Below are 141,542 nucleotides of genomic sequence, written 5' to 3' on the forward strand. Positions count from 1 at the left end.
GAGAGAGAGAGAGAGAGAGAGAATGAAAAGCTTCAGAAACTATAGATCAGTAATGCTTTTGTCTCTGCTGGTCTAAAAGTAAGGCTCTGCTGGAAGCTTTGTTACTCACCTACACATGTTATCAGCATTTAGAGAGGCTGGGACCATCCTGGGATACACAACAATACCACACTTGAAATCCAGCAGATAGCTTAAGATTTAGTTACACACAGAAACAGCAGAAACCTCCGATTGAAATTCTATTTCTGTTGGATGACGAACATCTGTCACTAAGCAGTTTTATGCTCAGCCAGATCAAGGCCAAATCAGGACAGGTGCTGAATAATTTCTTCTTTCATTCATATTGCCTCTGTTACACATGATAAGAATGCACCATATACACTCACACTCATCTCACCAGTCATTCAAATGGTACTGACCCAATACATTTAGTCATGTAGACATGGTGTGTGTGTGTGTGTGTGTGTGTGTGTGTGTGTGTGTGTGTGTGTGTGTGTGTGTGTGTGTGTGTGTGTGTGTGTGTGTGTGTCAGGCAGGAGTGGGGAAAACAATGGAGGTAGAGTGAGTCTGTGGAGAAGGAGCGAGAGCGTTAGTCTAAGGATCATTAAGCAGTTGGGCTGAAATGGATTGCCATGAATTTGTACACCCTTAATATCTGCATATCTTCTACAGAGAAAATAATGCAGTTTTACAGTTTGATAAGAGGGGCACCTGAAATTCAACCATATATATTTAATTTGTTTTATATACTGGGATATTTATAACTGAGCTATTTGTATATATTTTTGTTACATTTTGTAACTTTTTAATATACTGTATTATTTCATTTAGTTTATTTAGTTATTGTTCTTACTGTCTTGGAGCAACTGTGACCACATAACTTCCTCGGAGATAAATAAAGTTTTCTGATTCTGATTTCATTTTCATAAACTGTATTCATTATCTTACTTCAGGTTTAGAGGGGAACAGAAATGGAAGATACTTGCAGGGGGAAGCAGACGTTGACCGGGAGGAGCTGAGGTGTGGGCAGGCAGGTGAGGGTTTGGTGAAGAGCGTCTTCCAGAGCTGTATCAGGAGTGTGAGTGGTGAACAGGAAATCCAACATGCTGAACAGGTAGATCTTTGAAAGCTTTGCCACTAGTGATGGGATTTCCGGTTCTTTTTAGAGAACCGGCTCCTCAGGTTGTTTTGTTGCTTTAATTAATTTATTATTAACAATAATATAAAATTATGCACAAAAGGAATTACTAATGTAAAACAAGTGGTTTTATTTATATATGTTTATATATAAATATATGCAGTGGCCCCTAGAGACAAAACACGTACAAACTCCAAAACACATTTCTAGTTTTAACTGAACTTCCAAAACAGAGCTACCTAGATCACTTAAATTACACAATTGAAAGCATGTGTGTATTGTTTGTGTATTTATACACAGGCACTAATATATATTCAAATAATTTAAAAAAATGTTCATTTACCTGTTACTACCACACACCAAATCCGGTCGTTGCTAATTGCTGGCTTGTGTAGCCACTAGGCAGTGTTGGTCAAGTTACTTGAAAAAAGTAATCAGTAACTAATTACTGATTACTTCCCCAAAAAGGTAATCCCATTACTTTACTGATTACTTATTTTCAAAAGTAATTAATTACTTAGTTACTTTTTAAAAACACGATTTACAATCTGAATAGGTGATAAAGTGATAGATCTTTCAGCCCAATTCTACTTTTTCTGCATAATCCATCATACAAAATGTAATCAAATGGAAAAGTCTCTTTTTAAAACTTGTTTTATTAGTTTTAATCTTTTAACTTTATGCATCAAGCAAAAATTTAATTATATGCAACATTCTCTGACTTGAATAAATTAGTTTAACATTTAAACCTATTTTCTGCACATTCCAGCGCATAAAATAAAATATTTTTTGTGTTTACACTCACTCTTTCAAATAGATGCAAGTAAAACACAGCAGAAAATAAATAAAGTCAAAGACTAGCGGTCCTGTTGCTCTATTTTCACCTGTAAAGCAGGAGTGGGGTAGGCGGAGGTTTACCCTGGTGCAGGTGTGCCGCAGCGGTCAGTGGAAGAATCCGCGAGTTTCTCTGTGAATTTCCCATTACGTCGTAGCGCACTCGGTGCTTGTTTGGAAGTTTAGGGGTTTTTTTGCTGTAAAAAGAAGTTTCCTTCCCACGCACAACGGACGCTAATGTTTTTGTCACTTTTTATGGAATCAAACTCAAAGGTCAGTACTTCCACGCTTTAAACGCTGCAGGCTCATACTCTCTCCCGCACTCGATATATGATCCATTGTTGATCTGCACACAGCTGTTGCCACGAACGTCGCACTCGCTTACGTCACTGTCATGAGACACTCTCGCAAAAAAATCATGGTTTTAGTAACGCAGTAACTCAGCGTTCCTACGGGAAAGTAACGGTAATCTAATTACCGTTTTTGCAATAGTAATCCCTTACTTTACTCGTTACTTGAGAAAAGTAATCAGATTACAGTAACGCATTACTGCCCATCTCTGCCTCTAGGTAACAAAAGCTCAACACTGCCCCTAGCATCCTGGAGCACTTCTGTTGTCTTTTGTACGTGTTTTGAGTTTTTATGTGTTTTTACGTGTTTTGGAGTTTTTACGTGTTTTTATGTGTTTTTACATGTTTTGGAATTTGTACATGCTTCAGGGTTCGTAGGTGATTTGAAGTTTGTATGTGCTTTGTCTTCCTGACAGCCTGATGGATGAAGCTGTCCTTCAGTCTGCTGGTCCTGGCCTGGAGACTCCGCAGTCTCCTCCCTGACGGCAGCAGCTTGAAGAAGCTTTGCATTGGGTGCGTGGGATCAGCCGCTATGCAAAGGGCTTTTTTAGTGAGACGGGTGCTGTAAATGTCCTGGAGGGAGGGGAGAGAGACACCAATGATCCTCTCTGCAGCTCTCACTATGCGTTGGAGGGTTCTATGACAGGACGCATTGCAGGCTCCAAACCACACAGTGATGCAGCTCGAGAGGATGCTCTCGATGGTGCCTCTGTAGAAAGTGTACATGATGGGGGCTGGTGCTCCTGCTCTTCTTAGTTTGCGGAGAAAGAAGAGACGCTGCTGTGATTTCTTGGCCAGTGCTGTGGTGTTGTACGTCCAGGAGAGATCCTCTGTGATGTGCACACCCAAGTACGAACCATGGCTATGCTTTCGCTCCTTACTTAGACCCACAAAATGGCGGATCGGGCCAAAATCCTTTCCACGCCCACCCCCGTGACATCACGCTCCAAAGCCCTATATATCCTCTTTGGTAGAAGAACGACCAAAGTCGACAACGGCCAAAGGGGAAAACCCCAGAGCAACCTACAAGGAAAAAATTGCCATTGGGCCACTTGCCCTAAACTCTAATATCCTGCAGTTCAAAGCCAGTATAATATTGTTGAAGAGGGGATTTAAATGACTTTGAACCTAGGATGGCTTGTTGGTGCTGGATGGGGTGGTCAGAGTATTTTAGAAACAGTTGATCTGCTGGGATTTTCCTACACAAGGGAGCCCATCTCTAAGATTTACAGAGAATAATCTGAAAAAGAAAATATCCAATGAGTGACCGTTCTCTGGGTGAAAAAAATCACTTGTTGATGCCAGAGGTCATAGCAGAATAGCCTGACTGCTTTGATCTGAAAGGAAAACAGTAGTATATCTGTGGTATAAACGACCCAAGGCATACAGCATTTTAGGCACATGAACATTTTATTTACATTGTTACATGTATGCTTGTGCAGTTCTAGTTGTCTCGCTCCAGTGCAGTACACATCTCTGTTGCCAGGTCCCGACATCCTAGGCATACAGGGGAGGCATGTTTAGATAATGAGAACAGCTGTGTGGGTCAGCCTCCTCTGACATCATACTCTGAACCCACCACTTGCCTGCAGCTGAGCCACCAACCACAACCTGTCACAATCACCTTACAACCAACATATGTGAAAGAGTATCTCTAAACTCACAACACACTGAGCTTTAAAGCAGATGGGCTACAGCAGAGAAGACCACACTGGGTGCAGGTAATGGTGTGGGAGTTATTTTCCTGGCACACTTTGGACTCCTTTGTACCAAATGAATGTCATTTAAACTACTAATACTCCTTAGTGGAGGTGCAGAAACATAACTTTAATAATTATAGTGGCACTCTACAAGCTCATTTAGGACACTGATGTCTCATACCCACACAAGATTTTTATAACATTACAGATAGGCCACACTGGATGGTGGAGACAGCTCCATGTATTTAAAAAAATATTGGTGCAATGCTCTTTTGATAGATGTCACTGTAGAGAGAGTTTAGAGGTGCATGGATGGGAAAATGGGTGTGGGAGAGTAGGGACCTCAACCTATCGCTTGATTTCTTATCCACTACTTTAAATCTGTTCAATGATATCTACACACAATTTTGGGTGCCAGACTTTGTCCCCTTTGACAACTCGTTTTTAGCAAATCCAGAATAGTCCTTTACCACCATTTGCCTTGTGACAAATAAAAGATCAGTGGAAGCAGATTTAGAGGATGTGGATTGGGAAGTGCACTCCCTAACACTCAAGCACCACACAGTCTCCCAACACCCTGCTCATTGTCTCTGTGGTTATTATCCGCTTGCTTCCACAACACTTCGCCCCCTCAACCGTTCTGTCCCGAGGAGACACAATGTTAAGCAGCTTTCTTCACAGCAGCGGTTTATTCAGGACATGTGAATAAACACACTAAGTCACTTTAAAATGTACAGATTAAAAAATGTGTTTATCAGTGTTCAGAATCATAAAGGCATCAGTTGACAAGCTGTCAAATTTTGTATTTACTAAATAATGTTTCACATTAATCCAAAAGTACCCTATGTCTGACTGATATAATGTTATCACTTTAGAATTAGCAAAGACAATATTTTCCCATGTCTAAAAAGGGCTTATAATCCACAAAATGCATTTTGTAGGTTGTTTTACAGAGCAAAATAACTAGTAATGACTCGTGCTGCTTGTGACTAATTAGCAGGGAAGGCAGGATTAAAGGTGTAATACCTCTTAAGAATCATAATTTAAATACACTAGGAAACACTACAGAGATATAGAAGAACATCTAGAACACTTCTTATAGATTAATTAAAAAAATATTTCCCAGACTGATGTTTCACCAGGACATTTAAATGTTTGCTAAGTGTCTATAAACTAAGTTAGTAACTCAGAAGACTAGAATTTGTCTTCTAAGAAAATGTCTTGGAAAACATTCTGGTTTATAGTAAGAACACAGTGTATTAGACAGCAAAAAGTCTAAGAAGCAAAAAGAGAAAGGCTCGAGCAGTAATCATTGTACCTTCTTTTCACAAATAATACATAATTGCCTTTCCAGAATGTAATGTGTTTATATGGTAGGCACACAGCTCCATTTGAAGATGACCTAAATGACTAGTGATTAAGTGTAATTTGCACATATTATTAATAGCAGGAGGTGACAGAGTGATGCTAGTAATCTGCTGGGTTTTGTAGAGCTCAAATTCAATTAGCTCTGTGATCAAATATCCAAAACAAGTATAATGACTTGTTTCAATGTGATGACCATTACATGAAAGATAGCGCAATGATCAAACTTTGAAGACTGATTTTTTTGTTCTTCAAATGTGACATTGTCCTTTCTTTATTTTTATTTTTATTTTTTTATTTTTTTTTCTAAATGACATCAGAAACAGCAGTATGCGACATTACGTGATGGCAGAGCTTCAGTTCATCCTTTGTCTTTTTTTTTTTTTTTTTTTTTTTTTTTTTTTAATAAATAGGACAGGGGGAATGAATGAGAGAAAGAGGGGGAGAGAAAGAAAGAAAACCAAAGGGGAGAAGAGACGGTGAGAAGGGGGGGGAAGAGAGAGGAAAAAAAAAAGAACTCCTGGGTCACCTGTATGGAGAAAAAAAAAAACAAACAAAAAAAACAAACAGAGGAGACAGCAAACAACAAAGAGCAACATAATAATAGAGAAAACAAAGCACCATCACAATAAACTAGTTAGTCATAGATATCAATATTTACTAAATAATAAACGATATTGTGCAGCACGCAAGATAGCGCACAGTGTGCTTTGAGGCAGCAGCCAAGAAAGCTTTAGTCCGCGTCTGTGAATACCCATGTGTGCATACCTGTGTGGATCAGCATGCTTGCATTCCAAAGGTTTCTCCATGTAATGATCTGCTAGGGAGTGTGGGGGGGCCACAGCCCCGTCCTCCAGGGTGTGAAGCGGGTATGGAGGAGATCAAAACTCCAGACATCCAGAGGCCCCCAGAACACAAGAGACCAAGGAAGACCAACAGAGGGGCAGCCGCGCCACTGTCCCAGTAAGAGCTGAGGAGAGTCCCAGATGAGGGCTCGCCCAGCAGCCGCGGAGCAGAAGTCAGGGGGAGTTGCAGTGACGCGCCCGTGAGCTCCGCCGGCCCCCAGCTGCGCCTGAGTGACCGAGCCCTAGGCCGAGAGGCCGGGGGCACCCCACCTCCAAAGGGGCCCGAGCGAGCCCCAGGCCCCAGGCCCCGACAAGCGGCCGCCAAGGAGTGAGCCGGTGTGTACCCGGACGCCCACCCCCAGACACAAAGAACCACCAACACACCGACACCTGAGGGAGTCCGCCACCGGCAGGGGAAGTGGTGGTGGGTGGAGATAGGCCTCCAAACCTTGGAGGGCCTGAGGTGTCCCCAGAGAGGTGGCGTCTGATACCCAACCTGACATATAGACACAGACATACAGGCACACACAGACACAAACATCCATTCCCACCCTCATGCTCTCATATGCACTCACTCCACACTCAACCAACGTGGAGACAGACATAAAGAGACGCTGTACACACAATCACACTCCCCAAGCGTACTCTACAAACCGGGTCTAGGTACCCTTGCCCCTGGAGGGGGGAATTGCACCCAGACCCAGGTGGTGTTACCCTTTTCCCTGCGGTGTCCTTTCTTTAAAAAAAAAAAATCTAAAGCCTTGCATGTATGTAAAATCTAACTCAAAGTGATATATATTTTAAAGCCAAAAAAACACCATTATAGAGTGAATAGTTTAACAATTTCAACAAAGCAAGAAAGAATTATGCAGGAAATTTTGTAAATTTGTGCATGTGGTGTCACTTTTACGGCAAATGTAATGGGACACACAACTCAACATGTTCATCTTTTGTCTCATCAGTCAGGTTCACCATGGTTACATGTTTTCACCATTTGTGGATAATACCTCTCTCACTGTGCCAAAAAGTTGATTCTCTTCATCTGCACGCAGCATTTTCAGTGGGAAAAATGTTTCATCCTCTGAGGGAATTATTCAGTCTCAACTGACTGCAGGTTTCTTGATCATTAATATGCAAACCTGCAAACCACTGATCAAAACCACTGATCAATGGCCATGAGTACCATTCACAGAGAGTTGGGGAATGGCTGCAATCACAGCATTGTAAGATGGTGAAAGATGTACCCTTAGGCCCCCTCCTTGATTCAGAGATGATCTCTCCCTTTTCATATCCCATGTCCAGGATGTGTGCATCCTCAACATTGAAAGAGTTTCCACTGGCCTGTTGGTGTAAATGGAATGCAAAGTCATGACCTAATGAGTTAGCTTTTCTGTGTTGTACCATCCGCATCGACACAGGTTGTTTGGTTTCCCCCAAGTATAACTCATGACAATCCTCCTGGTACTTAACAAAACTACACTATATTACTCTGCCCAAGGAACGGGTCCCACAACCTGATTCTTGGGCTGGACCGATTTTTGGCGCTGAGTGTTTTGGGGTTTGAAAACCACAGAGAAGCGGTGTTTAGAAAAAATGTATCTCAACTGCTCCGATACTCCTGACACATAAGGGATCACTAAGGGTTTTTGTTTAGGCAGCAGTTGTCCTTCTCTCCTGGATCAGCTGGAGCTTTCTTTAGGCGCCTTCCCAGCTTTTACAAATCCAGCTAGGATAACCACATTTACTCAGGGCCTTCTTGATGTGATGTTCTTCTCTTCCCTGGTCGCTGTGTCTGTGAGGATGGTGTTCGCTCTGTGTTGTCCTGATGACACCCAGTTTGTGCTCCAGTGGATGATGAGAGTCAAACCTTAAATACAGCTTGCCAGCTGAACTACCTCCAGATCAACACTAGTAAAACCAAGGAGCTGGTGGTAGACTTCCGCAGGCACAAACATCCTCCACTGCAACCACTGAACATCCGAGGTATGGACATTGAGGCTGTGGACAGCAACAGGTACCTTGGTGTTCACCTGAACAACAAACTGGACTGGACTCAAAATTCAGAAGCCCTCTACAGGAAAGGGCAGAGCAGGCTGTAGCTGCTGCAGGGACTCAGGTCGTTTGGAGTGGAGGGCCCACTCCTGAAGACCTTCTATGACTCTGTGGTGGCCACAGCCATCTTCTATGGTGTGGTCTGCTGGGGTGGCAGCATCTCTGCTGGGGACAGGAAGAGACTGAACAAGCTGATCAGAAGGGCCAGCTCTGTTCTAGGATGCTCTCTGGACCCAGTGGAGGTGGTGAGTGACAGCTGGTGGCTAAGCTGTCATCACTGTTGGACAACATCTCCCACCCCATGCAGCAGACTGTGACAGCACTGAGCAGCTCCTTTAGTGGCAGACTGCGGCACCCACGGTGTGGGACGGAGAGATTTCGCAGGTCTTTCCTCCCCACTGCTGTCAGACTCCACAACAAAGACTTTAACTGAACAAACACACACATCCACTGTATATAGTATTTTATTTAATTTTATTCCATTCTGTACAGTTGTGTACTGTATTCTTATTGTATTCTAATTTTTGCTTCATAACTTTTGCACTGTCCACTTCCTGCTGTGACAAAACAAATTTCCCACGTGTGGGACTAATAAAGGTTAACTTATCTTATCTTACAACAGCTAATGAAGAAGCTAAGCTAAGCTAAAGCCAGATAAGCCACAAAATAAATCAGATGAATGATAACATAATGCCCAAGCACTGGGTTTTTACTCTTTAAATTCCTTCACCTAATCCGTAAACCTATCCAAGGGCATCCTTCTAAGTGCACGTCTCTGCCTTACTCCAGCTACTGTTAGCAATCCAGCTACCAGCTTTTTGTGTACCTGAAGACTCTTTGAAGGTCGAAACGTTGCTTTGTTTTTTTGTTTTTGCTGGCACGCCTTCTTTTGTTGATGATAATATTGGATTTTTTTCCTTTCCTGTTTTTTGGAAAGTGTTTTTAATTTTTTTTGAGTAACATAATTTATTTTGGAAAAAATACAAATAAGAAAAAAATACAACTAACGATTTAAGATAGGCTGTGTGATTCCCGCTGGCCTGCAGACTAAGATCTCCCTGTCTATTGTTACAGGGTGGGAGTCTCCCCCTCCTCTCCAAGTGGGCCAAAGTAAGGATACCTTAAATAATTTTTAAAGTTTCAATAATCACGACCTTAAAATATATGATAATCATGTGCATTATCTTCCTCCTTGAGTAGGAGGTCTACTGGCCCATGAAGTAGATATTGTGCATTTGCTCATACTACATAAAGAGTGTATGTGTGAAACAATCACGGGGCATTATAACATGTGTATGATGATGTATTTTTGTGTATATACAGCTTGCACTTGAGATGGTCCTTCTTTAGATATTATAGCTTAGTGTGTATTTGATCATGCTGCAATTTGTGTGTATGTGGAAAATCTGTGCTTTTGAATGTGAACGCACCATGTGATGTAACGTATGACTCGTGGTATACACTGGGGTCTCAGGTGGGTCCTCAGACACCTATTGGGAAAGGCCTGCTAATGGTGTGACTTCCACAAAGCGTTTATCTGGTGCCTTACTTCTGTCCATTAATGTAGCAGCTATCTGCACTACCTGTGGTGCACACGACACATAAAGGCATTACTGTGGCTTCACAAAACTGTTCATACAGTGAATGAAGAATAATCACATTGTCTACAGTAGGCCAGTTTCCTCACAGTAACCACCAACAGCAGCTCCCCGTGGCTGTGTATCTGCATCCACAGCCACGCACTGACGGCATAAAAAGGTTTAATTAGCAAACGTAACACAGGTGTGCCAATCGCCTCACCTGTCTGCTTCCTTAATCACTGTCTCACTGCGCCACCTGAACCTGAAGCCACGCCCACACTGAAATGTAAACTGTCTTGTTTAAATGTCTTTGTAGGTAACAGAAACTATTTTTCTGGCACAGCACAAATAATCTGTGGCATCTTCGTGTGACCCCTGATGGTTTTGTGAATGCCTGAGGCAGTGCCGGCATTTTAATGTCAATAGTTTTGTGTAATTTTGTTGTTAGCTAGAATTTGCAAAACAAGTTTATCTTTTTTAAAATTTGGATTTCAAGTTGGATTTCGAGGCTCATGAAAACGAATCAGCTTCAAACTTTTGAAAATTAATTTTTTTCTTTTTATTCCAAAAAGTGAAAACAAAATATTTTACTGAAAAACAAAAACAGTGTCTGGATGACATAACTCATGATGTCACTAATGACATCACTCAGACAGCCACAGTTTGAAGGTCCGATCGTAGGAACAGGTGGCGATGAGTTTCCCATCAGGTGACACGTCGACGCCCATCACCTGAAAACACAAACAGGTCAGAGATCGCCAGCAATTAGGAGCGCCCGAATGGACCAATCAGAGCATAGCGCTCATACCTTCCCCTCATGCCCAGCAAGTGTCTTCAGTGGCATCCAACCCGGATGACTCCAGACCTTCGCTGTGTTGTCGTATGCACCCGTCAACAGGAAGTGCCCGTCTGTAGCTGCAAACACAGGAAGTACGGTCACATTAACAGGAAGCAAGGTCAGTAATATTTAGTTTTGTTGAACAATAACGTTTTTTACGTTGAAAGCGGACGGCAGACAGCAGGTTCTGGTGGGCGGGGACTGTGTAAAGGCACTTCCTGTTTCTCAGCTCCCAGACCTTACAGGTGTTGTCTCCACTTCCTGTTGCCAGGTGATACCTGAGTGGAGAAACATTATTGAAGCTGTTAATTCTGATCAAACCGTGAAATTTATCATTTTAACATGTTTACAACAAAAACAATCTCTTCACTTCCTGCAGAATCCCGATTATTGATTCGGCTGTGTGTTTTGTGTGATGCTTTGTGATTGGCTGACCCGTTGGGGGAAAAGTGCAGGCTGTAGATCTCCTTCAGGTGACCCTCAAGGAACACCACGCAGCGTCCCGTCCGGAGGTCCCACACCCTGCCAAACGCATCCAGGCCACTGATTGGACCACAGACAGAGAGAGCTGATTTGTTAGTTACAGAGACGTGCTGAGACGTGCTAGAGCAGGGGTGTCAAACTCAAATACACAGTGGGCCAAAATTCAAAACTGGAACTAAGTCGCGGGCTAACGTTAATATTTATTGAAATATATTTATTGCTCCAGATATAAGAATGAATCTTTTCTTATGGACTCAAACACGTTTTGCTGAAAAACTGAATATGGAACAAGCAAAGCTAAACAATATATATATTAGCTGTATAACACCAGTAGGCCAGCTCTGATAGTAATTTGGTATGGCTTCGTGGGCCAAATGTAAGTAGGCTGCGGGCCAAAGTTGGCCCGCGGGCCAGAGTTTGACACCTATGTGCTAGAGGATGTTGTAGCGTTTGTTTACCCTGTAGCAGCCAGAGAACCGTCAGGGTGAAAGGTCAGGTCGTGGACACCTTTGCTGTGACCTTCCTGATGGAGGATTTCCTCCTGAACCTCCAGATCCCAGAGACGCCACGAGTAATCGTAGCTGCACTCCACACGGACAGGAAGTATGTCACACACAGAAAAAAATATTTCTGTGTTAAACTCAGAGTAAAACTTTCGAAGTAAAATGGAAAATTTTTTTAAGGAGAGAAAGTAGGTGGTGCTTAGTGTTTGAGCATGCTCTGTCTCTACACGTTACACAGGTATTTTGACTCATTACAGTAAGAATGAATATTCAGAGTAATTTCTACTTTACCAGGTTGTACCCAGGAACCGTCCTGACGGATGCCACGACACCCGAGAAACTCGCTCGCTGTGGCCTTCAATGTCTGCCACTGGCTCATCACTACAGCAACCAGAGACACAAAGCCATTAATTACTGATAGGATATGAATCAGACCCCACCCCCAGTTACCTGCCCCTTGCCCTCACCTTTCCAGGTTCCACAGCTTCACTGTGCCATCAGCAGCACACGAGGCCAAGCTGACATCTGATTGGTTAAGAGAAACTCCGGCCTGGGGGCGGAAGACGAAGGCACCCACATTGGTGTTGTGACCTTCAGCCAATCAAAGAGCAGGACAGAAAAGGGCGGAGCCTCAGACAAATGATTCACAAGTGATCAAAGTATTGATCAGTTATCATTTAAACCCTCTGGGGTCCAGCATTTTTGACTACTTTTTGATTTCACATTTAAAAACTGTTTACCTTCTCTTGTTTGGTATCATTCTTTTCAGCACAACCTCACATGTTTAACAGTTATTTTTTCATTTGACATACTGTATTAACACAATCAACACAATCGTCTCATTGTTTTGACATGCAAAACAAAACAATCGACTACACTACACAAGATACACACAACTATTTTATCGATCAATTACAAGCCCCCTTGTAATCATCATATAATGTTTGACATTTCTGTGGCAATAAATCTGAAACCTCTAATTTATCTCACTAACAACTAATCAACAAGCAATTCCAATGTAACCAACAACAAAAACAAACATTAAGCACTGCCCACCTCTGAGTGTCCGAATCAGGTTGCAGTCAGGGACGGACCACAGCTTACACAGACCGCTCCTGGAGGTGTTAGCACGTTAGCATTAGTTTCAATACAGCAGTTAAATAAGCTAACATTTACTCATGCTAATGCTAACTGTTTGCATTTTATGCTAGTAGTGGGCGGTGCTTGTTACCAGGAGGCCGTAGCCAGCATTTTGGAGTCGGGGCTGAAGTGGCAGAAGCTAATTGGTCGATCGTCCCCAATCTGACTGCAGAAGTTGTTCAGATTCTGAAGAAGCGGAAGAGGGGGTGGTTAGTGCTGCTCATGCTCACTGAGAACGAGGACATTCGCTGTGACACTCAGAGTGTTGTTTTTGGTGTGCTGCTATCTGCAGTTAATAAAATTGACTCACCCTCAGGCTCTTGTGCAGCTCTTGTTGTCGGATTGTTTTGGTTGCCTCGGTAACTTCCTTCTGAGTGCGTGCAGCCTCCAGGCGCCTCATTGCTCTGATGGACCAATCACAGAGATAAGGAGCTATAGCCAATGAGAATCAACCAACTGACATGATATTTTTATCATTTCTTCTTGACAGATCCTGGCGGCTCATTTACCAAGTCTCAAATACTTTAAGATCGCAGTGTGCGATTGTATGTATGGAAAGTCTAAGGAGTCAAACGCGTTTCTGTACAAGTGAAGACTCTGTTATCGTCCACAATAATACGGTATGAATTCCCGCAACAGGGATATTATTGCCATAGCAACACTGTGTTTAAAACTAGGGGTGCCCAGCTATGTCTGACAGCCAGAGCCGTGTGCCCACCTCCGAGGATGAGTTAGTAAATAGGAAGTTGTCTTGAATCATGCTCAATTATCCAGGTAAGTAAATCCCCCAAAAATTATTCTGTTCATCTGGACGTAGTGTTTGCAGTGGGAGAAACGTTTAGTCACTCATCCAATGATTTCTTCAGTTCAGCTGAGTGCAGGTTTCCCCAACCATATAAGCAGTACATTTGCACAATGACTGAAACTAGCCCACTGAATGAACAGCGGGCTGTGAGGTCAGTTTCAGCAAAAGGGCTGAACTTTGCTGTGACACCAAGACGAAATCCCACAAGTGGAACTGATCACAGCCACAGAAACAGCCATTCAAAACTACAACATTGCAACTGCGGACGAACGTTTCCATCCCATATCAGCATGGAGGACAGGAAGGCAGTCACATCACTTAGTAATGACAACAACATTATCATCCTTCCAGCAGACAAGGGTAGGTCCACAGTTTTGCTAAACCATAAAGACTATGATGAGAACATTTTGTCACTACTCAGTAACAAAAATAGGAGGGTGAGAGATTGTCTGAAGCTGTTAGACCAAGACAATGCTATTGACCGGACCTCATACCACAGGCTATACCCAGGGGAATCTACACCAAGTCTGTATGGTTTACCTAAGATACATAAACAGAGTGTACCTTTAAGATCAATTGTCTGTATGATCAACTCGGTCACCTATAACATCTCAAAGTTTCTGGCTTTGATCCTCAACCTGTTGGTAAGCAGCTCTGAACACCACATCCAGAACTGGATGTGTCTTAATTCCACCTATTTCACATACAAGGGTCAGTATTACAGGCAGAAACATGGGTGTACCATGGTTTCCCCAGTTTCACCCATTGTGGACAACTTGTACATGGAAGAAGTGGAAAAGAGGCCTCTGTTATCCTATCCTGGAACACCACCAAGTCATTGGTTCAGGTACTCTGTGGACTAATACATCAAATTCACCAGGGAGGATATAAAAAGTGGCAGGTTAGCCTTCTTAGACTGCGAGTTTTCCATCAGTAATGAGGGACATTTAAGAGCTGATGTGTACTGTAAACCAACGCATAAGGATCTGTATTTAAGGTTTGACTCTCATCATCCACTGGAGCACAAACTGGGTGTCATCAGGACAACACAGAGCGAACACCATCACCACAGATACAGCGGCCAGGGACGAGAAGAACATCATGTCAAGAAGGCCCTGAGTAAATGTGGTTAACCCAGCTGGACATTTGTCAAAGCTGGGAAAGCGCCTAAAGAAAGCTCCAGCTGATCAAGAAGAGGAAAACAACAACTGCTGTCTAAGTAAAAACCCTTAGTGATCCCATACTTGTCAGGAGTATCAGAACAGTTGAGATGCATTTTCTCAAAAGACTGCATCTCTCTGGCTTTTAAACCCCAAAACACGCTGCGCCAAAAATTGGTCCACCCCAAGGATCGAGTCCCCCGACACAAACAGAGTAATATAGTGTACGCTTGTTAAGTGCCGGGAGGATTGCAAGGATTTATACTTGGGGAAAACCAAACAACCTCGGGCAAAGCAGATGGCACAACACAGGAGACCTAACTCATCAGGCCAGGACTCCCCAGTCTATTCACACCTACAGACCAGTGGACACTCTTCAATGATAAGGATGTACACATCCTGGACTGGTTTGGGTGGGGAGTCGAGGAGGCCATTTATGTGAAAAGGGAAATCCATCTCTAAATCGAGGAGGGGGCCTAAGGGTACATCTTTCAGCTTCTTACAATGCTGTGATTGCAGCCATTCTGTAACTCTCTGTGAATGGTACTCATGGCCATTGATGAATGATCACTGATCATGACAATTTGCATTTTTATGATCAAGAAACTGACCTCACATTGTTTGTCAGTGGTTGTAGTTTCTGTCATTGTGCAAAGTTACTGTTTATAAGGTTGGGGAAACCTGCAGTGAGCTGAGACTGAAGAAGGTGAAAACAGCCAAAATCACATTATCGAGTATGATCAGGCTACGATGGAGGAGATATCAGCAATGATTCCACTGAATGTCGCTGGAAAACTGGTCATCTGCATGTCATGTGACAGAGCCAGTTGTCACTGATGTGGTCACAGTAGCTATTAAAAAGTTTGTAGCGTCTTTACTGTCCAGTAAAAACTAAAAAGTGCCTATTGTGATTTGGCGCTATATAAAGTAAACTGCCCCTTTGAGGGCAGAGCCAGGACAAGCTGGACAGATTACATCTCTCAGCTGGTCTGGAAACACCTCGATGTTCCCCCAGATACGATAGTGGCTGCGGAGAAGGTCGGGGCTTCGGTCCCCTGTCCCGTGACTGGATCCCGGATAAGCAGAAGAAAATGGATGGAACGAACTGAATCGACCTGCACACAACATCCTGACAGGAAATTTCTCTGACTCCGAGCGTATTCAGCAATTATTTGACAGTTTTACTTCAGATTTACAGGGGAAACCCAAGCTCGGTTACTCTGCTGCTTAGATTTATTCTTTTACCCGTGCATGTGGAAAGACTAAATATAATATTACCGATTGGTTATTGGTTGTTAGGGATGGGTATCGTTTAGGTTTTATCCGATACCGGTGCCAAATCGGTACTTTTGAAACGGTGCCGGTGCTTAAACGGTGCTCAAACCGGTGCTTAAAGAATGGAGAACACAAAATTGGTCCAAAAACCTCTCATGTTCAGCTGTTTTTTTGTAAAAAGATAACAATGTTAGCCTTTTCTGCAGCTATAGGGGATTTATGGCATCACTCTTGGCTGGAAGCAGTGCTTAATCAATGGAAAAAACACAAACTTTGTCCAAAAACCTCTCATGTTTAACTGTTTTCCACTTTTTCTTTGGTCATTTTAGCCTTTTTAGCCAGGGTGAAGGGAGCATCTGCCATCAAACAAGAGGACAGCCGCATGTAGCTATGATGGTGTTTGCTAGTTCACCTTACATGCATTAATGTAATAACGTGGTTAGCCTACTCAACGTAAATTACACACGAACAACATTAAGCTACTCACGCAGAGAAGAACAGCTGCTGCTGCATCATCCTCATCATTTCTGCTACACTGGCAGGGCTAGGGGCACGGACTCTCCTCTTCGTGTTTTTGGGGGATGTTGCTAACTCCGGGTCCGATAACAGGCCACCGCAGTAGATGTGCTCGGTGTGAGGTCTCGCAGCAAGCTATCAAATACGGCGCATTTTTCGGCTTTTAAAAAAAACGCTATGCGTCTCCAGGTGTTTCGTCGGATTCGAGGTGTTACCTCCTTTGACAGTATCACAGTATCAGCTTAAAGCACTTGTTGCTGCTGAGTTTGCATCTTTTGCTGTGAAGTACAGCCAGACTTTTGACCGCTTCGCCTTGGGCATTTTTAATCTGTAGCTCTGCTCTAAAAGAACGTACGTACCTGGGCCCGCCTACTATCCTCGGAAACGTAAAATGATTGGCTAGAAGTGTATCACAGCTCAGGAAAAAAAAAGCACCGAAATAAAGCACCGAAATGTGCGCTGCTTTTCGGTCTGGTTACTACCGTTTATGTCAGAACACACCGGTACCCATCCCTATTGGTTGTCATGGTGATATGGCTGTTCATGAAACATAAAACACAGCATTCAGTGGTGAAGGTTAAGGTTGATGTTTACGTCTTCACCAGGCGGGTTTGAGACGGAGGGATTTTTAGCTCTTTTGTCCTTCTGTGATATAAGGACTCAGTGTGGTGCCCTGCCTAGTTACTGAGAGAGGAGTCTGGTAGAAGCGGTGCACTCAGTGGTTGTCTTTGCTCCTCCTCCTCTCACGCTTTGATAATGACTCACCGGGGAAGAGAATATCTGGCCAACCAGAGCCGAGCATCCTTTAGGGAAGCGGAGCCTTCGTGGTACCATGTCTGCTGGCACTGTGATTGGTCAGAGAGAAAATGTTTAGATCATGCAGCCAGGTGTTCTGAAGCCCCACCCACACTCCAGGTCAGCTGACCTCATCCTGCGACCTCTTCGCTCGCTCTTCGTCCTTCCTGGATTTCTTCAGAGCGTCCGGACCGACCACGGACAGCACACTGCGCAGCCTGAAGACACACACACACACACACACACACTTTTACTTCCTGTCTGCTTCCTCCCTGTCACACTGACCAAGTTTGACAGGTTTTTTAATTAAATTATTGGCCCAAAATATTCCTAAGATGACTGCTGAGAGTGTTCTACAGAAGATTACAGAAGTTATTTTGCTCCACCTTTCGCGGCGGTCAGCTGGTCCCTCTCCAAATAACGTGATTGGCTCCCCCAGTGCACGGAGGCCGGCTTTCACCTCAGCATCATCAGTGGACACAGTGATCTGTCGGGCTCGTCGCCGTCGCTCAAACTCAGCAAGCGCTTCCTGCTGCCGCTCACTGACCCGCTCCTCAATCTCCAGAGTCTCCCCTGCAGGGCATCAAGGAAAAACAGAGTCAACCAAATTCCTGCTATCAATTAATCACAGATCTGATTGAGCAGATATTATTGATCACATGATTGATCAGAGCCTTGACTGTCGGCACTGTGATCAGCAGAGGGTGGAGGTTCTTCTAATTTCTAATAATTTTTAAGAGACATTTTATCAGAGAAACTGAACAAACTGCTAACCTGATGAGATGTTGATGTTTCCCGCCTCAATTCCCGCCCTGACTGCATCACTTCCTGTTGCTGAGCTGCTCGCCACATTGGCGCTCAGACGCTCCCGCTCTTTCTCCTCCAGGCTTCCATAGAAAACTCTGCTCTTCTTCACGGCCGGAGCCACATCCTCCTCATCGGACATATTGACTTCTTTTTTCTGGAGAAACAACAAAAACACATGAGGAAGATAAAGGTGACATTTTTAATGACAAAAAGAAAAACTGCTCAGAAGAAAAACCTTATTGATCCATTGAGCAGCAGCAGAGTGGCTGAAACGCAAACAATCACCCTGATCAGTAATAAGTGATCAATCAGCAATGTCAATCAGACACAGTAGCAGATTCATACTATACTTGGAACACCTTTATTTTTAACTTCCTGTTTGAGCTGCTGCAACTTCCTGCTCAGCTTCACTCGCTGCTGTCGGTCAGACAGAATGACATGCTCACAATGATCAGCATCTGTTACAATGATGAAATGACCTTAATGCACCTGCTGACATGTTAATCTCACCGCAGAGCTCCACCTCACTGGCCTACAGGTGTGGGTCACAGACAGGTGCTGCACCTGAGGCATGGATTTCCTCTCATCCAGGTAACTTCAGGTTATGCTGGGTTTCTGTACTATTATGGTCAGAGACTTCCTCCTCGTGTAAATCACTGTGGTAACTGATGGGATTTACCCCAGGTTAGAGATCAACAGGTATGAAATCACGCCTACTGACCAATCACCATTCCTGGATGATCCCTCAGAGCTCTGCAGGGAGAGTTGCAGGGTGCGTTTCCCTGGTCGTCAGTAGTAAATACTCAGTTTTATTCCTGTTTAAGCATCAATATCTGAGCACAAAGCCCCTTTTCCATTAGTACGACTGGTTTTCCATAACAATCAAGTACCACCTGATCTGTGTGATCGTTGTTATAGCAACGCTGCTCAGTTTCCTGTGAAGTAATTAATATCCAACATGAATGCTACAACAAAGGTGGACGTGGAGGCGACGATATACCTGCTGCTCGGTCTGTGGCTTTTCGTTAGACTCAGGGAACAGGACATTATTCTTTGTAGTCATTTCCTTTCGTTGCCTGTTTTCAAAAATGACATTTTAGATTTTCGTGAACAAGACGCTCTCATGACTCATTGAGTGACGCCACTGACCAGCCAATCAGCGGCATGCAGTCTGACGATGTCACATTTAAGTACCTGCTTGGAACCCCAGCCCGGCAGATATTAAAAAAAGTACCTGGTACCAGGTACTATGACCTGATGGAAAACCCTGGAAACTGTGGTGAGTACTAATGGAAAAGGGGCTTAAAACACCTGTGCTGTACCTGATGACCTCAGGTCGAGTCAGTTTTTAGATTTAATTTAGTCTTCTTAAACAGCAACGCGTCTGCAACTGAGAGAAAAACACTGCATTAATGTTTCTGGAGTAAGTTATGTTAAGAGTCCATTTTTAAGGTTCCTCACTGAGAGACCTGACCCACAAGGATCTGCGTGGTGGCCACACTCAGACCTGTTCCAAACACTAAGGAAAGGAGCTTCAACGCTTCCGTTGCTGAACAGACGAGACACTGGAGCATTCTTTATGAAAATGGAGGAGTCCCATAATTCATAGCGACAGACTTATCTGACCATGAAAACAATGATATAATAACCAAAGTGGAGCAGAGCATGAAAATTTTCATCATAACTTTTCCATTTCATCCACAAGGTATATATATATATATATATATTCATAGTTTTTAACAGAAGCTGTTAAACTCACAGCTGAACTCTGAACATCACACTGCTGGAAAACTACTTCCTGTTGAGTTGTTACTGCATTAAGAACAAATTTACATAAACTCTCTAAACATTAAGAACTCTATGAGCTGTTCAGTAAGTTTAAGCTTGTGAATATTCATCCAGTTGTAATACACTGTGTACCACCGTTGCGCCTCGTTTCAACGTTTAAGGCGTCTTCAGTAAATCCAGCAGACTTTTGACCTCCATCAGTACATCTGAGTCTTTGTTCTGCTTTAAAACTCCACCCTGGTTTTTCACAGGCTTTGGCACAACAACGGCCTTCGCAGAATCAGGCTGAGAACATGCTGTGCTGAATTCAAATTGGTGATTAGTTTGAAGACCGCGGACATATTTACAGGCGCCGCTCTAGGTGACCTTTGACTCCGTCCCCGTGTTAGGGTCAATGATAACGAAAACAGAACTTCGTAGTTCAGACCTCTAAGCGTCCTCCTGCAGCTCTGCACCGATCAGTAATCGCTAACTCCTCACCGTTTCTCACCTGTGTGTTTCAGGTAAAGCTTCGCGCTCACCGGAGTCAGTGGACAGCGCGAACCCAGAGCCTCTTCAAGGGCTGAGTGTCTGTAACGTGCCGGAGCACGCGCTAACGGATGAGGGGGTAGAGCAGAGTATGGCTGATTTACGCTTTGACGTCTCTCTCACCTGTGCAGTTGAACACAGCGGCTCAGAATGCCGTTAAACCGTTCAATGAGAGAAACTTACCGGAGGAGACGAAGGACACACCGACGCGGAGCACCGTGACCCGGAAGTTCTTCCCTGAAGTGCCACCGGGTCAGAGGTTGCACACTTCCGGTGGACGCAGCAGCTGCAGAAAATAAACAGAGAGAGAAACTGCGGGAAAGAGCATTACAACTCCTCTATCAGGTACCTGCACACCTGTTCACACTGAGGGTATCCGCAAGGACTGTCCGTTACCGGTCACTGTAACGTCACTGCGACTTTACTTTAGCGCAGCTTAGCTTAGTTTAGCTTAGCTTAGCTTCTGTGAACCCCATCTGCGTGCGCAGTGCGCATGAGTGGCGACTTAAGGAGCGGCAAGGTTAGGGGTCAGAGGTGAGACTGTTATAGATATTTCAGCAGCCAGTCAGATGAGACCATTAAATGTGTCTGTATAACCTCCAGAGCATCCTTTAGAAAAGCAAGCGAGCTAATCATGCTGCTGGTTCCTGTCTGAGCGGTAGGTGTAGTTTATTTAGTTTCTATTGCTTTAGAAGCAGTTGGACGCCCTGAGCTCCGCCCTGAGGCCCTTACCCCGGGAATCTCTCGGTTACCCTGACGTCAGTAATCAGGAGACTTCGGGAGTCAGTGTTGCTGTGGTGATAAGTTACCTGGACTCCTGCTGTGGCTTGATATCAATACGTTCACCATCAGGATCAAACACAGAGATCAAACAGTGTGATCAATGATTCTGATCACAAATATCAGGAAACATTTTTTAGATCTGGTCGATCCTAATTATTGATCTGATGGAAACGATAACTGAAGCTGATTGCTGTTATTGATCAGATTTCAGAATTAATTAAAGCTCCTGTGTCTGAGCTAATGATCTATTGAGTCGGTGTTGTTGAAAGGTTGAAAAGCCAAATGGCTGCTCTCTGGGACTCTAAGTTTAACCTTCATCACTTGACTTTTTTCCTTCCTCTGAAAACTTTTGAAGTCATCCTGCTCGATGTAGGCATCATCATGACAACAGGAGTTGTAGTTTTATTTTTAAATTACAGCCAGATGTTACAGCCTCATGATATTCACAGTAAAAACACAACAGCTTGTTTCTTTTTGTGCCACCATCAACCTCAAAGCCCGTAAGGATAAGCTAAGATAACCCTTTATTAGTCCCACACGTTGGAATTTTTTTGGTCACGAAAGCATCTGGAAATAGGAAGGGTTCTGATTGGCTACACTGACTTCAATAGAACCTGAGATGTTTTATTTTGAAAATGTCCAGGAAATGTGTGCAGTAAATCATATTCAGCAGGTTTATAGAACATTGAACTTGGAGGTGAATCATTTTCACCATTTTCACCATTCAGTAAGCATGTCAAAAAGCAAATCTGATCACTCAATCCATGTATTGATCGTCTGCTTTCAGCCTGGACTCTAAGTGAAAATGTTGAGGAGGAAACCGACTCGTCTGGAGCTTAAGATCGACGACACTGAGGAGTTCGAGAGCGTCAAGAAGGAGCTTGAGGTCTACTCACTTTTGTACCAATCAATCAATTAATCAGTAATAGTAAATGAGAATGAATAACAATCAGTAACATCTGACACTTTAAAGGAAGTAAACTTCAAACAGGACATTATCAGGTTTTCTTTTTCTTTAGGCCAGAAAACGTCAGCGAGAGGAGGCAGAGTCGGGAGGTGGAGTGGGTGGGGGATCTGTAATTGGTGTTGATGTAATTGGGGGTGGAGCCTCTGCCTCAGCATCGTCCTCCACAGCCGCATCAAGGGCAGAGCTTATCAATGAGCGAATTGGCTACAAGCCCCACCCTAAACCGGCGACCCTGCCGACCTTATTTGGAAGTTTACAGTTTTAATGATGAATAAAGTTTGAGCAGAAAAATCTTTGGAGTTTGGAGTATCATTTTATTTTAAATGAGCAAACATAAAGAATCTCAGAGTGAATCAGAACACCCCCCCCCCAGCATCATGTGACCTGGTCAGTCAGATGGTCTCCAGTAAGTGGGCCAGAGATGGAGTTCCTCGGCTTTCCTGCCTCAGTCAGGCTGGACTTTATTGACACAACAGCGTCTGACAGCTGTTGCACATTCATACCAAGCTTTTCTTCACACACACAACTGTGTTGTATTCAGTCTGCATTCTTCATATTTTATTTTACCATTTTATATTTAAAATGTCTACTTTTTATCCATGACTGTGGTTGTCCAGAGACTGCCTGTTGTGTGTTAATTCCAGTTGATAAAACTATCAAGTGGAATTAAAACTATTATTTTACCGCTCTGTGCACTAAATCACCTAATTAACTGAAGAATCTGCTGCATTTAGCTCATCTTCTTAAGAAGCGCTGCATTCTGTTTTTTGTCCTTTAGACATTTTTATCACCATTTGATAAGATTTCCACGTGACCAATACAGGTGCTGTGTTGTTGTACGGCAGTGAGATGCCAAACTATGTTTATGGGAAGAAAAAATTTAGACTCATGTGTATTCATGGTGACAGGAGGCCATCTCTGGTGCTGTTTGACAGTTTACATTTTTGGCTCAATTATGATCTAGTGTACAATCCACTAAACATAATTTTTTTCAAGTCTGTAAAAATTTTGAAACCAAAATGCTAAATAAGGTCCCGTTTCCACTTTTAACTCAGACGAGAACTGAGCAGTTGCTTTTTTCAAATGTATTAACATTATTTTATTTGCACATAAATGTGTTTTCTCCACTTATACTTCCTCATAAATTCTGCATTTGCATCATCTTTTTTATAATCAACTTAATTTAAATAAATACACTTCTCTCATTCAGTTAGCGCTTTATCCTAGTTATGTAAACAAGAACCATTCACCACTGATTTGATGTCCAGAACGAACCTAGTTCAGACCCTCTCCACCTTCTTCATCCAGGTTACCTGCAATGTCTTTAAAATCCAGCAGATGTTGTTCTTGAGCAACACATCACCACAGTTATGACTATCGGGCATCACCTAGGGCTCAGTTCGTTATAGCCAATTTACTCCTTAACTCACCTGCTTAAAGTCTGCATAGAGGCATGGCCTCTTTGGCTGATAGGTGAAAAGCAACTCAGTGGTGTAGCTGTAAATGCTGAACTACACCTCTGGACTGCATTTGTGCTGTTCCAGCATTTTGAATGGGCATCAAACACTGGCTTATTTTCATACAGTTTATTTTCATAATAAAGGTACAACAATAATATTTTAAAAAGACGATTAGTGTCGGAACTCAGAAAAACTTGTATTTACAGTAACAGTCAGTAGGTGGAGCTCTCAGCTCTGATGTCCAAGAAGTGATGCTTACCAAACACTACTCAAAGTTCTTTTACTCTGAACACATAGCAACCTGAAAATATACAAAGTGCTGGTGATAAAAATCCAAGCTGTTTGGTCAAAGAAACTTTCTGGGGGGAAAAAAAAAAACCGCTTGTGGACGTGGTCTGTGTGATGAAACTGTGCATCATGTGCTATTAACCAATCAGCAGTGATGTGCAGAGAAACCCCGCCCCCTAAAAAAGGACGTAAACATTTTTATTTTTTAGTGTTTTTAGTTTTTGTTGGAACGCATTTTTGTTTTGTTCAAGTTAGTGTCTTCAATTAAGTTTAAACTGATATCAATGACATGTGGGCTCAGTTACCGCACGCGGTTTCTGTCTTTTAGATCTTTCAGATTTTAAGATTTTAAGATTTTCCCAACTAAAAGCTTCTTCAGATTAATGGCAGAAATAAAAAAATTAAATTAAATAAAACAGTTTTAGTGTTCAGAGCTGATGGTCAAAGGGAAGGATGTGTGGCCGTTATAACAGAAGGGGGCTTCACATCGTTTCAACTAAAAAATAGAAATATTTGAGTTTAAAAAAGAAAAAAAAGAAAAAAAGCTTGCACAAACATTTTAGCAGCTTCTGTTTGTTTGTAGTGTTGTTATTGATTCAGTGTTTGTTTACTCTGTTTATCATTTAGTGTAGATCAATCGATCAATTACTCATTCAGTTTCTTGACTCGAGGCTGGCGTCCTTCCTGTAATGCAGTGTTTCGTGTTCTGATCTCGGAGTCTGCGATTGGCGATCTTACACTTTAAGGGAGTGTCCTCAGACTGGCCTCATCAACCTCATCACTTCTTCTTAATAGCAGCAAGGTCCCGCTGCAGCTCGGAGAACTTGGGCCGGTCCTCGGGGCTGTACTGCCAGCAGCGCTGCATCACTTTGTACACATCGTCAGGGCAACGTTGAGGGCAAGCCATCCTGTAACCTAGCAACCAGGAACACATGGTCACCACTTGATGATATCACTGATTTTGTGATGCAGCTGATTGATTATCTGAGTGTTTACCTTTCTCCACCTGTTCTCGAGCCTGCTGATTGGTCATCCCCGGGTAAGGACATACCCCCAGACTGAAGGTTTCCCACAGGAGGATACCGTAACTCCACACATCGCTCTCTGAGCTGTAACGACCTGCAGCGCCCAATCACAGCACAGCACACAATCAGCAGCCACTCTCTGCTCTGTTTTTATTAACTTCTGTCACAGACTCAACAGCTTCTTTAAAAATCAACAGGCATCTCAGGTACAGGTGTGTGTGTGTGTGTGTTACCATAGTTGAGCGCCTCAGGTGCAGTCCATTTTATGGGGATCTGTTTGAGTCCAGAAGAAGAATAAATGCCGTCATCCTCCTGACGACTCATCCCAAAGTCACTGATCTTCAGCACGCTGTTATCCCCGACAAGACAGTTCCTCGCTGCCAGGTCCCTGAGATACACACAGACACACACACATACACACACACACACACACGCATACACGATGGTTAAACTCAGAAAATACTTAAACTTTGAACTCACTCCGAGTTTGATGGCAAGAACAAGTCTCTGCAAAGTTTTGACGGGTTTTATAACCCCGCCGTAACCGTGGTTACCTATGGATGCAGTTTTTGCTCTCCAGGTACGCCATCCCAGCCGCAGCATCAACTGCAAAGCGAAGCAGCTGTTTGGTCTTCAGCTCATCCTTCTTCTTTCTCAGGAATGACAGAAAGTCTCCACCTGGACTCATAAGACACACCTGTTAGAAACTGACCAATAACAATACAAGTTCACTCAATTTAAGCTTCACCCACCAGGAACGAGCTCCATGACAATGTAGATCGGCTGTCGCTGGGTACAAACGCCAATCAGCTTCACAATGTTCGGGTGGTCATACTGCTTCAGGATTCTGCAGCCAATCAGAGAGGAGCAGAGTGAGCGTTCAGCCAATCAGAGAGCAGAGTAAGTGTTAAGCCAACCAGAGAGGCCATTTTTTATATTTCTCACTCTGTTTAATTAATTTCTGAATGTGATCATCACCTCTTTCTTTGGTTAGAGGTAACTATCCCACGCTTCTCTTTCTGGAACAAACTCCTGGAGGAGGCGGGACTCTGGGCAGGTGTGGGATACTCACAGTGCCTCTGGTTCAGAGTTTTCCTCAGGCGGGTTGTCTCTGTAAGACTCGGGGTCACTGACTAAGGTCAGGTAACAGGTCAAAGTGCCCGATCCTCTCAGAGTCTTTGGGTGAAATCCAGAGAAACCTGTAGGTGTCACGGGGTCATCAGCCTGCTCTAAAAAAAAAGTGTTGGAGGTATGGAAGGTCATAAGCACCTCAATCCACCTCACTCCCCGAAGGCCAAAGGTCACTGATTGCATTGTATAAGCTGATCTAAGGCCACGTGTAATACGCTTGGCTGAAGATGAGCTGAGCGCTGAGGAGGATTAGAAGGCGGTGAAGCCTTAGCAGAGTCCTGGCAAACTTAAACAGAGAGTGAGGGGTGAATGCTAGGGGGAGCTCCTTTTTGATCCATGTCTTTAATGTCATGTAGAGTTCTGAGACAGAACCAGTGGAGCAGCAGAACTGCATGACAGATCCTTTCTTTAACACAAGGACCAAAGCTGTGATCAGGTATCACCCTGCTCAGCCTCCCTTATGGAGAAGAGATGCGATGTAGTTTTGGCCTTTCTCTGACTGTCCCATCTACAGTTTGAGACAACCCTAATGACCATCACTTCTTGGACATCAGAGCTGAGAGCTCCACCTACTGACTGTTACTGTAAATACCAAATCCAGGAGGATCTGACTAGAGGAGCGCAAGTCGACCTTGGTGTGATGAGCCTTTTTCCGGGTTTTTAAACTCACATCTTTCTGTTCCTGAGGCTGATAGATGGGTTGAACTTTCTGAACTTGCTTTATAATTTTCTCTTCTTCTCTTCTGGCACCGTGGATAATGATTCAGGGTTCAGGTTTGGCTTCCAAAGTCAAAACCGTGCCCTTAACATTCAGCTCGGACTCAGCGGGTATAGAAGAGGGTTTCCTGTTTTCCACCTTCAGGGTTTCTACCTGAAGGCGGAAAACTCTGGACCTGTTGAGATGGGAGGAGACTATGGAGGGATTACTGCTCTGGGAATACCGACATTCCAGCAGGAAAGGGAGAAAAGGACGTCTGACATCGCCCGATTAGATGCTGACATAACAACCCAAGTTTGACAGGGAGTACACAGACAGACATTTGGGCTGTTTCCCGATATGTGGTGTAAAAACTGTTTGATTGATTTGCTACTGACTGATTTGTTGATGATGATGATGATGTTGATGGTGCTTGCATGAAGGGCTCACCTGGCCTCAGACAGAAAGCGGATCTTCAGCTCTGGAAGCAAATCCTCTTTACACGTTTTCACGGCGACCGGTGTTTTGTCTCGCTGCAGAGTCCCTTTGTACACCTCGCCAAAGTTACCCTGTAATAAAGACAGCAACGAACAACGGGAAATGAAGGCGGTGAGTGAAAGATGAGTATAAGGACAGGTAGATGCCTCACCTTTCCCAGCAGGTCCCCCAGCACCACATCCTCATGGTTCAGGATCCACTTCTTGTCCTGCAGAGAAAAAACAGCCAGTGAGCACCAAATACCATCATGATAACTAACCTCAATGCACAACTGTATGTGGGTGTAGGAGGGGCTACCTTTACAACGGGGTTTTGCAGCACGACTCCAGACTTCTTGGTAATGACTTGCTTGGTGGTGAAGTGATGCTCAATGAGCTGAGGGATGGTGGTGAAGCCCGTCCCCTCAAAACGGTACTGATTCTACCAGAGAGGGTGAGAGACATTAGCTTAACATATGAGAGAGACACACACACACACACACACCGGGTTACTGTGTGTGAATATATGTCGATATATTGGATGATGAAGTGTGTGTGTAATCGCACGTACATCAGCATACTGGATGATGAAGTGACGTCTCTGATCGTCAGAAAAGACAGACAGGACATACTCGCCCGGTTTGCCATGGCTCTCCCTAACGAGGAAGTCTCCCTGTTGCCGTAGTAACTCCTGAGCCTCAATGCGGGGGATGGCGCCGTGGTACCACTCTTGCTCTGCTAGAGGGCGTTCCGATGTGGGGATCACATCAAAGAACTGCTGCAGAGATGCAGAAGAAGAAAAATCTCCAATATAATCTGATCCTTCCACCTCTGATTCAGACCGCCCTCTCCCCCCACCTCCTCCAGCTCTATTTGGGGGAAACAGAGGCGTTTCCAAACCAGATGAGACTAACGATCTCTTAGGTGTCCTGGATCTTCTCCCAGTTGGAGATTAAACACCTTAGTAAGGATCAGCACAGCATCCACATCCCTACAGCAACCGCTCCATCAGTCACTCTTCCACTCTGCTCTCTCTGAGATACCGAAACTCCTCCAACCAAGGACCCTAAGCCTCCAATACCTAGAGTGAGAACATGGCCTCACACATGGAGCTGCTCATTCTCATTCTCTGGAGAAGCTGAAGGTGATGTGAATCAGTTGACCCGTGATGCCAGAAATGCCAATGAGAAATTCAAAGAGGCGGTGCCAAAGCCAAGTCCCTGAAATCCACGAGCACTCCCTTTGTTACCCTGTCTCTATCCGTAAAAGTTTTGAACAGCATCAGTAACAAAGGGCAGCCCCAGTGAAGTGCAGCACCACCACCACCAAGCCCTCATTGAGGCCGTACAGGGGCTGAATGCACGCAACTACGAGCTAGAAGGCTCTTACTTCCAAAGCACCCTCTAGAGGACTGCCCAAGAGATGTAGCTGAATGAGTCCACAAAGCACAGGTAAGCAAGTTGGACAAACTCCTTCCACACCTCAGTTACAGCTTTGGCTAATGCCAGAGTCACTCTCTGATTAGCTGCTTCCTGTCAGATCTATCTGGACTCCCACAGGCTAATCAAGACTCCTCCGTCCTCTGGAGGCTTCCTTCACCTCTGATTCTGTTGAGATATAAACGGGTTCAGTGTTGAAAAGTCTTACCGAGGTAGAGGAGCCCAGCATTGCTTTGGGAGATCGAATCATCCCAGCCAGAGAGTGACGAAGAGTGTCGAACCGAGATCCACGGTCCTTCACTTTGTCCTACACACACACACACACACACACACACACACACACACTTAATCCAGAGCGCTACATTCAAATGTTAAATGTGGAAAAAACGCTTGTGAAAAGGAATCTCTTCCTGTCAGTTCTAATCGATAAATGAAAACTAATAATTGAATATTTACAGTTGATCCGACAGAGCGAGTATCGTCCTCGTATGGCAGTGCGGGGGGTGGTGGTGGCGGGGGAGGGGAAGCAGCAGCATCTGCCATCTTGGCGTCGAGCAAGGCCTTCTGGGAGGCAAGGCTCGCCTCTGAGCTGCGCAGTGATTGGACAGCGTGCCGAAGCTCGAGGAGAGAGAGTTTCTGACTGAGCAGCAGGACGCAGCTGAGGGCGAGAGACACAGACAGTCAGAGACAGAGAGAGAGAGAGAGGGAGAAAGAAAGAGAAAGCTCTGACTCCACCTCCTCGCACTCACTCGCTCTTCTTCTCCGCACTCTGCTGACTCGTCTGGATTTTGTTGTCCAGGTCGTCAGCCAGCGCCTCCTTGCCCTGCAGATTCTGCTGAGTCAGCTGCAGCTCCTCTGTTGCCGACGACAACCTAAAGGCAATTAAAACAAGGGTTAGTAGCCACACCCACATACACACAAAGACAGTGGTGTAACTCCACTAAGTACACCACCCCCCATCACACCGACCCTAAAGCCAAACAGGCCAAAGCAGGCAGAGTGGTGCTCAGGACCCCAGGCAGAAATCACAGAGCTCTGCGCTCACCAAAATCAGATACTAACAGGTACTACAAGCTTTTAGTTTGGTGGGTTACGGCAAACACTGAAATGAAAGTTTGAAAAAACGCACTTGGCTCTCAAGCTTTCGGCTGTCAGCGTGTTCCACAAAATCTCATTGGCCGGCAGGTTGTCCATCTCCTCCGAAAGAGATGCGTCAAACTCCACAGTCGCCTCTGGCGTCTCCGGAGACCTAAGAGAGGTAGGCAGGTGGTTACCAGTGCAACCCGGACAAAGAGGTGTCCTGTCCAACAGGTGTGAGCTGACCTGTAGGCGTCGATGAAGTGCTGATACTCGGCAAGAGGATCGATCTGCTCAACTGCTGCCGCAATCTCCTGATGGACCTTCACGATCTCCTCAGAGAGAAGACTGCTGATCTCACAGTACTCCTCAAGAATACTTTTCCTGCACCAATACACACACAAAAAGTAGCTGACAGTACTTTTCCAGAATATTTTTACTGCAGTAATAGATAGGTATGAGATGGTATGACAGTGGTCATGTGACTCACAGGGCAAGTGTCATGTCTTCCTGCATCCTCTGCAGAGCGTCCAGCAGGGCGGGTGCGGCATGGCAGCGGTGTTCATCCTGCTGCGTCCGGGCGCTGCACACCGCGAGCACATACTGGTTGTGAAGGTTGTGGAGCTTCCCCATAGCCTTGTCATAACGGTCGCGGGCACGCTCCACCTCACGGCCTTTAATTGGAAGTGAGAGACGGTTAGGGAGGAGTCAAAAGGACAGTGTAACAAAGGACAGTGTAACAAAGAGGGTTTCAGGGACTCACCTTTGGCTACAGCCTCTCTGTATTTCTCTTTGGCGTTGCTGGCATCACGGCTCAACTGACGATACGTCACCTTCAGCTTATCCAGGTCAGTCCTGGTTACCTAGCAACCATAACCATACCGAGAAGTAACGAATGAAATCTTAACCACATGCCTATAAATTTAAATGGTGGATGACATCATAATGATTAGTTTTTAATGAATTGAAATTATTTAAAAGCTGATGAAACCTAAGAGACGTGCTCAGGTGAGCTCACTCAGTCCAACATGCTTGTAAAAGCCCTGGCGTGCTTATATTATGCACCAACAGGAAACTAACTTTTAGCTAAGGCTCTGACTCAGTCTGCTGCCCCTCCCCCTGCACACCTTGTGGATGTGGCTCTCCAGCTGCTGATGAAGACTTTGGTAGCTCTTCTTCACCTGCTGCTTGTCCCGGATCAGCGTGGCGAGACGGTGCAGTGGCCCCGAGTTCAAATCGTCGGCGTGACTTCTCATTATCCGACCCAACGCCTCCGTCTGACGAATCACCTGCGACCACGACTGGGACACACACACACACACACACACACACTTAGACTGGTCCACATGCTTTGCCCCTCCCATTAAACCGACAACTGAGCCACTCACCTTACTCACGGTGCTGACATAGTCGGCAGTTTCTTGTTTCTCCATCTGCTGCGTCATGCTGAGCAGCAGAGAGGCATACTCTTTATCACTTTTCACCCGCAGCGTCATGAAGCGCTTCACCGTCTCCAGCAGCTAGAAGGCAGGCAGCAAGAGTGAACCAGACAAGAAGTGACGAGTGGAGAGGAGGAGGCGCAGAATAATGACATCACACAAAAGACAGGTGTTTGACACAGAATGTAGATAAAAGATGGACCTGGCCACTGTGACACACTGATTTTTGGAGTCTCAACGTTAGCATTTTGGAAGGTGCTATGTTATTTATTTGATTAAGGAAGTGACCATATTTGTCCGAGAGGGCAGATTTACTTAATGCTGTGTAATATTAAATCAAAATCTTCAAATTTCACTCTCAAAACTGAAGATCACCCTTCTCAGCCCTGTTAGTACAGTAACCTCACAGCAGCCATATAAATTAACATAATTAAAAATGCTCCTAAAGGCTCCAACAAACTTTACTATACAAACTTTAAAAAAAGTGTTATATAAACATTTGCCCTTGTACGGGTGTAATAAACCAGGAAATTATCTATAGAGACTAGGGATGGGTATCGAAAACCGGTTCTTGTTGAGAACCGGTTCCCACTGTTTCAATTCCTTGGAATTGTTTGCCATTTTTGCAAACGATTCCCTTATCGATTCCAGTCGCCCCAAATGACGTCATCACGTTGCGGAGCGTCATTTACCTCGCAGGAAACACGGCGCGTAAGCCGCTCAAAAGTTTGGTTATACTTTACGAGAACGGATGACAACAGGGCAACTTGCAATACTTGCAAAGTAGATCTTTCATTTAAGGGAGGAAACACTACGAATATGCAAAAGCATTTGCTCACAAAACACGCGATGACCTTAAATGAATGTCGTGTTTTTAATTCCGCTCCGGACTCGTGAACCTCAACCCAGCAGCAGCGGTAACGTTTGCACGTCCTCTCCCGTTAATGCGGCAGGTAAATAATCAACTAACAGTGCATATTATGTTAGCGCAATCTGCCTTATTACAAAACCTGCCATTACTGTGCATTTAGGTGACCATGATGAGAGAGACAGAGTCTGGCTCAGATGCTGGCAGCTCTCGCTGCAGTCTACCGTTAGCGTCTCCTTTCAGGCCAGGATAGACGAATGTCACCGAGCAGTGACTAAGTTTGTGGTAAAAGGTTTGCACCCATTTGCTACAGCAGATGCCCCCGATTTTCGGTAAGTGAATGTGTTTAATTGTAGGCAGGGACATTACTGGATATTCTTGTGTAATTGCTACAGAATAATTTATGTTATAGTTTGTTATTGCTACAGAAGAATATTTATTTTATTATTTTACATTTACAATTTTTTTTTCCTGGGGCCCCTTTGACACCCCATTGAAGAGCCGTAGGCTGTGGATCTCTTAAGATCTCACTGTTGGGTTTGTAAGGCCATGTTACTCCTAAATTTCTATCTTGTTCAAAGAGAAGATATAAAACAAAGTTCTAAGCTAATCGACCTTAGTGTTCTCCTTTTTTAAAAATAAGAATCGATAAGAGAATCGATAAAGAATCGAATCGTTAAACAGAATCGAAAATGGAATCGGAATCGTGAAAATCTTATCCATACCCATCCCTAATAGAGACCCCAAATTTTGTGTATTAGTCTGTAAACATGTTTATTTCTGCTGCAAAGTTTTAAATGGAGGTATGTGGGGACTGACTCACTGCTGCCCCTGCTGGACATGAGAGGAACTGTATCCATCTTTAATTACAGTCTGTATAAACAGTGCCCACCACAGGTCAGACTGTGAACTGCACCCCTCTGATAGTGATCTCCGCAGGTGGAAACATGTTGAGCTCTTTGAGTATTTGAGGCTATATCAGACCTTTAACTCCCAGTCCTGCAGCTTCAATAATCCCTCGTGGGAATTCCTTAGATCCCGACCGAACCCCATCCTGGATCTCAGTCTTTGTGTTTAACAGCGTGGATTAGCGGGCACTGATAGCATGGCCGTCTATGGAGAGACAGAAATATCAGCAGGTTCATAACAAATAGATGATCTGAAACAAACTCTTCAAACCTCGACATCTCCCACAGTCACTTCTAAACCTCTGAACAAATTGAGCAGGATATGTTTACTCTGCTAAAGCCACAGCCTGAAACCTCATAACCCATTTTATACTCTCTAACAACCCTCTAAAAACCGCTGAAATCCTCAGACACAAGAACAGGGTGATTTCACCTCCAGCACAGAAAAATTCAAACTGTCCGACAACAGAAATGAAACCATCAGGTGTGAAACACTCACTTCCTCCTTGGCTTTAAAGTGGTTTAAACTATAAACATTAGCTTCAATCTGCTAAAGCTAACTCAAAAACTTTCCAAGACTTTCCAAAACACGTTCCAAGCATATTTCCAACATCTTCACTACTTCCTTCTAGGACGCTTCAAAACTTTTCAGACTTCCTTCAAACTATCTAATCACGTCACAAAACCTTAAAACACATGAAACGGTTTAAATATAGCTTTAAAGCACTTTAAGATGTTTAAAAACTGTTTTAAAAAGTTAAAACGGCTTGTGGCACTTTAAGTTTCAAACTATGCTAACGCTAGCCGCTGCTCCCGTCTAAATTAAAGGGAAATGAAGCTAGCGTGCTAAAAAGATAACGGCAGCTTCCTTTGGAATTGCAGGAAAACTGACTTATTAACATACTAACAGCTGCTGTTAAACTTTGTTCAGAAGTCTTTAAAACTGAAGCCGAACGCACTCAGAGACCCCCTGTCCGCTTCTCCGAACCTTTTCTCCGGGTACGAAGCTCCAATGGAGCGGCGGGATACTCGCAGGGGGTTCCCAGTTTTTCCTGCGCTCCTCGGACGCTTTCTGCCGCTTTAACGCACCAGGAAGTGGGTTAATGCGGCAGGAGGCTCGCTGTCCGATCACCGCGGTCCTCTGTAGTCCTTGGCCGGTATCATGTCCTCCGGTTCTTCTGGATTCTCTGCTCCGTTTCCCGGCTTCTCCAGCTGCTGTCCGGCTACCGAGCTAACGGCTAACAGGGAGGGGCTTCCGTGGGAAACGGAAGGAAGGGGGGAGGAGGGGGTCTTATTGTGTGGCTGAAGACGTGAACGTGTAACATGCGTGGGATATACGTTGGAAAGAGGAGCCGTAGGACACAGAACATCTGGATCAAACACTCCGATTTCACACACCTGGATTAAACACACCTGGGCATCATTTCTTATCGCTGCACCCTGTGGTAGAAACTATAAAAATAAACCTGAGAATGTGCACACCTGTATCTGAGCCAGGTAAGCATCTTGGTGACCCGCCAAACTAAATCTTGCAATAAAACCCATTCAGCTTGTTTAGATAGTGTCAGAAATATCCAGAGCAGCAGGGAGCCTTACCTGTACTGTTATCTCTCACTGTAGCAGGTATTAGCCCTTCGTCACTCCCCACATCCTTGTTATGAAAAACAGAGGTGGGACCAAGTCATTGTTTTGCAAGTCTCAAGTAAGTCTCAAGTCTTTATCCTCAAGTCAAGTCAGAGTCGAGTCTCAAGTCACTGGTGTAAAAGTCCGAGTCAAGTCACAAGTCTGAAACTTTGAATTTCAAGTCCTTTCGAGTCTTTAAAAAAAAAAACGAAAAAATAATGTTGCAGTTATGCTAAATGTAAATATTAGACCATGTAATTTTAAAATCTGTGTTTTTCTCAACACATGACAAAATAGTGAACTTAGAAAATATACACAAATTGTGAAATTGCACCTCTTTAAAATGCAGCTCAATTAAACCTAGCTCCAAGAATAATTTTCACCGACAGTTCTGAGATAAGCTGCATGTTATTCTTGGATGCGGTTGTAGGACCAGCTTTAAAATCGCATGACAAAAATATCATACACATTAAAAAAAACTGTATCACCAACGTAGCCTGGAAAACATTTGCTAGTTAGATGAAGTCAGCTATCTCATCTTAGCATATTTATATGCATATTTATAATCATACGGTTCTTGGAGTGAGTGCATACACTCATGAAGTTTAGTAACTTCAGGTCACTGCAACAAGCCCAGGTACAGTTTACCGACGGATGGGTGCAGGACCTTGAAACGCACCGTGTAGAACGAAAGACCATCGTACCTATCATAAGTTTACCAGTCTCACAAATTGTCTTCATAAATACACATTCGTTAACCGTTTATTAATAGGACCTTTGAGCTCAACGGTAATTAATTAGTAGTGGAAATAATTTCTGGTAGCATCACAGAAATGTAGCAGTGACAATAATACTGTATGCTGTAATCGTACTGGGCAATTAGTGATACAAAAAACCTGTTTTATCCTGTGAATAAAAGTATATGTTTTTGTCAATGTACCATAATAACAGAGGCGAAACGCAATATTGTGTCAGGACAATTCACTATTTATGCACAATAAATAAAGGAGCATAGCGCGACAATTTCTGTTCAGCGCCAGACTTGCTTGTAACCTATATCACCAATTATGTTAAGAAAAATGACGCATTAACTACAACAGCAGACTGACCTTTGTGGGAATGCTTGGAGCAGACTAACCTGTGAGCTGGAGTGTTCTGGGACGTTATATTTGGTCTTTGAATGGCTGCAATCCAGTCGCCTCTTTGTTACTTCGGAAACATGGCTCGAACAATTTCTCTTCAACGACGTAATCCGATAACAACCGATCTCTTTACCCGTCGGCTTCCCGTGGCTGTCATGCGACCGGCTATTGCAGTTAATAATACAACAGCTTCTTGACATTTTTGTGTTTCTTTTTATCGCTGTATAACTGATTTTAATTGAAAGCCTGCGTGCGCTAGTACCGCTTGCCACGAGTTCCCAGAATCCTTTGCGGTTCTACCCGTGAATGACGTCACATTTTCAATCTCTATATAATATGCATGTTAAATTTTATATTTGGGGTAAAATATCAAGTCTTTTCAAGTAAACCGGTTCAAGTCCAATTTCAAGTCCCAGGTCATTGGTGTAAAAGTCCAAGTCAAGTCACAAGTCTTAGAACATTTTTTCAAGTCAAGTCTAAAGTCATAAAATTAATGACTCGAGTCTGACTCGAGTCCAAGTCATGTGACTCGAGTCCACACCTCTGATGAAAAATACCAAACATTTTTCTCTCTGACATTATCAAAGCGCTCAGATTAAGGTAATTTCCAGCGCACAGAAAAACACTTAAAGTTTCTGCTTCAGACTCATGCATGCTCATATCAAAGCACCTCCTCCTCCAATCAGAGGTGTTACTAGAGCGCGGGTAATAGAGCTCTATGAAGAACACACCTGAAAATATGACTACTGTGGCATGGGACAGCTTTTATCTGTGAATTTATTGAGTACATGTTTTTATTTTCTGTTATATTCCTCATGTAAATGGGGAGTCCTCTTCACACACTAAGGTTAATTATAAAGTTATATAAGGCCCAATGCTAGAACCAATTCTGTTTACATTATAATCCCTTGGGGAGTATCATTAGAAGGCATAACATACATTTTCACTGCTATGCAGATGACACCCAGCTCTATCTATCCATGAAGCCAGATAACACACACCAATTAGTTAAACTGCAGGAATGTCTTAAAGACATAAAGACCTGGATGGCCGCTAACTTTCTGCTTCTAAATTCGGGTAAAACTGGGGTTATTATTATTAAGCCCTAAAAATCGTAGAACTATTGTATCGAACTAGTTGTTTTTATGTTGTTTTTAACCAGTTGCTTCTCAATGCCAGATTAAAAACATATGTAGGACTGCTTTTCTCAATTTGTGCAATACCTCTAAAATTAGAAACACACCCTGTCTCACAGTTACACTGGAATACTAGTTCAGTTCAATTCATTTTTTTAAATAGCACCAAATTACAACAACAGTTGCCTCAAGGCACTTTATATCATAAGGTAAATACCCTACAATGATACATAGAAAACAGAGAAACCCCCCCAAATCATATAACCTCCTGTGAGCAAACGCTTTGGTGACAGTAGTTCCCATTTAACATGAAGAAACCTTTAGCAGAACCAGGCTCAGGGAGGGGCGGCCATCTGCTGCGACTGGTTGGGTCTGAGCAGATAAAGACAGGAGAAGGACATGCTGTAGAAGAGAGCCAGAGATGAATAATAATTAATATTTAAATGCAGAGAGGTGTACAAACATATGTGAGTGAAGAAGAAACTCACTCAGTGCATCATGGGTAGCCCCCGGCAGCCTACACCTATTGCAGCATAACTAAGGGAGGATTCAGGGTCACCTGATCCAGCCCTACTTTATCAAAAGGAACGTTTTAAACCTAATCTTAAAAATGGGGATAGTGTCCGTCTCCTGAATCCAAACTGGACACTGGTTACATAGAAGAGGGGCCTTGAAAGCTCAAGGCTCGGCCTCCCATTCTACTTAATACTCTTGCTTTCATGGGGTGATACTGAAGTACTATAAGGTCATTAAGCTAAGACCTTATATGTGAGGAGCAGGATTTTAAATTCTGGATTTAACAGGGAGCCAATCAAGATAAGCCAATATAGGAGAACTATGCTCCCTCTTTCTAATCAGTCTCTGCCTGTCAGTACTCGTGCTGCAGTATTTTGGATCAACTGAAAGCTTTTCAGGGAGGTTATAATAACAAATTACAGTAGTCATAAATACATAAACGAGTTTTTCAACATCACTATGAGACAGGATGTGATGCTGAGGATCTAATTTTAGAGATATAGTGCAAATGTAAGAAGACTCCCAGATTCCTAAAGCGCCTTGAGGCGACTGTTGTTGTGATTTAGCACTATATAAATAAAATTGAACTGAATTGAATTCCTCACAGTGTCACTGGAGGCCAAGATAATGCGATTAAGAGTAAGTATATGGTAAAATACCTATTTGTAAGATTTTCAGGGCTGAGTACAGCCTCAGTTTACCCAAATTTTGAAGCAGAAAGTTAGCAGCCATCCAGGTCTTTATGTCTTTAAGACATTCCTGCAGTTTAACTAATTGGTGTGTTTTATCTGGCTTCATGGACAGATAAAGTTAGGTGTCATCTGCATAGCAGTGAAAATGTATACTATGCCTTCTGAAAAGATCATTTGTAACCTTCACTAAAGCTGTTTCTGTGCTGTGATGAGCTCTGAAACCTGACCGAAACTCTTCCAATAAGCCATTTCTCTGCAGATGATCTGTTAGCTGTTTGACAACTACTCTTTCAAGGATTTTTGATATGAAAGGAAGGTTGGAGATCAAGTGATGGCTTTTTAAATAATAGTTTAACAGCCTGGCTACAGTGCTGAAGAGAAACCTAGTGGTGTTCTTATTTTCTTTAATCAGTGATGAATAGTAAGATGTTCTAGCTTTACTGATGGCTTTCTTATTAAGCAGCACACTATTTTTCCAGGCTACATGATGATCTTCTAAATTAGTGATACGCCTTTTCCTCTCCAGCTTACAAGTTATCTGCTTCATGGTGCGCATTTTAAAGTTATACCAGGGAGTCAAGCACTTCTGATTTGAGGCTCTTTTTCACAGGAGCTACAGTATCCAGAGTCATACGTTGTGAAGAGGTAACATTATTAACAAGATAATCGACCTCTATTGGTGTAGCGTTCAGGTAGCTGCTCTGCTCTGTGTTGATATAGGTCATTGAAGAAGATAACAGTGGGTGGATTATATTCTTAAATTTAGTTACAGCTCTTTCAGAAAAAAATCTACTGTGATGACAGCTATTCCTCACTGCTGTGTAATCCATTACTGTAAATGTAAATGTTCTGGTGTTCACTGTTTGCCTGCTGTATCAGGAATAAATGAAAATAAGATGAATTACCTCAGCTTATTTTTTGGCTCAGTAATATTGATGATCAGCTTTGAATGCCTAATAAGGTTTTGGAGGGTCAGAGGACATTCACGGATTCCCGGCCGCGTCCTCAAGTCATGCGCGGCTCAGCTGGCTGGAGTGTTCACACACATCTTCAACCTTTCCCTCTCTCTGTCTGTTGTCCCAGCCTGCTTCAAAATGGCCACCGTCGTCCCTGTACCCAAATCCTCCACCATCTCCTCATTGAACGACTGGCGACCTGTAGCCCTGACCCCCATCGTAAGCAAATGCTTCGAGAAGCTGGCCAGGGACTTCATCTGCTCTGCACTACCCGACTCACTGGACCCTCTACAGTTCGCATACCGCCACAACAGGTCCACTGATGATGCCATAGCCCTGACACTACACACTGCCCTGTCACACCTGGAGAAGAGAGACACGTATGTGAGAATGCTGTTTGTAGATTACAGCTCAGCATTCAATACCATCGTTCCCTCGAAGCTGGACAGGAAACTGCAGGATCTAGGACTGAGCAGCTCCCTCTGCAGCTGGATCCTTAGCTTCCTGTCTGAAAGACGCCAAGTGGTCAGACTGGGCAGCATCACCTCATCCCCCGTCACACTGAACACTGGTGCTCCACAGGGGTGTGTACTGAGCCCTCTCCTATACTCACTCTACACCTACGACTGCACAGCCACTAACAACTCCAACATCATTGTGAAGTTTGCGGACGACACTACAGTGGTGGGTCTTATCACCAATGGTGATGAGACGGCTTACAGGGAGGAGGTCAGCGCCCTGACCCACTGGTGTCAAGACAACCATCTCACCCTCAACGTCGCAAAGACAAAGGAGTTGATAGTGGACTTCCGGAGGTGCAGAGAAGTACACACCCCCATCACCATCAACGGCGCTGCTGTGGAGAGAGTGAGCAGCTTCCGGTTCCTTGGTGTACATCTGGCTGAGGATCTTACGTGGTCAGTACACACAAACAAAACAGTGAAGAAGGCGCAGCAGCGCCTCTTCTTTCTCAGGAGACTGAAAAGATTCGGCATGAGCCCCCGCATCCTCAGGACCTTCTATCACTGTGCCATTGAGAGCATCCTCACTGGATGCATCACCACCTGGTATGGCAACAGCACTGCCTACAACTGCAAAGCTCTCCAGCAAGTAGTGCGGTGCTCTGAACGGATAATTGGAGGTGAGCTTCCCTCCCTCCAAGACATCTACAGGAAGCGCTGCCTGAGGAAAGCGGGGAGGATCATCAAGGACTCCAGTCACCCCAGCCATAAACTGTTCAGACTGCTTCCATCAGGAAGGAGGTTCTGCAGCATCCGGTCCTGAACCAGCAGACTGAGAGACAGCTTCTTCCACCAGGCCATCAGACTGCTGAACACGTCATAGACACCTCAGCTTCACTACTGGAACTTCAACATTATGCACTCCATACTGTACAGTAATGCCACTGTTTTGCACATGTCTCAACTCTGTATATTTTTATATATTTTATTTATTGTTTACTCTATTTAATTTGTAAAATATGTGTACACACACACACACACACGTAGAAAAATATTTAGTATACACATCCACACAAGAATTTCACTCACATGTGCTGTACCAATGTACCTGCACATGTGATGTGGCAATAAAAGTGATTTGATTTGATTTATTGAATTATTTGTTGATTCTTTGATTTTAAACTGCATCAAACACATTGTCACAGTTTGGACATTTAAAATGTCTCGCAGGAGCTGAGAGTCTTCGTCAGCACTGAAAACACAGGGCGTCATAAGAGGAATGAGAAAAATGTCAAATCCAGCCATTAGGAGCAGAGTGTGGGCGGGGCTTTCATCAGGAAACTGAAGGAATGAAGTGGTTTCTGTTCAACCGGTCAAGGCGCACACGTCTGCTGAGTTTACTGACTTCTGTTAAACACAGTTTCCTGTTTGGTTTTTAAAAGTTTACCAGAAATTAAATGCACGACTTCCTGCATGTGATCACACATATTGATCATCTGGCACGCGCGCTCTCGCTCTCACACACAGACACACACACACAAGCCCGTTCAGCTATCTTAGTGAGGACCTTCATTGACATAATGCTTTCCCTGGCCCCTAACCCTAAACATTAAAAATGACCCTAACGCCGTCAAATTTGTGAAGACCGGTTTGTGCGCCCTCACAGTGACTGTTGGTTCTCCCAAGTACAATAGAATGCAGATTTCGGTCCTCACAAAGACAGCTAGACAGGAACACACACACACACAAAAAAAAAACACATGCACAGCAAAAAATGACATTAAATGAAGTCAAATTCAAATAGAGACCAACTTATAGTTTGCGTTTGTGGGGGGGGGGGGGCACCGAAACCACAGCGAGGAGGTGGTGTCGGGTTTGCAGTGACAGTGGTCGAGTTACATAGAAAATGAACAGAGGGAGAGAGAGGGCGTGTCGGCCGGTAGAACAGGTTTGGGCGAGGCGGTCAAGCGAGCTTCACGCACATAGTGAGCCAGAATGAGAGAGAGCAGAGTCAGATTTGTTTCCATTTCAGAGAAGAAGAAGAACACGGCGGCGGCGACCGACGAACATACAGGTGAGTCCCTGAAACCCCTTTAAATCCTCTGTAGTACAAATACTACAATACATCTACTTCAGCTAAACACTGGAGTACGTCATGTTATAGACGCAGTAGAAGTAACTCTGTACTTGGTTACTGCAGTACCTCTAGTTTATAAATACTTTGATTCACTCGAGAGGACTTTAAAATGTGACTGAAACCTCAGTATAATGCAGTACTCTGTGCTACACTATAGTACAGTACACTCTGCCGTACACTACAGTGTACTGTAGTACAGTAAATCAAAGTAAAATACACTACAGTACTGTGTTTACCTGCTCTTTACCCCACCATATAAATGGTGGAATCAGACCTCTGAATGTGTCTAAATACTAAGATTTGCAGTACTTCAACTTGTAACCTGTGGTACTTTTTACTTCAGTTAAAGTGTTGAGTACTTCACTGCTGACTTCATGTGATGACTCAGAGTGTGTACACCTCACAGCCACATTCATCCAGGTAACATGCCTCACCTGTTGGTCCAGGAGTGTCATCAAATGGTGCCTTCACTTAAAGCAGGAAATCTGGGCCTCGGTGAATTAATCTAACTTCAGTGTTACTGCACGAGCTAATCAAATCCAATCAATCAACCAAATTAATGGGCAGATGTCTGGGCGTGGGGCTTTTGCAGCATCACTGAGTACTATCACATACTTCAAGGGTCACAAGTAAAAGTATAAAGCAGAGGACAAAGTACTCAGATCCTTAACTTTGTTTTACTCTGTGAATGTACTCAATCAGTGAAAGTACTCAGTTACTTTTATCATTCATTGAGTAATCAACCACTCCTCTTATTGGTCAGATCTGATCAGTCACTCTGATCGGAACATCAGTTCTGCAGTAAGTGTACTTATTGATCACCTGTATTGATCTGTTTCCTTTCACATAGGTCTCTTCCTGCACTGCATTAACTGATTGGCCAGCTGCCTGATTGGACATAATTTTAGCCTCACCGTCTTGTGACGTGTCAGCATGTCCTCAAATATCAACGTCTCTCTGGAGAACCCCTACGGTCAGGTAACTATTCCACGGGCTAAGCTCCACTCTTCCAGTGACTCCACAGTGATAGCCAATCCAATGGTTATTACCAGCAATGAGAACCCGTACCAAGTGTCGAGCTCCGCCCCCCCACCATACACGGTGAAGGAGGATGGAGGGGGGAATGATGAAGGGGGGAGCTGCCGTGCCTGCTGCTACCGTTGCAGGAGAAAGAAGTGACATCATCGCTGCAGAGCGTGATGTCATAACAGTAGAAGGCTTGTGACTGGCTCAGATTTATTTATTTGCTCTTCTAGAGGAAACAAGGATGGAAGGAAATGAGGAAACAATGAAGGAAGGAGGGAAGGAAATTTCATGAACTGGAGGATGTTTTCTCGCTGTGGCCATTTTGTGTCTCAAATACTTCACTTACATGTTTGTGAAGCTCAAACCTCCACCCCTCACCACCATCCCTACCCAGAACTGGGATTTCAGAGGCCATGGGGACTTGTGTGGTTACAAACACTTGAGGGGTCATGGCGTCTTTGTGGTGCCCTGCGGACTTCGGGGATCACAGGGACTTTTGGGACTCGGGGTCTTTATGGGGTCCTGGGTTTTTTTTGCCCTTGATGGTATTTTATTTTTTTACTGGCAGTTTTATATCAATACATATAAAAAAATATTGGGGAGATGATTTTTAGACACAAAATGGCCACCACTGAACCGCAGTTTCACTTCTGTGCCTTTGTCAAGAAACCTATAGTTTTGATGTTTTTCCTGTAAACAACATTAGGTATGATTTTATAGTGTTACTGGATATAATCAATATGTTGGATTATAACTGATTATATCTAATATCAGACAGAGGATTGTTCTCCAATGTTCTACATGGTTATATAGTGATGTTTGAATTTTGTAAACATTCAGAATTCAGCTGAAAAATCTTTAAAATGTTCAATTCAATGATTGAAACTTTATTGATTATTACAAAAGTTCTTGATCATTACGAACTCCAAATGAACTGATCTAAAAATATTTTTTATCAGGTTGTAAAAAAGCAGCTGTAAATTATACTGTTTGTTTTTCTTGATGATGATGAACATTTGTGTTTGTGTTTTTTTTGTTGTTATTTGTTGTTTTATATTTGACACATAATTGGCATTATTCTTGTTTTTTTTTCTGTTTTCATCACAGTGACTATGCAAATCAAATGAAGCAATCAGAGCACAGGTCATCATGTGGAATAAAATTTTAAATGTAAAACTTCATCTCTGTGGCTGCTCGCACAACATTAAAGTCTCAGTAACAGCGAGCCAAACATTTCTCTGATTTTTAGAATCAATCATTACAGATTTTATGATAATCATCATTAATTATTGTTAAAATATAAAGTCACCATTTAATTATTTTACTGTTAACAATGAAACAATTATTGATGATGTAGTTGATCATATATTGTGATCGGAGCTGATAGGAGGCAGAACCCTGCCCAATTTGGATCTGCGACCTTTGATTTGATCCACAAGCATAAACTAAGATGTATAACTCTGTACAGTGGCTTGTGTCACAAATGTGTGCACCAAAACATAAACACAAATAAAAAAAATTATTTGAAGATGTAAATTATTTTAAAATGTCTGAATCTAAACCTGAGTAAACAGCAATCATTTGACTTACAAACATCTTTTTCACTTTCAGAGCTTCCTGTTGGTACAAATCTCTAAAAATACTTGGCTTTCTTTTCGTTCACTTACATCATCAAGCATGGGTGCATGAATTGACAGATGTGCACGGATCATGCTGCATGTGTGCAGTGAGTTTTGGGGGGGTTTGTAATGCATTTATTGAATAACAAAAACATGGCACAGTACAGTACATCATTCATAATCAGTGTTACAAGCAGACAAGTGCAGATGAAACAAAGCAGAAAGAAAGATACAACAGTATATACTGACAATAATCAAATTAGATATATTAAAAAATCATAATAATAAAAATAAATTATCAAATAAAATGGGATGAAATGTGCTAGGAATTAACATTTAGTTTATATTTTTCAAAAGTGTCCCTGAAAATTGAACCTTTGGACCCTTTCATGAATTTTAAGGAGAAGATGTATACGAATTCTCTATGAAAGGGAATGAGAGCATGCCTTCAGGTTGGGAAACAGGTCATTTGACTGTGTCCCTTGGAGTGTCCTGTGGGGGATGCTTCAAAAGTATGGGCGAATGCCCTCATGCTATGGGCCATTCGATCCATGTACAACTGTTGCAGGAGTGCAGGAGCTTAGTCCGCATCACAGGCAGTAAGTCGGACTCATTTCCGGTGGGTGTTGGACTCAGAGCTGCCCTTTGTCGCAGATTCTGTTCATAGTTTTATGGACAGAATTTCTAGGCATTGGCAGGTGGATAAAGGCTTCCACTTTGGTGGCCTCAGAGTCTAATTTCTGCTTTTTGCAGATGATGTGGTTTGGACCCTCAGTGTGGTAAGGTGTAGAGCTCAGCCATCCGGAAGGGGCTCAGAGTAGAGCCACGAGTCCTCCGCACTGAAAGGAGCTAGACATTCCTGGACAAAGGCAGACCTAGGACACGCTGGAGATATTATATCTGTCAGCTGGCCTGAGAAAGCCCCAGTGTTCCCCCAGATAAGCTGGAGGATGTGGCTGGGGAGAGGGAGGGCCTCTGCTGCCCCTGCCCTGGGTAAGAGGAAGAAAATCGATAATTGTTGTTACTTTTCAGGTAATGGAAGACATTTGTTACACCTGACTCTGACCTGGACTCAAACAGGACGTTGGGATGAAATATTAGGTTTTATTGCAGGCAAAGAGGATAAACAGGTAGTATTGTAAGGCAGAATTTCCAGAGTGACATTTGCAGAGGAGCAGGCAGGTTATCCACTGAATTCTCTCCACAGTTATTTTCACTGAAGCTTCACCTTCAGATTGTCCTGAGTAAAAACAAAATACAGTTTTTAAATAATGAATTCAGCTATTAAGGGGAAAAAGGAGAAAGAACAGTCTAAAAAGTGATTGCCCCTCTTGATAAATCATAAATTTATGGCAATTAAACATATTTTTTGGAAAACCGAGATAGGTTTCACTTCCACACCCAGGCCTCAATATTTTCAGACCTGCCAGACATAGGTATTGAATAGTTTTCTTGTTTAATTAATACCATAACTCAAAAATGTATTTTTTTCATGGTTCTGAGTCTCTTACCCAGTGTTTCATGTTTTGAATCTTGTTAATTCATTATTGTTTTGATTTGAAGAAGTGGGCTTGTTTCTATTGATTCTAATTTAATTACGATTGATTTCCTTGTGTTTAGAAGTTTTTCAATTTCTTTTTAGTTCCCTACTATATTATTTGAGATTTTTAATTTAGTCATAAAAGACTTTAGGATTATTAGTTTACATCCTGTTCCCTTAGTCTCATCTTTGTGTTTCTTACCTTAGTGCAGTGCTTCCCAAACCTTTTCCAGCCACGTACCCCTTGAGACATGTCACCCTCAGCCGCATACCCCCTACTACGAACGACTCTTAATTAGTGTCTATAAATACATTGCAATATCGCATGCATAAAGATAAATACTGCACAGTCGATTATTTCTCACCACCAAATGAATTTATCAATATTTTTTAGTAATGACAGAGTTTTAATAACAAACTTTACTACTTAATACTAGCAGTGTATCAAAGGATTTATTAGAATTCACTTTTTTGTCGAGAGCATAAAGGCCATGAACTTTCATTAAACAGAACTTTATTTAATGTGATGGATGTGCTTGAGCAGAGGCACACAGCTCTTCAATGTTTGGCTCAATTTGGGAAAGGCTGAGTCTTAAATCGTTTTCCACACAAAGTCTTGCTCTGTATTTTGTTTTCATGTTTGTTAAAGCAGAAAATCCCTTTTCGCATAAGTATGTGGTGGCGAAAGGCATCAGAGTCTTGACAGCGCGCTTAGCCAGCGCGGGCTGTTCAGTGCGCAGCCCTATCCAGAAATCCGCCAGGTTCTTTTGAGCGTGTTCAACTTTTAGAGATCCATCTGTGGCGATTTCAATTAGGCTCTCCTGGTCAGACGGTGATAACGAAGTAGGCACGGCGGTGAACGGGTGACGTATCCAATCATTTGAGCCGTCCGTCTCTGGGAAGTATCGGCGTAACTGCACCGCCAGCTCCTCAAGGTGCACGTTACATTCGCGCTTTACACTTTTAGATAGTGTGAGATCATTAGAGCACAGAAAATCATGCAGCACAGGAAAGACTTCAGTGTTGTTTGTATCCAAGCAGTTCTTCCAAAGGTTTAACTTCTTTATCATGGCCTCAACTTTATCTTGAACATTGAATATAGTTGCAGAAACGCCTTGTAATCCGAGATTGAGCTCGTTCAGACGAGAAAATATATCACACAGATAAGCCAGGCAGGTAAGGTACTCTTCATCATGCAAATGTTCAGACAGCTCAAAGGGATGGTTACTGAAGAAAACTTTAAGTTCATCCCTCAACTCAAAGAAACGGGTCAGCACTTTCCCTCTAGATAGCCAGCGAACCTCTGTGTGGAGTAATAATGTCTCATGCTCGCTGCCCATCTCATTGCACAACGCAGCAAATAAGCGGGAGTTCAGCGGCCTGGCTTTCACAAAGTTAACCATTTTTACACTCGTGTCCAAAACATGTTTCAAACGGACAGGTATTCCCTTTGCAGCAAGAGCCTCTCGGTGGATGCTGCAGTGTACCCAGGAGGCATCTGGCGCGACTGCTTGCACACGCGAAACCACACCTCCGTGTCTCCCAGTCATGGCCCGTGCGCCATCAGTACAGATGCCAACACATCTGTCCCACACGAGTCCATGTGTGTTCATGAATGTGTCCAGCTTTTGAAAAATATCTGCGGCAGTTGTCCTTTGTTCCAGCGGTTTACAGAACAGCATGTCCTCCTTGATGGTTCCTTCATGAATGTAGCGCACATATACGAGAAGATGCGCCAGGCCAGCCACATCCGTGGACTCATCTAGCTGTATTGCATAACATTCACTGTGGCGTATGCGCAGAAGTAGCTGCTGTAAAACATTTTCTGACATTGCATTGATGCGCCGTAAGACAGTATTGTTTGATGATGGAATGGACTGTATCGTCTTTTTTGCCTTTTCCCCCAACATTGTCCCTACCATATCTAAAGCAGCAGGGAGAATGAGGTCCTCCACAATAGTGTGGGGTTTGTTGTTTTTAGCCACTCTGTAACTGACCATGTAAGATGCTTGTAGTCTGTTTTTATTCATAAGATCTGGCACCTGAATGCAGGTTTTACTTGTTGAAAGTGATTTTAGCTGTCGCTCAAAATATTCCCTTGGTTTATTTTTCAAATGGGGATGATTTGTCTCTAAATGTCTGCGCAAAAGTGAAGGTTTCATTGAGTTCTGAGACAATACTTTTGCACAAATAACACACTGTGGCCGGGGAAATCCACCAATATTTATACACGTAAACCCCAGCGAAATATAATTGTCATCATATTTGCGCTTCTTTGATGAGGTTGTGTTACAGTCCGTGCTGTCATGCTTTCTCCCACTTTGACGCTCCGCATCAGACACTTCATCACTTTCCACATGGCTGGCTCCAGCTATGCTAGCCACTTGGCTAGTAACCACAGATACATCCCTGCTAGCACTGCTAGCATCCAAATCTGACGAACACATTGTTGTTGAACAATCACCTGTGCGGTCACTGGAAAATGCATCTTCAGATATGAGCTTATTGGTTGTTGTGGCCGGTGTCTCTGTGGTAGGGCCTTTTTTTCTTGTTAACCACTTGTCCATTTTCGCGCTGCACTGAATGCTTGGAGGCAACTTCAACTGTTAGGTGTCAGTCATTTGGGCAAATCACGCCCATGTATTTTGTCAGAGCTATTTTTTTGCTGAACACCAGAGGGTGGTATATAGTCATGTATTTGACAGGCAAAAAAAACTGCATTAGCGCAAATTTCGGCTTTTAAAACTTTTGATCCCCACTCCAACCCCAACCCACGCGTACCCCCTACAGCCACTTGCGTACCCCCGAGGGTACGCGTACGGTAGTTTGGGAACTACTGCCTTAGTGTATTCCAAGTTAAGTGTGTCACGTTGCCTACGGCTGTGTCTCAACTCAGGGGCTGCATCCATCGGAGGCCGCATTTGAAGGCCGGTTACGTCACAGCGACACGACGAAGGCTGTCCCAATTCAAAGGCTGCTCCAAATGCAGCTGACAAATGCGTCCTTCATTTCCCCAAATTTGAAGGATGGGTCGGGTGTATCCTTCGTGGCCCAACCTATCCCAGAATTCATAGCACGGCCCAACCAATTCCAGTTTCCAACAATGACGGCAGCTACTTAGTTGTAATATTACTCTTATTAGTCTTGTCAATACTTTATTAATTAAATTATTATTTATAATATTTTTATACAAGCATCAAAATACTTTTCAAACGTGGCAATGGCAGAGGAGCACGGCTTAAGAGTTTGAAATATTTCTCTTTCTGGGTCACAAAAAAAACTTTTAACATATTTTCAGGCGAGAATGTAGCTTCAATATCTAGCTTCAATGTAAACTTCAAATATCTTCTCGGTTTATCAAGACATCACATATTTGCAAAAGTAAATAAGTCCAGTTTCACTTTTCATATCACCAAGCTTTTTGATCAATTGTCTTCTTTCAGCATCATATTTCTGACAATGCATTAAAACATGTTCTATTGTTTCTTCTTCTGTATTGCAGTCACACTTTCCTGTACGGTGTTTCCCTATTAAAAACAACGTGCTATTCACAGAGCTTTATATGTTCACCAAAGACGGTAGAAGTGTTAGAAAAACACACAAAAAAGGACAGTTGGACCAAAGGAGTCAAAGTTCAATGAGGGCCCAGTCTGAGTTTAAGTTTGAATTTAACCCCAAATTTAAGAGTTTAAAACATTCATGAAACTCATTTAAATCTGATGTGAAATAGTTAGGCCTAATTAGAGTGTGTAAGGAGTTTCCTGCCTTGTTTATTTGAAGCAGCATTCAGGTGACACCCAGGTGGATTTAATCTACTCTAAACCTGTAGCCACAATCCCCTGTTAGAATCGCATCTTTTCTATCGATCTGCAAGTGAGGGTCTGAAATGCTGGGCTATGATCCTGAGGTCTCTCAGAGTCACCTCAGGGCTAATGCTAAAACAGGAAGTCCAGTCTGAGCATCAGATATATATAGAAAAGTCACTTTAGTTTCTCTCTGAGATGAACAAAGAAGAGGAAACAGTGAAAGAAGGAGTCCGGTGATCAGTCAGGTGAGCTCCTCACCTTCACTAGATTTACTCACACACTCACACAGTTCCAGTTTCTCTCTGAACCTCTGAATGAGCTGCTGAGTTGAGACAGTGGTATTGTTTCCTGTAACATCAGAATGTGACCGATGAGATGTCAAACCCAGAGAGACCTGCAGGGGGCACTCCAAACCTGCTCACAGGAAACAGGTTGCTCTGAAAAGAACTCTGGTCGTATGTTTTTTTCTGTCTGGCTGAAGTTACAAGTATCTCTCTGTGTGTGTGCAGCGTTTTTCTCACTCAGAGAAAAATTCATGTGGCCCTAAAGGTGTGCAGACAGGGGATCAGAACAAAAAACTGCAGGTGAAACATAAACACTCCTCTGTACACCAGCTGCCTCCTCCTCCTCAGGCTCATCCTTCTTATGTGGCTCCTCCTCTCATCTCCAACTCTTTCTCTCTTGCTCACTCTCTCTGTTGCTAGGCGACCTTAGTTTATACTGAGCTGTAACCTGATAGGTTGACACAGAAACCAGAAAATAGTTGTACTTTCTATTGTATTTATATTGTACTATTGCTTGTTTGATATGCTTTTATATTTCCTCTATGTTGCTATATTGTTTGTTTGACATGTCTTCATGTGAAGCACTTTGTAACAGCGTTTTTGTCTTAAAAAGTGCTATATAAATAAATTTTACTTACTTTACTTACTATTGGCTGATCAGGTTACAGGTGAAATTGTTGGGTTTTTTCATGTAAGAAGTTTCAGTTTGTCTCTTTCCTGAAACTAGTTTTTATTTTCACTGTCAGTACTTACTGATGAGTTTTTAGATTTGACCTGTTATATTTTCTATGTGTTTATTTTCACTGTGTAACTAATGAATACTGATTTAAACAGCTGTGCAGTCTTCATGTTTTATGCTTTTAAGATTGGTGTGTTATTTGACTCTGAGAGAGCTGCGAGTCGACACCAAACAGGATGAATTATTGATAAAGACGAGTCTCTCTCTGAGGAAGGAGTAAAATTGACACAAAGACCAAATAAAGGAGCAGAGAGAACAACAAGAGAAAGCTTAAGAAACAGGAATAAAAAAAGTAAAACAACACGAGGAAGATACAAACCAATAAGAGACAACAGAAGAACTGAAGAACAACACCAGAGAGAAAATAAGAGGATTAAAGAGATAAAGACAAAAAAATAAAAGAGGAAAAGGAGAAGATGTGAAGGACAAAATCTGGAAAAGGTAAAACCAGGTGGGTTTCTGTTCCAATCAATCAGAACGTAGGAGGTGAAATGCAAATAAACCCAAAAATAGGGTTTTGATTTTTGAGCCCTTATAGTAAGTACAGAGGATATGCAAATGTATTTTTCAGGTCTGCTCAGTTTTAGTTTTATAGCAACATTCACAGTCTAAGACTGAACCTGGTTTCTGTGAGTGGATGAAAGCATCGGTGTGATAGATCTGTAGAGGAGCAGCCAGCGTTGGTACCCTGATGTCTAGAATTAAAACTGTGATGATGATGCAGAGAGCGTGTGGTGTACTCAGGTGTGGTTTGCAACTTTGACCTTTTGCTGGAGGTATGAGTTATACACTCAGTCTTGATAATCATGATGTGATGAAATACAGTTATCACACGTGGTCATTGTGAGCGCTTGAAGTTTAACTTTCACACAGTCTGTCAGGGTCTGGTCTGTGACCCAGTGCTCTCATTTGGTTTTGATCTCTTTTGCTATATTTTGAAGATAATGTTCGAGGTTAATTATTTAGTTGCCTCAAGTTTAATCTAGCTATGTTACACTTACGTCTTCTGGTTAGTCTAATGTATTTCTTGTCTGTGATTTCAGGTTGTCAAGATTGTATTGCCACGTCTGCGTCTCATGTTTCCTGTTTTACTTTGAAGAGGTCTTGTGTTTCTATGTTCGTTGTGTTTAGTTTTACTCTTCCTCTGTGACATCGTTATGTTCATTTGTGTCAGCTGTTTTCCCATGTGTTTCCACTTCCCATGATCAGCTCCTGTGTGCTTTTAGTCTCTGTGTGTTCATTCATTTTTTGTTTGAGCATCTGTTATTCTATCTAGTCTCCATGATTATGCATTCATGCCAGGTCTGTATGTCTATGTCCGTGTTCCAGGGTTTTGTTATGTTTCGCTCAGCCAGTTTAGATTATGATTTAGAAAGGGGGAAAACTAAATCCAGCCTTTAATAAACGGCTCGTTTTTCAGTTAATAATACGTTTTGTTATTTTGTGTGTCCGCACTTGGGTCCACCTTCTTCACTCCTTACAGTCTGCCTCAGCCAGACTGTGACACAGTCAGTGCAGATGGGAATATAATTTAAAGAGTTTAACTTGAGCAGTCTAAAGCAAGCTGATTTGGGGTGATATGGTACTATAAGGTCATTAAGATAAGATGGGGTTTGATTATTTAAGACCCTCTATTTGAAGAGCAGAATTTTAAATTTGATTCTAAATTTAACAGATGAAGGGAAGCCAGTATGGGAGTAATATACACTCTCTCTAGTCCCTCTCAGTACTCTTGCTGCAGCATTTTGGATTAACTGAAGGCTTTTCAGGGAGTTGTTAGGAAATCCTGATAATAAAGAATTACAGTAGTCCAGCCTAGAAGTAATAAATGCATGAACTAGTTTCTCGGAGTCACTCAGAGCCAGGATGTTTCTAATTTTAGAGATATTATGCAAAAATATGTCAATATATGCCAGAGTAAGAATCTGGTTAGATGCCATATTTCTAAGATTTTCAGGGCTGAGAATCATGACCTCAGTTTTATCTGAATTTAGAAGCAGAAAGTTAGAGGTCACCCAGGCCCCTTTTTGTCTTTAAAACATTCCTGCAGTCTAATTGGTGTGTGTTATCTGGCTTGAATAGAATGAATAGATAAAGTTGAATGTCATCTGCAAAGCAGTGTACCGTATTTTCCGTACTTTAAGGTGCACTTAAAATCCTTTAATTTTCTCAAAAATTGACAGTGCGCCTTATGTATGAATTCTGGTTGTGCTTACTGACCTCGAACCGACTTTGTGTGAAACACGGCGCTCAAATCTGTCAAACGACGGTCCCAAAGTCAAACGAACACTGCGGCATCACTGAGAGTTAAAAACTGTCTAAATTCTTTCATCTTTAATAAAATTATCGGTGTTGCTGCTTTACCAGGTGTAACAATTAAGTTTAACATCCAGGCATCCATGAAAACAGAATTTATTAAATTTAACTGAGTTACATGTTAGCAGGAAGTTGGCTCGCTATTTTCCACCTAAACATGATATAGCATGTTCTGAGTAAGATTTCTGAAAAATTTAAACGTACAGCTCTGCTATCACTCTCGACTCGACATAAATGAAGACAGAAAACTAAACAGCAGTGACTTTTTTTTTTAGGGTTACTGAAGTTGGGCTAGCTGGTATATAATGATGTGCTACTGATCGCTAGCAACACAGCTATGTTAGCATAACAAACACAGTGAAGCTAACTTTTTCCACTCGATAAAATTTAACATGAAGGTTCCCGATGGTTAGAAACAAATGCAATCGCATGGCAGGATGCTGTAAAAAGACCAAACGTCAGTCAGGAGAACAACTGAGATAATCCATCCACAATACGAGGTTAGTCATTAATATACTGAGACAACATGAGACTAGAGCAGCTTCGAGAGAACTCAACATTAATGAATCAATGGTAAGGAAGTGGAGGAAGCAAGAAGAACGAGTTGAGTAAAGTTTGACTTATCTGACTGTTTTGTTTCGCTTAAGGCGCCTTATAATCCTGTGCGCCTTATGGTTTGAAAAATACGGTAAATGTATGCTATGCCTTCTGTTAACACTATCTAAGGGAATCATGTATAATGTAAACAGAACTGGTCCTACCACTGAACCCTGTGGAACTCTATAATTAACCTCAGCGTGAGAAGGCTCTCCATTTACATAAACAAATTGGACTCTGTTAGATATGATACAGTACCTGTAAAACCTACAACATGCTCTAATCGTTCTAATAGAATATTATATAGGAAGTAATTAATGAAAGTAACTGAGAAAGACCGATTAGAGAAAAATAATAAATTATCAGTGCTACTGAAAGTAGCTGTACATAACATCGTTAGATAATTATGAGTAATTTTTTCTCTAATAGTTAAAAAGTGTTTGTAAAGAAGTTCATGAAGTCATTACTAGGGATGGGTATCGTTTAGGTTTTATCCGATACCGGTGCCAAAATCGGTACTTTTGAAACGGTGCCGGTGCTCAAACCGGTGCTTAAAGAATAGAGAACACAAAATTGGTCCAAAAACCTCTCATGCTCAGCTGTTTTTTTGTAAAAAGATAACAATGTTAGCCTTTTCTGCAGCTATGGGGCATATATGGTATGATTCTTGGCTGGAAGCAGTGCTTAAACAATGGAAAAAACACAAACTTTGTCCAAAAACCTCTCATGTTTAACTGTTTTCCACTTTTTCTTTGGTCATTTTAGCCTTTTTGGCCAGGGTGAAGGGAGTATCTGCCATCAAACAAGAAGACAGCCGCATGTAGCTATGATGATGTTTGCTAGTTCACCTTACATGCATTAATGTAATAACGTGGTTAGCCTACTCAACGTAAATTACACACGAACAACATTTAGCTACTCACGCAGAGAAGAACGGCTGCTGCTGCCATCATCATCCGTCATCATTTCTGCTACACTGGCAGGGCTAGGGGCCAGGACTCTACTCTTCGTGTTTTTGGGGGATGTTGCATAACAGGCAACCCACCCGCAGTAGATGCGCTCGGTGTGAGGTCTCGCAGCAAGCTATCAAATACGGCGCATTTCTGGGCTTTTAAAAAAAACGCTATGCGTCGCCAGGTGTTTCATCGGATTTGAGGTGTTACCTCCTTTGACAGTATCACAGTATCAGCTTAAAGCACTTGTTGCTGCTGAGTTTGCTCTAAAAGAACGTACGTACCTGGGCCCGCCTACTATTCTCAGAAACGTAAAATGATTGGCTAGAAGTGTATCACAGCTCAGGAAAAAAAAAGCACCGAAATAAAGCACCGAAATGTGCGCTGCTTTTCGGTCTGGTTACTACCGTTTATGTCAGAACCGGTGCGACACCGGTACCCATCCCTAGTCATTACTAGTTGCAGCTGTACGACTGCTAACAGGCATGCATGAAACTCCTGTCGTGGCCTGACTGCACTGGCTGCCTGTGTGTTTTAGAGTTCATTTTAAAATTCTTGTTTTTAAATGCTCTCACAATCTTGCCTCTCTGAGCTTCTTCAGCCCCACACACCCGGTCTCTCAGTAAAGCTAACCAGCTGCTCCTGGAAGTACTGAGATCCGGTAGGAAGCTCGGAGGGGACATGGCCTTTTCTATCGTTGCTACTAAATTATGGAATAACTCACCCTTGCATGTTAGAGAAGACCTTTCTCTGTCCACTAAAATTCCATTTTAAAGAAAATGATGACAATGATAGTGGTAAGATGGTCTAGCTTTACGGAGGGCTTTTTTGTAAAGCAGAAAACTATTTTTCCAGACTAAATATGATCTTCTAAATGACCACACCATTTCCTTTCCAGCATACGAGTTATCTGCCTTAAGGTGCACATTTGAGAGTTATACCAGGGAGTCTAGTACTTCTGATTTGAGGCTTTCTTTTTCACAGGAGCTACAATATCCAGAGTCATACATGGTGGAAAAAGTACCTCTGTTGGAGTAGCTTTCAGGTAGCTGATCTGGTCTGTGTTGGCACAAGGTGTTAAAGAAGATAAGAATGGGTGAATTATATCCTTAAACCTAATCACAGCACTTTCAGAAAGTGCTACTGTGATGACATCTAGTCCTCTATTCCTCACTGCTGTGTATTGTAAACGTTCTTGGGAAATGATCAGCCAAAAAATGCTTTTCAGGAAATGCCATTAAAAGTTCAGTTTCTATGCCATCTGTCAGAACAAGATCAAGAGTGTGATTAACCCTAACCCACAATGGACTGGTCTGGACCGGCTTTAGCTGGGAGATATTAAGGACACTGAATCTTCATATTTCTCAGCAAATTCAATTGAGCAGTGACAGGGTTGACCATTGAGTCCATTTCAAATGGGTCAATGAAACTCGGAGCCAACTTTTTTGACTCAGTACGAAGAGGAGTGTTCTTTGCCAACAATCAAACCTTTAGGTCAGTATGGTAGGCTGGAGCAGGTGTCCAGTGACAAAGTCACTGGAGTTCATGCTCAAGTTTTTTTTTTCCTCTTGTTTGATTTTGCCATTTGCTTTTGTATTTTTCCACCAGCCTGAATAAACGGCTTGCTTTTTGTTAAAGTTCAGTTCTTTCCCTTCTGAGTCTGCTTTTAGGTCCACTCCACAACACACCGGCCATTTGGCCATAACAGGGGATGCTGGACAGATGGTACAGAAAATTCAACTTCGATGGCTGGCAGGGCTGGACTGGCTATTGGGCATACTGGGCATTTGCCCGGTGGGCCACTTGTGATTTTTCGTTTTTATGGGCCGATAGGGTTCCTTTTTTTTTTTTCTTTTTTTTTTTTTTAAACGGTATAAATGAATGGTGGTGGCTTGGCCAGTTGGTCATGATTGACTCTGGGCTGGACCAATTACAGCCGACGAGGTCATACTTTAAAGTTGAGGTGAAAATGAACGCGATTTGTCCCGTACTACTTCAGCTAGAAAGTTGCTAATTCAATCACGAAGCTGATCAATGATCAACTTTTCTCTCTGCGCCAGAAAGAGGAAACCAGCGGAGGTCACACTAAACCGCAGCACGTTTAAGCTTGATCAGCTGTTGTTAGAACTTATTTAATATTACTTTCTAGTATCAGCTGATGTTTGCTGGAGCCACAGCTGTAAAAGCTGCTGGTCATGATATCGGGTTGGATATGTGGTGAGAGGGAAACATGAAGATGAAACCAGGAGATGTCCTTACTGAATTTTTTTTTCTTTTTTTTTGGGGGGGGACCCTATGCGACCCATATCAGATCATGGTCTGACAGTGTGAACGGCACAAATCTGATATTTTCAAATCCGATCTGGGTCACTTTCGTATGTGGTACTGAATCCGATACATATCAACAGGTTTGACCAGCCCACAACCCCCCCACCCTCACCCTCACCTTCACTACAGAGTCCTCTCCCCACTCTCCTGCCTCCCTCGCTTCCCCCCCCTTCCTGACACCATGACACCCCCCTCCTCCAATCCCTCTCTCAGCAGCAAGACATCTCCCCCCCTCCCCTCCTCCCAAACATCTCCCAGTGTCACAGTGGATCAGGTCAGGAGGCAACTGAGGAAGCTTCGCCCCAGAAAGGCAGCAGGCCCAGACAAGGTGTGTCCTAGGATGCTTAAGGCGTGTGCTGCTGAACTTGGGGAGCCGCTACAACGAGTCTTCAACCTCAGTCTGCGACTGGGGAGAGTGCCCGCCCTATGGAAGACATCCTGCATCGTCCCGGTCCCCAAAAAGAACCGGCCCAATGAGCTGAATGACTTCCGACCGGTGGCACTGACGTCACATCTTATGAAGACTCTAGAGCGGCTCTTCCTCAACCTCCTCCGACCACAGGTACAACATGCCCAGGACCCACTACAGTTTGCATACAAGGTGGGTGTCGGAGTGGAGGATGCCATCCTGTACCTCCTACACAGAGCCCACTCACACCTGGATGGGGGAAAAGGCACGGTCAGGATCCTGTTTCTTGACTTTTCCAGTGCCTTTAATACCATCCGGCCCTGTATGCTTCAGGAAAAACTGAACAGGATGGAGGTGGACCCCTGCCTGGTGGCTTGGATCTCCGACTACCTCACCGACAGACCACAGTACGTCAGGCTGAAGGACATCACGTCTGACACAGTGGTCAGCAGCACAGGAGCACCACAGGGAACTGTGCTGTCCCCTCTTCTCTTCACCCTGTACACCTCTGACTTCTGCTACAACTCTGAATTATGCCATATTCAGAAGTTTGCAGATGACACGGCCATCATGGGGTGTATCTGGGATGATCAGGAAGAGGAGTACAGAAGTCTGGTGAGGAACTTTGTCGCATGGAGTCACACAAACCACCTGCAACTCAAAACCTCAAAGACTATGGAACTGGTTGTGGACTTCGGGAGGTCCAGAGAAGGTCCACTGCCAGTTCAGATAGAGGGGGAGGAGGTGGAGGTGGTCAACAAGTACAAGTACCTCGGGCTGTGGGTGGACAATAAACTGGACTGGTCATGCAACACAGAGCACCTGTATAAAAAAGCCCAAAGCCGACTGTACTTCCTCAGGAGGCTGAGGTCTTTTAACATCTGCAGGAAGCTCCCGAGGATGTTTTACCAGTCGGTGGTTGCTGGAGTACTTTTCTATGCTGTGGTGTGCTGGGGGAGCAGCACAGCAAAGAGGGACTCAACCAGGCTGGAGAAACTGATCAGGAGGGCTAGCTCTGTGGTCGGCATGAAGCTGGACACTCTGGTGACAGTGGCAGAGAAAAGGACATTAAAGAAACTGATGGACATTATGGACAATGCTGGGCATCCTCTGCACACGGCCATTAACAATCAGAAGAGTCTGTTCAGTGACAGGTTGCTTCTCCCCAAGACAAGAACTAACAGACTTAAAAACTCCTTTGTCCCACACGCCATCAGACTGTTTAACTCCTCTCTGGAGGGGAGAGGGAGGGGAAACAGGAGGACAAAGGAGGGGGGGGAACAACTAAGCTGTAGTGCCTCTGCACCTCACTGTACAATACCTTGTGCAATACTTTTTGTAAATAGTCAACAGTGCAATAGACTCAATACTTGAAATGTGCAATTCACTTGTATTTTTATTTTTTATTCCTATTTATTCTATTTATCCCCTTTGTATACTTTATTTATATTTGTCTCTCTATCTATCTATCTATCTATCTATCTATCTATCTATCTATCTATCTATCTATCTATCTATCTATCTATCTATCTATCTATCTATCTATCTATCTATCTATCTATCTATCTATCTATCTATCTATCTATCTATCTATCTATCTATCTATCTATCTATCTATCTATCTATCTATCTATCTTGTGCTTTTTTTGGAAGTCGAATTTCCCAGAGGAACCCACCCGAGGGATTAATAAAGTTCTATCTTATCTTATGTGATGTTTTAGAAAGAGACTGCTGTTTGAACGGTCATGTTGCATTAAATCCGTCTTTTACGTCACTGACACAAGACAGACACCAATTATCAGCTCCGGAGACATTGTGAACGCTTCCTGGCCATCCAGTGTAGATGTCAGTGAAACTGTTGGGAAGACAACGTGAACATTTTATTTGTACTGTATAATCTGCAGATTCTGACAAATCTGCAACTATTCTTTGAAGCACCGCTCCTCTAAAACAGCAATAAGGATAATATTACGTTATCTACATTATTATGTAAATGACAAAAAACCTTAACGCAAAAATTGGGAAACGCAAAGTCCGAAGTCTTTATATTAAGGGCCATCAGTCAAACAATATTGTTTGCTCTGGGTCTAAACAGAGCGCATTGTGTGTGACGTCTTCTTTTGCGCATGCGGGCCGCTTTGAGCGTTCACACTAGAGCGCGTTTGCTGTCGCATTTTATTTGTAGTGTGAACAAGCAGACAAAAACATCGGATTTGATCAAAAAACCTGAATTGAGCATTAAGACCTGCAGTGTGAACGTAGCCAAAGAAATATTTTTCTTTCTTATTTAAAATGTCTAGCTTTTAATAAAAGCGAGACATTTGTGTTCCTCGTCGGTCCATCATGTTAAGTCCGCGTCTAAGTCTGTCATGTGTTTCATGTCTGCGTGTTCTATGTCGTCAGGCTCTCATTGCCATGTCTGCGTTAAGTTTCCTGTTTTATTCTGAAGAGGTCTGGTGTCCCATGTTCATTGTGCTTAATTTCACTTCCCCTGTAGCAGCATTATGTTTATTCCAGTCAGCTGTGTTCCCCTGTGTGTTTCCTTTTCCCTCGTCAACCTCATGTGCACTCATGTGGTCTGCTGTCATGCATTCATTGTCAGGCCATCTGTTGTTTCATGTATTCATGTCTAGCTTTGTTCATGTCCATGTCAGGGTTTTTCATGTTCTATTTTAGTTTACCCAGTTCAGGTTGATGTTTAGCTTTGGATTAGTTTGCCTTGCCCTTTGTTTTGTACTGTTAAAAGCAGCTCACTTTCTGTTAAGATTTTTGTTCTCGCGTGTCTGCACTTGGGTCCTCCTCCTCACTCCATGTAGTTAGCTTCCCCAACTGTGACACTCTGCATATATATGCTGCTTTAGTCAGCCCAGAGGAAAAGGGCACAGTGGAGGTTTTGGAGGTTTTCCACAAATGGTTTAAAAGTAGTATTAAGGGGCTGGTTTTTAAAGTAAAGTGTGAAATGTCTGTCTGTGGAATCTGTTCAGTTAAAGTTCGAACATGTAATTACAACAGGAACGTTGATCAAAGTGCTTTACAGGAGTACAAAATAACTTATATCAATATGAAATATTGCTCACATGGTTCAAACATTATCACTTCAGTTTTTATTAAGCAATTTGGAGGCTATCCAGGCACGGAAGTAAGGGTTCTAGTGGAGCAGAACACCATCCCTTCAGTTGAAGATAGATCTGAGTGTCATCAGCGTACGAATTGAAACAAATTTGATATTTTACGAAAATTAGACCTAGAGCCAGCATATAAACAGATAATAAAATTGGCCCCAATATAGATCCCTGAGGAACTCCACAAATAAGAGGGAATGATGAAGATGTAAAATCTCCAAAGTTCACAGAAAAACTCCTGTCACACAGGTATGACCTGAACCACTCTAGTAGAATGCCCTTAATGGTGCAATGCTCCACTCGTGAGAGCAACATGCTGTAGTCAACAGTATCAAACTGTCAGATCCAAAAGCAAAAGAACAGCTGAGTCACCACTTTTAAATGTGCAGTTTCAGTGTTTTAAAGAGCTGAAACAACATCATTTAGACAAGATCATCAGGCCATTTTCATAGTTTCTCCACCTGATCAAAACACAGGCTCAAACATATCAAAGACAGAAGAGCAGGTGAAGGCAGGGCCATCATAGATCAAAGCCATTTTATCTTATTGATTAAAAAAACTGCAAAAATCTTTCTGAAGAACTATTAATACAAGAAGATGGAGAAATATTCAGAGCAGAATCAATGACTGGAAAAAGGAGCCTGAGGATGTTACAAAGAGGCACAGTGTCAGTTTTCTGACTGACAGTTGTGAACAGGAGTTTTTTTGTTTTTTGTTTTTTTGGGTTTTTTTTGCTGGCCTTATGGAATGTGCATTTTGTAAGACTTTCACTTTCAAGAAGCCAACAACATTTAAATAAGTCACAAATGGGAATTTCAAACTCTCTGGCACACCATTTACTGCAAACTGCACAACATCTAATGTGTCTAATGCCTGTTGTGGCTGGGGTGCTAGGGGTCACCTGTGGTGGCCCTGGTTTTCCTGAGACAGGAGGATCTGGTAATGGCCTCCAGGGGTGGCAGAGGGCAGACAATGTGTTTTTAGTTTTTTTGTTTTTGGTGGTTTTTTTGGGCGGTGTTAATTACCCTCTGTGCAGCCTTCCTGTTCTAAGTCGTGGCCCCTGCGTACCAAACACCCAGGCATGAGGAGAGCATGCTCTCCACTGAGGAGCGGTAGAAGACCAGCAGCAGCTTCGGGTCCAGGTTATTCTTTCTCAGGACATGGAGGACGTTCAGCCACAAGGGTGATGGTGTTGTGGGTCCAGGAGAGTACAGTGGAGATGCCCAGAAACCTGAACGTGGGGACCGATCCCACCAGTTCACCATTTATAATGAGAGGGGAGTGGACCTGTCTGTGCCTCCATTATGAGTTCATTGGTTTTAAGGACGTTCAGCTTCAGGTTATTTTGTGAGCACCAGCAGGACAAATTCTCTGCCTCCACCCTGTACACTGTCTCATCTCCATCAGAGATGAGCCCAACCACCATGGGATCATCTTCAAATTTTATGCTTCTAAATTCAGATAAAACTGAGGTTACTCTACTCGGTCCTAAATAGAATAGAAATACAGTATCTAACCAGATACTTATTCTGCAGGGCATTACTGTTGCCAGTAGTAACCTGTGCCATATCATGGTTTTTGCCCAGTATATGTCCTTCAATGCACATATTAAACAAATATGTGGGACTGCTTTCTTCGATTTTCACAATATCACTAAAGATTCTGTCTCAGAGTGACACTGAAAAAATAGTTCATGTATTTATTACTTCTAGGCTGGACTACTGTAATTCATTATTATCAGGATGTCCTAAAAACTCCCTAACAAGCCTTCAGTTGATCCAAAATGCTGCAGCAAGGGTACTGACAGGGACGAGAAAGAGAGCGTATTTCTCCTTTATTGCTTTATCTTTATTGGTCCACTGACCCTGGAGACTAAGAGAAACCTGATAACAGAACAGATAAAGTCACCATGAGTGCTGCATGGCAGGCAAGTTCAGGACCCAAACGCAGGACTCAAAACAAAAGAGTGAACTAAGGGAGACAGCTACATTGCTGAAATAACGATATTTAAACATAGAAGCACTAATAACCAAATACTCAGAAATAAACAACTGGGAATAAACTAGGGAGCCGAGAAACACACAGCTAGTGGGACAACACAACAACAAGCAGAGGAAGACAAAGGGCTTAAATACACAGAGGGGTAGCGAGGGAAGTAGAACCACATGGGGAACACAGCTGGGAGAGAGCTAACATAAGCAGACAGGGAGGAAGCAAAACTGAATGCAGGACTTGGAACTGTCAAAATAAAACAGGAAATGTGAGACACGCACTAAGACACAGACTTGATGCTGTGACTGGGGAAGAAACAGACATGAGAACATAACTGACTAGGGAGACAGAACGGGAACGCTGTCTGGACACAGGAGATGCATGAACATAGAGATATGGGGGACTAGACATGACACGTGGAACCCAGAAGAGGTACCGAAGAAAATCAAAATCCTAGAAACTACAGAAAATAGCCAAGAAACTAGAAATACAAAGACTACACCATGAACAATGCTAAATAAATGAATATTCAGAAACCAGAAACCAAAGATCAAACACTTCATTAAATAAACTAAAGTTTTGGTGTAAATCAGGTGTTTCTTAGGCTCACAGTGTTGGGGAGTAACGGAATACGTGTACTGCCACTACCTATTTAAAATACAAAATACGAGTAACTGTATTCCCTTACAGTTACCGTTTTAAACGATGGTATTCAGAATACAGTTACTTTGTTGAAATGAATGGATTACACGGCGGTATTTTCCTGTTTCATAAGGCTATGAACTCTATATTTTTGGTGTCCACGCTGGTGGAAACCCAAACAAAACACGCATTAAGAGGCTCTAATGCCTGTGGCCCATGTCACCTCTACTTGCGGCCCGCATAATGACGTGAAGAAATATTTTAAAAAGTTATTCACAAAAATGATTTAATATGAAGGCAATAGGCAGAGTGTTACAGGCATTGCCCTAAAGAAAGTAGCCTCATGGGCAGTGTAGTCTGTGCTGCAGGGAGAATGGACTGCCATACCCGTGATGAGTCTGTGAGCGCGAGGGAAGGAGAAAGAGTCGAAAAGTAAGAGATGTCACCAACCAGAAACAGGAGATGGAAGCATGTAAATATATATATATATATATATATATATATATATATATATATATATATATACAAAGTTGACCCTGACAACAAAGTAAATCCAGTTTTCGGCTACAAGCCCAACACGGAACCCAACGTATTAGCCAGAGATCTCTTTACGGTTTTATGCCTTTACGGTTCGGAGCCGCGGACCTGTTTTATATACGCGCGGAATAGTTTTCTATATGAGATCGCTGCAAAAAGTGCAGCCTTACTAATGTCCACCCTACTGTTACTCATTTATATTAAGATTTAAAAATCTAGTTGGTATTGGTATGGCGAGTAACCTTCAGTAAAAGTAATAAATCACACAGCAATAGTACATTCATGTAGTTGTAAAAAGCATGATAATATATTAAGTAATCCAAAGTATTCAGAATACTTTACACTCATTGAGTAACGTAACGGAATATGTTACAAAATATATTTTGGGGCATGTATTCTGTAATCTGTAATGGAATACATTTCAAAAGTAACCTTCCCAACACTGGAGGCTCAAGTGGATTCTGTGATTGGTTTAATATGGATGGCCTTTTCTTCTTGTTCAATCAGATAAAAATGTCTGATGACAGAAAAGAAGAAGATGAGGAGGAAGAAGTCACCTGTCAGCCTCTTCCCCCTCCTCCAGCCTCTGTTGCCTTGGAGACAATGATGTCACTGAGGAGGCAGGATCTGGTGTGCATTGTGTGTTTCGGAAGCTACGACCTGGCAAAGCGGCTGCCTAGGCGACTACACTGTGGCCACACCTTCTGCCAGGCGTGTCTGAAGAGACTGAACACAGTCATCAACGAACAGGTGACTGATGACATCACAGACACTTATCTGAGTTTGTGAGAAGCGAAGGACGTGGAAGAGTAACAGGCATGCAAATGTGAGCAGCAGCAGTTAAAGACTGAATTAGAGCTGTGTCCACAGGTGATGTCTGACACACTTGAGAGGTCAGGGATGAGCAGATGAGGGGTTAATCAGACAGACATAAAGTTGAGGGGTCTGGTACAGAAGTTGTGTGTCTGTAGTCACTCCCCTGTGCTCCACAGGTGTGGATCCCGTGTCCTCAGTGCCGGCAGAACACGCCTTCACCCAGAGGAGGCGCCGCAGCTCTGGACCTGGACCTGGCCACCTTCCTGGGAGTGAAGGCCTGCACCTCCTCCTCCTCCTCCTCCTGGAGCTGCGGTCGCAGAGAGGGCCTGTCAGCAGCAGACGCAGCCCAGGACGGGAAGCTGTGGCTGGGGAAGGAGGCTGTGGATGATGGTTGGTCGCACGGAGGGCTGGCTGAGCCCCGCTTCCATCACTATGGCAACTGCTGTCCACCACTTTCCTATTGGTTGTGCTGCTGGTTCTGTTGCCCAGGGCGGGGCTAACAACAATTGGTGGGGCTAGAAGGGCTCAATGATGAAAGTTTAGTTCACTCTTTATTGGTCCCTGAGTTCCTCCTTAATGCAATTTAATCAAAGGGGATATTTTGACCGTTTCCAGTGAAGAGGTAAACAAGAACTAAAGATAATTTAATTACCATGGTAACTAGGCAACAAGTGCTTCACAACAAAATACCTGAACATGAAAAAGAGTTAACCAGAAACACAAACCTAAGAAATGACTTTTTAGCTGTGTTTTAAAAGTGACTTTGAGTCTACAGATCTGAACCTCGGGGGGAGAGCGTTCCAGAGTCTGGGGGCCACTATTGCAAAAGCTCTGACTCAGCCTTGTATGATGCACAGCCAGTAGGCCCTGATTAGATGACCTCAGGAACATCCTGGGTACCTATGGATGTAAAAGTTTACTGATGCAAGTTGGTGCATGAAGAGCTCCTTAAACCTTATGTTTAAGGCTGGAAATCACCTGTTACAGTTTCTGATCGCTTATAGCAGGTCATATAATTGTTGGCTTTTCTTTGTTTTCTCTGTAGTATTGTAGAGTCTTTACCTTACAATATAAAGCACCTTGAAAAAAAGTTACATTGAATTGAACTGGATTGAATTGAAATGCATGAATCACTAACCTGTGATCTTCCCTCACCCCTTGATAGCTTAGACTCCAGCTTACCCAGGACCCCAAACAAGACAAGCAGTACAAGTATGGATAGAGAATGGCTGAGAGGATGATGGATGATGATGGATTGATGGATGGATAGTGACTATGAAAGTATAGACCTGTCTCTGCTGTTTGACCTGGTAGTTACTAAAAATAATGGAGCTCTGTAAAATGTAAATAAAAGCAGAATGCAATGATCTGCCAATCATCGAATGCTTTTATTTTACTGAGAACACATGAAACATGTGAAAAGATATCTGTTGTTTTTTTTTTAGAATTTGATGTCAGCATATTTCAAAAAAGTTAGATAAGCTATAAACAACCTCAGACGTTTTAGTAAAACAGCAAATTAACATCTGCCATCTAATGATAATAATCCGTGATTGGGGTAAAAAAGATCTTCCCAGAGAAGGTTAGAGTTTCTGAGGTTTAAAAAAAAAGTTTAGAACTCACTGAAGAAATGAAGAAATGAAGATTTCTAATTGTATGCATCTGTAAGTATTGCCTGATATACAGCTGCAGATAATTAATAGCTGACCCACGATGTTTCACAGGGTCTTCTAAGGAGCCTTCCCTTCCTGTCCAGTTGATTTGTTTCCAAGTTCCTTAGACTACGATGACCTGGATGACTGAGACCTACACAGGCATATTTAAAGAGTCTTCTGATTGGTGGTAATGGCTGTGTTCTTCCACTGGGTGGGGCTGTAATGGTGCTGCAAACCTATCAGCTGATCAACTCCTAAGAAAGAAACTTGTGAGGTGAAAGTGAGCAGCTGTCTGAGAGACTGTATTCCTAAACAAGAAAGGAAAGCACACACACACACACACACACACACACACACACACACACACACCTGAATGGATTAACTACACTTTACTTAATCTATTTTACACATTCATGTACACTTGCAGTTTGGACACACCTTCTCATTTAATGTTTTTTCTTTATTTTCACAACTATTTACATTGTAGATTCTAACTGAAGGCATTCAGTGAGATGTGCCTGAGGTGTGTTTGTGTTCATCGTCGTGTTGAAAAATAAATGATGGTATAACTAAAGACAAACTGGATGGTATGTCGCTGCAGGATTCTGCTGTAGCCATGCTGGTTCAATGTGCCTTCAATTTTGAATAAATCCACCAACATTGTCACCAGCAAAGCACCATCACACCTTCTCCATGCTTCATTGTGGGAACCGTGCATGTAGAGCGCATCCATTCAGCTTTGCTGTGTCGCACAAAGACACAGTGGATGGAACCAAAGATCTCAAATTTGGACTCATCAGATCAAAGCACAGATTTCCACTGGTCTAATGTCCTTTCTTTGTGTTTCTTGACCCAAACAAATCTCTTCTGCTTGTTGCTTTTCCTTAGTAGTGGTTCCTGCAGTCTCCTCTGAACAGTTGATGTAGAGATGAGTCTGCTACTGGAACTCTGTGTGGTATTTATCTGGATTTATCTGGGCTCTTATCTGAGGTGCTGTTAACTTGTGATTTCTGAGGCCAGTGACTCAGAGGAATTTATCCTCAGCAGCAGGGGTGGCTCTTGGTCTTCCTTTCCCTGGGGCGGTCCTCATATGAGCCAGTTTCATTATACAGCTTAATGGTTTTTGCGACTGCACTTGGGGACACATTCAAAGATTTAGCAATTTTCCAGACTGACTGACCTTCAGTTCTTAAAGTAATGATGGACTGCCATTTCTCTTTACTTTGCTGATTAGTTCTTGTTATAATATGATTTCTAACAGTTGTTAAATAAGCCTGTCAGCTGTGTAGCAACCTCACTTCTGCACAACAATGGGGTAATGGGGTTGGGACAAGAAGGCACAGATGAACTCTGACAAGACACCTGTGTCATGAAAACCATTTCAGGTGACTCCATCATGAAGCTCATTGAGAGAAGGCCAAGGGTTTGCAGTGCTGTCAACAAAGCAGGGGGCGGCTACTTTCACGAATCTAAAATATAAAACATATTTAGAGTTATTTATCAATGTTTTCTTTGCTACATAATTCCATATATCTTCAGATATTAGATTTTTTTCAGTTTGTATCTATAATGTAGAAAGTAGTAAAATAAAGAAAAAGCATTGAATGAGAAGGTGTGTCCAAACTTTTGAACAGTAGTGTATATTCTGATCGTACAGGAAAGTGTGCTATTGAACATCTCCTACAAAGTGATGAAAGTGCACGACAGCTGTACACCAACATATCTTTTATTAATAAAGTGTTTTTTTTCTCAGACACCTGCTTGTGTTTAAATGGAGCAACTAATACACCATCCATGTTTTTGTCAAGCATGGTGTGAACCAAATCAGTAAAAATGCAGGATGATAGAGCAAAGCATTAAAGAAAGAAAGAAAGAAAGAAAGAAAGAAAGAAAGAAAGAAAGAAAGAAAGAAAGAAAGAAAGAAAGAAAGAAAGAAAGAAAGAAAGAAAAAGAAATTGATGAGGCGTGAAAGAAGCTGATGTGAATGGCCGATATTGAACAGAGGGAACAGCCAATATTGAACCACAACTGTCAACCACCTACAACAGTTTTGAGATCCCTTCCCAAGCGCTTCAACACCCACACGCAACTTGTGTCAGCTGACTTTCAGGTCACATGACACATGATAAGAGAACCAGAGAAACCTGGCCTGGACGAGAAAGTCTGACTCATCAGTTGGGTAATCGGTTTACTCCCTCCATCGGGATGGCCAAATGTGACTATTTTTTGACCTTAACCACTGATGACCGGAGATTTTGGCAAACTATAAAGTCTCTGCCAGCTCTCATTCCTCTGAGCTACCTCCTCACTTCATTATTGACTCCACTCCTGTGTCAGACAAAACTGAAATGTTCAATTGTTTTAACAAAAACTTTGTTGCTTCTTGTTCTTTGTTTAGCACAGTATCGGATGGGAAAATTCTTGCATACAACTTTTCTAGCAGTGCCCTGATAACTAATACTTTTTCCTTTAAACCTTTTATGGGAGAAGAAGCATGCAAGGCTTTGAAGAACCTCAACACTAAAAAGTCAACCTGTCCGGACAGTCTGTCTCCTTTCTTCTTGGGCCTGGCTGCAAGTATCATAGCTAAGTCAGATTTTTATTTTTTTAATTTTCCATACAACAGAATACATTACTGGAGATGTGGAATTGCGCCTTCGTACTCCCGCTACTGAAAAGTAATGATTCTTCAATGGTCAATAATTACAGACCAATTTTTAAACTCTGTGTCTCAGCTGAGGTTCTTGAAAGGCTGGTATATAATCAGCTTAAGAGTTACCTGGATGAAAATACTACATCTTCTTCCCAGTCTGGTTTTAGGATATTGCACAGTAATGTAACTGCTTCCTTAATTCTTATTGGCTGATGATTCTTATCAGCATCATGGCTGACCTGCATCACCCCATCATCCGGAAGTGGACTCTGAACTATCAGGAGCAGGTCAGCGAGATTGTCCAATAGCGTTCCGGCTCCTCCACACTGGACTCTCTTCTCCACACACTTCTTGGACTACATAACACTTTGCATAACACTCTCCTCTCACTTCCAATAGTTGCACTATTCGGTATTGCACTGTTTGACTCTGTGTATTGTATTTATTTATTCCTGTTTTCTACTTAAACTAAGAGTACAACACTATTGTACTTATCTTATTTCTGTATAGTTGTATATGTATATATATGTATATTCAAATTTTTTCAGATTTTTTACACTTTGCACCTTCGATCCAGGAGGACGATATTTTATCCCACTGTATGTTTGAGTGTATATTATTGGGTTGACAATAAAACTCAACTTGACTTGACTATTGTCCCATGGTTGATAGTGTCACTATGAGTACAAACCAAGCGGTGGTGCCAGCATCATGCTGTGGAAATGTTTTTCAGCAGCAGGAACTAGAAGACTAGTCAGGATGGAGGGAAAGATAAATACAGCGAGTCATCCCTGATGACAACCTGCTCCAGAGTTCTTTGCACCTTGGACTGGGGCAAAGCTTCATCTTCCAATTCAACAACGACAAAGTAAAGTAAAAGAAAATAAATGGAATCTGGTATGAAAATTGGTATTTAAAAAAGCTGTATATTTCTAAATTGACCAGTGCACTGTGATTTTTTTTAAACATATCTACCCCCACCCCCAAAAAACAAATAAAAAAGTGAACGTGACAAAATATTGGACAGTAATTCAGAGTCTAATAATAGACACAAAAGAAGTCTAATAATACAAAGTAAATAAAAGTTTGGGCAGCTGAGAAGTTGGTGGGAAGCTCAGGCCCTCGCTGTATTTTATAAATGTGTTAGCCTTTATATGTTAGCCTAAAACTCATCATCTCTCTTTATTTCTGTCTCTTAACATCAACATCACTCTGATATTACAGACACACCTTCCATTAATACCACACTGCTGCTGACTTCTGCCACTGATCAGGAATTAGGACCAACTGTGAACATGTTTTACCTGAGCTTAAGATAAGGTGCGACAAACGTTCCCAAAACATTTCTGCTGCCTTCATTTTTTTAACCTTTCAGATGAAAATAAAAATTGAGTAAATAAATTCTGTACATTTTTATTTAATAGGCAGGCTCTCCGCTGACTGAAGGGACACCATCCAATTGCTGCCACACTCTCACACAACTCTGCCACTGCGACCACTGGAAGGTTAGAAAGAGGAATGTGCGTGCAGTCTATTTAAAAAGAAAAAAAAACTTTATTCATAATTAGATCTTTTACAAAAGCAGAGAAAATGGAGGAGGTGTCACATTTAAATCCCACAAAAAAAAAACAAAAAAAAACAAGATTAATGAGACAAATTAGTAATAATAACCCTTCAACCAATCACTGGCCTCCAATCAGATGTGAGCTAGCTGATGCTAACAAAAACCTGTGAGCAATAAAGTTTGAAACATTCAAACAGAAATGTGTTCAGCTACTGGTCGAGTCTCTGAGTGAGAGGGACAGAGAGGGAGGGGTTTGGCATTTCCCGCTCACGGGCACAAGGCATTCTGGGAGTCTGCGTGCTTGTTGTGATAAGCATCTATTTCGAGTCCTCCGCAGAGAAAAATACCCAGAATTCCTAAAACTCCTCTCTTAAAATCTGTCTCTGATCCGGCCCTGCCCCCTGAGCCTGTAAGTCATCCAATTAGAGGCTGCCGAGGCCTTCTCCCACTCTGATTCGTTGGCCAGGCTGCAGGTTGAAGCTGAAGTCTTTGGGGGCCTCGAAAAGCAGAACGATGGTGGAGCCCAGGTTAAACTCCCCGACCGACTCTCCCTTCTGTAAGGCCACGCCCCCTTCACCAGCAAACTTCACCGTCTGGTCAGCAATGTAGCTGTGATCATGAAAGGAGCCTTTACTGTAACGAGGTGTGTTGGTCTGAAGCTCCTGAGCAATTAAAACAGGAAGTGTTAAAACCAACCATCAATCGATCAGTCAATCAGTTAATCAATATTTCACTATACAGAGTGAACGAGATAAGAAAGACCAACAAGAACTGATCAAAACAAAACGTTCAGAAAAACCACAGGAACACAAAGTAACGTCACCTGGTCAAAGTAAATTCTGATTGAACCGACGTTCGTGGCACCGACCGCCGTTAATGAGAAGAAGCCTTGCTGCCATTGGCCGGTGAGAACCACACGCTCGTTAAGGCAAAAGAGCTCTTTGATCCAACGAGCAACGCCTGGGTTCACCGACATTAACGAGCCTAACGAGGAAGGACACACAGGCGGGTCAGGGTGGGGGCGCAAAGACCACATGGCTGCACAGGTGAACACACTCTCACCTGGAAAGTGACGCCGAAGCTCCACCCTCCAGTCTGTGGGCGAATGGAAGCAGTGGTAGTCACCTGGAGCCAGGTAAATGACAACGTGGAAAAGGTCGCTGTCGGGAGACGAGAGGAGGTCGTCCCTGAAGGAGGAGGACGACGAGGAGTCTGAGGACAAAGAGAAGCCGGGGTTAAACAGGTAAACAACAAACAAACCTCAAAGATGCCCTCAGGGATTCAACAGGTGTGACTGCAAAGTGTCAAACTGAAGTCAGGAGACGAGGAGTCACACGTACATTCAGGTGAAGTTCACAGAAAGTCGCTGTATCTTAGTTCTATCAAACCTGCTTAATATAAAACTCAGCAGGTTTTCAAACCTACAACACCTCAGGGGATTTTCACCTGCATGGTGAACAAATGTCATTTCCAAGAGAAATCATAAAAACTTTGAAGTCAGCTGGTCATTGTGGCAGGGTGTTCTTCCTTTTTTTCAGTGATGCCTGGACCTGGAGAGTTGTGTGGACGGGTGGGCCGAAGAAGTTCCCAGTTCCATTATTTTATTTATTATTATTTATTAATGATTCCTTATTTTTTCCACTAGTTTTTGAGCCTTTATAGGGTCCCACATGATCCCGCTTTTCATTTTATTAGACTTTGTGGAGGGGAAAATAAGTACTTTCATTTGCCATGTATTCCTTTCACATTTTCTATACAGGCGCTGTGGAGAGCATCCTCACACAGAACATGACATCGTGGTTTGGGAACAGCTGTGTGAAGGACCAAAAAGCTCTCCAGAGAGTGATCCGTACAGCAGAACGCTGCTGCAGGATTGCTCTCCCCCCGCTTCAGGACACCTACACCAGGAGATGCCGGACTAGAGCAGCGCAGATACTGAAGGACCCGTCCCATCCAGGCAACAAACTGTTCCAACTTCTGCAATCTGGTAGAAGGTTCCGCATCTTCCGGGCAAGGACAGAGAGACTCAAGAGGAGCTTCTATCCCCAAGCCATCCGTGCCCTAAACACACACACCCGCCCTCTCACATCATCTATAATTGACTGAGACAGGACTCTCTTCCAGACACTCTAAACCAAGGCACAATGTACATTTCAATTCCTTTAATTTTAAATATGTTTATATTGTCTATCCTGTAAAATAGTCAGATGTCTATTCATATTAATGTACAGAATTCACCTGCTTGCTGCTACTACTGCACATTCACCCAGTGTATATACTATATGTATATATATATATAATGTTCTTCCTCTACACCCCCCCCCAATTTTTGCACATGTCGAGGAGCATGTCAGGCTACATTTCACTGTGTGTTATACTTGTATAACATGTGACAAATAAAGAACCTTGAACCTTGAACACATTAATATATTTTGATGCAATGTTTTATTGGGTATATTACATGACATAAAATATATCTGACGTTAGCGTTACAAAACTACACTACGTGAGTTGTACATATGGTCACCGTTACATGGAGGCGGTCTGGTCTTACCTTTGCACGGCCTCTTCTGTGGTCCGAGGAAATGTTCCAGACTGTAGGTGACCCCCTTCACCTGCTCCACCTCTGAGTTCTTTACGCGACCAAAGTGGAGGATCCTTCCATCAGCCGGAGAGGTCTGGAAGAGGCCGGAGACCCCAAACAACCAGGTTAACCCCCAAGTTTAATTGCCTAGTTTAATGTTATCTCACAGGTTAACCCCTGGTCTAGCTCCAAGTTTAACTTCGTCTCCCAGTATCTTTCACATTAGCTTCAGTTAAACTGGGCGATAGAATTGATTTTATCTTCCATCACAAAATGTATTGATCTTTAATGATTCACAGAGTTTCACTAGTTGCACATGTTGTCATGTTACAGCTCTATTCCAAAATTAATTCAATTAATTTTTCACCTAAAGATTCTATACACAATAGCCCACATTGACAAAGGCAAATGTTTGCTGAAATTATTTTTATTATTAAAAAGTAAAAAACACAAATATAACAAGTATGAAGCAGCAACAGCATTTATTTATTAATTCAATTCACTTTTATTTATACAGCGCCAAATCACAACAAAGGTCATCTAAAGGCGCTCCATATTGTAAGTTAGACGCTACAATAATATAGAGATGGCACAATACTACTTTTTTATGTCTGATACCAATACCACAAATTTGGATATCTACCGATACCGATACGAATCCGTCTATTTTATAATAAATAAAACTTTTTGTTTTTAAATGTCTTGCTGCATTTTGCATACGTTCATACCAAAATTTAAAAACAAAAAACAAAAAACACTATTACACTTGTCTGCAAAAAATACACTGCACCCAAAAATATTTCAGTTTAGCAATACTGATCTTTTTAAATCAAAGTATTTAAAGTAACATTCAAATAGTAATTTAAAATGCAATTTTATGCAGATTTCAAAAACTCTTTGTTTCTGAAAAAAAGAAGTGCAATATCAGCACAAAATTATGTTTATACTCAACAACTTCAGGTTGTAGAATGGACCCTTTAAGCTTAACAAAAAAATGCAAACACGGCCTCTCACAACACTCATCTTTTATCAAGTCAGTGTAAGCTGTTTGTCTGACATTTAACCTGAGACTGAAATTTGTGCAAATTCTACAAAAAAACTTAAAAGAAGTGTGAAAAAAAAAAGTGTTTTTCATAGTTTTTTTCTCTCCGAACCACGAAACTGTTTAGCCATGTGTCGTCCCAAGGTAGGTATCTCTGACAGAATTAGTTTCCCCTGCATCACGCTGGGCTCTCCAAATCACAAACAAACAGTATCTCACATTCTTGATTTTTAGTTCACAAACACTTCTTATAATGACTCCTGAAACTTTGCACGTTTTAGCTCTTTATACAGTAAAGTTATAGGACAATAAAAATAATTATCAGGCAAAATGTCCTTCATTAGTTAAAATAATCCTGTCTGATACCACGTGAGAATAATAAATATATTATAACCCTCATACTAAATGGTAATCTAACAACACTCATTTTTCACTTTTTCACAAAACTAAAACATCACTACTTCCACGTCTAATTGTCTGTAATGAAGGTGGAGTAAACTAGATCCGCACTCCGTGCCCAGCGAATCCTCGCAACACAGGGGGAACAAATTTTGTCGGGGATACCTACCTTGGCACAACACCTGGTTTGGCAGCACGTAGCGAGGCTCTGAATGCTTTCAGTGTGAACTCCAGACCGCCAACAGGTCTCCCATTCTTCTTTGCAGAACCTCTCGAGCTCCATCAGGCTGGATGAGGAACATCAGCGCATAGAAATCTTCAGATTTCTCCAGAGATGTTTAATCGGGTTCAAGGCTGGTCTCTGTCTGGGCCTCTTGAGGACATTCACAGCATGGTCCTGCAGAAGCCTATCCTTTGTTATCTCAGCTGTGTGTTGAAGGTCGTTGTCCTGTTGGTGTTAGATGAAGATTTGCCCCCCCCCCCATCTTGCCCTCTACCCTGACTAGTCTCCCAGTTACTGCTGCAAAAGTACATCTCCACAGCATGATGCTGCCACCACCTTGCTTCTCTATAGGGATGGTACTGGTCAGGTGATGAGCGATGCCTGGTTTCCTCCAGACATGACACTTCACATTCAGGCCAACGAGTTCCATCTTTGTGTCATCAGATAATTTTGGTTCCATGGTCTGAAAGTCCTTCAGGTGCCTTTTGGCAAACTCCATGCAGGCTGTCATGTGCTTTTTACTGAGGAGTGGCTTCAGTCTGCCTGCTCTAGCATACAGGCCTGATTGGTGGAGTGCTGCAGAAATGGTTGTCCTTCTGGAACGTTCTTCTCTTTCCACAGAGCAATGCTCTCGGTCACCTCTGAGGCCCTTCTACCCTGATCGCTCAGATTGGCTCGGCGCCCAGTTCTAGGAAGAGCTTGGTTGGTGTCAAACTTCTTCCAATTACAGATGATGGAGGCCTGTGTGCTCATGGAGACCTTTCCTGTACCCTTCAGTAGATCTGTCTCCATGCAATCCTACAGACAGTTCCTTAGACTTCCTGGCTTGGATTGTGCTCTGACATGTACTCACAGTACTCAGCTATGGTACCTTATAGACAGGTGTGTGCCCTTCCAAATCATGTCCACTCTACTGAATTTACCACAGGTGGACTCCAGTCAAGCTGTAGAAACATGTGACCGATGATCGGTGGAAACACGAAGCACATGAATTCAATTTTGCGTCTCGTGGAAAAGGCTGTGAATACTTATGTATATGTTACATTTTTGTTTTGTTCTTTTATTTTTAATAAATTTGCAGTAATTTTAAGCCAACTGTTTTCACTTCATCATTCTGGGGTAATATATGTAAAATGAATTTCAGAATAGGGCTGTAACATGACAACATGCGCAACAACTGAAGCTCTCTTGATACTTTCCTGAGGCACGGCAACGTTATCTCTCAGTTTAACCATGTTTATCTCCCAGTTTAGACCCTGTCTAAGCAGGAGGAGGAGCAGGTTACCAGGCAGGAGGAGGCGCAGAGTGGTCGGACTGCAGGTTTAAGGCGTCGCCTGAAAAATTCTCCTAGATTTCTGTAATGATGTAAATCCTCCACTGCTGCCTCCTGGTGGACAAACAGAGGAACAAACAAACTTTATTTAATAGTAATAAAGAAAACAAAATGGCCAAATAAACAAACTGAGCATGTCCTGACCTGCATGTTCACGCCAAAGGTCCAGATATACAGGGAGTAGATGGGTTTCCGAAGCCAAGTGGGGAGCTCCACCCCATTCAGACGACCCCACGCCCGAGAGAGGAGTCGAGTAGGGAAGGAACGGTACAATGCCACCTGTAGGAGGAAACAGCAGCTACACCTTTGAATTTATTTACATGAGTGGATAAAATGACAAATGACGAGTCATTCTATAGACTGGAGTAAAAAGAGAGAAAGTAAAGGAGGAGTTTTGGGGGAGTCGTGGGTAAGAAGAGAATGGATAAATAGGGGTAGGGGACTAAAGTTTAGATGTCCAACAGTTTTTTAGGGTAATTGAATCCAATCGATGGGACAGATCAATAAGTTTGTTATCAGTGATCAATAAGGTGTTCTGTTTGTGTTTCTGCTTCTGATTGTTTCACGCTTTCATTTTCAAAATGCAGACTGGAAATGTTGCGTCACTGCATCAACTGGTCGATTGATCAGATATTGATCAGAGGAGACAGGAAAGGAGGTGAAGCAGGATGTACGAATATGGCTGCTGCCCGCCTTGCACTTCAACCAATCAGAGGCTTCTTACCCGGCAGGCCAGTGGCCGCAGAGTGCTCACAGACAGGATATAGCACAGGAAGGAGATTGGCCGGTGGCGCCATGCGGCAGGGCGACTCACGCCACCCTTGAGCGCGCTCAGACGGTGACGAAGAGCCAAACGAGGGACCTGAAGCCTGATTATAATAACGAGATTTAACGTGAACATGAATATTTTTCAAATACAAGAAAAAAAATAAACCAGAACAGCTGATGAGTCCAAGTCATGTAAACAGGCGGGTGTAGGCAGGTGAGGAGAAGGCGGGGCTTGTGCGTGGGGAGAGGCGGAGGAGGAGCAGACGCTAAAAGATAAGAACACTAAAAGAATTCTAACAGGGATGGAGACTGATGTCATGATGTCATTAACTCCCCCAAAATAAACTCTCAGCAGCTGGAGTGATGCCATTTATTTTTATATTCTTCAGCCAATAAGATTCAAGGTGCTCACCTGGATACATGAGTCTGACAGAGTGTGTGTGTGTGTGTGTGTGTGTGTGTGTGTGTGTGTGTGTGTGTGAGAAAGCGAGTGAGCGAATGTATGTGTGAGAGAAAGTAAGCAATGAATGTGCGTGAGAGCGTTTAGGAAGGGGGGTTTCTACGGTGACTGCTTGCTTAGCAGGTCAGCTATTTTAGCTTTAGCCTAGCTTAGTGTGTTAGCCTCTTTCCATTTGATCCTGTGCTAACCTGCAAACCCAGTTAGATAACCACTGATGCTAATCCTGCTGCAACACACACACACAAATCCTCTTTAACACACACACACACACACACACACACACACACACACACACACACACACACACACACACACACACACCTTTCACGCCTGAGACTCTTGAGAGTCCTGTTTTCAGAGGGTCAAAAGTATTTGGACATGTCAACAACATTTAAATGTAAGAACGGTTTGACTGCTGAAGAACCCACAGACTGCTGTGTCTCCTCCTTCAGCTGGCTTCTTCTCTCTGCCTTCAGTTTTAATTACTGAAACGCTGGCCTGAGATCAGCTCTTGGACTTTTCTCATACATCATTCTGGTTCAGCTTCATCTTGTTTGTCTGTCTAAAGATCATTTTTCAGATGTTTTAAAGTCAGATCTTCCTGAGTGAGGTTAGTAAGCGCCGCGTTTCCCTCCATGACGGCATCTCTTGATCACAGACCTTCTCCTCACAGAGACTTCTGATGTTGTGAAGCTGTTTTTCTGAACATGCAAATAATTTTGTCATCACCTTTAGTGCCCTCTCTGCTCTCTCAGGTCTGTTGCTGAGCTGATCAGTGATTCATTCTTTTTAACAGTGATCGAGTTTATTGATTGGGACACTGATAAAAAGTTTCTGCTCTGTGACTGCTATATTTTGGTGTTTCAGATCAATGATGGCCTCTCTCACCTGCACTAACGTCTCTTTGGGCCTCATATTTTGAACATGAAAACCATAAAAATTCAGAGATCACCTCTGCTTCGCGAGTCCTGGAATAACATCAACCGTCGGATTACTTCTGACCCTGTGAAGACGGTGGCCCGAGTATTACCTGCACTTCCTGATCTGTGGATCTGATTCGTTAAATTTTAAACTTTGAGCGGCATCCTCTGTCCCTTCCTGTTGTGCTTCTAAATGAAACTGTACTCACTGTTTGTGTAAATAAAGTTTTTCTCTACTTCCTCTCCCACCTGAATTGTGCTGTCGTTCTCCTCCTCACTCCTCGCCCTCCTCCATCTTTCTCGCTCTCTCCTTTGGGAGTTCGCCTCTGCCGCCTCACCTGCCGCAGCAGGGCACTCTCACCACGCCTCCTGTCGCCATGGCGACCAGAGAAAAACCTCACCATGAACGAGCGTTGGGCGAAGACGCCGTCGCAGGAGAGCGAACCGGCCGACGACACATCAGGATGACGAAGAGTTAAAGAGGTGAGAGAGAAAGAGGAGTGTCCGTGGAGAGCAGACGGAGAAATGAGAGAGAGACGGAGGAACGCATAGAGGAGGAGGAGGGCATAACGCTGAACAGCTCCTCCTCTGTTTATTAATAGCATGAAGGAGGAAGAAACTGTCAATCATTAATCACTGATCATCCATTCACACTGAATCTTAAATAAAAGCTTCATTTTTTATTCTCAGGGTTAAAATCATTTTTATTTTGGAAAACACTCATGCAGATTATAAACACTCAAAAATTAAAAGTTTGTTTTGTTATATTTCTCCTCCCTGTAATTTTTCCATGTTTGAGGAATTAAAACAGAAAAATGGTTAAAATACTTTTGTTGAGGATAAAATTTAAAATTAAAGATTAAAAAATTTTATTAAAAAAGAAACAGCCATTGTTAAATTATTGATCAAATTGTGACAGTTTTTATTATTTTAAATGAGTGTTTGGAATGAAATTATTATTTAACTATTAAAACTATTATTTCAATTAATTTTTTTTGTTTTTAAATTACAAATCTGCACCAAAACAAATAAAATAACTGAAATAAATTTATATTTCAACACTTTATGAAGAGTTTATAAATAAAGCTCATCTTGTAACCGGAAGGTTACCGGTTCGATCCCCTGCTCTGTCTGTCTTGGTCTTTGTGTCCTTGGGCAAGACACTTCACCTACCACCTACCAATGGCGCGATATGGCAGCCTCGCTTCTGTCAGTCTGCCCCAGGGCAGCTGTGGCTACAACTGTAGCTTACCTCCACCAGTGTATGAATGTGAGAGTGAATGAATAGTGGAATTGTAAAGCGCTTTGAGGGTCTAGAAAAGTGCTTTATAGATGCAATCCATTATTATTATTATTATTATTATTATTATTATTTTTAAATTTATTTTGTCAGTATTATTTAATTATTTTTATTCTCTGATAAAAAGTATTAAAATTATTGTGTTTTTCTTTTAAAAGCAGAAATGAAAAAAGCCTGATCATTAAACCTGCAAATAAAGACTTTTGTGCCAGTCACAGGCCAACCAATCAGAGCAAGACAACCGTGAGGAGAGGGGCGGGGCCTGCCTGAGTGACCGAGCTGTGTGACATAACATCACCTTTCACCCAGATAACCAACCAACCAGCTGACCTGCTGTGATGTCACCATATGTTGAGGTTGAGGTTTTGTTTTTTTAAAAGGTGAATGTGGCAGCTTCCAGGTGAGGCAGGCGTGACAGGTTAGTTCAGGGGTGTCGAACTACAGGCCTCAAGGGTCGGTGTCCTGCATGTTTTAGATATCACCCTGGGTCAACACACCTGAATCAAATGATTAGTTCATTACCAGGGATTTGGAGAACTTCAAGACAGGAGGTAATTTAGCCATTTAAATCAGCTGCAATGGATCAAGGACAACTAAAACCTGCAGGACACCGACCTTTGAGGCCTGAAGTTCGACACCTGTGGGTTAGCTGATCTTAACAGGAAGTGAGGTGTCCTGTTCTATCAGCCAATGGTTAGTTAAAGCACAAACTTATAGATCAACTGTCAATAATCAATAGCTCGTCTGCCTTCTGTCATCACAGAGTAACTTTTAAAGAAACTCAGCAGAATCGCATCATCATTACATCATCACCCTGAGCCTTCAAGCACACAGGTGAGGTGTTACTGACACGTGAGATCAAAACTAGTATTTCATTATTTCAACTCGGTAACTACAGTGATGAATAGGAGGCGGAGGGCATAATGTCAGCGGTTCAGAGGGGGAGGAGTCAGTCGAACAGGTGACAGTCCAGTTTAAGCTCAGAGTGGGAGGAGGAGGAAGGGTTTATGGGCTGTTTGTGTCCTCTGATAGATTCCCTGTAATAACTGATAACTGACTGTTGTGTAACGCTGACCGCCATCACACCACGTTTCATCTCACAGCAACCTTTGACCTATCCTCAGCTGCTGACACAGCTGGCCTTCTGACTGACACATTTCAGTGTTTAATCGTTTCTGTCACGGCTCCACAAACCCCCTGCATCTCTTTCAAAATAAAAGCATGAATTCTTACTGAGCCACTGTAAGTCCTCCTGTCGTCAGTGAGAGCCCACGAGCCCATGGCACCAACGCCAGCGGCTGCAAAACACTTCCAGAGGCCTCAGAGCATCAAAACCTTCACAAGCACCGCTGATGATGTGATCACCACTATGCTGTAATCCTCCGGATATGATTTTAAACAGAGAGACAATCTAAACACAGTCTCACACACACAGACACTGTAGTTACAACGTAAGGTTTTTTAAGAGCTTTAAAATGACTAGTGGCAATAAAAACTGAGAGAGAGTATAAGAATGTGTAAGAATGAGTCCATTTACAGGTTCACTCTGATTCACCGTAGGGGAAATTTGGGGCTCAGTTTTGACCTGAGGACTCTGCCATGCAGACCAGGAGAGCAGGAAATCAAACCATGGACCCACAGCGCCCCCCTCAGGCCCATGAATCTATACGTTTGTGTTTAAAATCACGTAAATAATCAAAAAACTAATTTTATCTTCTTCAGTTACTGTAAAAATAAAAGGCTTCTTTCTTCTGTAAACATAATCAATGAACCGACGCTCTGACTGTAAATAAAGTTTGGAACAAACCGAAGGCCCGAGGAACTGCTTCCTGTACATTTGGTTTGTTTCCTGTTCAAGATTTTCATTTTTCTGTGAATTTAAATTTTTTTTAAAAAGTGTTTCAATCATCGAGGAGCTCAATCAATATGAGCCCAATGCTTCCTGTCGCCGCTGTCACAGAAATGTTTAAATATCTGTGGAGTTGTTGTTTAAACGTTGCGCGAGTAGGTCGTCCTTAAGTGTTTCTGAGTTTTTTCTTTGAAATGAGGCGAACAGATTTTATTGAGTCGATTTATTTGGGGAGAAACTCAAAAAATTTCAAGCGTTTTGTTTCTGATGACCAGAATCAGCATCTTCCACCTGACAGCCGAACGTCTCGATTTTACTTCGCAGAGACAATTTTTCCCATGCTGCCACCGACCAATCACAGAAATGAGAGCTACAAACACGTCGCAGGTAAACAAAAGGCACTGACGCCGCGTTCATTGTGAGTCCGACTGCACGTGCTCAGTGTTACAAGGCAAGTGAGGAGACATCAGAGAAAGTTTTCACTTTACCTGTGTGGGTGTAGCCACAGGGGCCGGGGCTCCATCCTCCCCCTGGCCGCACTTCTGGTACTGCTTGTAACCAAGGTAACCACCACCAGTCACCAATAGGAAGGGCAGGGGCCGGGGGCCTGGCAGAAGCCCACGTCCTGAAGAGACAACGAGAGCCGATTGGACTACAGAGATTACATCATCCACAAACAAACAACAGCTGAAGAGCTCTGTCTTCTCCAGTTTTGGGGTGGGGGGGGCTCACCTGTGCTGAAGCGTCTGCAGCTCTGAGAGAAAACTCTGAAAAACAGGAAGGACACTCAAACTGATCAATCAGATCACATCAGTGATCAATACATGAGACGTTCAGCGTCAGAGAGCACAGGTATCGCCCCTAGTGGACACCTGACACGTTCAGTGGCTTTAAATGAACGAGACACTTAAAATTCTGGTCTCTCTGAGTTTCAGAAAACAAAGATGCTAAATGGTTAATGACTCATTATCGAAAGCGACACTGAAAAGCTTAAAAAGAATGTATGTGTGTGAAGGTTCTCGGACATCCAGGTCATCGTAGTCCAAAAAGCTTCTTCGGCTCTTCCTTTATAAACAGGTGAGATGAAGAACAGATAAATACCTGCCGCTGCTCCATACCCTCCGAAAGGCCGCCGCCATCTTGTGTTTCCGGACGTGACGTATGACGTCGTGCGTAAGAGCACTACTGGAACGAAGCCCCGCTCCCCCTTTGTCCCACGTGAGGAAACACAAGTATTTCGGTTTATTCTTGATTAAAAAGCTTAAACGATCATAGACGATTTATTGATTTTAAGATGTAATTATTGTTCAATTACGTAACATCCTGATAGCCAAACATGCTCCCACTCTGGACCACACTACTTCACCTAAAGAGCAAACGGGTCTCCCGATCACCTGGAACAGCTGGGACAGATATGTCAGCGGGCTCTTCATCCACTACAGCTCCGCCTTCAAAACGCCCCCCTCTCCACCTGCTCGTACTCACCGACCGCCCACAGAAGGTCAAACTGAGCCCACAGCGCCACACCTGCTCACTCTAGCAGCACCACAGTGGATTCAGATTGACACTGCTGCGGTTCATCCACAGACAGGAAGTAAGCCAGAAACCTCTGAGGGGCTTTAATGTGAAGACAATCGGCGGATCAGTCACGTTAACCCTCAGCTTGCTGGTGTCTTATCGAAGTGACATGGTGTGAGTCACGTGGTGTGATGGTGTAGTTTATTATTGGTGTGAAATCAGTGAAAATCTTAACTAGCAACCAGCCAACAACATAATCAGTGTAAACAGACTGAGGATTATTGATTATCTGGTTATTATTTGGTGTGAGACCTTGAGAGTTTATGAAAACTGTCAATTTTAATTACTTTTTGTGAAAATCTGAGTAGATACAAAGAAGGAAACAGTGGTATCAAACATACGGCCTGGGTACCAGGATCGGCCAGCAGGATGTGAACTTCGTAGAGCAGGTCAGAAGCCGCGAAGACCTTCTCCCTCTCTGGCTGCGGCCCATCACATCAGTCGTCTGTCAAGCCTCAGATTGATGACACAAAGATTAATCTTCAGTCTGCGTGTTTGTGGACAGCTGCGTTCCTAGGGATCCTGCAGGGGCGCTTCAGGATTACGCTGTCTCTGAGCTGCACTCAGAGCTGCCGAGCGACTCCAATCATGACTCTTATGGACAGAAGCCTGGAGTGGAGGAGGATGGAGGTTTGATGATGTTGTGGTCTCTGAGGTAGTTTTGCTGGATTCATCAGGTGGTGTCCTGCAGCTCAGTGAAAGCCGACGTACTCCGCAGGAAAAGGGTGTTGAGCCTGTTTTAGATGGAGGCGGTAAAGCAGGTTGTTTTCATGAGTGATGGAGGTGGGACCAGAGCATGGGCATGGTGCCATGTGAGCACACAGGTAGATACGTACCCACACTCACCCCAGACATGCCGGAGAGACCTCTGACAGATTACAGATAATGTGTAAATTTTAGGATTTCCTATTTTGTCATGGTAACAAACTGTCTGACCTCCCATCTGTTTCATCAGTTCAGTTTCTGTTTGCCTCTGAGCTGCATGGCAGTACCGATCTGCAGCATAAGGTCATTTCCCATCTCTCTGTTAAAGGAGCCAATCAGATCAGTCCAAAAATTAATGATTGCAGTAACTGATCCTTCACAGCCACGGTTGATTGATCAGGAACCACAAACTCTGACACTCCTCTGTGATCCAGCGTTGTTCAGGAGTGTTGATCCAGTATGAGCAAACATTAATGTCCTCTGATCCAGGTGCACACTAACGAGCTCAGGCAAGAAAGTGAGTCCTCCAGGTAATCAGTCTCTTTAAACAGGAACAAAGGGGAACTTTACTGATAATCAAATATCATTATTATGTTAGCAAGTCAACAAGCACATACACAGGAGGTGTTCCTCAATGACCTCTGAATTCAGAAAAATCAAACCAAAAACGTTCCGAGACCAGAAAAACTTTATTGATTCAAAAATAGACTCAGCACACAACATACACACTGCAGGCCTGCAGTACAAAGAGTACTGCACATAACTCTACCCCGTACCATAGAGTACTGGGGGTGGGGGAGGAGAGGGGGACATCTTTAATATTAGCAAAAACGAAAACTTAGAAAAAAAAAAAAAAAAAAAAGGAGTTAGGTTTTACAGTCCGAGTCACAGGTATCCAATCAGCAGCTTAGTGTCTATAATAAGCCCCACCCTCTTAAAAAGGCTCGAAGGACGTTTTGTCATATTTTCTCAGGTGAGCCTATAGAGGGTATGGTCAGCAGCAGGGGCGTGGCCTTACACACTATAAAAAGATCAAAGCAGGTTTATGTTTCACATCTTCATCGTAACCCAAAACAAAAAAATCCAAAAAAGCCTGCCCACCACATCACCTGATGGCGTTACTATGGTGACACTCAGTCAGTGGGCATAGTAGCAGCTCAGTTTTTTGGCCTTTTGTTAGCTGATAAGAAGTGATATCAGAGCTCATACATCCAGACCCTGCCGAGTCAGGAAGTCTTCAAGCGCGCTCAGTCGCTCCACCAGCATCACGTCCAAGTCCATGTCCTCGCCACCATTGCTGTGGCAATGTCGCCGAGCAGCTGCTCTTTTCCTGTGTACCATAGCAGCAGGAAGTCCCGCCCCTAAACACAAAGAATTTTTCTTCAATCTCACAGTTGATGACAAACAGCTAATCAATAATGAGTAACCACTCTCAGTGTGCCTAGGACAACCTCCCTAATGCAAACTACATTTCCCAGTGTACCTTGTGGTCTCTTCCTTTTTCTGGGCTGCGTGAAATCAGGAAAGAGGAGGAGCCTGCGCCTCTTCTGCTGGCCAATTAGGAGCAGTGCTCCGTCCTTTTCCCGAGGCTCCTCAAAGATGGTTTCCAGACTTCTGCAGGAACAAGCAAACCATGCTGGGAGATGGAGTTTGGATATGGAACCATATTAACATAAAGGGCATGTACAGTCTTTACAGAAAAAACCCTTCACCTGTCATTAGTAGGGATTTGTAGTCTTACCTGTTGTTAGCAGGGGATCTGTAGTTCTTGTTGGTGTAAATCTCCTCTAGACTGAACTCTTTCTTCTTTATTCTGAGAAAGCAAATGTGGGTCCACATTTGAAATAATGTTGGCACTTTTACTGTACATCTAAGTTTTTAGTTTCTTTCCTGACCTTTTGACCTTTGGTAGTCCCATTGGTGTAAGCAGCATTTCGCGCGGTGGCGCACGCCGGATTCTGATCTGTGAGACCCGTTTACCATGCTGCTGTAAAAAAATAAAATAAAATTACTGATAGAGTCCCTGTTATTTAATATTTAACCTGGAAGTGGTCTAGGTCACATTAAGGTTCAACATTATGGTGTGCATGGGGCTTGAAACACTTTGGATAGGATCCCAGGACTTCACTGTAGGACTCCACCTCTGTTCAGTGATGGACGTTCATAGTGGTCGTAGATGGCATCCTTTACCCCTCTCAAACTATGTGTGCTCTTAGTCCAAAATATTACATTTAGCATCTTCAAAGAGTAACCTTTGACCTTTTGGTGTAGGTGTTCAGGTGGGTCCAATGACTGTAGAAAATGACACGACAGCACTTCCTCCCATTGTGCAAAAATGAAGCCAAAATATCCTGCTTCTGGAGGCTGCCATCTTGCAATTTCGGAGCCAGAGTCTACAAACTAGTGACTTGAGGTGGAAGTGGAGCGACTGTGTCCCGCTCCCACCCACACACCCTCTGGATGTGACCGCAAACACGACCCCCCATATGGAAAAGAAATAGTAAAAACATATATGATTTACTCATGAAAGTGGCCACTTTCTCATTACTTTCATTTTTTTTTTTTAGTAAGTATACAAAACATACAAGTTTCATTGTATAATTTTTCAAGGGATCTTATACGTGTTTCCACTCTTGTATGCTTTTCATACAAGTTTCATACAAGAGAGATAAAAACTTTATAAGATTTATATATATATCTTTTCCATATGGGCCCCTACACTTTTTACGTAGACCGGCTGCTCCAGTTCATTTGCTGATGGGTTTACCACGACTGACAACTCGTTCAATCAAGGTGAATACAACCACGTCACTGTTACAAAAAAGACACACAGCTTGTCATCTTATAGTTCTACAACATCTACAATCACTCTGTTGTTAATTTGTTTGCTAGATTAGCCGCTAGCATACACACTGTGTTGGAGGCTTGTTGTTACACACCTGTTACTCTAATAGTCTGTATTTTTGAATGATTCAGCACTTCTTAGTTTTTGTTATCCGTTTTTAGACAGCAATGAGATCAGTTGCATACTCCACAGAGGCCCAGAGTTACTGTTAATATCAGAAATGTAATGCTGTCCTTTGAGATTTTAACATAAGACTGTGAGTTTAATGCATGTAAACCTGTTTAAATCTTCAGAGCCCTCTACAGCCTGGTAACATGGAAACTTTAGAAATAGCAGAACGTTTCAGTAGTGTAGTCTAATTTGTTATTTTCATTTAATAATAGAGTCCATATTATATCAACAGCTACATTCACCCTGGGGAGAAACTAGTAAAGGAGACCATCAGGACCAAGCTGGGTTTCCTGGATCCAGAGGTTTGGAGAAACGTCTTCCTATTCTTTCATCACAGCTGTCCTGTGCCAGATGTTCTGTTGACCCACAGAGAGGCTTCATTTAAGAAACACCAGGAAGACTAAAGCTTATTGCAGGGATCAAGGAGGATTCATGATCTTCACCAGCAGCTCCCTCACAGGGAAATCTTCAGAGCTCCACCGTAGGCCTGCCCCAGAAGATGGATAAACCCAGCATTTCATGAACACTGCGATGGAGACCTTTGCTTTGTGTAATGTTATAAATACTCGGATACTCCTCAAAGGCTCTGGACTTATATTTAAAAATATATTATCCTCCCTGGTTACTCTGGTATGAATAACTCTGAATCACTTAATGATAAATAACACACTATTGTTATTGTAAAGTAATGCTACTCTTACTTGATTACAATTTTTGAATACTCGACCCACCTCTGCCCCTCCTTTTCCCCGAATTTGAAGGATGGGTCGGGTATGTCTGGGTGTGGCCCACCATACCCCAGAATTCATAGCGCGGCTCAGCCAATTCCAGTTTTCAACAATGGCGGCCGCTACTAAGTTTTTAATATTATTCTTATTTCTCTTTCTGGGTCACAAAATAAACTTTTAACATATTTTCAGACGAGAATGTGGGTGTGTAAACTTCAAATATCTGCTCAGTTTATCAAGATATCACATATTTGCAAAAGTGCTCCGACGTTTTCGGAGACGTCTGTTATCCACGAGCTCGATAGCTAGCCGAGAGCTCGAGGGTCACTGAAGCCGCCGAGAAGGGCACAACTCCCGGCACATCATTTTCAGATCACCGCGGCCTTTCGCTACTCAGGTTAAACATAATATATAAGTCACTTAGACAACCTAAAAATGTTATTGTTTGGCTTTTTTCAGTGTTTTATTTGTTCGTGAGTAAATCGGTTTGGCTGAGATTAAAGTTATTAGATTATATATAATAAAACTTTATTAATCCCAAGGGTCGTTTTCGCACAACTGAATAAAACAGAAAACAGAAAATTGATTAAACAAAAGTGTGAGATGGTCGAGAATTTACGCCAGTGTCCTGTTGTATTTTAGATAGCAAGGAGCAGACAGCTGAGTTTATTAAACTCCACCGAGACAGCGGTGACGCAAATCTGAAGGCTACACCGTCCAGTTTCACAGCAGTTTACTTCCGGCCTACCCGACCTTCTGAGAACCCGGCCCACGTAGACCGCGGCCGGGTCCTCAGGAGGATGCAGCCCATGAATTTGGACACGACTGTTGTTTGATTTATGCTATGTAGAGATATGAGGACTCCTCCCTGTGACTTTAGTGTTTAGTTTGTTTTCGCAATTCTATAATTTAATAAAGGCCAACATAAGATAGAGAAACACCCTTTACTATTTGAAATATATTTTTTTAAATAATAAAAACAAGAAAACAACTTCACCTCTCCATTTGTGCTAAGAAACTCAGAGCTGACTGCTGATTGGTCAGCTGGGAGTGAAGCAGGCAATCCATTGGCTGAGCAGGCAGGCAGGGGCCGGGGTCGTCGCCGTGGTAGGTAGAGGCTCTGAGTGCTGTGATTGGACCGCTGCTTCTGCTGTCGCCAGGCAGAAAAGGCTGGACTGAAACGCACAAGAAGCACTTTATTTATTAGATTTTTATCCAAGTAAGAAACACAAGTTAAACTACTTATGATGTTAATAATGATGAGGACATTAAACATATTAATATATCACTGGTTAAACTAATTATATTAATATAGACTGTTTAGTTTCACTGAAGAAAAGATTTATTTGTATAAATGAAAAGTTAAGATTCATTACCTCAATATTAGTGCTTGAACATAACTGTGAAGATGAAACAGAAAGACGCCTGTTAAGTAAATTCTGTGATTTAAAGATTGTTAATTAGCCTAATTTAAAAACAAAGTTCGACCAACCAGTGGTCGCTGCTCAGGCTGGGTGGGGCTGTCCAGTCCTTCAGGGACCGCTGCGGACTACAACAAACTCCACCCCTCAATGAATCCAACATCATTTCCATGGCAGCTGCTGGCAGATGAAGCAGGGGGGCTGGGCTAACAGAATAAGAGGCGGAGCAAACCCTTAGATGGAAAGCAGCGCGATTGGAAGATGGGGCAAGGGGCTGTGTGAAGCCTGAAAAACGCCACTTGCCAGAAGGGACAATGAATAGTTCCGATTGGCTGATGGTCAGACTCTCAGCTGACTGGAGGATATACAAGGCATTCTGGGAGGACAAGCTGCAAGTACAAAAAAATTACAGTTAAATCACCTAAAATGGATTAGCAAGGCCAAAATCTGCGGTGATTGGCTGTTACATCATCAGCCATCACCCCCCTCACCTGTGTTGCAGCAGCGGCACTCTATAACCGTTCTTCCTCACAAACACATTGATTGCCCTCTCTGATTGGCTGGAGCCTTCAGTCTCTGGTCTTTTGTTCTTCCCTTGGCTTAAGTTACACAGCGTGAGCGGCTCCCCCTTTTCACCTCCTCCTCTAACGCAGACAGCCATCTGCCCCACAAAGCGCCCCTCTGCCTCTCCCTCCACCTTCTCTTCTTTCTTTTCTGGACAAACACTGATCTCTCCTTGGTGGTTCTTCCTCCTCCTCTTCCTCCTGCTCACTGTCTCTTCTTCTCCTCTCCTCCTCCTCTTCTTTTGTGATTGAATGGAACTGGAAGAAAAAGGAGACGAGGACGACTCCTCACTATCGGATGATGATGATACTGATGATGAAGAGGATATGGTTACAAGTGGCAGAGGCGGGGTACTACAGGAAAAAGAGGAAGTGGAGCTGGACGCAAAGACAGATGGCCCTGAAAGAAACAGGAAACAAGGATCACTTTTTGTAAGTAGATTATAACCCTTTAAAGACCTGCAGGAACCCTCAACAGGAACCCCCAGAAACTCTCTGACATCTGAACACTCAAAGACCTACATTAACTGTCAGAGACTGCCAGAATGTGCAGGAAACCTCAGAGACCTAAATTAACCTACAGGAACCCGCAGGAACTGTGACAGACCTACAAGAAGGCTCAGAGACCTGCAGGAACCAACAAAGGGAATCCCTAGAGGCCTGTAGAAACACCCCTCAGGAACCTCCAGAGACCTGCAGGAAACCTCAGAGAGAGCCCCCAAAGACTTGCCGGAACCTCTTGAGACTTCCAGGAACCTGCAGGACACCTCTGAGACCTGAATGAACATTCAGGAACCGACAGTAACAACCCCCACCCTCGAGACCTAGGAACCTGCAGGAAACCTCAAAGAATTTGCATGATCCCCCAGAGCCCTACCAGAACCTGCATGAAATCTCAGAGAACTAGATGAAATTACAGGTACCTGCAGGAACCTTATTAGACCTCCACTAACCTTCCGAGACCTACCAGAACCTGCAGGAAACCTCAAAGAACTTGCAGTAACCTTCAAAAACGACTCACCAGTCAAACATGATGCTCCTTCTTTTTGTTTCTGGCTGTTCTTCTTCTTCCTCCCCGTCCTTCTGCTCCTCCTTTCCAGAGAATTCAGACGACGGCCAAGAGATGCTAGAGCTCCTCGCAGGAGGCGTCGTACCTCCATCCGGTGGCTTGAGAGGAGGCGAGGCAGGAGAGCGGCGCAGGGGCAACAGGGAGGAGGGGGGAGAGGAGCTAAAGGAGATAAAGAAGAAGCTGGAGGAGGAAGCGGAGTAGTTGAAGGAGGAAGGGGGCTAGCTAAATGTAGAAAAGGAGGAGCTGAACAAGGAGGAGATGAAGACGGAAGAGACGTGGTTGAAGGACGAAGAGGAGGATGAGTGGCTACTGGAACTGAAGGAGTAGGAGCTGAGGGAGGAAGAAGAGAGAAAGGAGGAGAAGAAAAAGAATGTTGATGGGGAGGAGTAACAGAGGAGGAGAAACAGGCTGTTAGCCTTTGTAAATCATCAGGAAATAAAAACACAAAAACAAATGCACACCTGATTTTGTGTCCTCATCCTCATCAACCAATGGGAGAACATGGGGCGGAGACATCACCACTAGGTTTTGGCCCCTGCCGTCACTCTCGATTAGTGTAAGCGGTCGAGAGAGCATGGTGAAAACTGCCAGAGAGAGACTAATGAATACAATCAGAAATTATGTTTCATGTGACACAGATTAAAACTTTGTAATGATGTCATTGTCCTGAAAAATGAAAATATAAAAGCTAGACAACATGGCTGCACTTCCTCCCATTGTAGAAAAATGAAGCCAAAATTTCCCAGTTGTGGGAGCTGCCATGTTGCACTTTTGGAGCCAGAGGCTGTGTCTCAATTCAGGGGCTGCAACCTTCGAAGGCTGCATTTGTAGGCTGATTACATCACAGCAACGCGACGAAGGCTGTCCCAATTCGAAGACTCCGACAAATGCAGCCGACAAATGCGTCCTTCATTTCCCCAAATTTTAAGGATGGGTCGGGTGTGTACTTCGTGGCCCAACATATCCCAGAATTCATAGCGCGGCCAACCAATTCCAGTTTCCAACAATGACGGCAGCTACTTAGTTGTAATATTACTCTTATTACGCTTTTCAATACTTTATTAATTAAATTATTGTTCATAATGTTTCCATAATAATATAAAAATACTTTCCAAACGCGGCAATAGTGGAGGAGCGTGGCTAAAGAGTTTGAAACGTTACTCTTTCTGGGTCAAAAAACTAATTTTTAACATATTTTCAGGCGAGAATGTAGCTGTGTAAACTTCAAATATTGGCTCTGTTTTGCAAATATGTGATGTCTTGATAAAGTGCTCAGAGACGTCTGTTACCCACCAGCTCGATAGCGCACCAGGTGGTCGAGGCTCACTAGAGCCAGCGAGAACACCGGATTCCCGGCACATTGCTTTCAGACCCCCGCGGTCTTTCACTACTCAGGTTAAACATGATATAAAAGTCACTTAGATAACTTAAAGATGTTATCATTCTGCTTTTTTCAGTGTTTTATTTGTCCCTGAGTAAATTGGTTTGGCTGAGATTAAAGTTATAGTTTTCACACAGCTGAAACAGAAAACTGATTAAACAGAAGTGTGAGATGGTCGAGAATTTACTCCAATGTCCTGTTATATTTTAGGAGCAGACGGCTGAGTTTATTAAACTCCACCAAGACAGCGGTGACGCAAATCTGAAGGCCAGACAGTCCCATTTCACAGCCTCGCGCTTCCGGCTTTCTCAGTCTTCGGAGGACCCGGCCTTCGTGGTCTATGTGGGCTGGGCCCTGAATTGAAACACAGTCGGAGTCTGCGCAGTAGTGACTTGGGGTGGAGCATCTGCATCACGCTCCTGCTCACACACACCCCTACACTTTTTACGTAGACCGGCTGCTCCAGTTTATCTGCTGATGGGTTTACCACGACTGATGACTTGTTAAATTAAGGTAAATACAACCAGATCACTACTATGAAAAAGACACAAAACTTATCTTATAGTTCTACAACATCTACAATCACTCTGTTCAGAGCACTCTACAGCCTGGTAACATGGAAACTTTCGAAATAGCAGGTTTCAGTAGTGTAGTCTAATTTGTTCTTTTCATTTAATAATGGAGTCCATATTATTATCATCAACAGCTACAGTGGGGCAAAAAAGTATTTAGTCAGCCACCGATTGTGCAAGTTCCCCCACCTAAAATGATGACAGAGGTCAGTAATTTGCACCAGAGGTACACTTCAACTGTGAGAGACAGAATGTGAAAAAAAAAAAATCCATGAATCCACATGGTAGGATTTGTAAAGAATTTATTCGTAAATCAGGGTGGAAAATAAGTATTTGGTCAATAACAAAAATACAACTCAATACTTTGTAACATAACCTTTGTTGGCAATAACAGAGGTCAAACGTTTACTATAGGTCTTTACCAGGTTTGCACACACAGTAGCTGGTATTTTGGCCCATTCCTCCATGCAGATCTTCTCGAGAGCAGTGATGTTTTGGGGCTGTCGCCGAGCAACACGGACTTTCAACTCCCGCCACAGATTTTCTATGGGGTTGAGGTCTGGAGACTGGCTAGGCCACTCCAGGACTTTCAAATGCTTCTTACGGAGCCACTCCTTTGTTGCCCGGGCGGTGTGTTTTGGATCATTGTCATGTTGGAAGACCCAGCCTCGTTTCATCTTCAAAGTTCTCACTGATGGAAGGAGGTTTTGGCTCAAAATCTCACGATACATGGCCCCATTCATTCTGTCCTTAACACAGATCAGTCGTCCTGTCCCCTTGGCAGAAAAACAGCCCCATAGCATGATGTTTCCACCCCCATGCTTCACAGTAGGTATGGTGTTCTTGGGATGCAACTCAGTATTCTTCTTCCTCCAAACACGACGAGTTGAGTCTATACCAAAAAGTTCTACTTTGGTTTCATCTGACCACATGACATTCTCCCAATCCTCTGCTGTATCATCCATGTGCTCTCTGGCAAACTTCAGACGGGCCTGGACATGCACTGGCTTCAGCAGCGGAACACGTCTGGCACTGCGGGATTTGATTCCCTGCCGTTGTAGTGTGTTACTGATGGTGACCTTTGTTACTTTGGTCCCAGCTCTCTGCAGGTCATTCACCAGGTCCCCCCGTGTGGTTCTGGGATCTTTGCTCACCGTTCTCATGATCATTTTGACCCCACGGGATGAGATCTTGCGTGGAGCCCCAGATCGAGGGAGATTATCAGTGGTCTTGTATGTCTTCCATTTTCTGATGATTGCTCCCACAGTTGATTTTTTCACACCAAGCTGCTTGCCTATTGTAGATTCACTCTTCCCAGTCTGGTGCAGGTCTACAATACTTTTCCTGGTGTCCTTCGAAAGCTCTTTGGTCTTGGTCATGGCAGAGTTTGGAGTCTGACTGTTTGAGGCTGTGGACAGGTGTCTTTTATACAGATGATGAGTTTAAACAGGTGCCATTCATACAGGTAACGAGTGGGGGACAGAAAAGCTTCTTACAGAAGACGTTACAGGTCTGTGAGAGCCAGAGATTTTCCTTGTTTGAGGTGACCAAATACTTATTTTCCACCCTAATTTACAAATAAATTCTTTACAAATCCTACCATGTGAATTCATGGATTTTTTTTTCACATTCTGTCTCTCACAGTTGAAGTGTACCTCTGGTGCAAATTACTGACCTCTGTCATCATTTTAAGTGGGGGAACTTGCACAATCGGTGGCTGACTAAATACTTTTTTGCCCCACTGTACATTCACCCTGTGGAGAAACTAGTAAAGGAGACCATCAGGACCAAGCTGGGTTTCCTGGGTCCAGAGGTTTAGAGAAACTTCCTCCTATTCTTTCATCACATCTGTCCTGTGCCAGAAGTTCTGTTGACCCACTGAGAGAGGCTTCATTTAAGAAACACCAGGAAGACTAAAGCTTATTGCAGGGATCAAGGAGGACTCATGATCTTCACCAGCAGCTCCCTCACAGGGAAATCTTCAGAGCTCCACCATAAGCCCCCGCCCCAGAAGATGGATAAACCCAGCATTTCATGAACACTGTGATGGAGACTTGCTTTGTCTAATGTTAGAAGTATTCAGATCATTCTCAGAGGTACTGGACTTTTACACAAAGATATTATATTCAGTCCTGTAGAAAGTTATATATTTAAAAATAAATTATCCTCTCTGGTTAATCTTGTATGAATGACTCCGGATTACTTTATGATAAATAACACACCATTGGCAAAAAAAACAGTGAAAGAATTCCAGATGACAAGTTTTTAGCTCAACATACAAGTGGCGACCTTTGACCTTCATCAGGTTTTATTTAATTGTGTCAGAGAAAATCTCATGTGCTCTTCATGCAGCTGAGTACATCAAGTGTTTAAAACAGAAACTGTGCAGGTCTGAGATCAGCAGCTCTGTGAAACACCAAACTGAGGTCCTGTTAATGCTGATATATAGTGACACAGATACACGGGTGATTAATCCTTTTGTCTTTTTGTCTTTAACTTTATCAATAAAACAGCTGCAGCTTTCACTGACAGCACATGTGTTACTTTAACCTTTGTACTGTTTTCATCAGTTAATTTTGCAGTTACTACAAAGAGTGAAGATATAGGGTGATCTATCTGCTGTCACTGGGTGGTGCTGAGGTCTGAATCTGAGGGCAGCTCCTGTAATCACAAAGAGAACAGAACCATCACAAACTGAAATATAAAGTTTATCTCTCAAATCTGAAATAAAGCTGATCCTTCTCTGTCCCACACGCTCAGGGTCTGAAGTTCTTCTCTTACATTTTTTCAGTTCTAAAGTTCTGCTGACAGCTGACATATGAGCTGTTAAAAAAGGACAAATACTTATATACTAACACATTTTCCAGTATAATGTTTACCTTTGAATCGCTGGTGCTTTTTAAGTGGAGATTTGCTAAGATGAGATGATGGAGCAGGTTTCAGTCCTGGTTCAGTCTGCTGTTGCATCGTGGTCACCAACATACGGACGTGTTATCAGCAGTGTTTGAGCTGCTGCCTGAGTATTGGACAAATATTAATACTTTAAATTATTTCCCTCAAAGGATGTAAGCTGTAAGCAGTACTGCAGAAGTAACTTTGTGAAAAATATCTCATTTAAAATCATCCAGGCTGTTATTTTAACCGGAACATTTGAAACAAACCTAGTAAAAGAAAACAACTTTAACTTAAGCTGTCAAACGGCCGTAGTTGGTTTCAGTACAGGGCTTTGCTATTTTCATCCATAGTTAATGATTAATGAAGGGGTAAGGGTCCAAGCTTTTTTTTTTTTTTTTTACTGTCCTTACAGATGTAGCAAGAGACAGAAAACATGCTGCTGTTTGCACATATTTAATAATCGTAATAGTAACGGTAGTTGGTGACTGAGCGGCCTGGTGCTTTTATGATTTCATTAGTCAGGGTAAATTCATTCACCTGCACGGATTAGCTAAACAAACGTTACAAAACAAGTTTCCCCAACAGCCGAGTGCTCATCTTAGGTAGCTAGGTCTCAGGACCTAGTTGCGGACATTAGTTACAGATTAGCTTACAAACACGTTTAACTTACCGAAAAAGTGCAGTGGGGCCTCGGGTCCTTCTGTTGGGTAGTCCAGTTTACTGAAGAACACCTCAGGCTGTCAGTTTGAAACAGTCGGTGCAGTTTTGTAACATAAACACTGGACCTCCTCTCAGATCTATCTGCCTTTCCCGAAAGAGATACGCAAGTTTCTCTGTTACTGCAGCTGCCAGTCAAAGCTGTTATGATAAAGTTCCACCCCAATTTAACAGCATTATGGTAGTAATTACAATCAAACTTATGAGTAAGGAGACCCCTAAAAAACAAATCAGAGTCATGAGAACTACCGTTAGTGGAAGGAAGCATTTTTGGAAGAAGTTTATTTGAGGAGATTTTTTTTAATTTTAGTCTGACCCCAGTCCCATCCACTAACATGGAGGAGGCAGGATTTATGACCTATACTGCAGCCAGACACTAGGGGGCGATAGAGATATGCTTCATTTTTGGGGAGCTATTAGGTCGTATCTTGTAGTGATGGGTCGGTCGTGAACGAAATGGCTCTTAGAGCCGAGTCTTTGACCTGAACGACGCGAGCCGGTTCCTTATCGCGAGCCGTGGGGTTTCCCCCCCCTCCCCCCTTTCTCTCACCCTCTCTCTCGCATAGAAACGGCCCTAACCAATCTGGCGCCCTAGGCAAGATTTTAGGTGGCGCCCCCCTATATCAGCAGTGTAGTGTAATGTTGTAACAAATAATATTTCTATTAAATAAGCTTTACTTTGCATTTTAATTAACGTGGGATTATTTTTTGTATTTAGAAATAATAGTACCAACTTTTTTTTTTTTTTTTCCAACATTTGTGGCACTGGCGTGGCGCCCCCTGATGGACGGCGCCCTTAGCATTTGCCTATGTCACTACCCGATCCGTACCGGAAACCCGATCAGTACCCCGCATGCGCAAATCTTACGTCACTTCCTCTCTTTGCCAACATTGCGACATTCAATATATTTGAATGATACCGTTAGCGCCCAGTTAGCTCCTAGCATTTCTCAACAGCTCTGCCTCCTTTTCGACTGCCCGGGACATTTAAACAATGGATAATCCGTATACAAAGAAATTCATGCTTTTCTCCTCAACAGAGAGTGTCCCCCGATTGAGCAACAGCGCCGTAAAATAAGAAGAATGGCGCCTAATTACAGAGTTAATAATGCAGACTTTGTAATATCTCACGTGTAGATTCATCAGCCAGATTAAGTGTTTACAGTTTGTTTACAGTTTTTTTTTTTTACAGTTTCTTAATTGACAGTGATAGCGCACATCATCATCACTATTCCAACAATCCTCTCCTCACAGACAAGCATACACACACTCGACTATCGCTAAATCAGATTTAACACACGTTTGTAATGACGATAATTCAGTTTATAATAGGGTTTATTCGCTCGGTCAGCAGGTGGCAGTATCCTCGTACACTGGGGAGTAAACTGCCATTAAACGAGCAGAAGAAGAAGAAAACATCTGCACATGCGCGGTACGGATCGGGTAGACCCGATTTGTACGGTCAGACTTTACACATGCGCAGTAAGGATCGGAGAGTCCTGATCCGTAACTTTCTTTTTATTTTTCGTTTTTGTCTACATTGTACTGAAATGCTTCATTATTGCAAACATTTTAAGATATACTTGTTATTCTTAACATCTTAACAGATACTCTGACCCATAACTATCGTAAAACGCTACGACCGGAAGTAGAAACCTTTCGCGCATGCGGGGTACCGATCGGGTTTCCGGTACGGATCGGGTAGTGACAGCCTATACGGCCTATGCCACGGGCCGGCCCTGCTCTCGCACTTTTTTTCCGCTTCACTCACTATGCGAGCCTTGTGCTTTACGCTGGGAAGAGGGGGGAGGGGACGGTAGTTACACTCAGTAGCACAGGAACAAAGCGGGAGGAAGAGAGAGAGAAAGAGAGCCAGGGACAACACTGTCACATTAGAAAGGTATAGTAATTATTCACAACTATTTTCAGTTGCAGATGATAAAGGATTCAGAAATTTTATTCATGCAGGTCCATATGACAGAGAATATGTATGTTCTTTTTGTTTTCATATTATAATTTATATTTAATTGTGTTGTGGTTTGCAGTGTTTTGTGTTGTTTCACTTTAAATTTGTAAAAGGAAAAAGCTGAAAATTTAAATAGTTAAAAGTTGAAATGTGAATAGTTGATTTTTGTATTATATGATTTATTTATTACATTTTATGTGGAGTGAATAAATAAAAGTATATTTATGGTGGCCCCTACAGACAAAGCACATACAAACTTCAAATCACGTACGAACTCTGAAGCACAAACTCCAAAACAAGTAAAAACACATAAAAACTCAAAACACGTACAAAAGACAACAGAAGTGCTCCAGGATGCTAGGGGCAGTGTTGAGCTTTTGTTACCTAGTGGCTACACAAGCCAGCAAGTACCAACGACCGTATTTGGTGTGTAGTAATAACAGGTAAATGAACTTTTTTTTTTTTTTGACTATATATATATGAATGCTTGTGTATAAATACACAAACAATACACATATGCTTTTATGCTTTCAATTGTGTAATTTAAAGGATCTAGGTAGCTCTGTTTTGAAAGTTCAGTTCATGCTAGAAATGTGTTTTGGAGTTTGTACGTGTTTTGTCTCTAGGGGCCACCGCATTTATTTATATATAAACATATATAAATAAAACCTTTTTTTTTTACATTAGTAATTCCTTTTGTGCATAATTTTATATTATTGTTAATAATAAATTAATTAAAGCAAAAAAACCAACCTGAAGAGCCGGTTCGGAGCCGAAAGAGCCGGCTCTTTTTAGTGAGCCGAACTGAAAGAGCTGGTTCTCTAAAAAGAGCCGGAAATTCCATCACTAGTATCTTGACGTATTAGGACAGATCTTGCAGCTGTGTCTGTCCTCCATCCATCACAGCACATCTAGCAACAACAGCTCAGAGGTGGACCAATCAGCTATGAGTATACTAATGACAAGAAGCAATCATCAATGTAGCTCTGATACTGTGATTCACCACGGCAACAGGTAAACAGACGTCAGAGGCTCAGTTTAAATTCAGAGGACACACATCAGTACTGACTGAAATCAACTGTTATCATCACAGACTGAATAAAGTTTGATATAAATCTGTCTGTGCTCATCGTTTAGAACAGATGAAACTGAATCCTGGTTTGGCCTTTGACCTTAAATGCAACGATCAGAGTCAGTTGATGTTGCAGTGATGCAGCAGACTCGAAATGTTCATGAACTGATCTCATTTCATCATTATTCACAAACACTGGCTGTTTTTCAATATTTGTACTTGTGTTCCTATGGACTTGTGAAACGCCATCAGTTGTATTCTTCCAATAGAGATTGAAAATGTAAGGTCATTCAGGGGTAAAACCGCAAAGGATTCTGAGAACTCGTGGCAAGAGGTACTAGCGCACACAGACTTTCAATTTAAATCAGTCACACAGCGATAAAAAGAAACACAAAAATGTCAAGAAGCCGTTGTATTATTAACTGCAATAGCCGGTCGCATGACAGCCACGGGAAGCTGACGGGTAAAGAGATCAGTTGTTATCGGATTACGTCGTTAAAGAGAAATTGTTCAAGCCATGTTTCCGAAGTAACAAAGAGCCAACGGATGGCCTGGATTGCAGCCACTCAAAGACCAAATATAACGTCCCAGAACACTCCAGCTCACAGGTTAGTCTGCTCCAAGCATTTACACAAAGGTCAGTCTGCTGTTGTAGTTAATGCGTCATTTTTCTTAACATAATTGGTGATATAGGTTACAAGCAAGTCTGGCGCTGAACAGAAATTGTCGCGCTATGCTCCTTTGTTTATTGTGCATAAATAGTGAATTGTCCTGACACAATATTGCGTTTCACTTCTGTTATTACCATGGTACATTGACAAAAACACATACTTTTATTCAAAGGATAAAACTGGTTTTTTGTATCACTAATTGCCCAGTACGATTACAGCATACAATATTATTGTCACTGCATTTCTGTAATGCGTACCAGAAATTATTTCCACTACTAATTAATTACCGTTGAGCTTAAAGGTTCTATTAATAAATGGTTAATGAATGTGTATTTATGAAGACGATTTGTGAGACTGGTTCGTTCTACACGGTGCGTTTCAAGGTCCTGTACCCATCCGTCGGTAAACTGTACCTGGGCTTGTTGCAGTGACCTGAAGTTTCTAAACTTCATGAGTGTATGCACTCACTCCAAGAACGTATAATTATAAATATGAGCGTGGTGAAAGTTGGGCAGCACGTTAACGTCTTTTGTCCACTCTGTGTGCTCGTAAGGGTCTGACCCTTTCACTCCTTTGATTTTTTTCCTCGTATCTTTTCTTTGACTTTTCATCAAGTCTGTCTTTGTACGGACCGGCATTGTTCTCCTTCGTTTTGTACATACCTTTTTTGGGGGGCAAAGAAAAAGCAAGAAAGTATTGGAACCGGAGAATGAACGTTTTTGCGGAGCTTCAAATGCTTGCATTTGATGCGGTACTTGAATTGTTTTACCACGAGTTCCTGGCATGCAATGCACGAAAGTCACGTGGTCTGTCAATCTCTATTCAAAGCACGCATCAAGTCAAGTACGCTAAAAATGCCTAAATGTGTTTTTGTGCTCCGCCCATTTTATCAAGCATTCTTAGTGATGACTTGTGTGGACTTGGTGCAACGAGTATCCCAGAATGCATTTCGTCTGAAACTTAAACAGATACAAAGATACAATACCAGATACAAAGTCCTGGTATTTTTACCTCATTTGAGTCCCAACTCCTGACTTTAAGCTGTCCCGTCGTTCTAATTATAGTCATCTATCGTCCACCTAAATATAATGACTTGCTTATTTCGGAATTTTCAGACTTCTTGACATGTTTTATCGCTCACTATGAAAGAATTCTTATAGTGGGAGACTTTAATATTCATCTGTGTTGTGAGGATAAACCCCTGGTCAAAGATTTCTTAAATGTAATTGATTCCTTAAACTTCACACAATTTGTTTAAGGGGCAACACATAAGGACCACACCCTAGACCTTGTCTTGGGTTACAGATTGAATGTATCAATGACTGAAAATTGTGTTTTACCTATCTTAGACCACTCAGCAATTTTATTTGATATTTTAATCCCTAAATCTCCAGCTTCTGCGAGGGGAAGATTGCCCCTCAGATCATCTCGTTATATTAGCCCTGAAGCATTGTTTGGAGTTAAATTACATCTACCTGATGTGTCGGACCCTATTTTTACCCAGGAGTTATGTGTGGACACCTTGACTGCGAATCTTAATAATACACTTCTTGAACTACTGGACTCTGTTGCTCCCGTAAAGAAGTTAAAATGTCAAAAAAGGAACCCTATGCCTTGGCTAAATGAGGAGCTCTTGAACTTGAGAAGAAATTGTAGAAAAGCAGAGTGTCACTGGAGATCTTCCAGACTAGAAGTATTTCTCCAGGCTTGGAAGGACTCATTGTCTTCTCTTCAATCAGCGATGTCGAAAGCGAAAGCAAATTATTTCTCAAATCTCATCATGAGTCATAAACATAACTCAAAACTCTTATTCAACACAGTGTCGCAACTTACAGAGAGTAAGTCAACGCTCTGCTGTTCTAATTTGATAGCTCATGACTTTCTTACGTTTTCGGAGACAGGGCTGAAACACTTAGAAATCAGGTAACTCCCTCCTCAAGCTTTTCATTAGACTACTCGGCTGCTTTGCCTGTTGGTGTTGATAAACTGTTCTCTGACTTCAAGGTTATTTCTCTGTCTGGATTAACTAAGGTTGTAAAAGCAGCTCGATGTACAACCTGTTCTTTGGATCCTCTACCAGCCTGGGCTATAAAGGAACTGTGGTCAGCATTAGGACCCTACATTCTGTTTCTTTTAAATACTTCATTGACAACTGGAGTCTTCCCTGAATGTTTTAAATCAGCTGTGGTAGTGCCTATCTTGAAAAAGCCTGGACTGGATGTTGACATGGTCGCAAACTATAGACCCATCTCACATCTGTCTTTTTTATCTAAAGTCTTTGAAAAAGTGGTTTTTAAGCAGCTCACTGAGCATTTGTCAACAAGCAATCTGTTCGAACCATTTCAGTCTGCTTTTAGACCAAATCACTCCACAGAAACAGCTTTAGTAAAAGTGGTACATGTAAATGATCTGCTGGTAAATGCAGGCAATGATCGCACTTCAGTTTTATTACTGCTGGATCTAAGTGCTGCGTTTGACACTGTGGATCACTGCATTTTATTAGATAGGCTTGAACATTTTACTGGAATTACAGGAAATGTTTTATCATGGCTGAGATCTTACCTGTCTGGGAGGTCTCAGACTGTTAGTTTTAAAAATGATCTCTCCGAGACTTGTGCAGTGAGGCATGGGGTCCCTCAGGGCTCTGTACTTGGACCATTGCTGTTTTCTATGTACCTGCTGCCTCTTCTTCTACGTTCTTTTAATGTAACCTTTCATTGTTACGCTGATGACCTGCAGCTTTATGTTCCTTTAACCATTGAAAATTGTGCTGAAGTCTTTAAACTAGAATCTTGTCTATCTGCAATTAAGGGCTGGTTATCAGATAATTTCTTGCTCCTAAATACTGATAAAACAGAGCTGATGGTCATTGGGCCACACAAATTTCAGCACTTGTCCCAAAATTTCATCTTGAGAATTGATGACAAACTTGGGCGTGTGGTTCGACATGGTGCTCTCCTTTGAATCTCATGTAAAAGAGATAACAAAGACCGCCTTTTATCATTTGAGGAACATAGCCAGAATCAGACAAGGTTTGTCAAGCGACACTGCAGAGGTTCTTGTCCATGCATTTGTGTCCTCACGTATTGATTATTGTAACGCTCTTCTTTCTGGGCTACCAAAGAAAGGTTTTAGAGGTCTACAGATGGTGCAAAATGCAGCTGCTCGCATTTTAACAAGAACTGGGAAATTTGAGCACATTAGCCCTGTACTGAACTCTCTTCATTGGCTACCTTGTCAGATTCGAGCAGATTTTAAGGTCCTGCTGCTCATCTACAAGGCTTTAAACGGATTGGCACCTTCATACCTCTCCGACCTTTTACATCTTTACGTTCCATCCCGTGCTCTTTGATATCAGGACTCTGGCCTTCTAAAGGTTCCTAGAGCCAGAAAAAAGACAATTGGAGAGCGTGCTTTTTCTTTTCGTGCCCCGTTTCTGTGGAACACCCTCCCTCAAGATATTAGGCAGGCATGCTCTGTGGAGGTTTTTAAAACTAAGCTGAAGACACATTTGTTCACCCCATCTTACATGTCTTAATTCTATGGCTTTTAGTTTTTAAATTTTTATTATTTTTAACTTGTATTGTGTCTTTTACCTGTATTGCTATGTATCACTTTTATTTTATTTTTTTATCTTTTTAGTTTCAAATAGTTGTACAGCACTTTGTTTGAAAGCGCTTTATAAATAAAGTTATTATTATTATTATTATTAAAAGCAGCAATGATGATGGAAAGCGGCTAAATCTGTGAGGAAAGTTTAATATATTCAGGGGTGCACATAAGTGGTCCGCAGGTGCCCATTCGCTGTCAAAATAAAAGACACGCACCAGATAAGAAGTTGCAACGCGCGTTTGCGTACATAAGATTTTCTGGAGGAGGACACACATTTATTTAGAACTCTTAAAGATGTCGAAGAAGCAAGCTCCTTTAAGCAATTACTTTGGTTTTCCTCCACCTCCAAAGAAATGTCAGAAGGAGTCCGAACCACAAAAGAAGCGTTTATTCTCGGAAAAGTGGTTGCAGGAGGTGAGCTGGCTTCAAACAGATGATGAACGCACAGAGATGTGGTGCAGAATGTGCCGTGAAAATCCCACTCTAGTGGACAAAAACACTGCCTTTTATATGTACGCAAACGCGCGTTGCAACTTCTTATCTGGTGCGTGTCTTTTATTTTGACAGCGAATGCACACCTACGGACCACTTATGTGCACCCCTGAATATATGACTGGTGCTGTGACACGAAATAAACTTTTAAGATATTTTCATGTGAGAATGTAGACATGTAAGCTTCAAATATCTGCTCGATTTATCAAGACGTCACCTATGTGCAAAAGTGCTCTGATGTTTTCAGGCAATGTAGTCACCCCACCAGCTGTCAGCTGACTGGGAGGTTGAGAGTCACTAGAACCAGTAAGAACCCCTGACTCCTGGCACACTGTTTTCAATACTTTTCAGAATACTTTATAAATCCCTGAGGAAATTGTGTGGTTACAGTCGCTCCAAGATAATAACAGTAACAGACTGAACTAAATTAAATAATACCGTATATTACAAAGTTACAAATATAAGAAAACTTTAAAACTTTGTTATTTTCACTGTAGAGGATGTCCAAAAGGGTGCAACTATTGCACTGTGTACTGTAGAGCAGGGAGATATGGCCAAAAATATTTATCACGATATATATTTGAAAATTTGCGATAACAATATAACTGACGATATAATTCATGCGAGACAAAATACAACTCCACAACTTTACTAGTGCAAAAAAAAAATAATCCATTTATTCTCACTTAAACAAGCAGTTGTTTTTTATGTGTATTAAAGCTATATAAAAATTTAACAGTGCAAATGCAAATTCCTTGCTGAATGTTTAACCAAAAGGCATTTCCAGTAGAAATGGGCTGACATATCCTAAGCATAACCATGTATAATATCCACTGAAGTTAAAAAGAGGTGCTTTGCAACATTCAACTGCAGTGTGCCAAATAAAAAAGTAAAATACGTATTTTTCGGACCATAAGGTGCACGAGATTATAAGGCATATTAAGCAAAACAAAGCAGTCAGATGAGTCAAACTTTATTCAACTCATTCTTCTTGCTTCCTCCACTTCTGTACCTTTGATTCATTAATGCTGTATTCGATCACAGCTGCTCTATTCCCATGTTGTTGCAGTATATTAATGACTAACCTGTGGATGGATTATCTCAGTTGTTCTCCTGACTGAAATTTGGTCCGTTTATGCGATTGCATTTGTCTCTAACCATCAGGAACCTTCACGTTAACTTTTATCGAGTGGAAAAGTGTTAGCGTTCATCCTCTAGCTTCACTGTTTATGTTATGCTAACATAGCTGTGTCGCTAGCAATCACATAGCACATCATTATATACCAGCTAGCCCAACTTCAGTAACCTTACAAATGTCACTGCTGTTCAGTTTCCTGTCTTCATTTATGTTGGAAGTGATAGCAGAGCTGTACGTTTGATTTTTTTCAGAAATCTCTCAGTCCCCACACTCCCTAGCAGATCGTTACATGGAGAAACCTTTGGAATGCAAGCATGCTGATCCACACAGGTATGCAGGTTTTTTTTTTTTTCTTTCTTCCCCCCCTTCTCACCGTCTCTTCTCCCCTTTGGTTTTCTTTCTCTCCCTCTCTTTCTTTCATTCTTTCTCCCTGTCCTATCCCCCAGTCATGTCCGTCCCGTTTGTAGCAACTGAAAATAAAATTAATTCATAATTATAATAAAGGTCAATCAAATGGACCAATATGGCAAGGCCATGATGATCCACTTGGTAAAATAAATCCGCTTGGCATCTTTCTTGGCCTTAAGACAACAATTCTGATGGCTAAAGATCCAAACGGGACACGAAAAAAAAAAGAAAAAAAAAAAAGAAATCTCTCAGTCAGAACATGCTATATCATGCTTAGATAACTACCAAAACTAGCAAGCTAACTTCTAACTTCCTGCTAACTTCTAACTCTGTTAAACGTAATAAATTCTGTTTTCATGGATGCCTGGATGTTAAACTTCATAGTTACACCTGGTAAAGCAGCAATGCTGATCATTTTATTAAAGATGAATGAATTTAGACAGTTTTTTTTAACTCTCAGTGATGCTGCAGTGTTCGTTTGACTTTGGGACCTGAAGAAGACTGAGTTTAGGACCCAGATTTACGAGCACCTTAGTCCGGCAAATACGGCAATAACGGCGGCCGCTTGCATTGCAGAAAAAAAAAAAAGTGCTTTGTCGTGTATCTGACGGACAAACACCAAATCAGTTCCACATCACTGAAGTGTCACCATTTTTACAAACAAATTCTGGTTCATCCGTTTCACTCAACGATCCGCTTTCTCCCTTCTCATTCTCTGTTACCGCCATGCTTTTTCAGACATGTGCATATGAAAACAAAGGCACTGCACATGCGTGTTTTACCCATATATTATCGCGATATTTCATTTTCTTATCGTTGCCTAACATTGCACTGGTATTACCGTGAACGTATAATATGGCAAACCCTAGTGTACTGTGACATGTTCCTATGACTGGCCAGCACATCATGCAGTGGATAGGAGATATTGTCCAGCATTGTCCTTATGTTGGACAGCATATGCCTCTCCGACACCACCTTAAGGGAGTCCAGCTCCATCCCCACAGCATTACTGACCTTGTGGATCAGTTTATTGAGTCTGTTGGCATCTGCGACCCTCAACCTGCTGCCCCAGATCTGTCTGTACACAACTACGGTCTTGTGTACTTGAGTACTGTGAAATGGCCACTGAGAGTCCTGATGGGTTGGAAGAGGAGCTCATTATTTCTGAGATGACTGCATTGATGGTTAAAATCGCTTTATCATAACCATCGAGTATAGGTTGTCATGGAAATATTAAGCTGTCTGCACGTAATTCGCTGATTTTTTTTCTCCCAAATGCTGCGAATGCATCAATAATCCCCCTCCCAACTGGAAAATTTTCTACCCAGCACACTGCATTGAGCATGTGTGTTTATATACTACCAGATAGGGAAAAATATGGCGACAGTGGGAATTTCACTTAAGTGAGAGAATGAGACTCGCTGTCGTTTGGATTTTATGAGGATATCAAACAAAATGTGGTAATTTGCAAAACATGCTGTTAAACTATTGCCACGTAAGATAGCAGTACCACTAATCTATTCCACCAGCTGGAAAGTCATCCACTGCAAAATTAAGAATGTTTTAAACTCTGCACATGAACGTCTCCCCACACACCAAAGAAAACTTTAGATAAGCCAGCTTTTATATGAGCTACATATCGGCGAGAGAAACAAAGAAAAACTGCACAGTAAGCCTGATTCCATGTTATTGTTTATCGAACGTGAAGTATATTTATGGTCTTCTTTTGCAGCTGGTTCAGTGAATTTTGGTCGGAGCGTGACAAAACGTGCAGCTTTGGAATCTGCGACATCTCTGCTTTTAGACAACGTGCCATTTGCTTGGTTATATGAAGTCGAGTGAGTTCGTAGCTTCATTGTTTGTGGTTGGGCACATGTTGTGAAATTACATGACTGCTCTTTTAATTGTTTGTTATTTTCGCTGTGTTTGGTGGTTGTAGAAATGGTTTGTATGAGCTTTTAGCTGAGATTCCGAGGTTTCTGTGGATACCACACATGTAGCTATTTACGTAAAAAAACAAAATTCATGGAGACTTAAACTGCAGCTCACCCCCTTTGTCCCCGGTACCGAGGGCGCTGGAGGCTCAAGACATATCATGATACACACATATATGTATATGTATGTATGTATATATATATCATATTATATTTTCCTCGCCCAGCTGTACCCTGAATGCATGGCTGACACTCCATCAGAGAGCACAGGTCACATGACCACAGCCCGCTTGAAACAATCTCCAATTGATCTGATTGACCTTCTTGATTTCACTGATAATCTCTAATTGATCCATCTTCCCCTGATACATAAAGGCAGAGCTTTACCTGCCATTCTGCATACACTCCACAAATCACCTCACTGTACCTTTCAGTTGAATTACACTTTATTCATACAGCCAAACAGGAAGCTTGGGTAAATGTTACATCATCAGAGGGAACTCACCTGTGAGGTTACCGTGGGGACAAAGATGTCCCCTTCAGGATTAAATGACCGCACTTACACTTAGGTCTTAACTGTAAATGTAAAGTTCTATTTTGTGGTAGTCTGATGAGCAATCGGCAGGTGGAATACAAATAATGAGATGTCACAGCTTCACGTTTTCTCGCGAGACTTACAGAACACCCAGAAATATTCCTGTTACCCGTTTTCAGTCAACTGACTAACGGCTCACCTGACGTTTTTCTATTTCGTCAGAGCGGAACTCATGTGACGTTACATCAAGGGAAGTCACGAGGCGGGAACGGTGAGGGTCAAAGTGGGGAAAAAACGAGATTTGGGAAAATTAGTAAAGTGTTTGAGCTAACAGCGGCTAGCTGCGTTAGCAGGCTTTACTATGAGGGAGGCTGTCAGCCCGGGACAAACCGAGAAATTTTTAACCGCTGTGTTTACCTGGCTTTAGCCCGGCGGATCCTTCAGGTTCCGTTAAGTCCTCTCAGATCCCATTTTAGTCGGTTAAACGGAAATGCGGAATCCGTCCGCCCTGTCCACTTTCGGAACCTCTGTTTGCACCACACAGGTCGACAGGAAGCTAGCAGCAGTTACACCGAGGAACTTCCGCCGGAAACTTCAAAATAAAAGCTCTTGAAAGAACAGGAAGCGGCTGTGTGTGTGTGTGTCTGTGACGCCTGCAGTGCGGCGCTTTGAGCTCTCAGATGTATTGTCTTTACTTATCATCCATTTTAAAGCAGATCAGAAAAAGTGTTCATGAAAGCTGCAGTGTTGAGTTTCTGCAGATGAGAGTGTGATTAAAGCTAGTGGCGGAGCTGGGAGGCTTACTGGGCTTAAGCCCGGGTTGTTTTTTCAGAAGCCCGGGGTCTTTTGGAGTGTAATTTTTTCATAGTTAGATGCCTGGCTGACAACTGTATAAAACAAAAACTACACACAATATTAGAAGCACATAGAGCACACTGTGGGAATTTACAACTGTGCGTAAATCCCCCCTAATATTGGTATGATCTGAGCTCAGACGGGGCGGGGCAGCTGCTGCCTGCGAGTGCGCTGTTAGAGAAGCGCAGCCAGGCAGACAGAGGAGAACTGAAGTTTGACCAGTTACCAAAGCAAGTCATTCGTACTGTACAAATAATGTAAATATGACGGTGTATCACGAAAGATTGATGTCAAACTGATCACTTGACCCATATTACGTTACTTGCTCTTCGAGTGAATCAACAAATGGCGAAATGAAAAACTGAACAACAACAATGCTGTTTCTTTAGAGAGTCTTAGCTTACATGTGTGTTTATTTCATATTTTCAGTTGTTTCCCTCCACGGCTAAATAAATCGGTTTCAGTAATGCACTGATATACAAGAATGGACATAAGGGGCTTCTTTCAAAGAAAAAACTCTGGTAGTATTTTATATATTGTGCTTTGTATGTTGTTCAGTATATTTCTATGCAAAACAAGAGGAAGTTCAATACACAGCAGTATATTCACAGTTTAAACCAGATATTTACACACACTTTATGGAAAACACAAGAACATTTTTTTACTGTACAACATCAATTTAGAGTAAACTTGTTTTGTTTTGGTTAAATAAATATTGAAATATCTTTTGAATTAGTTAAATGTCAGAATAAAGAGAGACAGAGCTTCTATTTTTTATCACTTTCATCAGATTTAGGAGTACATATACACTAAGTTTATTGTTAATTAATAAGAAACTCCAGACGATTCCATTCTGAGCTGAAGAAGCTTCTGATAGGTTAGTAGAGTCCATGTGAGTAAATTGGTGCCACAGCTGTGGATGCATATAAGGCAAAACACAGAGCCTGTTTCTGTGACATGGGAACATCAAGAGATGTCAACCAAAACACCAGGAAAAGAATTGTGGAGCTCCATAAGTGTGGCTCACTTTTGAATACAATTTGGTGCCATTTGCAATTAAGAAATACAGACAGTTTCTCTCTTTACTCTTACAGTTAACAAATATGTTTTTTATATTTATCTAAAAAAATAAACATTTAGTCTGATTTGATGTTACAATTAAAAAAGTGTTTTTATCTGAAGAGTTTGTAAATATCTGGTTTCAACTGTATATTTGATGATTGTCAGCACAAAGAGGGAGAGAGAGGAACAGAGAGGGAGAGAGAGGAGAATGAGGACAGAAGAGAGAGGGAACAAGAGCAGGTGAGACACATGTTAGTCAAATGGTTGTTTACCAAAAGTATCACCGTATCATAGGTCCTCATGTATCTCGTACCGAGTGTTTCTTTTTTGGTTTGTTATTTTTCAAATTCTATATTTATTAAGTTATGCAGGCTTGTTTGCACAACAAGGCTAAATAATTATATAAACTTTTCTCAATCTAAATAGTGGACTTTAGTAGAATTAAAAAATAAGTGTAGTGCAGGTCTATGATGATTTTTAGTGCTACTATCATCTAGTTCTGATTCTGGTTCTGTCTTGGTTAAGTCCTCAGTAGTCCTGAGTTTGAACTGTTGTAGTCCTGTTTTAATTCCGGATCAGTTCTGGGTCTGGTTGAATTGGGGTTTAGTCCTTGTGTCTTGATACAGCCCGACTTTGTTCTGCCTTGCTGCTTAATTAAAAACCTAGTTTAAGGTGTCCTGCATATGTGATATTTTTTTCCCTATATGAAGTCCTTCGTTTTTGAACAAAACTCAAAACAGAGCCTATTGATCTCAGTCATTTCTACCCCCCCCCCCAAAAAAAAAAAAAAAGAATCCCACATGCATACTACTGTTTCAAATGTCTGGCTCCGCCTCTGATTAAAGCAAGAGTGTGTTTCATGTACAGTCTGACTCTTGATATTTAATATTCTCACAGACTGAGAGATGAATATGAAGCTGCTCAGGCTGTGGTTAAAGTTTTATTCTGTGATATGTGTTACTGTGTCATTTTACCTGAGCTGACTCTAAAAACCGTGAGTGAGGTCCAGCAGGACAATGGATAAACAGGTTTCTGTGTTTGCCTTGAAGCAGGCCAATCATGCTGTCCAATCAGAGCTCTCATCTGCAGCTGACCTCTGAGCGGATTGGACTCTGGACATGCAGTTTCAGTCTGACTGGATTTGCTCACAAACTCAGGATCTTTTTGTTGTTTCACACATGATGCAGGTTTCCACGTCTCTTCCTCTTCTTTTTCTTCCCCTCACCCTCCTGCTCCTTCATCCCGTCTCCCCGGTACATGGTGGCCATGTTCTGGCATTTCCGGGAGAGTTCAGCCATTGGTTGAACATGCGGAACATCATAGAGGAGCTGGTGAAGAGGAATCATTCGGTCACCATCTTAGTGCCCGATGCATCGCCGTCTGTCAACTACAACAACAGCCGCAACGCTGCCAAGTTCAACTTCCTGGTCTTCAAGGTAACACTGGTGTTTATACAGCGTGTTTGTAGTCACCCAAAGAAGATCCCTGACAATCACTGTGAAGTAATGGTTCTGAGTAACTTTAATTTCCCGTCCTTCCCCCTGATTACCCACAGACACCTCTCCGTGTTTGTCTCATTTCAGACCTGAAAATCAGAGGAAAGCATTTTTTTCATTGTTTTTTTTGGGCGTAGCTGATATAGAATCAATGACCTGATCAGGTGTTTCCTCCTGCAGGTGTCGTACAGCCGGCAGGAGTATCTGGACCTTATGCAGGAATTGATGCGTTTCTCCATGTATGAGGCGCACTTGTCTTCACCACTGCAGAAGTTCCTAAAGACGGCTTCCTGGATACTGCACTTCCTGGACTTCGGGAGGCAGCAGTGTGACGGAATGCTGAGGAACAAGCAGCTGATGGCGACTCTGCGCCACACCAGCTTTGACGTCATCTTGCAGGACTCGATGGCAATGTGTGGTGACCTGGTGGCAGACTTGCTCAGTGTGCCACTCATCATCTCAATGCGCTTCAGCTTCGGCAGTGTTTTTGAGCGACACTGTGGCCACGCCCCCGCACCGCCATCCTACGTCCCGTTAGCTCCTCTCTCATACAACGACCACATGACACTCAGTGAGAGGCTGGTCAACATGGTGATATATGTGGGGTCGTCAGCAGTAAGCGAACTGACCTGGAAGCTGACGCTCGATCAATACTACAGGGAGATCAAAGGTCAGCGGTCAAGAGTTATGTCTCCACTCTGAGGGCATCACACAGGGTTTAAATAAACTATCATTATGTGACTGAAGGCAGATATTCAGCTTTGATTCAGAGTTTAACTAAAATAACAGCTCACAGAAATTTCTGGATGCATGCTCAATATTCAGGTAGGAAAATCCCAAAACGTTGATTCTGTTCATCTGGACGTTTTCAGTGGGTGAAAGACGATTTCAGGTGACTTCTTCAGTCTTAGATGACTGCAGGTTTCCCCAACCTTATAAAGAGTATATTTGAATAATAACTGAAACTAGCACTAGTGACGAACAATGGGCTGTGAGGTCAGTTTCATAATCATTAATATACAAATCGTCATGACCATTGATCAACAACCACTGAAAAAGACCATTGATGATTCATTAGTGACCATTGATCATTGATCCATGAGTACCATTCAAAGAGAGTTAGGGAATAAATGCAAAAACAGCATTGTAAGATGGCAAAAGATGTATCCTTAGGCCCCCTCCTCGATTCAGAGATGGTCTTTCCCTGGCCTCTTTGACTCTGCGCTCAAACCAGCGTTCCTCCCTGTCCAGGGTGTGTACATCCTCATCATTGAAAGAGTGTCCACTGGCCTGTAGGTCTGAATAGACTGTGGATCTGCATTTAATCAATGATCATGACAATGTCCATATTAATGATCAAGAAACTGACCTTACAGCCATTGTTCGTCAATGGTGCTAGTTTCAGTCATTGTGCAAATGTATAAGGTTGGGGAAGCCTGCAGTCAGCTGAGGCTGAAGAAGTCACTTAGATGATGATGATGTAACATTTCTCCCACTGGAAAGGCTATTTCAAGATGAACAGAATCAACTTTTTGGGAGCTCACAGATATGTTTACACTCATGTCAAAAGTCTTCAGACAGCTCACTGATGAACAGTGCAGTGGTGGCTTAATGTCTTTCTGATAACCATCTGAGCACATCCAAAATAATCAGAGGTCCACAGAGCAAAGATGTTACAGCAGTATTTATTTGAAGGAATAAACACCTACACTTTCCATGATGTGAGCTGAAAATAAGGATTGCAAAGATTAAGATATGAGGATGTGATGTTAAAGACTGTCTTCCTTAGGGATGGGAATTGATAAGAATTTTGCAATCAAAGACATTACATTCATGCAAATTAATTACATGCTGTGGGTCACATGTTTGTGCATGTTGGAGGTATTTCCCCTTACAGAACACTTTTCCTAAAAGTAATGCAGTACATTACTTAATTACACCCAGGAGAAAGACATTCTCATTATGTTACTTTCATGTTACTCTGTAAAATGATTTGAAACACACTGTCTCATAATCAGCATTTAACAATATAAACCTACAGGCTACAGCCCCACACACCAACACAAACCCCTATCCTAATGAGATCACACGTGATCTTTCTCTTAGTAATTAGGTATGAAAACAAATCAAAGATGAAAACCAGCACAACGACAGTCTTACTCTCTGCTCACATTCATATTGATGCTGTAGAACTGATCACACTGAGCTTCACAGAGCAGACAATGATGAGCCAAAGCAAACTGCAAAACAACCCAAAGATACTCTTTAATGACTGAGTCAGTCAGCTGATCTCAGACCAGCAGAGCAACATTTCAGCATTCAAGTACAAAACTGAAGGCAGAGAGCAGAAACCAGCAGCAGCTGGAGGAAGAGACAGCATTTGATCTGTGGGTTCTTCATCAGTCAAAGGATTTTCATCAAGTAGTGAGAACTGTCCTTTGATGTAAAATTAAATTTGTTTGTAACGTTATTTTTAGATCCTCTGAGAATGAGGGACTGTGTAAAAAAATGTCTGTAATTCATGAACTGTTAATGTTAGACTGAAGTTAAACCCTGAATTAAAGCTGGAAGACTGCACTTAGTCACATCTCGATGGTTTGATGTAAAGTCCGTTATATTGGTGCACAGATGCAGAATTATAGAAACCATCCTTGTCCAAATAACTTTGAATCTGTACAAACTTTTATTTTGAAGTCATATCCCTTCTTTCCTGTATGGACAGGAACTCCCAGCAGTGTGTGTGAGACTATGGGGAAGGCCGACGTGTGGCTCATCAGGACGTTCTGGGACATTGAGACGCCACGGCCGACCCCACCAAACTTCAAATACGTGGGCGGTCTACACTGCAAACCGGCCAATCAGCTGCCAGAGGTGTGAGCTCTGATTGCACACACTTTTATTCTGAAATGGGACAGGTGAGTGTTGATGTAATGATGATGTCACATCTTCCAGGACCTGGAGGCATTTGTGCAGAGTTCAGGTGATGCCGGCATAATTGTGGCTTCCTTCGGCTCCATGGTAACCAACCTGACGATGCAGCACGCTAACATCATCGCCACCGCCTTCGGTCAGATCCCACAGAAGGTCAGAAGCTCCACCTACTCACAGACAAACAATCAGGGACTGGGCTGTCAGCAGATATTGATTGCATCATTGATTACTTTCTGCAATAATCATCCAAAAAATACCTGCAGGCAGAAGAAGCTCAGATGGTTTGTTTCATCTTTGACTTGAAGAGTGTTTTCTTCCTTTCAGGTGATTTGGCGTTACCGTGGCGAGGCTCCAACTGCATTGGCTCCAAACACGAAGATTTCTGATTGGATCCCTCAGAACGACCTGCTGGGTATGACTCATTCATGATGTCATGGAATTTCAAAATAAAAGCTCAAATAGGCCTCTTATTCACTTGCTAAGTGGCAACATACCAAGCCTCCTTCCAGGTCCAGACTCCTCCTGCGTGGATGATAATCCTCCTGTGGATGGCTTATCATTTATGTCCGAAGTGATAACAGTATATTTTATGTTTTTGGTGGTGGTTGGGGGGGGGGGTAGAAATCTCTGTCAGTGCATGGTGTATCTTTACATAGAAGCTAACTAGCTGACTTCCCGTTAACTTTAAACTCTGTTAAATTTTATAAATCTTGGATGCCTGTATGTTAAACTTTATTTAAACAGGTGTGAGAGAAGCCAAACAGATCATTTCATTGAGGATGAAAGAATTTTGGCTGTTTTTAACTCTCAGTGATGCCCAAGTGTTTATTTGAGTGTGAGAATCTTTGGTAAGTTTTGACTCAGAAATGGCAACTAACATAATCAATATTTGCAAAAAGATGTTCTTTCACAATAAAAGCTCTGTATTTTTTTTGTCCTCAGGTCACCCAAAGACAAAGGCATTCGTGACACACGGCGGCACTAACAGTCTATATGAAGCTGTGTTTCACGGCGTGCCTCTGGTGGGCGTGCCGCTGTTTGGCGATCAGCCTGATAATCTCGCCCGTATGAGCCGCCTCGGCACCGCCATCGTCCTGGACTTCAACCATCTGACAGCTGAGGAGCTGGCAGAGGCGCTGCACGTCGTCACAAACCAGCCAAGGTAAAGGTGATTTTAGTGTGGAATTGTGTTTGTATATTTCCTGTTAATAGTTTCATCTTTGTACATTTGGACCTGTTTAATAACATTTTATTTAATAATAATGGATTGGATTTATATAGCGACCTTCCGGTTACAGATGCGATTCCCAACCCCCTGAGCCACGGTCGCCCCATTTCCTGTCTTTGACCTGATTCCTTCACAATAAAAGTGCACTACTGTTTAACAGTGAAACTGTCATATGACTTCCTGTTTGTTTACCATGCACAGCTACAGGACCAACATGCAGCGTCTGTCAGCGGTGCACCGCGACCAGCCAGTAACGCCACTGAGTACCGCCGTCTTCTGGGTGGAGTTTGTGATGCGACACGGTGGAGCTAGGCATCTGCGGTTGGCATCATACGACCTGAACTGGTTCCAGTACCACAGCTTGGACACCGGTGCTGCCCTGCTGATCGCTTTGATGACCGTCGCTGCTTTGTGGTGGGTGGGGATACGCTGCATCCTGCGGCAGTGCAGACGGCGAGCAGGAAGAGAGAAGAAGGACTGAAGAGAGATTTCCTGTTTGCACCGTCCTGTTGGTATTTACAAAGGAGAGTCTAGTAACAAGACTATGTACGAAAGATGGGAAACATTATCAGCTGACCCTGTTCAAGGCACAAAACATAGGGGGGAGAATATTTAAATTAACCCATGACCTGATTTACAGACCAGCATTTACTACTGATTGAAACAATATTTAACACATAAAAACAAACATGGTTTTTTTTGTGCCTGATACTGAAATTAACTGACTATGCCAGTGTTTAGAAAACTCCTTAAAAATCACCCAGAAAACTGACCTCACCTGAGTCCTATTTGGGGATTGCATTTAATCTGTGTTTAACAGGTTAAACACAGATTAACTGGTTTCATCTTCATTAGGACTTAATATCTAAACATTTCAGAATCCCTTTCCATCACTAATGGTGTTCCACAGGGATCCATCCCTGGACATGCCTAACACGTTCTGATTAAACTGAGAACATGCTGTTCATGAGGTCACCTGAGGATTTCAAGCTTGCAGTTTATATTTATATCTGAACTCTTTGACGTCATAAAATTGAATTTTTAAAATCTCTATGAAGATTTAATGACTCGTTGGATACTAGATAAAATTTTATCACAATGCTGAGCACATATCAATATGAGTTTTATACAGAAACGTTGAAGCTTCAGTGTTTTTGGGTTTTTTTATTACAAGTGATTCTTTCCCTGCTCACCTTTGTATGTAAAAATCGGGATGGTCTGCCCTCACAAGCTGAAGAGAGCAGCATTGTGCAGTCTTTATGAGTTTACTACACTAACCAATCACATCCACTTACAGTCAAACACAGTGCTCACATAAAGCTCTCCTTTTCCACTGGAACATTTTCAAAGATTATATTTATGTATCAGAGGTCACACCTGCACCAGCATTTCTTAATCGCTGTATCTGTGTATTCTGGCTATACATGTTGATTGTGCAGAAGTCTCCTTGGACAGAAAGGTCCTGATCACAGTGAGAAACCTGTAAAACTAAAGGATGTGGAAATAAACTGCTGTACTGGAGTTTTTCCTGGGTGCTGCTGTGTGGTTCACTACTCTAAATGTAAATGTTACTTAGAGTCAGTCACACTGCAGAGGGTTTTCAGCAAACATAGTTACCGTGAGTGGCTTTATTTATATTTTCACAGACTAAGTCTGATAATGAAAAAATTGCAGTTCTGAGCCTGTGGTTAAAGTCACCTGCTGTAAAAAACGTTATCTGAACTGAGCACTGACTCTGATGAACCTCTAAGAAATGAGAAAACTTGAGAAACTGTGAGTGAGGTCCAGCAGGACAATGAATAAACAGGTTTCTGTGTTTGCCTCAGGCTTTGTGTTGTCATCCAATCAGAGCACAGCTCTCACCTGCAGCTGACCTCTGAGCAGATTGGACTCTGGACATGCAGTTTCAGTCTGACTGGATTTGCTCATGTTTCACACATGATGCAGGTTTCCACGTCTCTTCCTCTTCTTTTTCTTCCCCTCACCCTCCTGCTCCTTCATCCCGTCTCCCTGGTACATGGTGGCCATGTTCTGGCATTTCCGGGAGAGTTCAGCCATTGGTTGAACATGCGGAACATCATAGAGGAGCTGGTGAAGAGGAATCATTCGGTCACCATCTTAGTGCCCGATGCATCGCCGTCTGTCAACTACAACAACAGCCGCGACGCTGCCAAGTTCAACTTCCTGGTCTTCAAGGTAACACTGGTGTTTATACAGCGTGTTTGTAGTCACCCAAAGAAGATCCCTGACAATCACTGACAATCACTTCCATGGATATTAGTGTCCTTTGAACATTGCTACACATTAGTTAAGGGTTTGTAGTAGAGCTGGGCGATATATCGAGTTTTTAAAACATATCGATATATTTTTATACGAGATATAAGATGTGACAATATCCTTTATATCGATATATGTAGCAGAGTCATAAATAACATTGTTATAATTACACAAAATGTGTTCTAAACCCCCAAACTTCTCCTTTTATACCTGACTTTTAGGACCTCCAAGCCTGTAGTTGTGTTCATTATCAGTTAGAGCCCCTCCTCATTCTTTTCTTCTTCTTTGGTGCAATACTATAAATACAGTGTACCCCTTTTGCCTCTCCCCTTTTTCTACAATTCCCCTGTGGGAGAGGTGGGTGTCATTTCTTTCCAGCACCTTAAAGCACACATAATTCATATTTAACCACCCTGATGTTTATGATTGCGATTTTAATTCAGTTATTGTCATTATTGAGCCTGTTTTTGTAAGATGTTATAAGTGTGTAGTATGTGTGTGTCATAAATGTGTTTTAGGCGCCATAAATGATAGCATGAATATGTATTCCTTGCTAGCTTGGGAGCTGTGGTGGGTTGAGCTAATCCTCTTCACCACTGTCTGTATTTGGTCGTAGGAGCTGGAGTGGGCAAATTATTTACTTGGAGGTCTTTCTTTCTTTTACCTTTTTTATCAGGTATGTCAGATTTCATGTTGTTTTTGTTTTATCTTATGTCAAATATGTTACGTGTAAATGCATATTTTATGTTTAATGTAAAAATAAATGCCACCCCTTTTTCTACAATTCCCCTGTGGGAGAGGAGCTGGAGTGGGCAAATTATTTACTTGGAGGTCTTTCTTTCTTTTACCTTTTTTATCAGACACAACGCAGAATCACACCGGTTACACTTGGTGCCGCTGACCCGTCACATCGCCAATCCGCGATCCACCCCTCCTCCTTCTGCTGCCGCTGTTTTCCCGCCTCCTCTCTGCAGCTGTGTGCCAGAATCCTGTGCCCTGCGCTTTGACTCACAGGTTTTTATATCGCATGTGTTATCGTTGCCCCGTAATTTGGCTTGCAGGCATCTCTGTCACGTGTGAACTTAAAGGGCAAATACGTAGGTGATCATTTCTGTCACTGTTTCATATTGTTGCCTCAAATTATACAGGCACGGATTGTAATTTTTTTTCTCTATTGATATTGGCTTTTACAGCCTGTTTTAATTGAGAGGAGAAAACAACATTTTATTTTCTATGGTGTTTTGATTCTTTGATGTTTTTTTTCTTCTCCCCACATTCCATTGTTTTGTGAAGTTTTGCATAATTGTGTGTGGGGGTTAGGCTCGTTTTTTTTTTGCTGTTGAACAGTGATATCTCACTTGGGCCAACATGTTAAGTGAGGAAACTGTGGATAGCGCTTTGCCTGATCTGTTCTCTGCGGGGAGTAATATGACCTTTGGTTTGGGGAGGGGTCATCAGATTGCTCCAAAGTTTTTGGGAGGGGTAGGCCAGTAGTCCCGGGTATTGGTGCCCACACTGTAGACCAGCCAGTGATGCACTCACCATTAATGCCAGCAGCTAGCTCCACACCAGCTGCTTGCGAACGCCAAACACACACCCAGGCTGTCACTAGTGACATGTTGAGCAGCTTGATCACTGACTTAGCAAAGCAAATTGGGGAAAATATCACATCCTCTCTTAACTCTATGCACCAGCCAGCCCCCACCCAGCCACAGTCTCCCCAGAATGTGCCCTCGAGCTGCAATGACCAGTCCCAGCTGAAGGTTGTTGTTCAGTCAGACACCAAAGCTCCACCATACTTCAAGGGTGACAACACAGATCTATTTCCCATCGGTGAATGGGAGGACATGATGAGATGTTATCTGCACAGAATCAGCTGTGACACAGATGAAGAAATGTTTGCCATATTAATGTCTAGACTAACTGGCAAAGCCAGAGATGTGGTCAAGGTGTCACTTCGTTGCCGCCCTGAGTTGAATCGGAATGATCCTATTACTGCTGTGTTTGACATACTGAGGTCTAACTTCAGCGACTTGACATATTCCAGCCTGCCCATGAAAGATTTCTACAGTACTGTGCCACGTCCAGGTGAGAACGCCATGGATTACTGGATCCGGTTGAACAAGTCTATTGATGCTGCTGATGAGTGTCTCCGCAGGCGCGGCAAGATGGTAGAGGACCCCAGTAGTGAGGTTGTTTCGATGTTCATTAATCACTGTCCTGACCACAGTCTTACGTTGTCTTTTCAACTGAAGGCCCCTGAGGAGTGGACTGCAGCTGAGGTTCAGAGCCGTCTGGACAACTATGTGAGGAAAATGAGACAGTCTAGTGTTTTGTCTCATAATACAGCAAGTCTGTCCATCCCGCATCAGAGCCCTGTCGCTGTTAACAGCCAGCCCCACTCCAGCGGTGCTCAAGCAGTCCCAGTAACACATGAGCCAGCCTCGTACCCTATGCCCTCTGTTCCCTCTGCAGCCACATGTCAGCCTCTCTCTTCTGATGGCATGGTAAGTGTGCAGCAGCCCTCTGCTTGCCCTCCTTTGACTCTACATGTCGTGCCCCCATCTTTGCCAGTTTCTGGCCCTCCTCCAGCTGAGCCAGGTGTTCAACAGATGGTAGCACTGTTTGACAAGGTTCTGTCCATGTGCACTGCATCACTAGCCACTGGTCCTAGGTGCCCACAACCCACAGGTCATTCCCATGGGCACCGCAATGCTCATCGTGCTTCGTGCAGAGTGTGTGGCTCACATGAACACACAACCCATGTGCATTGTAGGCTGTACAAGCTATGCCACAGCTGCTTTGACCCTGGACACATGAGGCGTGAATGCCCACAGTTGCACCAGAAACCAAGCGTTTCAGTCCCTCCTCCCACCGATGCTGCTTTAAACTAGCCAGCCCATGTAATGAGAGGGGTAGCATGGGCAGTGTTGATGAAACCCTCAGAAATGCAACAGACCCAGAAGCCATATATGTTAACTGCTGTAGTAGCCTCTCTGATGAGAAGACTGTTATTATGGGTTCACAAAGAGTTGGCAGGGCTAGTGAGTTGTTTTACACTCCAGTGTCGGTCAGTGGCCGGTGTTCCCTGACAAGCATGCTTGATTCAGGAAGTATGTCATGCACACTAAGTGAAGAGGCTGATAGCAAGCTAAGAGCCGCTGGTGTTACTCTGATTCCGCAGCATATCCCTGGAAATGTGGTGCTGGTTGGTTGCGGTGGCCTTCTCACACAACCGAAATGCATCTATGATTTGGACATTGAAGTATATGGGACTAGGTTTCTTGTACCAACATTTGTGGTTCCTGGGCAAAAAGATGAGCTCATCGTGGGGAGCAATGTGATCCGGCCCATCATTCAGAAGATGAAGGCTGATACAAAGTACTGGGAGCTTATTAACTCCAATTACACTGGCACTGATTGTGAAGACTTCCTGCAGTTGCTGAGCTGTATCTCACGGTGGTCTGCTCCTGTGTTGCCAGATAAAGTAGGTACAGTCAGGTTGCGGAAGAGTGTCACTCTCCTGCCACAAAAAGAATATGTAGTTTGGGGAAAGCTGCCACCTTCTGCCCTCGTGTCTCCAGGAAGTACTGTCGTTGTGGAACCCACGTCAGCCCGTTCCACTCCAAAGAACATAATGGTGGGGCGCATTATAACACCCATGTGGGGAGATCGTTGGGTCCCTATGAAAGTCCTTAACCCAACAGAGAGCCCTGTGACACTTCGTCGCAATGCTAAGATTGCGGATGTCTTTCCTTGTATTGCTGTGGAGGACCTGCCCATCACTCAAGGTCTCTGCGAGACTCTGACTGACCAGCATACCAGTTTTCCCCCCTCATCAGACTCTGTGCCTGACTCTGCACAGCTACTCAAAGATGCTGGGTTGGCTGACATTGATATTGAGGGCTGTGAAGTGTCAGATGGGTGGAAGAGGAAATTGGTGGAGCTTGTGTTGACTTACCAAGATGTGTTCTCTAGAGACAAACTGGACTGTGGTGAGGTGAAAGACTTTGTCCATCGTATCCACCTCACTGACGACCGCCCTTTCAGGCTTCCCTATCGCAGAGTACCCCCGGCTCACTATCACAAGTTGCGAGAGGTGCTGTCAGACATGGAGATGAAAGGCATCATCAGTAAGTCCACCAGCGAATACGCCTCGCCACTGGTAATGGTTTGGAAGAAGTCAGGTGACTTGAGGATATGCACTGACTTCCGCTGGCTCAATGCCAAAACCATTAAGGATGCTCACCCACTGCCCCATCAGGCTGACTGTCTTGCTGCCCTTGGTGGGAATGCTTTCTTCAGCACCATGGACCTCACATCTGGGTTCTATAACGTTCCCCTCCATGAGTCTGACAGACGGTACACTGCTTTCACTACACCTCTTGGCCTGTATGAGTACAACAGACTTCCCCAGGGTCTATGCAACAGCCCAGCATCTTTCATGCGGATGATGCTCAGCATCTTTGGTGATTTGAACTTTTCCAGCCTCCTGTGTTATCTTGATGACCTGTTGGTGTTTGCGCCTTCAGAAGAGGAGGCCCTAAGACGTCTTGAGATTGTTTTCTCTCGCCTGAGGACCAGCAATCTGAAGCTGGCGCAGAAAAAATGTCACTTTCTCAGACGCTCTGTGAGGTTTTTGGGTCATGTCGTGGATGCTGGTGGTGTCTCGGTTGATCAGGATAAAGTGAGGGTTATCGCCAATTTTCAGAAGACTGACCTTATGGATGGTGACGGTTGCACCCCTTCTCAGAGGAAAGTGAGATCCTTCCTTGGCATGGTGATGTTTTACCAGCATTTTATTCCAGGGTGCTCTCGTATTGCGAAGCCACTCTTTGCTCTAACTGCCGGTCAGAAGAGGACTAAAGGCTGCCATGGGAGTCGGAAACCTGGAACTTTTCGCAAGCTCACCCCTCAAGATTGGACTCCTGCTTGTGAGAAAGCATTTGAGGGACTCAAAGGTGCACTCCTCAGCTGTGCGGTGCTGGCACATCCTGATTTTGAGAGGCCATTCATCCTTTCAACTGACGCTTCCATGGATGGGCTGGGTGCTGTCTTATCCCAGGTGCCAGCTGGTGAGGAGAGAGCAAGACCTATAGCCTTTGCTAGTAAGTCTCTCAGCCGCAGTCAGGCCAAATACCCAGCACACCGGCTCGAATTTTTGGCTCTGAAGTGGGCTGTGTGCGATAAGTTCAGCCACTGGCTCAAGGGTCATCGGTTCACTGTCTGGACTGATAACAATCCTCTCACATACATTCTGACTAAGCCAAAGCTGGATGCCTGTGAACAGCGTTGGGTCTCTAAGCTTGCACCATACTGCTTTGAGATCAAATATGTTCCTGGAAAGCTGAATATTGTGGCAGACACCCTGAGCAGGGAACCGTTTGTGAGGCCGTTGGCCCAGCGGCTCCTGTCGGAGCCCTACTTTGAGCTGCTAGAGCAAGTCAGTGGTGTGAAAGATGCCAGTGTCCAAGATGCCTTCCGTTTGACCTGTCAACCTCAATCGATACGCAGTGTTCCACCCTCTGCTGTGCTTGATGTGTCTCTGTCAACTGATGACGTGTCTTCTCTCATGTCTTCGCTCTGTGAGTGGGAGTCTGCTTCTCGCCAGCGTGCAACATCCCTCGCTGGTCACCTAACCTCCATCAGTCCACCTGACTGTGATGTTACTCATGCGCTGTCCCGTGCTGATCTCCTGTCTCATCAAACAGGGGATCCTGTGATCTCCAGAGTAGCCCGCTATGTTGAGCGTAAGCGCAGACCCTCCAGACGTGAGCGCTGTCATGAGAACCAACATACGTTGCGGCTCCTGAAACAATGGGATAAGCTCACATTCCTCAATGGTGTCCTCTACAGAGTCGTGAGGGACCCACTGACCAAACACAAGAGATTCCAGTTTGTGGTACCTGACTCCCTAAAACAAGTGGTGCTGTCTGGCATACACGACAATGCTGGTCATCAAGGTCAACCTCGCACACTCTCCTTGGCTCGTCAGCGTTTTTTCTGGTATGATATGGAGAAGGATGTGCGCGGTCATGTGAGAAATTGCCGCAGGTGTGTTCTCAGCAAGACCCCAGAGCCAGCAGCTAGGGCCCCGTTGGAAAGCATTAAGACCTGTGCTCCACTGGAACTTGTGTGCATTGACTTCTGGTCAGCTGAGGACAGCAACAACAAGTCTGTGGATGTCCTTGTGATTACTGACCACTTCACAAAATTAGCACATGCATTCCAATGCCAGGATCAGACAGCTAAGAGAGTCGCTAAAAAGCTCTGGGATGGATTCTTCTGTGTGTATGGCTTCCCTCAGCGCATTCACTCTGACCAGGGAGCTAGTTTTGAGAGTGAGCTGCTTGCAGAGCTTCTGGTTTTGGGTGGCGTTGCCAAATCCCACACTTCACCATACCACCCCATGGGTAATGGTACCACAGAGAGATTTAATCGCACCCTTGGAAACATGTTACGGTCCCTCCCCCCCAGATGTAAGCAGAAATGGCCGCAGATGATACAGTCCATGACGTTTGTGTATAACTGTACGGCACACGAGACCACCGGCTTTGCGCCATTCTACCTGATGTTTGGGAGGGTGCCAAGGTTGCCAGTTGACCTCATGTTTCGGGATGTCCTTCATGATGACACCATTTGTGACTATGATACCTATGTCAAGTCACTGATGGATGACCTGCGCTCTGCCATGCTCCGAGCCCAGGAACACAGCACAATGGAGCAGAGACACCAGTCTGACCAGTACAACAGAAAAGTGAAGGGTCTGCCTCTTTCACTAGGGGACCAGGTGTTGTTGGCAAACAAGGGAGTCAGAGGAAAAAGGAAGCTCTCTGACAAATGGGAACCTGTTGTGTACACGGTAGTTGACTTGGATCCTGCTCTTCACATCTGCCGTATCAGAGACAAAGAAGGTCATGAGCGTGTGGTGCATCGCAACCTGCTCCTTCAAGTTAACTTTTTGCCCTTGGACACAACACTGAATGACGATGCTGCACATCCTGCTGTGAGCGTTGTCAGTGGCCCCACTGAGTCTGACCTGGATGGGTCTGTGACATCTTTTGGGGGCACAGGAGCTGTACCTCCTGCCACCTGGACTGTGGATTCCGTCTCCAGCATTGGCGAGTGTGATGACCGCACACTATCATGGATCCATCAGCAATCTGCCGCTGACCCGGTCGAAGATGGCGTTCATGGGACCCCTCCCATAATGGGTGTTTCTGATCTTGGTGGGCTGGCTGGTGATGGAGCCTCCCCAGGCTCCCCTGCTGCTTTCCCGTCCCACACTTTTCATTCTCTTGAACCCAAAAATGTGGACGTGGATCAAGGACTTACCACACGTTTTGGTAGAATCATTAAACCAGTTCGTCGCTTGATTGAATCAATGGCTCAACTTGAAACGCTCCTTGGTGTTGAACCTGTTCAAGCAGCGGTTATTGATGTGTGAATTTGCTTATTTCTGTATGTTTTTCATTGCTATTGTTTTTGGAAAAGAATAATACAGGCACAGAGTTCATTGTATTTTGTCAGTCTGTGCAGTCTGATAGTGACGCCCATAGATATTATGGCCTGTTTTGTGTGGTGTAAATGGCACCTCATTTTGTCTATAGAAAGTCCTGGGATCTTGCTAGGCGCCGAGCAGGTCTCAGGTCTCTTATCCTCCTTGGAGGAAGCTATGTTGCTGATCTAATTCATTGTATATGCGATGTGAATTTGTTTGAGGCCACTGTATCTGTTATTGTGGGTTTATATTTTTTTTTTTGGTGTACCCTTTAGGATTTTGTGTAATTCTTGGGGGGTGAATGTAGCAGAGTCATAAATAACATTGTTATAATTACACAAAATGTGTTCTAAACCCCCAAACTTCTCCTTTTATACCTGACTTTTAGGACCTCCAAGCCTGTAGTTGTGTTCATTATCAGTTAGAGCCCCTCCTCATTCTTTTCTTCTTCTTTGGTGCAATACTATAAATACAGTGTACCCCTTTTGCCTCTCCCCTTTTTCTACAATTCCCCTGTGGGAGAGGTGGGTGTCATTTCTTTCCAGCACCTTAAAGCACACATAATTCATATTTAACCACCCTGATGTTTATGATTGCGATTTTAATTCAGTTATTGTCATTATTGAGCCTGTTTTTGTAAGATGTTATAAGTGTGTAGTATGTGTGTGTCATAAATGTGTTTTAGGCGCCATAAATGATAGCATGAATATGTATTCCTTGCTAGCTTGGGAGCTGTGGTGGGTTGAGCTAATCCTCTTCACCACTGTCTGTATTTGGTCGTAGGAGCTGGAGTGGGCAAATTATTTACTTGGAGGTCTTTCTTTCTTTTACCTTTTTTATCAGGTATGTCAGATTTCATGTTGTTTTTGTTTTATCTTATGTCAAATATGTTACGTGTAAATGCATATTTTATGTTTAATGTAAAAATAAATGCCACCCCTTTTTCTACAATTCCCCTGTGGGAGAGGAGCTGGAGTGGGCAAATTATTTACTTGGAGGTCTTTCTTTCTTTTACCTTTTTTATCAGACACAACGCAGAATCACACCGGTTACATATAGTCTATGTTACGTTATAATTATAGTTGTGGAGCCGCAAGTTTGCCTCTCTTTCGTCCACTTTTGTCTCTACGCAACGTTACTCCGCCTCGCCTTCACTGAAGACAACTCCCCCTCCTCCCCCATCGCTTCACATGCAGGCAGCGACAAGACGGACACGGCAAATCTCCGTTAACGAGTTACTGCGCATCGCCCCATGCGTGGGGCTGGACGGCGTCAACGTGCTAACGAGCTAAACATGCTAACGAGCTAACCGCGCTAACGAGCTAACAGCGCTAACCCTAAAGTCCTTTCATTCTCTCAAAAGTTGATAGCGCGCCTTATGTATGAATTCTGGTTGTGCTTGATGGCCGCGAACCGCTTTTATGTGGTACACGGCGCTCAGCAATCTGTCAAAAATGTTTGAGTACGACTTTGGTAAGCTACGGAGCTGCACCGCTTGATAGATTGTCGGCGCATTACGGCTACCGAAGAGCTTCGCGGAGTGATACGTACTGTGCATCAACGTAATATTACCTTGTGTGTGTATAAGGACCATAAATGGCACCTGTAAGAGACGTGGTTATGAAGCGGATTTCAAACTCCAGGCTGTCAGTCACACAGTAAAACTTGGGAACAGAGCAGCTGTGAAATCTGTCTGTCTTTGTTATTACGCTCAGCGTCTTTTAGTTTACATTTTGACTGCACAATTGTGAGCTCTTTGTTTAGCACAAAAACAACCTTGTTTTCTTTTATTTATGGAGCATTATTATTTAATGAATGCTCATAATTTAATTTTGAGTAATTTTTCATGTACATCTGTGCTGTATGTTAATAAAAGTGCCTGTGTGACATCTGGGACACAGCTTTGACTAAGAACTCTCTTTTTGTTCTTACTTTATGGCTTAAAAAATATATATCGAGATACATATCTTATATCGCCATCCAGCTAAAAAATATCGAGATATAAATTTTGGGTCATATCGCCCAGCCCTAGTTTGTAGTACCTCCCATGAAAAGTTTCATCATCAGACACTTTCACTTTCTTTGTCTGGAAGAAATCATGTTTTTTCTCAGAAAACATCCATTCATTAATTTTATTAACTGCGTATCTAACTCAGCATCACAGGGTCAATTTCAAGTGAAAAATAATGTGTTGATGCACTCAGGCTTTCTGCATCAATTTTAGATATTTATTGTTATCTTTTCTCTATTCCACTCTGTGGTGTCACAGTGCTGAGGTCTGTTAATATTTGGAGTCTTGGTTTAAGTTTTGATTTCATTATTTTTCTGATGGCAATTTTCCTAGAGGCTTTGAATATTTGTGATATTGCAGAAGTCCCAATCTTAATTATTCCTAATAATTGTATGAATTTTTCCTGTAGTATGCTGGTACCTGTTTTTTGTTAAAGCTTTAGCCCACTGTGTGTTTACAGTCCTGTGAGAAGCAGGTTAAAAGTAAGTTCATGACAGCTGTGAGGGACCAAGCAGCCAAAGCATAGAGGACACAGGAAAAAATGTCTTCAAAAAGAGTTTTCTTCATTTTAACCCTCAAAAAAGTTCAAAAGACAAAATTCAAAAACATAACTAGCAGGCCCATAAAAGAGGCCAACTAAATATAACTCCACAAAAAGTAATTTCTAGAAACTTAAACAAACAAAGTGGACACAACTTAACTCACAAACTGACCTAGATACAAAGACAAGAGGGTAGCTTTTATAGTGGTTTGGCCAAACCATTTACACACAATAGGGGAAAATAAAAACACACACTAATATTAACTAAGCACAGAATAACATAAGTAAACCTAAAACACCCCTGTTCCTGATAAGCACAACGTTGGCCCTGCTGAGCAGGCATTTTGTTCTCAGGCTCCTCAGCCACGCCTTTTGCCCAGACAGGAAACAGCCACCGCCCAAAACCAGGTAACTCAAAGAAAGAGAAACATAATTAATATAACAGAAAACATTTTTAGAAAAACCACACAATGCTATTATGCGTGCGCCTCATAAAATCAGTGTCCGGTTTAAATAAAATGATTAATGAATTATATTAATGGAAAAAAACTGCAAACCAAACTAATAAAGTGAACAAATGGACTGATTTACCCATGTGTGGCTGATGCCATCACAACAGCACAATTTGAAACACACTGAACAAATATGGCTGAAGGGATTTCAGGAGAAATCATCTTCTCTCTGAAAAGAACATTGCAGCATGATTTATGGTTGCAAAGCTGCATCTGGACAAACCACAAGGCTGCTGGATGTCATGGTCTGCAACCTGCTGCCCAGCATTCTGTGTTTTTGGGTTTTAAATTTCTGTTAAATTGTTTACTTAAGTTTACATTTCATGTATTAGTCTACAACTTCTGTTATATCCTTTGTTGGTTGATTTTGGTATTTGTAGTAATCTTTTATTTTGAGTCCAACTAGTTTTTGCTCCTTTCTTGCTTATAGTAGTTTGCATTGTATTCCTGTTTCACTTCATCCTGCCTTCCCTGTGTTCCCCATGGTTAGTTAATGTTTTGCCACTCTCTGTGTTCCCTTAGTATTTTTCCCTCCTCTGTCAAGTTGCTTGTATTAATTTCATTAAGGTGATTGTGTTTTCTCTGTTTAATTATTACTTCCTGTTTTACTTTGAGAGAATTTGTGCTCCTTGTGCTTTGCTTTTAGTTTTGCTTCTGTTACGGGTCCCAGATGTGAAGACCACAATAACAAAAAGAATACAAATCTGTAAAAATAAAGGTAGAGTCTCAGAGAAAGAATCACAGGAGCACTCGTGTCTTTTCCCGAATTGCATCTCTTATTTCAGATCAACAAATATAATTTACATCCAGTGCTTTCACTTGTCAGATATGCTCAATAACTGTAAAAGGTAAATAAAAGGCATTTGGCAAATATATGCATCTATGGTCATTACATTTCTCCAGTTTACACTGTTAACCACACTATTCCTTCACTCATTTACATCAGCAGTGCAGATAGCATATAATGCCTTAAACGTCTTATTGCTCTTTCTCACATATAGGGCAAACTCAAAATAGCTTATCCACAAATCTGATATAAGTGCATAAATCTTACTAGATTAGACAAAACACACCTGGATGTATTACTTTGCAATGTAACAACATAAATGTACATTCATTCTTAGCTTATTCTTAACATTTCCACATCACTTGAACCATAAAGTATATATAAGATATTTTAATCTCGAATAATCTGATGTCAGGGCCTTTACAGTTAAATTGGAGCACCACACACACATATTTGCTTGTTAAATGGAGTTTACCAAGTTTAAATACATCCCGCGGGCTGGCGAACTCTCGCGGTAACTCTCGCGAGACCTGGGGCTGCGCGGCTCGGCTTTACCACCGCTGCGGTGCCGCGCTTCAGTAATTTTCAACTAAACCCCACTTAAGGTTACATCGGCGGTGTCAACATAACTCTCAGTAAACACCGAAGTAGAACAAGGCACAAAACCCTCATACACTGTATTTTTAAGACGATACTGACCTGTAAAAATAAAGGTAGAGTCTCAGAGAAAGAATCACAGGAGCACTCGTGTCTTTTCCCGAATTGCATCTGAGAGGACAGGAAGTTGGTCCGCTCTAGGCAACCGCGGGCGAACGACTACAGTGTCAACAGTTCCGCTTATTATTTCTCACTTTTACTCTCCTCAATTGTTATGGACTACACGTAATGAATGTAAAATAATAATTGGCTTAATTGCTGACATATGTTTTTCTTAAAAATAATAAAATTTACCAAAATGTGGTAGCACATTTGTGTTCACCACACTTCCTTTGTCTCGTCTGCTCTGATTTGGTTCACCTGTGTCATGTTCTCTTTTTTTTTTTTTTTTTTTTTTTTTTTTTGGCCTGTCCCGTTTGGCTCTTTTGCCATCAGAATTGTTGTCTAAAGGCAAAGAAAGATGCCCAACGGATTTACTTTACCAAACTGACCATCCCAGCCTTGCCGTAATGGTCCATTTGATTCACCTTTTATTGTTTATTTTATTTTCACTTACTGAATACGGGACAGACTTGACTGGGGGAAAGAAGGGGAGAAAGAAAGAGGGAAAGAGAAACAGCTGAGAAGAGGGACAGGGGAGAAGGGCAAAAGACAAAAACCAACAGAACGGGCAGAGAAAAAAAAATGCATATATCAATCACCTGGATCACCTGCTGAGAAAGAAAAAAGAAAGCAAGCAGAAGAGAACAAGAGTAATAGAATAAACAACATCACAATGATATATGGGAATATGACAGTAAATACTAAATGTTAAACATTATTGTGCAGCACATAAGATCAACAGAACACAGTGTGCTTTGAGGTAGGAGCCAAAAAGGGTGTAGTTTGTGGGTGTGATCACCCGTGTGTACACCTGTGAGCATGGACGCGCTTGTTTTTTGTTTTTTTAAAAGGTTCCTTCATGTAATAATCTGCTAGAGGGTGTGGGGGGGCCACAGCCCCGTCCTCCAGGGCGTGAAGCAGGTGTGGAGGAGATCAAAACTCCAGACATCCAGAGGCCCCCAGAACACAAGAGACCAAGGAAGACCAACAGAGGGGCAGCTGCGCCACTGTCCCGGAAAGAGCTGAGGAGAGTCCCAGATGAGGGCTCACTCAGCAGCCGCGGAGCAGAAGCCAGAGGGAGTTGCAGTGACGCGCCCGTGAGCTCCGCCGGCAGCTAGCTGCGCCTGAGTGACCGAGCCCCAGGCCGAGAGGCCGGGGGCACCCCACCTCCGAAGTGGCCCGAGCGAGCCCCAGGCTCCAGGCCCCGATAAGCGGCCGCCAAGGAGTGAGCCGGTGTGTACCTGGACGCCCATCCCCGGACACAAAGAACCACCAACGCACCGATGTCTGAGGGGGTCCGCCACTGGCAGGGGAAGTGGTGGTAGGGGGAGATAGGCCTCCAAACCTTGGAGGGCCTGAGATGTCCCCAGAGAGGTGGCGCCTGACACCCAACCTGACATATAGACACAGACATACAGGCACACACAGATACAAACATCCATTCCCACCCTCATGCTCTCATATGCACTTACTCCACACTCAACCAACGTGGAGACAGACATAAAGAGACGTTGTACACACGATCACACTCCCCAAGCGTACTCTACAAACCGGGTCTAGGTGCCCCCGCCCCTGGAGGGGGGAACTGCACCCAGACCCAGGTGGTGTTTCCCTTTTCCCTGCGGTGGGGGGAGGCAGACCGCCCCGACTCCGCAGCAGCAGGAAGGCTCCACACTCCAGACCGCAGTCGGACGGCCAACTCCTCCTCCTAGTCCTAGCCCCCCTGCTCCAGCAGGTCGCAGAGAACGGGGGTGAGAGAAGACTCCGAACCTCCCTCCACCCGCTCATTGTAGTGTTGATGCATGTGTGTTCTAAGGTGCATTTAAAACCCAGGAGGGCTTGGAGCTACCTGCCAGAGAGCAGCAGGTAAGCGCATGGTCCCTCCTGCTAGCCCTCAATGTCTACGTGTATTTAAAATTGAGAGGTGGGCAACGATGCCAGGGGTGGGGTGTACACCCTGATGGTACTTTGGACTCCGTGTATCGTGCCCACCCCCAAGATCCTATATGTATGTGTAATGAGAGTGTGAGTAATGTGAATGTCTAAGTTGTGGGATAAAATTGAGGCAGAGGCAGCCAGAAGGGGACGGGGGGGGGGGGGGGGGGGGTAGCCTCCTCTGCACCCTGGTGACACACCCCTACTCCAAGGCCCTGCATGTGTGGGTGGTTGTGGTGGAGCGGGAAGAGGGAGGCAGCTGGAGATGGGGAGGGAAGGAAGGGAGGGGCAAGTGACCCCTCCCTGGGGCCAGCTCCCCCGCTGACCCCAGTAGGCACCCCCATACTCCGCGACCCGCCAGGGAAAGGGGGCCCAGGCCCATCCAGACCGGGCCCAGTGCAGCAGCGCCGCCCGGCCCCACAGAGCCCGGGACAGTCCACCCAACCCCACCACAGAGAAAACTGCACCCACCCCACCATCCACTCATCTTCCAGACTACATAAGACAATAAACACCCAGGCTGAGATCTTCCTCCACCTCTCCTGTATCTCCCCCTCCTGCAGAGGCAGCTCCTGAGGAGAGGAAAGCTCCTGCAAGATGTGACAATCTCCCCCACCAGTTGAAGAGCCCCCCAGGTGGCTCGACGCACCGGCGGCACCCTGCTCCAGGGCTGGGCCCCCATGCACCCACCCGCCCACAACCCCGGCAACACACCAACCAGGACCCAAGCCCCCGAGGCCCGGTCCGGGTCCCAGCCCAGAGACGGAGCGCCCCCAGAACCTCACGCCCATCCCGGACCCACCCAGGGGCAGCCAGGCTACCAGGTCAGTAACCCACGTCCGTCAGCACAGACCCTCCCCTAGCCCCGCTGCACGCAGCCGCGAGGAAACAGTCACCGGAGAGCCAACAGAGCCCCTAACCGGACATGACCGCTACCCCGGGTTGAGCCCCCCAAGGAAGATGCCTCCGGGGAACCCCCCGACGCCCTAAGCCTGTCCCTACCCCCACACCAATCACAACAGTGAAGGCGGGACCAAACTATGACCCCCCACCCCCACTAGGTGATGGAGCTGATCAAAGGAGCCCAGAGCAATTGATCTGATGTGGTGGCAGAGGCTGTATCAAGACTAATGTAATCTAATAGATAATTTCTATATTGGTTAGAATTAAGATTATTTTTATTTTTCCAGTTCATGAGGACTGTTTTCTTGGCTATGCATAGGGCAGTGAAAACCATATGGGCGATATTCTTTTCTGAAGTGACATTATCTAAGCTGCCCAACAAACACACTAAGGGGGAAGTTGGAATGTTACATTTCAGACACTTCGATAAGTCTTCACATATCTCGCGCCAAAACTTCTGAACTGGTGGACAGAACCAAAGAGCGTGGATATAATTGTCCGGTGAATTGGTTTGGCAGTGTGAGCAGTTGTTGGTAGACGTAAAGCCCATCTTGAACATCCGATGACCTGTATAGTGCACTCTATGTAATATTTTGTATTGAATTAATTGAAGACTGGGATTTCTAATTAGATGAAAGGTTTTTAAGCAAATCTGAGACCAGAAGTTTAGGTCTAAGTTAACTGATAAATCCGCTTCCCATTTTGCAATAGGAAGTGATATTGATTCATCTGTTTTAGAAAGCATTCTGTATATTTTGGATAGTAATTTGGGGGTTTAAGAGTAAGAAATTGAACCACACTTGGTGGTGTTTGTAGTTCAACTTGACCCGGTTTAAATTTCTTTTTTACTATGGATTTAATTTGTTGATATTCTAAAAATCTTTTCTTGTTGATCCCATATTGTGTAACTAGTCCGTCAAATGAAATAAATTCTGTTCCTTCTAGTATATGTTCTAAATATTTGATTCCTTTATCACTCCAATCTGAAAAGTTTATCATATTATTGTTTTGTAATATGTCAGGGTTGTTCCAGATAGGTGTACGTTTGCATGGGATTAATGAAGACGCCGTCAATTTTAGAAACTCCCACCATGCTGAAGAGCTGATGTTGATGCTTTTAAAGCATTCATGTCGTTGGATGTTTGAGCTGATAAATGGTAGGTCTGAGATCTCTAGATTATTGCAGAGTGCTTGTTCTACATCTAGCCAAGGTTCATCTAAGAGGGTGTGTTTTAGCCATCCTGAGATAAACTGAAGCCTGTTGGCTAAGAAGTAGTGCTGAAAGTTAGGCAGTTCTAGTCCTCGTTTATCCTTGGTCTTTTGTAGTGTTTTTAAGCTTATACGTGGGGGTTTATTTTTCCAAAGGAATTTGGACATACATGAATCTAGAGATCTGAACCAATCTTGTGGCGGTTTAGTTGGGATCATTGAGAATAAATAATTTATTTTTGGTAAGACCATCATTTTTATAGCGGCAACCCTTCCCATGAGTGATATGGGTAGACATTTCCATCTAGCCAGATCATCTTCTACCTTCTTTAAAAGTGGGATATGGTTTAATTTAGTTAGATCTGCAAGCTTGGGAGAAACATTAATACCTAAATATTTTATATTTCCCGATTGCAGTGGTGTAGAAGAGGAATTATGGAAGGAGCAATTAATCGGTAGGACTGTAGATTTTGACCAGTTAATTGAGTAATCTGATATTCTTGCAAAAGAGTTTATCAATTCAATCACCCCAGAGATATTGGTTTGTGAATTTTGGAGAAAGAGTAACACATCATCCGCATAAAGGCTGATTTTATGTTCCACGTTCTTGCATTTTATGCCCTTAATTACTGAATTCTGTCTAATTGCTGCTGCTAGTGGTTCAATAAAAATTGCAAATAGTGAAGGGGAGAGTGGGCATCCCTGCCTGGTGCCCCTCAAGAGACAGAAGCTGGAGGATGTCTGGTCATTTGTTCTAACACAAGCTGTTGGGGAATTATATAATATTTTTAACCAGTTTATGAAAGAGGATCCAAAACCAAATTTGTGTAAAGTTGCAAATAGAAATTTCCAGTTAACTCTGTCAAATGCTTTTTCTGCGTCATGTTCTCCACAGCGGTCTCCACTTCCCCTAATCACCCACCTGTATTTGTATTAGCTGTGTCCCAAAACGTAGGCTGCATCCTTTGGAGGACGTGGCCTTCGCGGTCTACGTGGGCCGGGTCCTTCGAAGACCAAGAAAGCCGGAACTGCGAGGCTGTAAAATGGGACAGTTTAGCCTTCAGATTTGCATCACAGCTCTCTCGGTGGAGTTTAATAATCTCAGCCGTCTGCTCCTTACTATCTAAAATATAACAGGACACTGGCATAAATTCTCGACCGTCTCACACTTCTGTTTAATCAGTTTTCTGTTTGACGTTTATTCAGCTGTGTGAAAATCCTGGAGGAACCCGATGGATTAATAAAGTTTTATTTAATCTAATCTAAGATAACAACTTTGATCTCAGCCAAACTGATTTACTCTGGAACAAATAAAACACCGAAAAAGGAAACAATTACATTTTTAAGTTATCTGAGTGACTTATATATCATGTTTAACCTGAGTAGGTAAAGACAGCGGGGGTCTGAAAACGATGAAGCCAGGAGTCCGCTGCTCTCGCTGGGTCGAGTGACCATTGAACCCCCCGGCTAGCTATCGAGCGGGTGGGTAACAGACGTCGGAGCACTTTTACAAATACGCGATGTCTTGATAAACCAAGCAGATATTTAAAGTTTACACAGCTACTTTCTCGCCTGAAAATATGTTAAAAGTTTATTTTGTGACCCAGAAAGAGTAATAAGAGTAATATTAAAACTTAGTAGCGGCCGCCATTGTTGGAAACTGGAATTGGCTGGGCTATGGCGGGCCACGAAGGACACACCCGACCCATCCTTCAAATTCGGGGAAATTAAGGACGCATTTGTCGGCCGCATTTGAAGGAGTCGACGAATTGGGTCAGCCTTCGTCGCCTGGCTGTGACGTAATCGGCCTTCAAATGCAGCCTCTGAAGGATGCAGCCGACGTTTTGGGACACAGCTATTGTCTCACTCTCCTTTTGTCAGAGTGTCAGTTCATCTTCCCTTTTGTCTCTCAGCTCCAGTCCCTCCTTGCCCAAGTATCACTTCCCAGTTTACGGCTTTGAGTTTCGTTTTGTGCTTTATATTCTACATTGTATTTTTCCCTACAGCCAAATGGCTCGTGAGTTTACCACAGCCTGCCTTACATGTCTGCATTTGGTTCTTAACACACATCACCCTTTGCAATTTGTGACGGTATACTCTAACCATAAAATGGACCCAGGCACTATCACAGAGGAGTTTAGAGAAAAGAGAATTGTCCAGGAAACCAGTCATGAAGTTTCACTGATCGGCAAAGAGGTGGCTAGCAAAGGTGGACCACCTCTGGTGGTTTGGCCTGGGGCCAGCATCAATGTGGGAGGAAACAGGCCAGCTCTGGAGGCTGCCATCAGTGAAGGTGACCGAGCACTATTGGTGGCTTGGCTGGACACTGATGGTGATGTCACAGGGTGGAATGGACAAAGTTTAAGTTGATATTTTTATTTGCTTGCATGTAGTGATGAGTTTTATTCTTTGATATTTTTAGCGTGTAGTGTTTTATTGTATTGGGTTTTTGCATGCTTATGTTGTGTTATGTGATTTGTTCCGGGGGGATGCCCATTCCACCGCCCCCTTCCTGATCATTAACCTGGCACACCTGGGGTTGGAGATAGCTATTTAATAAGAGAGAGCGTGAGAGGGGAAGAGGAGGAGAGACATGGCGTGGTAACCGGTGTGGGCGACGGCCGTGCAGAGCGGCACAGATGCCCGGCTATAGGCAGCTGGCCGAGGCATGCGGCAAAGGAGAACGAGACCGGAGATCGCAGACGACCGCACACTGGAGAGAGTGATCGGGGCTGAGCGGAGAGGTCTGTGTTGGTGTTGACGGGAGGTAGCTCCTCGCCGAGAGAGGCCCACGGCAGGGGATTAAGAGGCAGCGGGATGGTGCCTTATGTCCCTGGGACGGTGAAATTATGGCTACGCGTGTGAAGCACAACACAGTGGTGGGCGGAGTTAGGAGCTCTGCCCATCCAGGGTAAGTCCCGATCCATCCCGTCTAAGACGAACCTCCAGTGGAATCTAAGAATGGTGACTGCCGCTGGCCCTCTCTCCTTTTTCTAGTTGGCACCAGAATGAAGAGGCAGACAGGACGGCGACGATCCTGTTGGTTTCTGCACCGTTTGGATTTTTATGGGACTTGACCTCCATGGCTTAGGCCATTGCATTTTGGCTGTATAGTTTTAATTACTTTTAATGTTTTTAACTTCATGTTCCTGCCTGGCCAGAGTATTTTAGTGCTTTCTTTAAAAATAAATTATAGTTTTAGCAACTCGTGTTTATGTTTACTACTTCCCTTGGCTGCTCCACTGCTCTTCCCGTCAGAAGGGTTTCCCTTCTGTGTTAAACTTATGTCCCCTGTGAATCCACCTATGACAGTGTCGGTGAGGACCCCTCTGTGACTCAAATGCCATGGGACATTGAATTCTGGCTCAGGCCCTGCACTCTCAGGCAGAGCGGGAACCTTTGACTTAGGTGGCATGGGACCGATAGGTTCTGCTGAGGAGCCAGGGATATTGAAGACTCGGGGGACGCAAAAAGCTGATGCCAGCCCCAGCCGATGCAAGTGAAGGTTGCGTAGGCTAGGACTGGACTCATAGCTGACTGTGGAGGCTATGGCAGCGCTGCAGAACATGCAGATCTCCTTAGAGACTGACGCTGCAGCTGGGACCCACCTGCCCCCACCCTGGGAAAAAAACATTGGGTGCAGGAACAAGCTGGACCCTAGCCACCCCCATTCAGGGAGTGAGGATGGGTGTAGGGTTCTCATACTCAGGGGAGGCCCCGGGTAGATCATCAGTCTCTAAGAGTGCAAGTTGTGATACATAAATATTGTCTGGAAGGACCTGCACATATGCCCTACTAACAGTCTTAGGAATGTAGGCAGTGAACAGTGAAGAGTAAACAGTCTCTGGGAATCCAGGCTCAGGAGCATAATAAGCAGTGCTCTGCTAGGGCTTGCTTAGGAATATCACCAATGGACTTAGAATGAGCTGACTGAGACACACAATGAGCAGTTGCTGATGAGACTCGGGTATGTTATTATTCATTTCTCAAAAACTTTAACAGTTTTAGCCCCTATAGGCTCAAACAATAATGGCTTGGCTTTAGCAGAAACAGTCTTTGAAGCACCTAATTCAGGTAAAGTCGTTATCATGTTTGCTAACTCAGAAACAGAGCTCAGACTTTCAATGAGCAGAGGTAGAAAAAATAAGCTCAGGTAATTCATTATTGGAGAGTGAAACACTCAACTCAATTCTGACATCAGAAGGCTTTTTTAACCCAAAAGATAACCTCTATATACAATTCACCAGTCTCAATGTTAATACATACAAGAACACAATTAATACCAGCTGAGTCAGAAATAGCTGATTTATTTATTACTCACTTGAAAACAGAAAGGTTTATGTGACCATTTGCATTAGCTAGCACAGAGAATGAAATCGCTTCTGTAATACACCCAACACAACAGTTTATTTATTTACAGATTCATTAGTCTTCAATTTTTCCCCAAAAACCCAGTGGTGGATGGCATTACCTTGGCCTCTAGTAACATTGTGAAGAATCTTGGAGTCATTTTTGACCAGGATATGTTCTTCAATGCACATATTAAATAAATATGTAGGACTGCTTTCTTCCATAGCCATGTAGCCAGACTTCTAGAAATCTGCTCCATCCAAAGTGGAATGGATGCCGTCTCACCTAACAAGACCTGGTTTCCTCCAGAAAGCAGTGTTGGGAAGGAGCCTTTTAAATGTATTCCACTACAGATTACAGAATACATGGCACAAAATGTTATTTGTAACGTATTCCGTTACAATACTTTGGATTACTTAATATTGTCATGGTCCTGAGTAGGGATGGGTATGGATAAGATTTTCACGATTCCGATTCCATTTTCGATTCTGTTTAACGATTCGATTCTTTATCGATTCTTTATAAAAAAGGAGAACACTAAGGTCGATTAGCTTAGAACTTTGTTTTACATCTTCTCTTTGAACAAGATAGAAATTTAGGAGTAACATGGCCTTACAAACCCAACAGTGAGATCTTAAGAGATCCAGCCTACGGCTCTTCAATGGGGTGTCACAGGGTCCCCAGGAAAAAAAATTGTAAATGTAAAATAATAAAATAAATATTATTCTGTAGCAATTACACAAGAATATCCAGTAATGTCCCTGCCTACAATTAAACACATTCACTAACCTAAAATCAGGGGCATCTGCTGTGGCAAATGGGTTCAAGCCTTTTACCACAAACTTAGTCACTGCTCGGTGACATTCGTCTATCCTGGCCTGAAAGGAGACGCTACCGGTAGACTGCAGCGAGAACTGGCAGCATCTGAGCCAGCTAGACTCTGTCTGTCTCTCTCATCATGGTCACCTAAATGCACAGTAATGGTAGGTTTTGTAATAAGGCAGATCGCGCTAACATAATATGCACTGTTAGTTGATTATTTACCTGCCGCATTAACGGGAGAGGACGTGCAAACGTTACCGCTGCTGCTGGATTGAGATTTACGAGTCCGGAGCGGAATTAAAAACACGACATTCATTTAAGGTTATCACGTGTTTTGTGAGCAAATGCTTTTGCATATTCGTAATGTTTCCTCCCTTAAATTAAATATCTACTTTGCAAGTATTGCAAGTTGCCCTGTTGTCATCCGTTCTCGTAAAGTATAACCAAACTTTTGAGCGTTTGAGCCGCTTACGCGCCGTGTTTCCTGCGAGGTAAATGACGCTCCGCAACGTGGTGACGTCATTCGGGGCGACTGGAATCGATAAGGGAATCGTTTGCAAAAATGGCAAACAATTCCAAGGAATTGAAACAGTGGGAACCAGTTCTCAACAAGAACCGGTTTTTGATACCCATCCCTAGTCCTGAGTCTGACGACTCAGTGTTTTGTGTTTCTTTATAATATTCTGTGTTCTTGTTTATTCTGTGATGTCTTTGGGTTCGGTTTGCCATTCGTTAGGGTTTTGTTTTGTGCCTGCCTGCTCCCACTTCTCTGTGTTCCCTCTGTCTGTCTATGGTGTCACTGTCTCTGCTTGTGAGTCTGTCTGTTCAGTTCAGTGTCTTGTCTGGTTCTCTGTGTCTGTTAGTTTCCTGTTTTATTCTGAAGGTCCTTGTCTTATGTGAGTAAGTTTAGGTTTTCTTAGTTTTAAGCTCACCGGAGTAAACAGTTCCACAGTCCATCTCTGTTTGTATCTACTTTTGCTAAATAAACTCACTTGCACCAGAGCTGCCGCATCTTGGGTCCTAAATGATTCACACACGGCTTGCCTCGGCAACCCGTGACAGTACGAGCCAGCCACCATGGACCCAGCGGCATTAAACCCGTCCGAGGAGCTCCGGGACGACATTACCTACAATGTGGAGATGCTCCTCAGGCTGTGGCTGGGAAAACCCTCCGAAAGAGCTTCGCTGCGCCGTTGAAAGCCAGCTACAACGGCTCTTTTCCGGCCTGCCATGGCTATTGGAATCGCTTCCCCCGACCATGCAGGCCTTTCGCCACAACACACCACACCTTCTCTCAGCCACTACTGCCTCGCTGCCCGACCCGCTGGATGTGGTTTTGCCCGGCCTGTCGGAGCTGTCTGTGGCGAGGAAACGACAATCGTGCCGCTGGCGCGCCACCCACAGCCGGACGTTCGGACTTCTGAATCGCCGGCTCTGGTGAGTGAGGACTCTTTTCCTGTTTTGGACTGTGGAACTGTTTACTCCGGGGCTATGTTTTTTGTGGCAGATACGAAAGTGAACAGCTATTCACCTGCTCAGCAGCCTTCGGCTCAGCTAGCTGCCCACCCTCAAGATCGTTTAGCTGCCCAGCCACAAGCTCAGTTAACTGCCCAGCAGCCACCTTCAGCTCAGTCTCCTGTGTCGCCAGTGTCTGCCGTAGCCCAGGCTCCAGTGTCGCCAGTGTCTGCCGTAGCCCAGGCTCCAGTGTCCCCGCTAGCTCCATCACTCTTTCTGTCTCCAGTGTCACTCATTCACTCCATGCAGGGAGAAAATCAAATTTCCACCCAGGGTGTTTCTCGCACTTTAGCTGCTTTGGGCACAGTTTTGCACTCCAGGGCCTCCCCAGAGGCTAGGTTTCAGTCCCCAGCTGATTCTGGACCCCTGAAGGTTAAGCAGCCCCCAGAGAACTACTCCGTGTCAGCGCTGTCTGGGCAGAGCCAGTGCTCAGCACAGCACCCATTGCCTTCATGTCTGCCAGAGGACTCCATGCCTGCTGGCTTTGTAATAGTCTCCGCTGGAGGGTCTGATGGAGCCATCCAGCCTGCGGAACCTGCAGAGTCTTCATCCTCGCCTGGTCCAGCTTCAGCGTCTTCATCCTCGCCTGGTCCAGCTTCAGCGTCTTCACCTGTGGAAGTGATTGTGCTTAACTGTATGAAGCTTATTAGACATTATGAAACAGATGATACATAAAAGTGAATTTTGCCAAAGTGCTTAAGATACTTTTTAAAATTAGGCTAATTTTTTTCTTAAAGAAATCTACTACATCATGTGTATTTTTTTTTCTTTTTAATGTCATGTGTCATTTATATTGCAAATATTAATCACAGTTAAATTAAGAGGGGATGTCAATAAAAACTCACGAGCTGTGGTGTCATCAAGTACACCACCGTTCCAATTGTAGAACGATCGCGCTGCGTTCTCGGAAAGTCCAGACTCCCGTATGAACTGTGAAGTCCGGACTAGCGAAAACGTGATTACGGACTCGCGTACTTGAGTATTTAGAAATGGCCTAACAGTCTGCAGTCAATGAATTAACCTCAACTAACACCAGCTAACAATGTTAGCTCGATGGCCGTCATTAGCCTTCATTAATAGTAATAAAAATCACACAACAATAGTATATTGAAGATGCTGAAGTTTCGCCCATCCCATTCTTCTTATGAAGTGGTGTCCAACTAAGAAATGCATTCC

General features: G+C 43.1%; 8 protein-coding genes and 1 long non-coding RNA gene across 27 annotated transcripts in view; 4 read left to right on the forward strand and 5 right to left on the reverse strand.

Moving 5' to 3' along the window:
* Positions 1–9,223: 9,223 nt before the first annotated feature.
* On the reverse strand, positions 9,224–20,956 carry prpf4 (pre-mRNA splicing tri-snRNP complex factor PRPF4). 4 transcript variants are annotated; one of them, XM_086299797.1, is made up of 16 exons: positions 20,686–20,956; positions 20,465–20,566; positions 18,154–18,340; positions 17,766–17,952; positions 17,510–17,597; positions 17,350–17,429; positions 13,139–13,232; positions 12,920–13,014; positions 12,745–12,803; positions 12,156–12,279; positions 11,980–12,069; positions 11,644–11,766; positions 11,138–11,245; positions 10,862–10,980; positions 10,673–10,779; positions 9,224–10,595 (listed from the first exon to the last, which is right to left on the reverse strand). In XM_086299797.1, exons 3-16 carry the CDS (start codon positions 18,323–18,325, stop codon positions 10,509–10,511), a joined length of 1,533 nt encoding a protein of 510 aa, XP_086155923.1. In that variant the 5' UTR covers positions 18,326–18,340; positions 20,465–20,566; positions 20,686–20,956; the 3' UTR covers positions 9,224–10,508. The 4 variants fall into 4 exon arrangements, with proteins under 4 accessions (XP_086155923.1, XP_086155920.1, XP_086155921.1 ...); XM_086299794.1 differs by lacking the exons at positions 20,465–20,566; positions 20,686–20,956 and adding exons at positions 19,187–19,262; positions 19,336–19,804; XM_086299795.1 differs by lacking the exon at positions 20,465–20,566 and having other exon boundaries at positions 20,686–20,954.
* On the forward strand, positions 20,463–22,545 carry cdc26 (cell division cycle 26 homolog). Of its 2 annotated transcripts, none has more exons than XM_086299798.1 (3): positions 20,463–20,847; positions 22,073–22,171; positions 22,305–22,545. In XM_086299798.1, the coding sequence occupies exons 2-3, from the start codon at positions 22,091–22,093 to the stop codon at positions 22,515–22,517; spliced, it is 294 nt and encodes a 97-aa protein (XP_086155924.1). In that variant the 5' UTR covers positions 20,463–20,847; positions 22,073–22,090; the 3' UTR covers positions 22,518–22,545. The 2 variants fall into 2 exon arrangements, with proteins under 2 accessions (XP_086155924.1, XP_086155925.1); XM_086299799.1 differs by lacking the exon at positions 20,463–20,847 and adding an exon at positions 20,871–21,160.
* Positions 22,546–23,567: 1,022 nt separating this feature from the next.
* On the reverse strand, positions 23,568–34,330 carry fer (fer (fps/fes related) tyrosine kinase). Of its 3 annotated transcripts, none has more exons than XM_086299792.1 (20): positions 34,049–34,330; positions 33,137–33,265; positions 31,234–31,365; positions 30,973–31,146; positions 30,609–30,708; positions 30,336–30,519; positions 30,092–30,229; positions 29,898–30,017; positions 29,518–29,640; positions 29,225–29,426; positions 28,977–29,075; positions 27,901–28,104; positions 27,649–27,771; positions 27,503–27,559; positions 27,304–27,422; positions 25,778–25,872; positions 25,580–25,703; positions 25,259–25,413; positions 24,997–25,119; positions 23,568–24,915 (listed from the first exon to the last, which is right to left on the reverse strand). In XM_086299792.1, exons 2-20 carry the CDS (start codon positions 33,203–33,205, stop codon positions 24,779–24,781), a joined length of 2,478 nt encoding a protein of 825 aa, XP_086155918.1. In that variant the 5' UTR covers positions 33,206–33,265; positions 34,049–34,330; the 3' UTR covers positions 23,568–24,778. The 3 variants fall into 3 exon arrangements, with proteins under 3 accessions (XP_086155918.1, XP_086155917.1, XP_086155916.1); XM_086299791.1 differs by having other exon boundaries at positions 23,572–24,915; positions 27,901–28,107; positions 34,020–34,329; XM_086299790.1 differs by having other exon boundaries at positions 23,573–24,915; positions 27,901–28,107; positions 34,049–34,329.
* A 16,649-nt stretch (positions 34,331–50,979) lies between these two features.
* On the forward strand, positions 50,980–64,957 carry rnf224 (ring finger protein 224). 3 transcript variants are annotated; one of them, XM_086302445.1, is made up of 3 exons: positions 50,980–51,188; positions 64,141–64,383; positions 64,626–64,957. In XM_086302445.1, exons 2-3 carry the CDS (start codon positions 64,147–64,149, stop codon positions 64,947–64,949), a joined length of 561 nt encoding a protein of 186 aa, XP_086158571.1. In that variant the 5' UTR covers positions 50,980–51,188; positions 64,141–64,146; the 3' UTR covers positions 64,950–64,957. The 3 variants fall into 3 exon arrangements, with proteins under 3 accessions (XP_086158571.1, XP_086158572.1, XP_086158570.1); XM_086302446.1 differs by lacking the exon at positions 50,980–51,188 and adding an exon at positions 53,459–53,553; XM_086302444.1 differs by lacking the exon at positions 50,980–51,188 and having other exon boundaries at positions 64,000–64,383.
* Positions 64,958–70,291: 5,334 nt separating this feature from the next.
* Positions 70,292–82,782, reverse strand: pisd (phosphatidylserine decarboxylase). Of its 4 annotated transcripts, XM_086299818.1 has the most exons (10): positions 82,566–82,782; positions 82,301–82,406; positions 81,932–81,966; positions 81,688–81,824; positions 76,047–76,181; positions 75,855–75,956; positions 72,876–72,999; positions 71,384–71,533; positions 71,145–71,305; positions 70,292–70,983 (listed from the first exon to the last, which is right to left on the reverse strand). In XM_086299818.1, the coding sequence occupies exons 1-10, from the start codon at positions 82,630–82,632 to the stop codon at positions 70,744–70,746; spliced, it is 1,257 nt and encodes a 418-aa protein (XP_086155944.1). In that variant the 5' UTR covers positions 82,633–82,782; the 3' UTR covers positions 70,292–70,743. The 4 variants fall into 4 exon arrangements, with proteins under 4 accessions (XP_086155944.1, XP_086155945.1, XP_086155946.1 ...); XM_086299819.1 differs by having other exon boundaries at positions 82,301–82,569; XM_086299820.1 differs by lacking the exons at positions 82,301–82,406; positions 82,566–82,782 and adding an exon at positions 76,627–76,771 and having other exon boundaries at positions 81,932–81,965.
* Positions 82,783–84,148: 1,366 nt separating this feature from the next.
* On the reverse strand, positions 84,149–108,269 carry LOC147325333 (uncharacterized). Of its 4 annotated transcripts, none has more exons than XM_086299808.1 (11): positions 108,090–108,269; positions 90,741–90,877; positions 90,232–90,609; positions 89,139–89,610; positions 88,719–89,036; positions 88,603–88,626; positions 88,224–88,401; positions 85,378–85,469; positions 85,224–85,295; positions 84,966–85,096; positions 84,149–84,843 (listed from the first exon to the last, which is right to left on the reverse strand). In XM_086299808.1, exons 2-11 carry the CDS (start codon positions 90,853–90,855, stop codon positions 84,686–84,688), a joined length of 1,938 nt encoding a protein of 645 aa, XP_086155934.1. In that variant the 5' UTR covers positions 90,856–90,877; positions 108,090–108,269; the 3' UTR covers positions 84,149–84,685. The 4 variants fall into 4 exon arrangements, with proteins under 4 accessions (XP_086155934.1, XP_086155936.1, XP_086155933.1 ...); XM_086299810.1 differs by having other exon boundaries at positions 85,378–85,466; positions 90,741–90,863; positions 108,090–108,268; XM_086299807.1 differs by having other exon boundaries at positions 90,741–90,863; positions 108,090–108,268.
* LOC147325334 (UDP-glucuronosyltransferase 2A2-like) lies at positions 105,036–115,754 on the forward strand. Of its 2 annotated transcripts, XM_086299815.1 has the most exons (8): positions 105,036–105,125; positions 110,777–111,025; positions 111,266–111,755; positions 113,808–113,956; positions 114,038–114,169; positions 114,341–114,428; positions 114,959–115,178; positions 115,446–115,754. In XM_086299815.1, the coding sequence occupies exons 2-8, from the start codon at positions 110,897–110,899 to the stop codon at positions 115,723–115,725; spliced, it is 1,488 nt and encodes a 495-aa protein (XP_086155941.1). In that variant the 5' UTR covers positions 105,036–105,125; positions 110,777–110,896; the 3' UTR covers positions 115,726–115,754. The 2 variants fall into 2 exon arrangements, with proteins under 2 accessions (XP_086155941.1, XP_086155940.1); XM_086299814.1 differs by lacking the exon at positions 105,036–105,125 and having other exon boundaries at positions 110,693–111,025.
* Positions 112,755–129,772, reverse strand: LOC147325335 (uncharacterized). Of its 2 annotated transcripts, XR_015130312.1 has the most exons (4): positions 129,573–129,772; positions 117,108–117,332; positions 114,274–115,750; positions 112,755–114,183 (listed from the first exon to the last, which is right to left on the reverse strand). It is a non-coding gene; the product is annotated as an uncharacterized LOC147325335 (long non-coding RNA). The 2 variants fall into 2 exon arrangements; XR_015130311.1 differs by lacking the exon at positions 129,573–129,772 and having other exon boundaries at positions 117,108–117,562.
* Positions 115,897–141,542, forward strand: part of LOC147325336 (UDP-glucuronosyltransferase 2A2-like) — a 36,046-nt gene continuing 10,400 nt past the window's right edge. Inside the window, exons 1-2 of one of the 3 annotated variants that reach the window (XM_086299812.1) lie at positions 117,229–117,440; positions 118,322–118,535. In XM_086299812.1, coding sequence (XP_086155938.1) covers positions 117,373–117,440; positions 118,322–118,535 — 282 coding nt within the window. In that variant the 5' untranslated portion in view covers positions 117,229–117,372. Of the gene's footprint in view, positions 117,441–117,661; positions 117,879–118,137; positions 118,536–141,542 lie in introns of those variants that run through there. The other 2 variants (XM_086299811.1, XM_086299813.1) reach the window with 2 other exon arrangements.

The sequence above is a fragment of the Aulonocara sp. 'chitande type north' Nkhata Bay genome, linkage group LG7 (assembly GCF_057382095.1).
Source record: "Aulonocara sp. 'chitande type north' Nkhata Bay isolate Kocher_YH1m ecotype deep benthic linkage group LG7, A_spYH_male_GT1.1, whole genome shotgun sequence".
NCBI classification, from domain to species: domain Eukaryota; kingdom Metazoa; phylum Chordata; class Actinopteri; order Cichliformes; family Cichlidae; genus Aulonocara; species Aulonocara sp. 'chitande type north' Nkhata Bay.

Coding starts and splice junctions, on each gene's coding strand:
- LOC147325333 (XM_086299808.1), bottom strand. CDS start 90,855: ATGCTCTCTCGACCGCTTACACTAATCGAGAGTGACGGCAGGGGCCAA. Junction 88,402..88,602: donor GTTCAAGCACTAATATTGAG/GTAATGAATCTT, acceptor TGTGCGTTTCAG/TCCAGCCTTTTCTGCCTGGC. Junction 85,097..85,223: donor AGATCCCCTGCTAACAACAG/GTAAGACTACAA, acceptor TTGTTCCTGCAG/AAGTCTGGAAACCATCTTTG.
- cdc26 (XM_086299798.1), top strand. CDS start 22,091: ATGTTGAGGAGGAAACCGACTCGTCTGGAGCTTAAGATCGACGACACT. Junction 22,172..22,304: donor GCGTCAAGAAGGAGCTTGAG/GTCTACTCACTT, acceptor CTTTTTCTTTAG/GCCAGAAAACGTCAGCGAGA.
- rnf224 (XM_086302444.1), top strand. CDS start 64,000: ATGTTACAAAATATATTTTGGGGCATGTATTCTGTAATCTGTAATGGA. Junction 64,384..64,625: donor ACACAGTCATCAACGAACAG/GTGACTGATGAC, acceptor TGTGCTCCACAG/GTGTGGATCCCGTGTCCTCA.
- fer (XM_086299791.1), bottom strand. CDS start 33,205: ATGGGGTTCGGTCGGGATCTAAGGAATTCCCACGAGGGATTATTGAAG. Junction 30,230..30,335: donor GAAGACATGACACTTGCCCT/GTGAGTCACATG, acceptor GTATTGGTGCAG/GAAAAGTATTCTTGAGGAGT. Junction 28,108..28,976: donor TGCTGGGCTCCTCTACCTCG/GTAAGACTTTTC, acceptor GCATCTCTGCAG/CAGTTCTTTGATGTGATCCC.
- LOC147325334 (XM_086299814.1), top strand. CDS start 110,708: ATGCAGTTTCAGTCTGACTGGATTTGCTCACAAACTCAGGATCTTTTT. Junction 114,170..114,340: donor TCGGTCAGATCCCACAGAAG/GTCAGAAGCTCC, acceptor TCTTCCTTTCAG/GTGATTTGGCGTTACCGTGG. Junction 115,179..115,445: donor GTCGTCACAAACCAGCCAAG/GTAAAGGTGATT, acceptor TACCATGCACAG/CTACAGGACCAACATGCAGC.
- prpf4 (XM_086299794.1), bottom strand. Junction 11,246..11,643: donor GGTTCTCTGGCTGCTACAGG/GTAAACAAACGC, acceptor TGGTCCAATCAG/TGGCCTGGATGCGTTTGGCA. Junction 10,780..10,861: donor GTCTGCCGTCCGCTTTCAAC/GTAAAAAACGTT, acceptor CTGTGTTTGCAG/CTACAGACGGGCACTTCCTG.
- pisd (XM_086299816.1), bottom strand. CDS start 78,655: ATGCTATTAATAAACAGAGGAGGAGCTGTTCAGCGTTATGCCCTCCTC. Junction 71,534..72,875: donor ACAGAAGAGGCCGTGCAAAG/GTAAGACCAGAC, acceptor CTTTGTCCTCAG/ACTCCTCGTCGTCCTCCTCC. Junction 70,984..71,144: donor TCAGAATTTACTTTGACCAG/GTGACGTTACTT, acceptor TTAATTGCTCAG/GAGCTTCAGACCAACACACC.